Source organism: Carcharhinus amblyrhynchos, unplaced genomic scaffold, assembly GCF_965287045.1.
Source record: "Carcharhinus amblyrhynchos unplaced genomic scaffold, sCarAmb.v2.hapA chromosome_117, whole genome shotgun sequence".
Lineage (NCBI taxonomy): Eukaryota > Metazoa > Chordata > Chondrichthyes > Carcharhiniformes > Carcharhinidae > Carcharhinus > Carcharhinus amblyrhynchos.
The window spans coordinates 444,634-588,812 of record NW_027649857.1 but is presented as its reverse complement, the minus strand read 5'-3'; positions in this window follow the sequence as shown (position 1 = coordinate 588,812).

Below are 144,179 nucleotides of genomic sequence, written 5' to 3'. Positions count from 1 at the left end.
GGGGGCGGGGAGCGAGGCGAGGGAGGCGGGGGGGGGCGGGGAGCGAGCGAGGGGGGCGGGGAGCGAGCGAGGGAGGCGGGGGGGGGGCGGGGAGCGAGCGAGGGAGGCGGGGGGGGGCGGGGAGCGAGCGAGGGAGGCGGGGGGGGGGGCGGGGAGCGAGCGAGGGAGGCGGGGGGGCGGGGAGCGAGCGAGGGAGGCGGGGGGGGGGGCGGGGAGCGAGCGAGGGAGGCGGGGGGGGGCGGGGAGCGAGCGAGGGAGGCGGGGGGGGGGGGGGGAGCGAGCGAGGGAGGCGGGGGGGGGGGGGGAGCGAGCGAGGGAGGCGGGGGGGGGGGGGGAGCGAGCGAGGGAGGCGGGGGGGGGGGGGGGAGCGAGCGAGGGAGGCGGGGGGGGGGGAGCGAGCGAGGGAGGCGGGGGGGGGGGGGAGCGAGCGAGGGAGGCGGGGGGGGGGGGAGCGAGCGAGGGAGGCGGGGGGGGGGGGGAGCGAGCGAGGGAGGCGGGGGGGGGGGAGCGAGCGAGGGAGGCGGGGGGGGGGGGGAGCGAGGGAGGCGGGGGGGGGGGGGAGCGAGCGAGGGAGGCGGGGGGGGGGGGAGCGAGCGAGGGAGGCGGGGGGGGGGGAGCGAGCGAGGGAGGCGGGGGGGGGGAGCGAGCGAGGGAGGCGGGGGGGGGGGAGCGAGGGAGGCGGGGGGGGGGAGCGAGGGAGGGAGGCGGGGGGGGGAGCGAGGGAGGGAGGCGGGGGGGGAGCGAGGGAGGGAGGCGGGGGGGGGAGCGAGCGAGGCGGGGGGGGGAGCGAGCGAGGGAGGCGGGGGGGGGGAGCGAGCGAGGGAGGCGGGGTGGGGGAGCGAGCGAGGGAGGGGGGAGCGAGCGAGGGAGGGGGGGAGCGAGGGAGGCGGGGGGAGCGAGCGAGGGAGGGGGGAGCGAGGGAGGCGGGGGGAGCGAGCGAGGGAGGGGGGGAGCGAGGGAGGGGGGGAGCGAGGGAGGCGGGGGGGGAGCGAGCGAGGGAGGGGGGGAGCGAGGGAGGGGGGAGCGAGGGAGGGGGGGAGCGAGGGAGGCGGGGGGGGAGCGAGCGAGGGAGGGGGGGAGCGAGGGAGGGGGGAGCGAGGGAGGGAGGGAGCGAGCGAGGGAGGAGGGAGGGAGCGAGCGAGGGAGGCGGGGGGGGGAGCGAGCGAGGGAGGCGGGGGGGGAGCGAGCGAGGGAGGCGGGGGGGGGAGCGAGCGAGGGAGGCGGGGGGGGCGAGCGAGGGAGGCGGGGGGGGGCGAGGGAGGGGGGAGGGGGCGGGGGGAGGGGAGGGGGCGAGCGAGGCGGGGAGGGGAGGGGGCGGGGGAGGGGAGGGGGTGGGCGAGGGGAGGGGGGCGGGCGAGGCGGGGGGGGAGGGGGGCGAGCGAGGCGGGGGGGAGGGGGGGCGTGCGAGGCGGGGGGGAGGGGGGCGTGCGAGGCAGGGGGGTAGGAGTGGAGGGGGCGGGGGTAGGAGGGGGGTGGGGGTTGGCGAGTCCACTACCATTGCAGGCAGGGCATTCCACGCCCTTACTACCCTCTGAGTAAAGAACCTACCTCTGACTTCTGTCCAATATCTATCACCCCTCATTTTGAAGCTGTGTTCCCTCGTGTTCGCCATGTACATCCGTGGAAAAAGGCTCAACTGCCCCCTCTATCTAATCTTCTGATCATCTTGTATGCCTCATTAAGTCATAAGAAATAGGAGCAGGAGTAGGCCATCTAGCCCTTCGAGCCTGCCCCGCATTCAATAAGATCATGGCTGATCTGTCGTGGCTCAGTTCCACATTCCCGCCCTCTCCCCATAACCCTTAATCCCCTTGCTTATCAAAAACTCATCAACCCGCGTCTTAAATATATTAGCGAGGCAGCCTCCACCACATCAACGGGCAGAGAATTCCAGAGATTCACCACTCTTTGAGTGAAGAAGTTCCTCCTCAACTCCGTTCTAAAACGCCCCCCCTTTTATCTTGAGGCTGTGCCCCCTAGTCTTACTGTCTTTTCTGAGCGGGAAGAGCCTCTCCACCTCTATCCTATCCATCCCATTCATCATCTTATATGTCTCAATGAGATCTCCCCTCATTCTTCTAAACTCTAACGAGTACAAGCCTAATTTATTCAGCCTCTCCTCATAGCTCAACCCCCTCAACTCCGGCATCAGCCTAGTAAACCTCCTCTGCACTCCCTCCAAGGCCAAAATATCCTTGCGTAGGTGCGGCGCCCAAAACTGCACACACTACTCCAGCTGCGGCCTCACCAGTGCCCTATACAGCTGCAGCAAGACCTCCCTACTTTTATATTCAATCCCCCTCACTATGAAGGCCAGCATCTCTTTCACCTTCCTGACCACCTGCTGCACCTGCAGGCTGGGTTTTTGTGACTCATGCACAAGGACCCCGAGGTCACTCTGCACCGTCGCATGCTGCAGTTTTTCACCACGTAAGTAATAGTCCTTCCTACCATTATTCCTACCAAAGTGGACAACCTCACATTTGCCAACATTAAATTCCATTTGCCAGTTCCTGGCCCATTCGCCCAGCCTATCTAGATCCTTCTGCAGACTTTCCACACCCTCCACACAACTTGCCGTTCCACTAATCTTGGTGTTATCAGCAAATTTCGACACCATACACTCGGTTCCCTCCTCCAGATCATCTATATAAATGGTGAATAGCTGAGGCCCCAGCACCGACCCCTGGGGCACTCCACTAGTCACCAACCGCCAATCCGAATAGCACCCATTGACCCCCACTCTCTGCCTCCTATTTGACAGCCAATCCTCTATCCACGCTAACACCTTACCCCCAACTCCATGCCCCCTGACCTTCTGTAATAACCTCTTGTGAGGCACCTTGTCAAACGCCTTCTGAAAATCAAGACAGACCACATCCACCAGCTCTCCTCTATCCACCGCCCTAGACACATCCTCATGGAACTCCAATAAATTCGTCAGACACGACTTCCCCTTAACGAAACCGTGCTGCGTCTGCTCTACCAAACAATTCTCCTCAAGATGCCTCGCTATTTTCTCCTTGATCACGGATTCTAACATTTTTCCTACAACAGACGTTAAACTAACCGGCCTATAATTCCCTGCCTTTTGCCTGCCACCCTTCTTAAACAACGGCTTAACATTAGCCGTTTTCCAATCTTCCGGCACTTTCCCGGAATCCAGCGATGTTTGGAAAATAACCACCAAGGCATCCACTATCACCTCCGCCATTTCTTTCAGAACCCTTGGATGCATTCCATCCGGTCCTGGGGACTTGTCCACAGTCAGTCCCTCCAGTCTGTCGAGCACCACCTCTCTAGTAACAATAATGTCATTCAGGCCCTCCACTTCTACCATCTTTCCATCGCTAACACCCGGCAAATTATTCACGTCCTCCTCCGTGAAGACCGAAACAAAAAAGTTATTCAGGGCCTCCGCCATTTCCCCATCCCCTACCACTAAGTCCCCCCTCTCATCCTCTAAGGGTCCAACGTTCTTAACCTTCTCTCTAATGAAAATAATCTCAAGTCCCTCAGCCTTTCCTCATAAGACCTTCCCACCATACCAGGCAACATCCTGGTACACCTCCTGTGCACCCTTTCCAATGCCTCCACATCTTTCTTATAATGCGGCGACCAGTACTGTACGCAATACTCCAAGTGCAGCCGCAGCAGAGTTTTGTACAGTTGTAACATGACCTCACGGCTCCGAAATTCAATCCCTCTACCAATAAAAGCTAACTCACCTTACGCCTTCTTAACAACCTCATCAACCTGGGTGTCAACTTTCAGGGTTCTATGCACATGGACACTGAGATCTCTGCTCAACCACACTACCAAGTAGCTTACCATTAGCCCAGTACTCTACTCCTGTTACTCCTTCCAAAGTGAATCACTTCATACTTTTCCGCATTAAACTCTATTTGCCATCTCTCAGCCCAGCTCTGCGGTTTATCTATGTCCCTCTGTAACCTGCAACATAGAACATAGACAAATTACAGCACAAACAGGTCCTTCGGTCCACAAGTTGTGGCGATCATATCTCTACCTACTAGGCTTATCTATAACCCTCAATCCTATTAAGTCCCATGTACTCATCCAGAAGTCTCTTCAAAGACCCTGTCGAATTTGCCTCCACCACCATCGCCGCCAGCCGATTCTACTCACTCACCACCGTCTGAGTGAAAAACTTACCCCTGACATCTCCTCTGTACCTATTTCCCAGCACCCTAAACCTGTGTCCTCTTGTGGCAGCCATTTAGCCCTGGGAAAAAGCCTCTGAGAATCCATTTGATCAATACCTCTTAACATCTTATACACCTTTATCAGATCTCCTCTCAACCTTCATCTCTCCAAGGAGAAAAGACTGAGCTCTCTCAACCTATCCTCATAAGGCATGCCACCCAATCCAGGCAACATCCTTGTAAATCTCCTCTGCACCCTTTCAATAGCTTCCACATCTTTCCTGTAATGAGGCGACCAGAACTGAGCACAGTACTCCAAGTGGGCCTGACCAGGATCATATACAGCTACAGCATTATCTCCCAACTCCTAAACTCAATTCCTCAATTGTACAATATATTGCAAGTACACCATACACCTTCTTAACCACATTACCTGCAAAGCCGATTTGAGAGTCCTATGAACCCGGACCCCAAGATCCTTCTGATCTTCCACACTGCTAAGAGTCTTACCCTTAATATTATATTTTTTCATCCCTTTTGACCTGCCAAAGTGAACCACCACACACTTACCTGGGTTGAAGTCCATCTGCCACTTCTCCGCCCAGTCTTGCATCCTATCTATGTCACGCTGCAACTTCTGACATCCCTCCAAACTATCCACAACACCTCCAACCTTTGTGTCATCGGCAAACTTACCAACCCAACCCTCCACTTCCTAATCCAGGTCATTTATAAAAATCACAAACAGCAAGGGTCCCAAAACAGATCCCTGGGGCACTCCACTGGTGACCGACCTCCATGCAGAAAAAGACCCATCTACAACCACTCTCTGCCTTCTGTGGGCAAGCCAGTTCTGGATCCACAAAGTAATGTCCCCTTGGATCCCATGACCCCTCACTTTCTCAGGGGGGACCTTATCGAACACCTTGCTGAAGTCCAAATAAACAACATCTACTGCTCTTCTTCGTCAATGTGTTTAGTCACATCTTCAAAAAATTCAACCAGGCTCGTAAGGCATGATCTGCCTTTGACAAAGCCGTGCTGACTACTTTTGATCATACTATACTTCTCTAAATGTTCATAAATCCTGTCTCTCAGGATCTTTTCCATCAGCTTACCAACCACTGAGGTTAGACTCACTGGTCGATAATTTCCTGGGCTATCTCTACTCCCTTTCTTGAATATAGGAATCACATCCCCAATCCTCCGGAACCTCTCCCGTCTCCATCGATGATGCAAAGATCGTCGCCAGAGGCTCAGCAATCTCTTCCCTCGCCTCCCACGGTAACCTGGGGTACATCCCATCCGGTTCCGGTGACTTATCTATCTTGATGTTACTCAAAACCTCCAACACCTGTTTCTTAATGTCCACATACTCGAGCTTTTCAGTCCGCTGCAAGCCTGCACTACAACCACCAAGATCCTGTTCCACCGTGAATACCAAAGTAAAGTATTCATTGAGCACCTCTGCTATTTCTACCGGTTCTATACAAACTGTCCCACCGTCACATTTTAAGGTCCTATTCCTTCACATCTCATCCTTTTGCTCTTCACAAACTTGTAGAATGCCTTAGGGTGTTCCTTAACCTTACCTGTCAAGGCCTTCTCATGACCCTTTCTGGCTCTCCTAATTTCCTTCTTAAGTTCCTTTCTACAAGCCGTATACTCCTCCAGATCCCTAACATTACCTAGCTCCCTGAACCTTTTGTACGCTTTTCTTTTTGACTAGATTTGTTACAACTTTCATGCACCACGGTTCCTGTAACCTCCCATCACAACATCCTTCTGCACTCTCCACAACTTTAGTGTTATCTGCACATTTACTAACCCACCCTTCTATGCCCTCATCCAGGCCATTTCTGAAAATGACAAACAGCAGTGGTCCCAAAACAGATCCTTGTGGTCCATCACTAGTAACTGAACACCAGGATGAACATTTCCCATCAACCACCACCCTCTGTCTTCTTACAGCTAGCCAATTTCTGATCCAAACCACAAAATCACCCTCAATCTCATGCCTCCATATCTTCTGCAATAGCTTACTGTAGGGAACTTTATCAAATGCTTTACTGAAATCCATATACTTCACATCAACTGCTTTACCCTCATCCACCTCTTTGGTCACTTACTCAAAGAACTCAATAAGGTTTGTGAGGCACTACCTACACTTCACAAAACCGTGTTGATTATCCCTAATCAAATTATTCCTTTTTAGATGATTATAAATCTTATCTCTTATAATCCTTTCCAAAACTTTGCCCGCAACAGAAGTAAGGCTCACTGGTCTATAATTACCAGGGTTGTCTACACCCCTTTCTGAACAAGGGGACAACATTTGCTATCCTCCAGCCCTCCTAGGGGGGAGAGGGGACAGATGAGGAGGGAGATAGGTGGGGAGGGGGAAACAGGGAGGGGAAGATGAAAGGGGAGGAGAAAGCAGGGAGGGGGAAGGAGGAGAGGGGGAAGTTGGATGGAGAAAGGGGAGGGGGTGAGGGGGAAAGGAAAGGTGAGTGAGGGAGGCACGGATGATTTTATTGGGTAGACAAAAGGTAGGGGAAAGCTGAAAGGGGGAGGGGAGAGGGAAAGGGGGAGACGGAGGAAGGAAAAGGGGGGAGGAGAAAAGGCGGGGAGGGGAAGGGAGTTTGGGAGTGAGGGGGAAAGGAAAGGTGAGTGAGGGAGGCACTACCTTGTCGGGTAGATGCCAGTGTTGTAGCTGTACTGGAAGAGCTTGGCTCGGGGTGCAGCAAGTTCTGGAGCACAAATCTTCAGGACTATTGCTGGAATGTTATCAGAGCCCATTGCCTTTGCTGTATCCAGTGCCTCCAATATCACGTGGAATGAATCGAATAGATTGGAGACAGGCATCCAAGATGTTGGGGATCTTTGGAGGAGGCTGAGATGGATCATTCACTCGGCATTTCTAGCTGAAGATTGCTGTGAACGCTTCAGCCTTATCTTTTGTACTGATGTGCTGGGCTCCTCCATAATTGAGGATGGGGATTTTTGTGGAACTTCCTCCCCCAGTGAGTTGGTTAATTGCCCACCACTGTTCCCAACTGGATGTGAAAGGACTTCAGAGCTTAGATCTGATCCGTTGGTTGTGGGATCATTTAGCTCTGTCTATCACTTGCTGTTTTTGCTGTTTGATACAAATAGACCTGTTTAGTAGCTTCACCAGTTTGACACCTCATGTTTAGGTCTGCCTGGTGCTGCTCCTGACATGCCCTCCTGCACTCTCCATTGAACCAGGGTTGATCCCCTGGCTTGATAGTAATGGTTGAGTAGGGGATGTGCTGGGCCGTGAGGTTACAGATTGTGCTGGAGTACAGTCCCGCTGCTGTTGATGGCCCACAGCGCCTCATGGATGGCCAGTGTTGAGTTGCTGGATCAGTTTGAAGTCTGTCCCATTTAGCATGGGTGATAGTGCCACACAACACGATGGAGGTTATTCTCAATGTGAAGGTGGGACTTTGTCTCCACAAGGACTGTGCAGTGGTCACTCTTACCGATATTATCAGGGACAGATGCACCTGCAGCCGGCAAATTGGTAAGGATGAGATCAAGTATGTTATTCCCTCTTGTTGGTTCATTTCAGTGAGTACAAAGATGTAAAGTTAAAGTTTATTTATTAGTCATAAATAAGGCTAACATTAACACTGCAATGAAGTTTCTGTGAAATTCCCCTAGTCACCACACTCCAGCGCCTGTTTGGGTCAATGCTCCTAACCAAAATCAAACCAAGAATTATTATACATTCTAGACTCTTGCCAGCCACACACATTGAGTTGTTACAGCACAGGATGATGCCATATTGTCACTTGTTTATGTTCTTTTGAAGTTCTGCACTGTCCTCTTTACAGTTATGGGTGGCACAGTCGTTAACACTGCTTCACAGCACCAGGGACCCGGGTTCAATTCCCGGCCTCCGGTCACTGTCTGTTTGGAGCTTGCATGTTCTCCCCGTGTCTGCATGAGTTTCCTCTGGGTGCTCCGGTTTCCTCCCACACTCCAAAGACGTGCGGGTTAGGTTGATTGTCAGTGCTGAATTGACCCTTAGTGTCTTGGGATGCGTAGGTTGGAGGGATTAGCAGAGTGAATACATGGAGTTATGGGGATAGGGCCTGGGTGGGATTGTGGTCGGTGCAGATTCAATGGGCTGAATAGCCTCCTTCTGCGCTGTTAGCATTTTATGAGGAGGCCATTTGGCCCATCATGTCTAATCTAGCTCTCCAATTGAGCACTGTGATTTAGTGCCATTCCTCCTGACTTTTCCCCGTATCCCCGCACATTGTTTCTATTCAAATGATCATCTTGAATGAAGTTGTGTTCACCACACTTCCAGGTGGAACCTTCCAGACCCGGATCACTCGCTGTGTGACATGACATTGGCTTCTTTCACAAGTCACTTTCAATTTGTGCCTCTCATTCTCAATCACTTCATAAGCGGCAACAGTTTGGCCCTTTCAATGTGATAATGTAACCAGTGGCAAAACAATGTAGTAGTCAGCTGACCCAATATAAATAGAAAGCAGATGGGATTGTGGGGAGTGTGTATAGCCCAGGGTGTGGCCCAAGTGTTGGTGTAATGAAGTTTCTTTATTAAACCTTTACTTTGTGAAGTTGGTTCTTTGATTGTTTGTTACTGGAGTATCCTTACTGCCGGATGAACATAAGCAGCAGAGGAAAACCCATCATAGTTTGGTATTTGTTTTGTAAAACCTGAAGAGGTGCTACAGACTCAGGACACGACCATGACTTGTGTCGTTTGCTTGTCCCCTGCCTTTTCAGACACTGAATCATCCTGGCAATGTAAGGCAGGAGTGGAAATGTGGGCCCTTGTTACTACAGTACGAGAAAAAGCAAGCTATGGCCTTAGCTTTGTCACTTCCAGCTGGAAGTAAGATAAGGAGCAAAGGAACAGCACGGTGGCACCAAGATTAGCACTGCTGCCTCACAGCACCAGAGACCTGGGTTCGATTCCTGGCTAGGGTGGAGGTAGTGAACAAACAAAGAACAACCCAGCACGGGAAACAGGCCCTTCGGCCCAACGAGCCCGCGCCGCCGCATCCTCCTACACCTACCCTGCCCTGTGTGTATGTGAGTGGAACCCCTAATTTAGCCAGATTCAGGGGAGAATAGTGTCAATTTGGTATACCAATCAACCTAAGAGCACATCTTTGGGGTGTGGGAGGAAACTGGAGCACCCGGAGGAAACCCACGCAACCACGGGGAGAATGCGCAAACTCCCACAGACACAGGCCCAAATCCATGTATCTGCACAGCTAGCAGTGATAGTCACTGAGCTGTTGCGGCGCCCGTCTACTGGTCCAGGATCAAGCACACACACCGACACGAAATACTAGGCCACTCCCGGAACCTCCAAGAGCAGCCCACGCACGACCCACTGTGTGCATGCCCCTCGTTTGACAACAAGGTGGACCGACACCTGTGGAATAAAAAGACAAAAACATTAACATGTAATTCTACATTTCCGGTGTCATTCCGAGGCTCTGACCCTATTTAATACCCCCTACTATAACCCTCCATCCTTGTTTCGCTCGTGTCTATCTAAGTAAACTTTAAACAAGTCCAACGTGCCTGCCTCCACCACCCTACTCAGTAGCGCGTTCCATCCCCCCACGACCCTCTGCGTGAAGAACCTTCCTCTCATATCCAAATTATACTTCTCCCCCCTCACCCTTAGATCGTGACCTCTCGTAATTGTCCCAATCTAGGGAACAGCCTACCACTATTGACTCTATCTATTCCCTTCAGTATTTTATATACCTCTATTATGTTCCCTTCAGTATTTTATATACCTCTATCATGTCCCCCCTTAATCTCCTTCTTTCCAAGGAGAAGAGTCCCAGTTTCTCCAACCTTTCCTCGTAACTCAGCCCTTCCATGCCAGGCAACGTCCTGGTAAACCTCCTCTGCACTCTCTCCAGAGTCTCCACGTCCTTCCGGTAGTAAGGTGACCAGAACTGGACACAGTACTCCAAATGCGGTCTAACCAACGTTCTGTACAACTGAAGCATTAGACGGCAGCTCCTATACTCTATACCCCTTCCTATAAAGGCTAGCATTCCATAAGCTCTCCTCACAACCTACTCTACTTGTGTCGCCACCTTCAGAGACTTGTGAACCTGCACTCCCAGGTCCCTCTGTATTTCTATACTCCTAATCGGTCTACCTTTTATCACGTAGCTCCTCTCTGCATTATTCCTTCCAAAATGCATCACCTCACATTTGTCAGGATTAAATTTCATCTGCCATCTATCTGCCCAATATACCAACCTATCTATATCCTGCTGTGTCACCTGACATTCCTCCTCGGTATCTGCCAATCCTGCCGTCTTGGTGTCATCCGCAAACTTGCTGATCACACCACGTACGCTCTCTTCCAAGTCATTTATGTATACTACAAAGAGGAGAGGTCCCAGTACAGAGCCCTGCGGCACACCACTGGTCACTGGCCTCCAGCCCGAAAAGGTCCCCTCGACAACTACTCTCTGTCTCCTATTGCCCAGCCAGTTCTCAATCCACCTAGCTACCTGCCCTTGTATCCCATGCGCCTTAACCTTTTCTACCAGCCTACCATGAGGGACTATGTCAAACGCCTTACTGAAATCCATATAGATGACATCAATGGCTCTCCCATCGTCAACCGTTTTTGTCACCTCCTCAAAGAATTCTACGAGATTCATAAGGCAAGATCTCCCCTGAACAAAGCCATGTTGCGTATCCCTAATCAGATTGCAACGCTCCAAATGCTCATACATCCTACCCCTAAGAATTTTTTCCAATAATTTCCCTACCACCGATGTCAAACTCACTGGTCTATAATTTCCAGGGTTATCCCTACTACCTTTTTTAAACAGCGGTACAACATTAGCTACCCTCCAGTCTTCTGGGACCTCACCTGTGTCCAAAGAAGAGACAAAGATTTGCGTCAGAGGCCCAGCAATTTCATCTTTCACCTCCCTAAGCAGCCTGGGATAAATACCATCAGGCCCCGGAGCTTTATCCGTTTTTGTGCTACCTAAAAACCTTAGCACTTCCTCCCTCATAATGGATATTTCCTTCCACTGATCTACAGCTCCCTCCAAGACACTACACGACACCGAACCCCTCTCCTTCGTGAATACCGACGCAAAGTATTCATTCAGGATCTCCCCCGTTCCCTCAGACTCGATACATAACTCCCCTCCTCTGTCCCTAAGAGGGCCAATTTTCCCTCTAACCACTCTCTTGGTCCTAATATAAGAGTAAAATGCTTTTGGATTTTCCTTAATCCTATCAGCCAAAGCCATTTCATGCCCTCTCTTCGCCCTTCTAACTCCCCTTTTTAGCTCCCTCCTACTCTCTCTATATTCCTCCAGCGTACTCTCCGTACCCAGTTGTTTTGACCTAACATATGCCTCCCTCTTCTTCCTGACCAAGTCTTCGATATCTCCTGTAATCCACGACTCTCTAATCCTACCTTTCCCATCCTTCCGCTTAACCGGCACATGCCTTTCCTGCAACATTTTCAGTTTGCCCTTAAAAGCCTCCCACTTGCCAACCATGGACTTGCCAGCTAACAGTCCCTCCCAATCAGTGTCCTTCAGCTCCCTCCTAATCCGGCTATAGCTCGCCTTCCCCCAGTTCAGCACCCTCCCCTTCGGACGGCACTCATCCCTTTCCATTTTTATCCTAAAGTAGACGGACTTGTGGTCACTGTTAGCCACATGTTCGCCTACCTCAACCTCAATCATCTGCCCTGGCTCATTACCCAACACTAAATCCAGTATAGCCCCCTCCCTAGTCAGGCTAGTTACATACTGCTCTAGGGACCCTTCCAACACACATTTTACAAACTCCTCTCCCTCCGTACCCCCAGGTCTAGGCCCCTTCCAATCCACTCCAGGAAGATTAAAGTCACCCACTACAACCACCCTATTCTTTCTGCACCTATCCAAAATGCCCCTGCAAATACCTTCCTCCACTGACCTCAGGCTGTTGGGTGGCCTATAGTATACCCCTAGCATCGTAATCTCCCCCTTTTTAGTGGGGGCTGGAAACCTTACAACCTTTTAAAAACATCTGGCTGAGTACTTGAAATATAATTTTTGAGGATATGGGACAAGTGCAGAAAAATGAGATTAGCGCAGCCCACATTTAGTGGTAGTTATTGATGGTGCAGACTCAATGGGCCGAAGGGCCCTTTCTGGACTGTTTGTGTTTATCTGCCCATGCCATCAACTTGTCTGTGTCCTTTTGACGTTCTGCACTTCCTCTTCACAGTTTACAATGCTTCCAAGTTTTGAAACTTTAAAATTCACTCTACACACCCCAAGATCTAATTCATAGCCCAGACTTAAGGTAATCAGCAGAAAGAATCGAGGGGACATGAGGAAAACCTTTTCACCCAGAGAATGGTGGGTGTCTGGAATTCACAACCTAACTTAGAACCATAGAACACTACAGCACAGAAATGGGTCTTTTGGCCCTTCTTGTCTGTGCCAAACCATTTTTCTGCCTAGTCCCACTGACCTGCACCTGGACCACACCCTCCACACCCCTCTCACCCATGTACCTGTCCAAGATTTTCTTCGATGATAAAAGTGAGCCCGCATTTACCACTTCATCTGGCAGCTCATTCCACACTCACACCACTCTCTGTGTGAAGAACCCCCCCCCCCCAATATTCCCTTTAAACTTTTCCCCCATCACCTTTAACCCATGCCCTCTGGTTTTTTTCTCCCCTAGCCTCAGTGGAAAAAGTTTGCTTGCATTCACTCTATCTATACCCATCATAATTTTATACACCTCTATCAGAACTCTCCTCATTCTTCTACGCTCCAGGGAATAAAGTCCTAACCTATTCAACCTCTCTCTGTAACTCAGCTTCTCAAGTCCCAGCAGTATCCTTGTAAACCTTCTCTGCACTCTTTCAACCTTATTAATATCTTTCCTGTAATTAGGTGACCAGAACTGCACACAATACTCTAAATTCAACCTCACCAATGTCTTATACAACCTCGTAAAAAGTCTGACAACACCAGGTTTAAGTCCAACCGATTTATTTGATAGTAAACTCACAAGCTTTCGGGGTTTTGTCGGCCACTTTAGGACTTGAACAGCAGGTTAGGTGTAAAGATTCGCATTCTAATCAGTAATCTGTAAACTGTCTGTGCTTTATATGCTCTGTCTAAGGCCAGAACTCTCCATTCACCTGACGAAGGGACAAACCCCGAAAGCTTGTGAGTTTACTATCAAATAAATCGGTTGGACTTAAACCCGGTGTTGTCAGACTTTTTACTGTGTTTACCCCAGTCCAACGCCAGCATATCCACATCATGATTATACAACCTCACCATAACATTCCAACTCTTATACTCAATACTTTGATTTATAAAGGCCAATGTACCAAAATCACTCTTTACGACCCTATCTACCTGTGACACCACTTTTAGGAAATTATGTATCTCTACTCCCAGATCCCTCTGTTCTACTACATTCTTCAGTGTCCTAAAATTTACCTTGTATGTTCTACCTTGGTTTGTCCTTCCAAAGTGTAATACCTCACACTAGACTGCATGAAACTCCATAAGGTGCTGAAGGCTGAAACCCTTAACCCATCTATTGTTGTTGTTTGTCTATCATCATTGATGAGGACCTCGAAACCATTAGTCATTTTGAGGCTGGATGCAGTGTGTTCGAAGTTCAGGCCAATTCGGGCACGAAATGTCTTGGCACATATTGGACAGACTTGTGTAGGCACTGTAGTTGTTGCAGCTTTGGACTTGCGCAGTTTCAGCAATACACCTTGCTTCGTAAGCTTGACAGCCCTTGTGGATGAGGCAACACCAGGTAGGGCAGTTTTGTGCCAGCGTTTCCCAGGTGGTCGTGTCTATGTCAAGCGACCTCAGGGAGGCCTTGAGTGTATCTTATAATGTTTCTTCTGTCCTCCATGCAAGTCTTTTTTATCAGAGAGTTCCCCAAAAAGGAATTGCATCGGCATGCACTCGTCTGGCATACGGATGACATGACCTGCCCACCGCATCTGCGGTCCAGGTGCAGGTCAGTGGGACTAGGCAGAAAAATGGTTTGGCATAGACAAGAAGGGCCAAAAGACCCATTTCTGTGCTGTAGTGTTCTATGGTTCTAAGTTAGGTTGTGAATTCCAGACACCCACCATTCTCTGGGTAAAAAGTTTTCCTCATGTCCCCTCGATTCTTTCTGCTGATTACCTTAAGTCTGGGCTATGAATTAGATCTTGGGGTGTGTAGAGTGAATTTTAAAGTTTCAAAACTTGGAAGCATTGTAAACTGTGAAGAGGAAGTGCAGAACTTCAAAAGGACACAGACAAGTTGATGGCGTGGGCAGATAAACACAAACAGTCCAGAAAGGGCCCTTCGGCCCATTGAGTCTGCACCATCAATAACTACCACTAAATGTGGGCTGCGCTAATCTCATTTTTCTGCACTTGTCCCATATCCTCAAAAATTATATTTCAAGTACTCAGCCAGATGTTTTTAAAAGGTTGTAAGTACCAGCAGTGTGTGGACTGATGGTAGACTTGCTCCAGAGAGAACTTCAGTGTCTGGTACTTTGTCTTGCCATCTGATGCGCAATATTCTGCGAAGTCAAGTCATGTGGAAATGATTGAGCTCTCTTGCATGCCTTCGATACACAGTCCACGTTTCACAGGCATGCAGGAGGATAGTGAGTACCGTAGAACATAGAACGTTACAGCGCAGAACAGGCCCTTCGGCCCACGATGTTGCGCCGACCAATTAAGAAAAAAGCAATGACCCTCTAACCTAAACCATTCCCATTCCATCCATAAACCTATCCACGGACCTCTTAAACACCCCCAAACTTGGCGCATCTACAACTGCAGCAGGCAGGGCATTCCATACCCTCACCACCCTCTGGGTAAAGAACCTACCCCTGACATCCATCCTATAACTACCACCCCTTAATTTAAAGCTTTGCCCCCTCGTGCTAACTTTCTCTATCCGAGGAAAAAGGCTATCACTGTCCACCCTATCTAAACCTCGAATCATCTTGTACATTTCAATAAGGTCTCCTCTTAGCCACCTTCTTTCTAACGAAAACAACCTCAAATCCCTCAGCCTCTCCTCATAGGACCTTCCCTCCATACCAGGCAACATCCTGGTAAACCTCCTCTGTACCCTCTCCAATGCCTCCACATCCTTCCTACAATGTGGGGACCAGAACTGTACACAATACTCCAAGTGCGGCCGCACCAGAGTTTTGTACAGTTGCAACATGACGTTGCGGCTCCTAAATTCAATCCCCCTACCAATAAACGCCAAGACACCGTATGCCTTCCTAACAATCTTATCGACTTGATTTCTAACTTTCAGGGATCTATGCACATATGCACCTAGATCCCTCTGTTCGTCAACACTATTCAGAGTCCTACCGTTAGCCCTATACTCTACACATTTGTTATTCCTGCCAAAGTGAATTACCTCACACTTCCGCATTAAACTCCATTTGCCACCTCTCGGCCCAGCTCTGCAACTTGTCCAAGTCTCTCTGTAAACTATGACACCCCTCTTCACTATCTACCACTCCTCCGACTTTGGTGTCATCAGCAAATTTACTAATCCATCCTTCTATACCCTCATCCAGATCATTTATAAAAATTACAAACAGCTGTGGCCCCAAAACAGATCCCTGAGGCACACCACTTGTAACCGAACTCCATGACGAATACTTTCCATCAACCACCACCCTCTGTCTTCTATCAGCTAGCCAATTCCTGATCCAATTAACTAAATCACCCTCAATCCCATACATCTGCATTTTCTGCAGAAGCCTTCCATGGGGAACCTTATCAAATGCCTTACTAAAGTCCATATATACCACGTTAACTGCCTTACCCCCATCCACCTCTTTGGTCACTTTTTCAAAAAACTCAATAAGGTTAGTAAGGCACGACCTACCCTTCACAAAACCATGCTATCTCCAATCAATTCATTATTCTCTAAATAACTATAAATCCTATCCCTAATAATTTTTTCTAATACTTTGCCCACAACAGAAGTAAGACTCACCGGTCTATAATTCCCGGGGAAGTCTCTGTTCCCCTTCTTAAACAATGGGACAACATTCGCTATCCTCCAGTCTTCTGGCACTATACCTGTGACCAACGACAACCTGAAGATCAGAGCCAGAGGCTCTGCAATCGCCTCTCTTGCCTCCCAGAGAATCCTAGGGTAAATCCCGTCCGGCCCAGGGGACTTATCTATTTTCAAACCCTCAAGAATATCTAGCACATCCTCCTTATCTACTTCAATACTATCCAGTTTACAACCCTGTAACCCAGTGTTCTCCACAACTACATTTACGTCTCCCTGTGTGAATACCGAAGAGAAATATTTGTTCAGTGCCTCTCCAATCTCTTCCGGCCCCACGCATAACTTCCCACTGCTGTCTCTGACTGGCCCTAATCTTGCCCTAACCAATCCTCTATTCTTAACATATCTAAAGAAAGCTTTAGGATTCTCCTTAATCCTATCAGCCAAAGTCTTCTCGTGTCCTCTTTTAGCTCTTAACTCACTCTTTAGCTCCCTCCTGGCTAATCTATAGCTTTCCAGTGCACTACCTGAGCCTTCAAGCCTCATCCTGACATAAGTCTCCTTTTTCCTTTTAACCAGCGAATCAACTTTTTTAGTGCACCACGGTTCCCTTACTCGACCATTTCCTCCTTGCCTGACAGGGACATACTTATCAAGGACTCACAGTAGCTGTTCCTTGAATAAACTCCACATTTCGGATGTTCCCAGCCCCTGTAGTTTCCTAGTCCAACCTATGCTCCCTAATTCTCTCCTAATAGCCTCATAATTACCCTTCCCCCAGCTATAACTACTGCCCCTAGATTCATGCCTATCCCTTTCCATCACTAAGGTGAACGTAACTGAATTGTGGTCACTATCACCAAAATGCTCACTAACTTCCAAGTCTAACACCTGGTCTGGCTCATTTCCCAGCACCAAAGGGTGGTGAATCTCTGGAATTCTCTGCCCGTTGAAGTGGTGGAGGCTACCTTGCTAAATATTTTTAAGACGCGGGTTGATGGGTTTTTGATAAGAGAGGGGATTAAGGGTTATGGGGAGAGGGCGGGAAAGTGGAACTGAGCCACGACAGATCAGCCATGATCTTATTGAATGGCGGGGCAGGCTCGAAGGGCTAGTTGGCCTACTCCTGCTCCTATTTCTTATGTCCTTAAATCCAATATAGCCTCGCCTCTAATTGGCCTATCTACATACTGAGTCAAAAAACCTTCCTGCACGCTTTGTGTAAAAACTGACCCCTCTAATGAGCTACAGCTATAGCTATTCCAATCAATATTAGTAAAATTAAAGTCTCCCATAACAATTACCCTATTACTTTCACTCCTGTCCAGGATCATCTCTGCAATCCTTTCCTCTACCTCTCTAGAACTTTTAGGAGGTCTATAAAAGACTCCCAACAGGGTGACCTCCCCTCTCCTATTTCTAATCTCAGCCCATACTACCTTAACAGACAAGCCCTCATCAAACTTCTTTTCTGTCACTGTGATACAGTCTTTGACTAATAATGCCACTCCTCCCCCCCTTCTACCTCCTTCTCTACTCCGACTGAAGCATTTGAACCCCAGAACCTGCAACAACCATTCCTGTCCCTGCTCTATCCATGTCTCTGAAATGGCCACAACATCAAAGTTCCGGGTACTGATCCACGCTGCAAGTTCATCCACTTTATTGCGAATACTCCTCGCATTAAAGTGTACGCATTTCAAACCATGCTCTACTCCACCCCCACGATGCTGTGCTCTGCAGTCCTCATCTATGACCCCCTTAATCTCATCCCTACTATTCAGGATCCCACCCCCCCCCCCCCCCCCCCCCCGAATCAGTTTAAACCCCCCTGCATAGTCTTTGCAAATTTTCCCCCCAAGTAGGCCTTCAGTTTTGTTGCTGGGCTGATTCCTCGACGTTCCCATACAGTGGAGCGCAGTCTACCAAAAGCAGAACTTGCCTTTGCTACTCTGCAGTTAACTTCTGTATCAATAGTCACTGCTTGGGAGAGGGTGCTGCCAAGATAAGTGAACTGGTCCACTGCCTGTAGTTTCTGCCCTTTGATTGTGATTATGGGTTCTGTGTACGGTGCATGAGGAGCAGGCTGGTGCATGACTTCGGTCTTTTTAAAAGGCAGCTGCATCCGTGTCTGAAGCACTGGAAGCTGCAAGGCAACAGACCAGGTGCTGGAAAATGGGATGAAAATGAACAGCTAGTTTCTTGATCCTTTTTTTTGGCTGGAACAGACACAATGAGCTGAATGGCCTCTCTGTACCATAGAACCATAGAAAATTACAGCTCAGAAACAGGCCTTTTGGCCCTTCTTGTCGGTGCCAAACCATTTTTTGCCTCGTCCCAGTGACCTGCACTTGGACCATATCCCTCCACACCCTTCTCATCCATGAACCGGTCCAAGTTTTTCTTAAATGTTAAAAGTGACCCCGCATTTACCACTTTATCCGGCAGCTCATTCCACACTCCCACCACTCTCTGCGTGAAGAAGCTCCCCCCCCCCCCCCACAATATTCCCTTTAAACTTTTCTCCTTTCACCCTTAATCCATGCCCTCTGGTTTTTTTCTCCCCTAGCCTCAGTGGAAAAAGCCTGCTTGCATTCACTCTATCAATACCCATCATAATTTTATACACCTCTATCAAATCTCCCCTCATTCTTCTACGCTCCGGGGAATAAAGTCCTAACCTATTCAACCTCTCTCTGTTACTCAGCTTCTCAAGTCCCGGCAATATCCTTGTGAACCTTCTCTGCACTCTTTCAACCTTATTTACATCCTTCCTGTGACTAGTGACCAAAACTGTACCCTATACTCTAAATTCAGCCTCACCAATGCCTTATATAACCTTGATGTGGATATGCCGGTATTGGACTGGGGTAAACACAGTAAGAAGTCTGACAACACCAGGTTTAAGTCCAACCAATTTATTTGATATTAAACTCCCGAGCTTTCGGGGTTTCTCCCTTCGTCAGGTGAATAGAGAGTTCTGGCCTCAGACAGAGCATATAACAGCATAGACAGTTTACAGATTACTGATTAGAATGCGAGTCTTTACAACTAACCTGCTATTCAAGTCTTAAAGATGCCGACAATGTGAGCGGAAAGAGCATTATGCATAGGTTAAAGAGATGTGTATTGTCTCCAGACAGTACAGTAAGTGAGGTTTTGCAAACCCAGGCAAGTGACGGGGGTTACAGATAGTGCGACATGAACCCAAGATCCCTGTTGAGACCGCCCTCGTGTGTGCGGAACTTGGCTATCAGTCTCTGCTCAGCAACTCTGCACTGTCGTGTGTCGTGAAGGCCACCTTGGAGAACGCTTACCCAAAGGTCAGAGGCCGAATGCCCGTGAACACTGAAGCATTCGTCAACAGGAAGGGAACAGTCTTGGTCACTTACTGTACTGTCTGGAGACAATACACATCTCTTTAACCTATGCATAATGCTCTTTCCACTCACGTTGTCGGCATCTTTAAGACTTGAATAGCAGGTTAGTTGTAAAGACTTGCATTCTAATCTGTAAACTGTCTGTGCTGTTATATGCTCTGTCTGAGGCCAGAACTCTCTATTCGCCTGACGAAGGGAGAAACCCCGAAAGCTTGTGAGTTTACTTTCAAATAAATCGGTGTTGTCAGACTTCTTATTATATGACCTTACCATAACACTCCAACTTTTATACTCGATACTCCAATTTATAAAGGCCAATGTACCAAAAGCACTCTTTACGACCTTATCTACCTGTGACGTCACTTTCAGGGAATTCTGTACCTGTATTCCCAGAGCCCTCTGTTCAACTGCACTCTTCGAAGTCCTAACATTTACCCTGTGTGTTCTTCTTTGGTTTGTCCTTCCAAAGTGCAAAACCTCACACTTGTCTGCGTTAAATTCCATTTGCCATTTTCCTGCCCATTTTTCTAATTGGTCCAAATCCCTCTGCAAGCTTTGAAAACTTTCCTCACTATCCACTACACCTCCAATCTTCGTATCATCAACAAATTTGCTGATCCAATTTACCACATTATCATGCAGATCACTGAGATATAGATGACAAACAACAATGGACCCATCACCGATCCCTGTGACACACCATTAGTCACAGGCCTCCACTCAGAGAAGCAATCCTCCACAACCACTCCCTGGCTTCTTCCATTGAGCCAGTGTCTAATCCAATTTACTACCTCCCCATGTATACCTAGCAACTGAACCTTCCTAACTAATCTCCCATGGGGGACCTCATCAAAGGCCTTGCTGAAATCCAGGTAGACAACATCCACCGCTTTCCCTTCATCCATTTTCCCGGTAACATCCTCGTAAAACTCTAATAGATTGGTAAACATGACCTACCACGCACAAAGACATGTTGACTCTCCCTAATAAGTCCCTGTCTATCCAAATATCCCTTATCACATCTTACAATAACTTGCCCACCACCGACATCAAACTTACTGGCCTACAATTTCCCAGATTTCTTTTGGAACCTTTTTTAAACAACGGAACAATATGAGCCACCCTCCAATCATCCGGCACCTCCCCTGTGAATACTGACATTTTAAATATGTCTGCCAGGGCCCCTGCAAGTTCAACACGAACCTCCCTCAAGGTCCGTGGGAATACCCTGTCCGGTCCTGGGGATTTATCCAAACGTTAAAGTTGTAGACGTTGTTGTGGTTTAATAAATATGGTTTCATAAGAGGCTTTGTGAGGCCATTTAAGAGCCAATCATATAATAATGTGGGTCTGCAGTCACATGTAGGCCAGACTCAGTATGGATGGCAGATTTGCTTCCCTAAATGACATTAGTGAATGGGGTGGATTTTTAATGACAATCAACAATGGTTTCATGTTACTATTATTGAAACTAGCTTTGTATTCCAGATTTAGAAGAGTTTGTGAGTGGGGTGGGGAAGGGGGTGGGGGGCAGGAGTGAGCGGGAGGGTCAAATGATGGAATGGGAGTGAAGTATAGTGAATGAGGATGCAAAGTTGAGTGGGAGGCCCCAGCAATGTTTGTGCTATGATTCAACTTTAGTGCTCAGTGTTCCTACCTTGTGTATCTCAATGATGTGTTAACTGACCCGCACTTGGATGCTTCAATGTAATATGCAGCTCTCACTAAGCCTCCTTTGGCAGCAGCTCCTAAACTCATGACCACTATCATCTAGAAGGACAAGGGTGGCAGATATCTGGGAACACCACTACCTGGAGATCCCCTTTCAAGTCACTCACCACACTGACTTGGAAATATATCACCATTCCTTCACTGTCACTGGGTGAGAATCCTGAAACTCCCTCCCTACAGCAATGTGGGTGTACCTACACCTCGAGCACTGCAGCAATTCAAGAAGGCAGCTCACCGCCACCTTCTCAAGGGAAACTATGGATGGGCAATAAATGTTGATGTAGCCAGTGATGCCCATATCTGTAAAATGGGTTTAAAAAATGTAGGGATGATCTTGTACCTGCTCTTCAAATTTCAACCTGACAAGATGTGATTGAGAAAAGGGGATTAGAGTCAAAGACTTACAGCATGGAAACAGGACCCCTCTGTCCAACTTTCTCTTTTTTTTAACCACTAAGCTAGTCTGAATTGCCCACAGATGGCAATTGATAGCAGAAAATGTTCTGCTGGAATCTCCCAACCACCCTGAGGGTCATTGATGCTCTTCACGGAAGGAAAGAAGTTGCTGTAGCCCAGCTGGCCTGTTGGTGTCTTCATACAAATGTCTCAGTTGCTCTTTCTCAGTGTTTGATGTGAATTCTGCGTCCTCTTTTTCAATTGGTTTTCAGCAGATCTATTTAAAGCTCTTCTTGGAAATCAGGTCTGAAAGATGTGACACATTTAAAGGAGGACATGGTAAAAGAATGAGAAGGTAAGAGTTACTGCTCAATCAACAACACTGTCAGGTACAGTTCGAAAGAAAACAGCTTAGGTTTCACCTACGCACATCTTTGAAAGTGGCAAAGTAAGTATAGAGAATAGTTTAAGATCCAGGAATTTATTGCAACAATATCTTTAATACTAATAGTTTCAAAATCAAGACCTCCTTAGCCAATACATAACCCTCTCTCCACTCGCATTGTTTGCACCTGGAAAGACTTGATTACCTGTTAAGACTCTCATTCCAACCATTGTCTTGTAATTGAGACTGTCTACATATGACCTGTTTGTGAACCAAATTCTCCATTCACCTGATGATCAAAGAACAAAGAAAATTATAGCATAGGATGTAGCTGTGGGCCCAATTCTGGCATCACTGTTGTCAGCTATGATTTATTTGAATTAGGATTTATGGGGTTCACTTGTATGCACTAAGTACCCAGTTGTAAATCACACTAGGCTCTAGAGTCATGGAGTCTTACAGCATGGAATCAGGCCCTTTGGCCCAACTTGCCCGTGTCGCCATTTTTAAGCCATTATGCTAATTCCAATTGCCCGCATTTGGCCCATGTCCCTCTATACCCACCTTACCCATGTAACTTTCTAAATACTTTTCAAAGACAAAATTGGACCCGCCTCTACTACTACCTCTGGCAGCTTGTTCCAGACCTCACCACCCTCTGTGTGAAAAAATTGCCTCACTCGACCCTTTTGTATTTCTCCCCTCTCACCTTAAACCTATGCCCTCTAGTTTTAGACTCACCTACTTCGGGAAAAGATATTGACTATCTCGCTGATCTGTGCCTCTTATTATTTTATAGACCTCTATAAGATCACCCTTAAGTCTCCAATGATCCCGGGGAAAAGAACAAAAAACAAAACAAAGAACAAAAACAGCCCGGGAAACAGGCCCTTCGGCCCAACGAGCCCGCGCCGCCATTTTGACATTACCAGTCCCCCCTCCACCCATGACCTTTATCTATTGTTTATGGCATTCCACATTGAGGGAAAACTAATTTAGGGACAATTTATTACCTCCAATCAGCCTGATAGCACATCTTTGGGGTGTGGGAGGAAACCGGAGCACCCGGAGAAAACCCACGCAAGCACGGGGAGAATGCGCAAACTCCCACAGACACTGGCCCAAATCCATGTGTCTGCACAGCAATCAGTGATAGTCACTGAGCTGTCGTGTTGCCCAGCATCTGGTCCCAGTTTAGGCACACACTAACGATGTGAAGTACTAGGCTACCCTCGAACATCCAAGAGCAGCCCCAGTACGACCCATCGCGTGTATGCCCTTCATTGGACAACAAGGTGGACCGACTTAAAACCTGTGAATTAAAAGAGAAAAACATTATCATACCACATCCTTATACATTACCAGGGACGTCCCAATGCTAATGAACTTTATTTAAAACAATCTCCTATATCCTCCCATCTCCAACCCACTCATGTGCCTAAGTTACTCTTAAACAACTCCAGCGTGCCTGCCTCCACCACCTTACTTGGCAGAGCATTCCATACCCCCACTACCCTCTGTGTGAAAAACCTCCCCCTAATATCCGTGTTATACCTCTCCCCCCTCACCCTAAGACTGTGGCCCCTCGTACTGTGCGTTTCTAACATAGGAAATAGCTTACCACTGTTTACTCTATCTATACCCTTCAAAATCTTATATACCTCTATTAGATCCCCCCTCAGTCGCCGTCTTTCAAGGGAAAACAGCCCCAATCTGCTCAATCTTTCCTCATAACCCAGTCCTTCCATACCAGGCAACATCCTGGTAAACCTCTGCACTCTCTCCAGGGTCTCCACATCCTTCCAGTAGTAAGGTGACCAGAACTGGACGCAGTACTCCAAATGCGGCCTAACCAACGTTCTATACAACTGCAACATTAGACTCCAGCTCTTATATTCTATACCCCTTCCTATAAAGGCTAACATACCATAAGCTTTCTTCACAACCTTCTCCACTTGTACTGCCACCCAGTCTGAAAGTCCCAGTCTAAATATTGACTGGAAAAGCTATAGTTTGAGTACTTTAGATGGGTCAGTTTTTGTCCAATGTGTGCAGCAGGGTTACCTGACATAGTATGTGGATAGGCCAATGAGAGGCAAGGCCACATTGGATTTGGTACTGGTGTTAGAACATAGAACACTAACACAAACAGGCCCTTCGGCCCACTAGTTGCGCCGATCACTTCTATACCTACTAAGCCATAGACCTATCTATAACCCCCAATCCCATTAGATCCCATATACTCATCCAGAAGTCTTTTAAAAGACCCCAGCGAGTTCGCCTCCACCACCACCGATGGCAGCCGATTCCATTCACTCACCACCCTCTGAGTGAAAAACTTACCCCTAACATCTCTGTACTTGCTTCCCTGCACCTTAAATCTGTGTCCTCTCATAAGAACATAAGAAATAGGAGCAGGAGTAGGTCGCCTAGCCCTTCGAGCCTGCCCCGCCATTCAATAAGATCATGGCTGATCTGTCGTGGCTCAGTTCCACTTTCCCGCCCTCTCCCCATAACCCTTAATCCCCTCTCTTATCAAAAAACCATCAACCCGCGTCTTAAAAATATTGAGCGAGCCAGCCTCCACCACTTCAACGGGCAGAGAATTCCAGAGACTCACCACCCTTTGAGTGAAGAAGTTCCTCCTCAACTCCGTTCTAAACCGCCCCCCCTTTATCTTGAGGCTGTGCCCCCTAGTCCTACTGTCTTTTTTGAGCGGAAAGAGTCTCTCCACCTCTATCCTATCCATCCCATTCATCATCTTATACGTCTCAATGAGATCTCCCCTCATTCTTCTAAACTCTAACGAGGACAAGCCCAGTTTATTCAGCCTCTCCTCATAGCTCAACCCCCTCAACTCCGGCATCAGCCTCGTAAACCTCCTCTGCACTCCCTCCAAGGCCAAAATATCTCGTAGCAACTCTCGTAGCAACCACTTCAGCCCTGGGAAATAGCCTCTGACAATCCACCCTATCTATTCCTCTCAACATCTTATAAACCTCTGTCAGGTCGCCTCTCAACCTTCATCTCTCCAGGGAGAAGAGTCCCAGCTCCCTCAACCTATATTCATAAGGCATGCCTCCCAGTCCAGGCAACATCCTTGTAAATCTCTTCTGCACCCTCTCAATAGCTTCTACGTCTTTCCTACAGTGAGGCGACCAGAACTGCACACAGTACTCCAAGTGGGGTCTGACAAGGGTCTTATAAAGTTGCAGCATTACCTCCCGACTCCTAAACTCAATCCCTCGATTAATGAAGGCCAGTACACCATACGCCTTCTTGACCACATCCTCCACCTGTGAGGCCGATTTAAGAGTCCTATGGACCCGAACCCCAAGATCCTTCTGCTCTTCAACACAGCTAAGACTCCTACCCTTGATATTGTACTCCTGCATCCCATTGGTCCTGCCAAAATGGACCACTACACATTTATCTGCATTGAAGTCCATCTGCCACTTCTCCGCCCAGTCTTGCATCCTATCTATGTCCCGCTGCAACTTCTGACATCCCTCCAGACTATCCACAACACCACCAACCTTTGTATCGTCTGCGAACTTGCTAACCCGTCCCTCCACTTCGTCATCCAGGTCATTTATGAAAATGACAAACAGCAAGGGTCCTAGAACAGATCCCTGGGGCACTCCACTGGTGACCGACCTCCATGCAGAAAAAGACCCATCCACAACCACTCTCTGCCTTCTGCAGGCAAGCCAGTTCTGGATCCACAAGGCCAAAGGCCCTTGGATCCCATGCCCTCTCACCTTCTCAAGAAGTCTTGCATGGGGGACCTTATCAAACGCCTTGCTGAAGTCCATGTAAACTACGTCTGCCACTCTTCCTTTGTCAATGTGCTCAGTCACATTCTCAAAGAACTCAACTAGGCTCATAAGGCGCGATTTGCCCTTGACAAAACCATGTTGACTGTTTCTGATCATTCTAAATTTCTCTAAATGCTCATAAATCTTGTCCCTCAGAATCCTCTCCATCAGCTTACCAACCACTGAGGTCAGACTCACCGGTCGGTAATTTCCCGGGCTATCCCTGTTCCCTTTCTTGAAAATAGGAACCACATCTGCGATCCTCCGGAACCTCTCCCGTCTCCATCGGCGTTGCAAAGATCATCGCCAGGGGCTCTGCAATCACCTCCCTCACCTCCCACAGTAACCTGGGGTACATCCCATCCGGTCCCGGTGACTTGTCTATCTTGATTCTAGTTCTAACACATCCTCTTCCTTAACATCCACATACTCAATCTTTTCAGTCTGCCGCAAACCTGTAGTACAACCTCCCAGATCACTCTCCACCGTGAATACCGAGGCAAAGTACTCATTAAGCACCTCTGCCATTTCTTCCAGTTCCACACAGACTTTTCCCCCTTCACCTTTTATAGGTCCTATCCCTTCTCTTCTCATCCTTTTACTTTTTACATATTTGTAGAAGGCCTTGGGATTCTCCTTAATCTTACCCGCCAAGGCCTTCTCATGACCCCTTCTGGCTCTCCTAATTTCCTTTTTAAGCTCCTTTCTACAAGCCTTATAGTCCTCTAGATCCTTACCATTTCCTAGCTCTCTGAACCTTTTATACACCTTTCCTTTCTTCCTGACTAGGTTCACCACAGCCTTCGTGCACCACGGTTCCCGCGACCTACCAAAACCTCCTTGTCTCATCGGAACGTTATCATGCAGAGCTCCAGTCAAACATTCCTTGAATATCCGCCACCTTCCTTCTGTACTTTTCCCCAAGAACGCCTCCTTCCAGTTTATTTGTCCAATTATCTGCCTGATGTCTTCATATTTCCCCTTATTCCAGACAAACACCTTCTTAGCCTAGATTTGGAGGTAGGTGAGCACTTTGGTGATAGTGACCACAATTCAGTTATGTTTACATTAGTGATGGAAAGGGACAGATTTATACTGCAGGGCAAGAGTTACAGCTGGGGGAAAGGAAATTATGATGCAATTAGGTGAGATTTAGGAATCATAGGATGTGGAAGGAAACTGCAGGGATGGGCACAATTGAAATGTTTGTTCTAGGAACATCTATTGCGTGTCCTTGATAAGGATATATCTGTCAGGCAGGGAGGAAGTGGTCAAGCGAGGGAACCGTGGTTTACTAAAGAAATTGAATCTCTTGTGAAGAGGAAGAAGGAGACTTATGGAAAGATGAGACGTGAAGGCTCAGTTAGGGTGCTTGAGAGTTACAAGTTAGCCAGGGAGGAGCTAAAGAGAGAGCTAAGAAGAGCCAGGAGGGGACATGAGAAGCCTTTGGCAGGTAGGATCAAGGAAAACCCTAAAGCTTTCTATAGAACATAGAAGGCGTATGGTGTACTGGCCTTCATTAATCGAGGGATTGAGTTTAGGAGCCGGGAGGTAATGCTGGAACTTTATAAGACCCTTGTCAGGCCTCATTTGGAGTATTGTGCGCAGTTCTGGTCGCCTCACTATAGGAAAGATGTAGAAGCTATTGAAAGGGTGCAGAGGAGATTTACAAGGATGTTGCCTGGACTGGGAGGCATGCCTTATGAAGTTAGGTTGAGGGAGCTGGGACTCTTTTCCCTGGAGAGACGAAGGTTGAGAGGCGACCTGATAGAAGTTTACAAAATGTTGAGAGGAATAGATAGGGTGGACTCTCAGAGGCTATTTCCCCGGGTTGAAATGGTCGCTACGAGAGGACACAGATTTAAGGTGCGGGGAGGGAGGTTCAGAAGTGATGTTAGGGGTAAGTTTTTCACTCAGAGGGTGGTGAGTGAATGGAATCGGCTGCCGTCAGTGGTGGTGGAGGCGAACTCGCTGGGGTCTTTTAAAAGACTTCTGGATGAGTATATGGGGTTTAATGAGATTGAGGGTTATAGATAGGTCTGTAGGTTGGTAGGTGATGTGATCGGCGCAACTTGTGGGCCGAAGGGCCTGTTTGTGCTGTAGTGTTCTATGTTCTATGTTAACATTACAGCGCAGAACAGGCCCTTCGGCCCACGATGTTGCGCCGACCAATTAAAAAAAAAACAACAACAATGACCCACTAACCTAAACCAATCCCTTTTCGTCCATAAACCTGTCCACAGACCTCTTAAACGCCCCCAAACTAGGCGCATTTACAACTGCAGCAGGCAGGGCATTCCAATCCCTCACCACCCTCTGGGTAAAGAACCTACCCCTGACATCTGTCCTATAACTACCCCCCCTTAGTTTAAAGCCATGCCCCCTCGTGCTAGATTTTTCCATCAGAGGAAAAAGGCTATCACTATCCACCCTATCTAAACCACTAATCATCTTATATGTTTCAATAAGATCCCCCCTTAGCCGCCTTCTTTCCAGCGAAAACAACCCCAAATCCCTCAGCCTCTCCTCATAGGATCTCCCCTCCATACCAGGCAACATCCTGGTAAACCTCCTCTGCACCCTCTCCAAAGCCTCCACATCCTTCCTGTAATGTGGGGACCAGAACTGCACACAATACTCCAAGTGCGGCCGCACCAGAGTTGTGTACAGTTGCAACATAACGCTACGACTCCTAAATTCAATCCCCCTACCAATAAACGCCAAGACACTGTATGCCTTCTTAACAACCTTATCTACTTGATTCCCAACTTTCAGGGATCTATGTACACATACACCTAGATCCCTCTGCTCCTCCACACTATTCAAAGTCTTCCCGTTAGCCCTATACTCAACACATCTGTTATTCCTACCAAAGTGAATTACCTCACATTTCTCTGCATTAAACTCCATCCGCCACCTCTCGGCCCAGCTCTGCAACCTGTCTAAGTCTTCCTGCAAACTATGACACCCTTCCTCACTATCTACCACACCTCCGACTTTGGTGTCATCAGCAAATTTACTGATCCACCCAACTATACCCTCATCCAGATCATTAATAAAAATCACAAACAGCAGTGGCCCCAACACAGATCCCTGAGGCACACCACTTGTAACCGAACTCCATGATGAATATTTACCGTCAACCACTACCCTCTGTCTCCTATCCGCTAGCCAATTCCTAATCCAGTTCCCTACATCACCCCCAATCCCATACATCTGCATTTTGTGCAGAAGCCTACCATGGTGAACCTTATCAAACGCCTTACTAAAATCCATATACACCACGTCCACTGCCTTACCCCCATCCACCTCTTTGGTCACTTTCTCAAAAAACTCAATAAGGTTAGTAAGGCACGACCTACCCGCCACAAAACCATGCTGACTATCTCCAATCAACTCATTACTCTCCAAATAACTATAAATCCTATCCCTAATAATTTTTTCCAAAACCTTGCCCACAACAGAAGTGAGACTCACCGGTCTATAATTCCCGGGGAAGTCTCTGTTCCCCTTCTTAAACAATGGGACAACATTCGCTAACCTCCAATCATCCGGTACTATACCAGAGGCCAACGACGACCTGAAGATCAGAGCCAGAGGCTCTGCAATCACTTCTCTTGCCTCCCAGAGAATCCTGGGGTAAATCCCATCCGGACCAGGGGACTTATCTATTTTCAGACCCTCCAGAATATCCAGCACATCCTCCTTATCAACTGTAACACTGTCAATTCTACTCCCCTGCAACCCAGTGTCCTCCTCAGCTATATCCATGTCCCCCTGCGTGAACACCGAAGAGAAATATTGGTTCAATGCTTCACCAATCTCCTCCGGTTCCACACATAACTTCCCTCTGCCGACTATAACTGGCCCTAACCTTGCCCTAACCAACCTTCTGTTCTTGACATACCTATAGAACGCCTTAGGATTCTCCTTAACCCTATCAGCCAAAGTCTTCTCGTGTCCTCTTTTAGCCCTCCTTAGCTCGCTCTTCAACTCCCTCCTAGCCAATCTAAAGCTCTCTAGTGCACTATCCGAGTGCTCACGTCTCATCCGAACATAAGCCTCCTTTTTCTTTTTAACCAACGAATCAACTTTTTTGGTGCACCACGGTTCCCTAGCCTTACCAATTCCACCTTGCCTGACAGGGACATACCTATCACAGACTCGCAGTAGCTGCTCCTTGAAAAAACTCCACATTTCGGACGTTCCCAATCCCTGTAATCTCCTAGTCCAACCTATGTTTCCTAATTCTCCCCTAATAGCCTCATAATTACCCTTCCCCCAGCTAAAACCACTGGCCCGAGGTTCATGCCTATCCCTTTCCATCACTAAGGTGAACGTAACCGAATTGTGGTCACTATCACCAAAATGCACACCAACTTCCAAATCCAACACCTGATCTGGCTCATTTCCCAGCACCAAATCCAATATAGCCTCACCTCTAGTTGGCCTATCTACATACTGAGTCAAAAAACCTTCCTGCACACTTTGCACAAAAACTGACCCCTCTAACGAGTTAGAGCTATAACAATTCCGATCAATATTAGTAAAGTTAAAATCCCCCATAACAATTACCCTATTACTTTCACTCCTAACCAGGATCGTCTCCGCAATCCTTTCCTCAACCTCTCTAGAACTTTTAGGAGGTCTATAAAAGACTCCCAACAGGGTGACCTCTCCTCTCCTATTTCTAATAGGTATGTCAGGAATAAAAGAATGACTAGGGTAAGATTAGGGCCAGTCAAGGAAGCTATGTGTGGAGTCCAAAGAGACAGGAGAGGCGCTAAATGAATATTTTTGTCAGTATTCACGCAGGAAAATACTGAGGAGAATACTGAGAAACAGGCTATTAGATTAGACGGGATTGAGCTTTATAAGGAAAAGGTGTTAGCAATTCTGTAAAGTGTGAATTCTTATGCCTTAACCATACTTCGTACATTCACATCCAAACCATTTATATAAGTAATGAATAACAAGTCTCAGCACAACCCCTGAGGCACGCCACTAGTCATAGGCCTCCAGTCTGAGCCCTTCAGGAGAACAGTGACCATGATACCACATAATCCTGCCACAGCAACCTCTGCAGGATGTGACAGATCATCGACAAGGATGCCATCATCTCACGTGAGAACACCATCCACCAGGTACATGGTACATATACTTGCAACTCAGCCAACATCTAACTGATATGATGCAGGAAAGGATGTCCTGAGGCATGGTACGTTGGGAAGACCATGTAGACACTATGACAATGGATGAATGAACACTGCTCGACAATCACCAGGCAAGAGTGTTCTTTTCCTTTGGGGAACACTTCAGTGGTCATGGGCATTCGGCCTCTGATCTTCGGGTAAACATTCTCCAAGGCAGCCTTCATTACACACGACAGCGCAGAGTCGCTGAACAGAGACTGATAGCCAAGTTCCACACACACAAGGACGGCCTCAACCGGGATCTTGGGTTCATGTCACACTATCTGTAACCTCCTCGACTTGCCTGGGCTTGCAAAATCTCACCAACTGTCCTGGCTGGAGACAATACACATCTCTAACCTGTGCTTAATCCTCTCTCCACTCACATTGTCTATCTTTAAGACTTGGCTGCCGATAAAGACTCGTATTCCAACCATTATTTTGTAAATTGAGTTTATGTCTTTATATGCCCTGATTGTGAACTGAAATCCCACTCAACTGATGAAGGATCAGCACTCCAAAAGCTAGTAGCTTGTGCTAACAAATAGATGTTGTGAGATTTCTGACTGTGTGTACCCCAGTCCAATGCCGGCATCTCCACATCATGTATACAAGTCAAATAGATCAATTATAGGTTTTCTTATGCATTACTCCAGCCTTTCATTAGCTTTAAATCAATAATCTTCAATATACACAAATGAACAATAATACCTGTTATATACCTTAGCCAATTGCATCTTACCCTCGAAAATAATGGCATTTTATTAGTCTGTAGAATCCAGAAGCTAACTCCGGTCTTGGCTGATCCCACTTCTTGTGTTGCTGAGTAATTTCAAATGCTAGTCCGAAGTTCAAATGAACATTCCCATGAGTTCCTTATAGGTCATTGCCAAACCAGATTAACACACAATTCCACATTTGGGCGTGCATCGATTTTATCCAGACAGCAAATAAACCCTATTCATGAAATATGATTAAATAGAACGTAGAAAACTATAGCACAAACAGGCTCTTTGGCCCACAAGTTGCGCTGATCATATCCCGACCTACTAGGCCTACCTATAACTCTCAATCCCATTAAATCCCACGTACTCATCCAGAAGTCTGTTAAAAGACCCCAACGAGTTCACCTCCACCACCACCACGGCAGCCAATTCCACTCACCCATCATCCTCTGAGTGAAGAACTTACCCCTGACATCTCTGTACCTACTCCCCAGCACCTTAAACCTGTGTCGTCTCGTAGCGACCATTTCAGCCCTGGGAAATAGCCTCTGAGAATCCACCCGATCTATACCTGTCAGCATCTTATAAACCTCTATCAGGTCATCGCTCATCCTTTGTCTCTCCAGGGAGACGAGACCGAGCTCCCTCAACCTATCCTCATAACGCATGCCTCCCAATCCAGGCAACATCCTTGTAAATTTCCTCTGCATCTTTTCAATAGCTTCCACATCTTTCTTGTATTGAGGTGACCAGAATTCTGCACAGTACTCCAAGGGCGGCACAATAGCACAGTGGTTAGCACTGCTGCTTCACAGCTCCAGGGTCCTGGGTTTGATTCTTGGTTCTGATGTCACTGGGTCACTGTCTGTATAGAGTTTGCACATTCTCATTGTGTCTGCGCGTGTTTCCTCTGGGTACTCCGGTTTCCACCCACTGTCCAAAGATGTGCGGGTTAGGTTGATTGGCCATGGTAAGAAATTGCCCCTCAGTGTCGAGGGTAGTGGAGGTTAGAGGGATTAGTGAGTATAATATGTAGGGATATGGGTGTAGGGCCTGGGTGGGATTCTGTTGGGTGCAGACTCGATGGATCAAAGGGCCTCTTTCTACACTGTAGGTTTCTATGTTCTATGGTCCATATCCCTCTATTCCCTGCCTATTCATCGATCTATCCAGATGCGTCTCAAATGTTGTTATAGAATTTGCTTCCACCACTTCCTCTGGCAGCACATTTCAGGCATTCAACATCTTTTGTGTGAAAAAGCTTACATCACTGTTAAACATTCCCCCTCTCGCTTTCAATCTGTGCCCCAGAGTAATTGACCCTTTCACCCTGGGAAAAAGACTCTATCCACTCTATCCAAGCTGAGGGAGTGCCGCACTGTCAGAGGGTCAGTACTAAGAGTGCGCCGCACTGTCAGACGGTCAGTGCTGAGGGAGCGCCGCACTGTCAGAGGGTCAGTACTGAGGGAGTGCCGCACTGTCCGAGGGTCAGTACTGAGGGAGTGCCGCACTGTCAGAGGGTCAGGGCTGAGGGAGCGCCGCACTGTCCGAAGGTCAGTACTGAGGGAGTGCCGCACTGTCCGAGGGTCAGTACTTCCTTGTCAAATTACTCCTTCCAAAATGTATATCCTCACACTTTCCAGGGTTAAATTCCGTCTGCCACTTATCTGCCCATTTGATCATCCTAGTGGCACAGTGGTTAACACTGCTGCCTCACAGCACCAAGTTACTGGGTTCAGTTGCTGGTTTGCATCACTGTGAGGATTACATAGAACATAGAACATAGAACACTACAGCACAAACAGGCCCTTCGGCCCACAAGTTGCGCCGACCACATCACCTACCAACCTACAGACCTATCTATAACCCTCAATCTCATTAAACCCCATATACTCATCCAGAAGTCTTTTAAAAGACCCCAGCGAGTTCGCCTCCACCACCACTGACGGCAGCCGATTCCATTCACTCACCACCCTCTGAGTGAAAAACTTACCCCTAACATCACTTCTGAACCTCCCTCCCCGCACCTTAAATCTGTGTCCTCTCGTAGCGACCATTTCAAACCGGGGAAATAGCCTCTGAGAGTCCACCCTATCTATCCCTCTCAACATTTTGTAAACTTCTATCAGGTCGCCTCTCAACCTTCGTCTCTCCAGGGAAAAGAGTCCCAGCTCCCTCAACCTAACTTCATAAGGCATGCCTCCCAGTCCAGGCAACATCCTTGTAAATCTCCTCTGCACCCTTTCAATAGCTTCTACATCCCTCCTATAGTGAGGCGACCAGAACTGCGCACAATACTCCAAATGAGGCCTGACAAGGGTCTTATAAAGTTCCAGCATTACCTCCCGACTCCTAAACTCAATCCCTCGATTAATGAAGGCCAGTACACCATACGCCTTCTGCATGTTCTCCCCATGTCTGCATGGGTTTCCTCCGGGTGCTCCAGTTTCCTCCCACAGTCTGAAAAATGAGCGGGTTCGGGTGCATTGGCCGTGCTAAATTCCTCCTCAGTGTACCCAAACAGGTGCCAGGGTGTGGCGACTAGGGGATTTTCACAGGAACTTCATTGCAGTGTTAATATAAGCCAGCTTGTGACACTAATAAGTAAAGTTTAAACTCTCTATATCTTCCATAGAGAAGAGAAATATTCCATAGCCATTCAAATGAGATGTAATCTCTTTAAAACATAAAAATTCCTAAGCTGTGGGCCAGGATGGACGATAAGAAAATGGTTGCCAGGACTCGGGGTTTAGAACATGGTGTCAGTGCCTCACAATAGGGGGCAAGTCAATTAGGAATAAGGTGGGGAGCAAAATCTTCCATCAGAGGATGGTGAAGCTTTAAAATTATTGACCATCCACAGCTGTGGAAGCTCAGTCTTTGAATACGTTAATAACAGGAGTTGCTGGAATTCCAGGTTCTGCCGGACATTTGGGATGGTGCAGGAAAGCAGAGATTGGTGACAACACCCGTGATAAGAACATAAGAAATAGGAGCAGGAGTAGGCCATCTAGCCCTTCGAGCCTGCCCCACCATTCAATAAGATCATGGCTGATCTGTCGTGGCTCAGTTCCACTTTCCCGCCCTCTCCCCATAACCCTTAATCCCCTCTCTTATCAAGAACCCATCAACCCGCTGCTTAAAAATATTTAGCGAGGCAGCCTCCACCACTTCAATGGGCAGAGAATTCCAGAGATTCACCAGCCTTTGAGTGAAGAAGTTCCTCCTCAACTCCGTTCTAAACCGCCTCCCCCTTATCTTGAGGCTGTGCCCCCTAGTCCTACTGTCCTTTCTGAGCGGGAAGAGTCTCTCCACCTCTATCCTATCCATCCCATTCATCATCTTATACATCTCAATGAGATCTCCCCTCATTCTTCTAAACTCTAACGAGTATAAGCCTAGTTTATTCAGCCTCTCCTCATAGCTCAATCCCCTCAACTCCGGTATCAGCCTAGTAAACCTCCTCTGCACTCCCTCCAGAGCCAAAATATCCTTGCGCAGGTGCGGCGCCCAAAACTGCACACAGTACTCCAGCTGCGGCTTCACCAATGCCCTATACAGCTGCAGCAAGACCTCCCTACTTGTATATTCAATCCCCCTCGCTATGAAGGCCAGCATCCCATTTGCCTTCCTGACCACCTGCTGCACCTGCAAGCTGGGTTTTTGCGACTCATGCACAATAAGGTCAGAACAGATGGCAGGGATTGAGGGAGACAGAGCTGTAACTCTGTCCACGTTTCACTGACAGAACAAACAGCTCCATTCCACTCTGAGACAACTACATTGGAGATTCTGTCAAGATACAATCAGTATTTGCATTTCGGCCACTGTCTGTGGGACTTTGCGCATTCTCCCCGTGCTTGCGTGGGTTTTCTCCAGGTGCTCCGGTTTCCTCCCACACACCAAAGATGTGCTATTAGGCTGATTGGCAGTAATAAATTGTCCCTAAATTAGTTTCCCTCAATGTGGATGGCCATAAAACAATAGATAGCGGTCATGGGTGGAGAGGTGGACTGGTGGTATTAAAATGGCGGCGCGGGCTCGTTGGCCAAAGGGCCTGTTTCCCGGGCTGTTTTGTTCTTTGTTCTTTGTAATGCAGGGAGCTGGGGGAGAGGGGTGACTGAGTGACAGTGTGAGGGAGCTGGATTAACATCAGTACAGATACAGTCAGTAACACAGGGTGCTGGGGGGGAGAGGGGTTACTGAGTGACAGTGTGAGGGAGCTGGATTACCATCAGTACAGATACAGTCAGTAACACAGGGTGCTGGGGGAAGAGAGGGGTTACTGAGTGACAGTGTGAGGGAGCTGGATTAACATCAGTACAGATACAGTCAGTAACACAGGGAGCTGGGGGGGAGAGGGGTTACTGAGTGACAGTGTGAGGGAGCTGGATTAACATCAGTACAGATACAGTCAGTAATACAGGATGCTGGGGGGAGAGAGGGGTTACTGAGTGACAGTGTGAGGGAGCTGGATTAACATCAGTAAACATACCGGGTACTAGGGAAGAGGAGTTTCCTCTCGCTTTCAACCTGCGCCCCTGAGTAATTGATCCTTTGACCTTTGGAAAAGGACTGTGACTCTCCACTCGATCCAAGCTTGTCCTAATCTGGTAAACCACTATCAGGTTCCCCCTCAGCCTCTGATGCTCCAATGAAAATGTTCTGTTTGTTCAACCTTTCTTCATAGTTCACGTGCTCCAAACTAGGCAACATCTTGGTAAATCTCTTCTGCAACCTCTCGAATGCATCAATATCCTCCCGGTAGTGTGGCAACCAGAATTGTACACAATGCTCCAACTGTGGCCGAAACAAAGTCTTATTCAGCTGCAACATGATTTTCTAATTCCTATACTCAATGTACCCCAATTTATGTGCCAATAGTAAATCAAAGCAAAAACCAGATAGGAAGCAAAGCCTTTTTATGCATAAACCTAAGTACAGGGACTTAGTATGGAGCTTTCACTCCAGGAGAATTATGGGCTGTACAGAAGGGGACACGAAAGATTAAAAGATGAGGAGTGCCAGAGATCATGGGAAGCAAGGAAGTTTCCTGAATCAGTAAACAGAGGGCCCTGCTCGGGAGGGTCCAACACTGGCAAGGGACTGATGTGTCAGTCAGCGAGTACTTTGGGTCCAGTGAACATAACAACATTAGTTTTAAAATAGTTATGCAAAAAGATAGGATGGGTCCACAGGTTAAAGTCCTAAACTGGAGCAGGGCCAATCTTGGGGGATCTCAGATCTAGCAGAGACGGTTTGGGTGAGTCTGTTTGAAGGGAAAGAGATGACTAACAAATGGGAGCAAGAGTCCAGGGCAATAAGTTCCTGTTAGGGGGAAGGGAAAGGCTGGCAAGCTCAGGAATCCCTGGCTGAAGAGGGACATTGAGGCTCTGGTCAGGAAAAAGAAGGAAGCATACATTGGGTTTCGGCAATCGGGGACATGTGAATCCCTTGATGACAATAAAGAGTGTAAGAGTACGCTTCAGAGAGAAATCAGGGCGGCAAACAGAAGGTATGAGATAGATCTGGCAGGTAAGGTTAAAGAAAATCCCAAGAGATCCTATATCTATGTTAAGAGTAAAAGGGTGGCTAGAGAGAATAGGTCTCGTTAAAGATCAGCATGGCCGTCTGTGTCTGTGGAGCTACAGGAGACGGGTGAGATTTTCCATGAATATTTCTCCTTGGTGTTTACTGAGGGGAACATCATGGATGCTAAAGAAATCAGGGAAACAAGTGATGATGTGTTGAGCCACATGTATATTACTAGAGAGGAGGTATTTGCAGTCTGGAAGCGCGTTGAGGTGGATAAATGCCCTGGGGCTGACCAAGTGCGTTTTCAGATCTTGTGGGAGGCTCGGGAAGAAATTACAGAGCACTTGCAGAGATATTTGCTTCATTTCTTCCCACTGGTGAAATTCTGGAAGACTGGAGGGTGGCGAGTGTTGTTCTGTTGTTTCAGAAAGGTTGCAAAGACAAGACGTGGTCTCTGTCCTCCTGAAGACTGGGTAGTTTCCTGCGGACAATGGTCTGTTTGAGGTTGTGCAGTTGTTTGAAGGCAAGAAGTGGGGGTGTGGGGTGGCCTTGGCGAGATGCTCGCCTTCATCAATGACATGTTAAAGGCTCCAGAGAAGATGTTGTAGCTTCTCCGCTCTGGGGAAGTACTGGATGACAAAGGGTACTCTGTCCACCGTGTCCCGTGGTTGTATTCTGAGGAGATCGGTGTGGTTTTTCACTGTGGCGTGCTGGAACTGTCGATCGATGAGTCAAGCGCCGTATCCTGTTCTTATGGGGGCATCTTTCAGCATCTGGAGGTGTCCATTGCGATCCTCCTTATCTGAGGGGCGAAATGGCCTGCTCCATGGGAAAAAGCACAATGATTGTTTAAGGTTTGAAATGTGCTGCCTGAAAGTTGGGTGAAGATAAGGAACTTCTTCTCTCAGAGGGTAGTGAATCTCTGGAATTCTCTGCCCATTGAAGCAGTGGAGGCGACCTCGTTAAATGTGTTTAAGTCACAGGTAGATAGATTTCTGACCAGTAAGGGAATTAAAGGTTTATGGGGAGCAGGCAGGTAAGTGGAACTGAACCACTATCACATCAGCCATGATCTTATTGAATGGCGGGGCAGGCTCGAGGGGCTAGATGGCCTACTCCCGCTCCTATTTATCTTCTTATGTTCTTATAACATGTATGTGTTAAAGGGAGAGTGAATATATTTTGAGAAATGAGGAACAAGGAGAGTGAGACTAACTGGATTACTCTTCAAATGGGCTAGCACAGTCAATGGGCTGAAAGATCATTCTCTGTGCAGTACATTCTACAATTCAATACAAACTAAAAATCACCTTGACCTGAAAGAATGCAAGGCAGAAATGGAATTTTTTACAGTGGTCACTTCTCTTGATGAGAACAAGAGGTGTGAGTTCACGCCATTGTCCTGTGCTCCCACCACAGTGCTGTGGTCACTGACTCCTTTTAAAAGAACTCTTCAGTTTGTGTTCCTTCTCACCAGCAGCAACTCTAATTTCCACATCAAGAGCTTGTGAAGTTTGATATTTGACTGCCGCCTTTGAAGAAGTGTCGTTTGAACACAAACTCCCACCACAACTGATCGTGTATCTGTCTCACAACACTAGGCTAAAGTCCAACAGGTTTACACAGTAAACACCACAAGCTTTCGGGTCTCTGCCCCTCTGTCAGGTGAGTGCAGAGTTCTGATCACAAACAGAGTCCTGAGAGATCAGAACTCTCCACTCACCTAACATGGGCAGAGCCCCGAAAGGTAGTGGTGTTTACTACCAAATAAACCTGTTGGACTTTAACCTGGTGTTGTGAGACTCCTTACTGTGTTTACCCCAGTCCAACCCCGACATCTCCACATCATGCATCTGTCTGCCATGCGATCAAACACCTATATAATCTTCATTGTCCCATTCTTGCATAGAGCTGTGATACTGACTGCCTGCCTCGCTCATCACTATGACGGCAATCCAGATCCTTCTCACCTTACTGGCTGTGACTGACTGCTCTGTGTAAGTATTGTTGGGGTTACTGGGTGACAATGCTAACAGAGAACCTCTATAAAATCACCTCTCTACCACCTGGTATCCAGTGTTGTAATTCAAATCCTCTCTTTCTTACCCATAAACTTGTCTATTCTAACATAATCCTGCTGCTCTCCCAGCTGCTAAGCTTACTGTCTGGAGCTTATCCAGACGGCCAATATTCAGAGTTTAAACCATAAGACATGGGAATAGAACTAGGCCACTCGGCCCATCGAATCTGCTCTGCCATTCAATCATAGCTGATATTTTCTCATCCCCATTCTCCTGCCTTTCCCCCATAACCCCTGATCCCCTTATTAACCAAAAACCTATCTATCTCTGTCTTAAAGATGCTCAATGACCTGGCCTCCATAGCCTTCTGAGGCAAAGAGTTCCACAGATTCACCACTCTCTGGCTGAAGAAATTTCTCCTCATGTTTGTTTTAATCATTTTAGTCTGAGGTTGTGCCCTCTGTTTCTAGTTTTTCCTACTTGTGGAAACATCCTATCCACATCCACTCTATCCAGGCATCACAGCATTTTGTAAGTTTCAATAAGATCCTCCCTCATCCTTCTAAACGCCAACGAGTGCAGATCCAGAGTCCTCAATTGTTCCACATACGACAAGCTCTTCATTCCAGGGATCATTCTTGTGAACCTCCTCTGGACCCTTTCCAAGGCCAGCACATCCTTCCTTAGATATGGAGCCCAAAACTGTTCACAATGCTCCAAATGGGACCTGACCAGAGCCTTATACAGCCTCAGAATTACATCCCTGTTCTTGTATTCTAGCCCTCTCGACATGAATGCTAACATTGCATTTCCCTTCCTAACTGCCGACTGAACCTGAACATTAACCTTAAGAGAATCTTGGATAATGACTCTCAAGTCCCTTTGTGTTTCTGATTTCCTAAGAATTTTCCTATTGCTCCTTCCAAAGTGCAGAACCTCACACTTTTCCCCATTATATTCCATCTGCCAGTTCTTTGCCCACTCTCCTAACCTGTCCAAGTCCTTCTGCAGCCCCCCTACTTCCTCATTGCTACCTGTCCCTCTACATATCTTTGTATCATCTGCAAACTTAGCAACAGCACCTTCAGTTCCTTCCTCCAAATCATTAGTGTATGTTGTGAAAAGTTGTGGCCCCAGCACCGACCCCTGAGGCACACCACTAATCACCGACTGCCATCCTGAGAAAGAACCCTTAATCCCACTCTCTGCTTCTGCCAGTCAGACAATCCTCTATCCATGGATGATATTGGAATAGTGTAGGTTAAATGGGCTTTAGATTGGTTTCACAGGTCAGTGCAACGTCGAGGGCCGAAGAGCTTGTATTGCACTGTAATGTTCTGTGTTCTTTGCCAGGATCCTAGCATTAACACCATGGGATCTTAACTTGTATAACAATCTCCCATGCAGCATCTTGTCAAAGGCCTTCTGGAAATCGAAATAAATCACTTCCACTGGTTCTCCTTTATCTAACTTCCTTGTTAACTCCTCAAAGAACTCTAACAGATTTGTCAGACACGACCTCCCCTTGATAAAGCCGTGCTGACTCAGTCCTACTTTGTCGTGCATTTCCAAGTACTCTGCAATCTCATCTTTAATAATGGACTCTAAAATCTTACCAATGACTGAAGTCAGGCTAACCGGCCTAATATTTCCCGTCTGCTGCCTCCCACCCTTCTTAAACAGCAGTGTTACATTAGCTACTTTCCAGTACTCTGGGCTCTCCCTGAATCCAGTCATTCCATAAAGATCACCACCAACGCTCCCACAATTTCCTAAGCTCTCTTTTCGAACCCTGGGGTGTAGATCATCCGGTCCAGATGGTTTATCCACCTTTAGACCTTTCAGTTTCCCCAGAACCTTCTCCTTAGTGATAGCCACTACACTCACCTGTGGAGTTGTGGCATCCCACTGGTGTCTTCCACCGTGAAGACTGATGCAAAGTAACTATTCAGTTCCTCTGCCTTTGCTTTGTTTCCTATTATTCCTTCTCCAGCCTCAGTTTCCAGGGTCCAATGACGATTGTTACCTCTCTTAACTTCTGTATATTGAAAAAAACTCTTCCCATCTTCTTTTCTATTACTAGACAGCTTACAGTCATAGTTCATCTTCTCCCCTCCTCTTTGCTTTTTCAGTCATCCTCTGCTCACATTTAAAGGCTTCCCAATCCTCTGGATTCCCACTAATCCTCATCTCTTTATATGCTTTCTCTTTTGCTTTAATACTGTCCTTGACTTCCTCGTCAGCTGTTTCCCCCAGTCTCCCACAAACCCTCTGTTTCCAGCCCAACACTACACAACCCCCACCCCACCCAACGTATCTCTATTCTCCTTCAACGTCGCAGCCACCTCAGAGATGCTGGGGGTTCAAAGCTTGCTACAGAACTTACTCACAAAAATCGTAACTGACAATCCAGTGGAGGGAGTGCCGCACTGTCAGAGGGTCAGTGCTGAGGGAGTGCCGCACTGTCAGAGGGTCAGTGCTGAGGGAGTGCCGCACTGTCAGAGGGTCAGTGCTGAGGGAGTGCCGCACTGTCAGAGGGTCAGTGCTGAGGGAGTGCCGCACTGTCAGAGGGTCAGTGCTGAGGGAGCGCCGCACTGTCAGAGGGTCAGTGCTGAGGGAGCGCCGCACTGTCAGAGGGTCAGTGCTGAGGGAGTGCCGCACTGTCAGAGGGTCAGTGCTGAGGGAGTGCCGCACTGTCAGAGGGTCAGTGCTGAGGGAGCGCTGCACTGTCAGAGGGTCAGTGCTGAGGGAGTGCCGCACTGTCAGAGGGTCAGTGCTGAGAGAGCGCCGCACTGTCAGAGGGTCAGTGCTGAGGGAGCGCCACACGTCAGAGGGTCAGTGCTGTGGGAGCGCCGCACTGTCAGAGGGTCAGTACTGAGGGAGTGCCGCACTGTCAGAGGGTCAGTGCTGAGGGAGTGCCGCACTGTCAGAGGGTCAGTGCTGAGGGAGTGCCGCACTGTCAGAGGGTCAGTGCTGAGGGAGTGCCGCACTGTCAGAGGGTCAGTGCTGAGGGAGTGCCGCACTGTCAGAGGGTCAGTGCTGAGGGAGTGCCGCACTGTCAGAGGGTCAGTGCTGAGGGAGTGCCGCACTGTCAGAGGGTCAGTGCTGAGGGAGTGCCGCACTGTCAGAGGGTCAGTGCTGAGGGAGTGCCGCACTGTCAGAGGGTCAGTGCTGAGGGAGTGCCGCACTGTCAGAGGGTCAGTGCTGAGGGAGTGCCGCACTGTCCGAGGGTCAGTACTGAGGGAGTGCCGCACTGTCAGAGGGTGAGTACTTCCTTGTCAAATTACTCCTTCCAAAATGTATATCCTCACACTTTCCAGGGTTAAATTCCGTCTGCCACTTATCTGCCCATTTGATCATCCTAGTGGCACAGTGGTTAACACTGCTGCCTCACAGCACCAAGTTACTGGGTTCAGTTGCTGGTTTGCATCACTGTGAGGATTCTGCATGTTCTCCCCATGTCTGCATGGGTTTCCTCCGGGTGCTCCAGTTTCCTCCCACAGTCTGAAAAATGAGCGGGTTCGGGTGCATTGGCCGTGCTAAATTCCTCCTCAGTGTACCCAAACAGGTGCCAGGGTGTGGCGACTAGGGGATTTTCACAGGAACTTCATTGCGGTGTTAATATAAGCCAGCTTGTGACACTAATAAGTAAAGTTTAAACTCTCTATATCTTCCATAGAGAAGAGAAATATTCCATAGCCATTCAAATGAGATGTAATCTCTTTAAAACATAAAAATTCCTAAGCTGTGGGCCAGGATGGACGATAAGAAAATGGTTGCCAGGACTCGGGGTTTAGAACATGGTGTCAGTGCCTCACAATAGGGGGCAAGTCAATTAGGAATAAGGTGGGGAGCAAAATCTTCCATCAGAGGATGGTGAAGCTTTAAAATTATTGACCATCCACAGCTGTGGAAGCTCAGTCTTTGAATACGTTAATAACAGGAGTTGCTGGAATTCCAGGTTCTGCCGGACATTTGGGATGGTGCAGGAAAGCAGAGATTGGTGACAACACCCGTGATAAGAACATAAGAAATAGGAGCAGGAGTAGGCCCTCTAGCCCTTCGAGCCTGCCCCGCCATTCAATAAGATCATGGCTGATCTGTCGTGGCTCAGTTCCACATTCCCGCCCTCTCCCCATAACCCTTAATTCCCTCTCTTATCAAAAACCCATCAACCCGCTGCTTAAAAATATTTAGCGAGGCAGCCTCCACCACTTCAATGGCCAGAGAATTCCAGAGATTCACCAGCCTTTGAGTGAAGAAGTTCCTCCTCAACTCCGTTCTAAACCGCCTCCCCCTTATCTTGAGGCTGTGCCCCCTAGTCCTACTGTCCTTTCTGAGCGGGAAGAGTCTCTCCACCTCTATCCTATCCATCCCATTCATCATCTTATACGTCTCAATGAGATCTCCCCTCATTCTTCTAAACTCTAACGAGTACAAGCCTAGTTTATTCAGCCTCTCCTCATAGCTCAACCCCCTCAACTCCGGTATCAGCCTAGTAAACCTCCTCTGCACTCCCTCCAGGGCCAAAATATCCTTGCGCAGGTGCGGCGCCCAAAACTGCACACAGTACTCCAGCTGCGGCCTCACCAATGCCCTATACAGCTGCAGCAAGACCTCCCTACTTTTATATTCAATCCCCCTCGCGATGAAGGCCAGCATCCCATTTGCCTTCCTGACCACCTGCTGCACCTGCAAGCTGGGTTTTTGCGACTCATGCACAATAAGGTCAGAACAGATGGCAGGGATTGAGGGAGACAGAGCTGTAACTCTGTCCACGTTTCACTGACAGAACAAACAGCTCCATTCCACTCTGAGACAACTACATTGGAGATTCTGTCAAGATACAATCAGTATTTGCATTTCGGCCACTGTCTGTGGGACTTTGCGCATTCTCCCCGTGCTTGCGTGGGTTTTCTCCAGGTGCTCCGGTTTCCTCCCACACACCAAAGATGTGCTATTAGGCTGATTGGCAGTAATAAATTGTCCCTAAATTAGTTTCCCTCAATGTGGATGGCCATAAAACAATAGATAGCGGTCATGGGTGGAGAGGTGGACTGGTGGTATTAAAATGGCAGCGCGGGCTCGTTGGCCAAAGGGGCTGTTTCCCGGGCTGTTTTGTTCTTTGTTCTTTGTAATGCAGGGAGCTGGGGGAGAGGGGTGACTGAGTGACAGTGTGAGGGAGCTGGATTAACATCAGTACAGATACAGTCAGTAACACAGGGTGCTGGGGGGAGAGGGGTGACTGAGTGACAGTGTGAGGGAGCTGGATTAACATCAGTACAGATACAGTCAGTAACACAGGGTGCTGGGGGGAGAGGGGTTACTGAGTGACAGTGTGAGGGAGCTGGATTAACATCAGTACAGATACAGTCAGTAACACAGGGTGCTGGGGGGAGAGAGGGGTGACTGAGTGACAGTGTGAGGGAGCTGGATTAACATCAGTACAGATACAGTCAGTAACACAGGGTGCTGGGGGGGAGAGGGGTTACTGAGTGACAGTGTGAGGGAGCTGGATTAACATCAGTACAGATACAGTCAGTAATACAGGATGCTGGGGGGAGAGAGGGGTTACTGAGTGACAGTGTGAGGGAGCTGGATTAACATCAGTAAACATACCGGGTACTAGGGAAGAGGAGTTTCCTCTCGCTTTCAACCTGCGCCCCTGAGTAATTGATCCTTTGACCTTTGGAAAAGGACTGTGACTCTCCACTCGATCCAAGCCTGTCCTAATCTGGTAAACCACTATCAGGTTCCCCCTCAGCCTCTGATGCTCCAATGAAAATGTTCTGTTTGTTCAACCTTTCTTCATAGTTCACGTGCTCCAAACTAGGCAACATCTTGGTAAATCTCTTCTGCAACCTCTCGAATGCATCAATATCCTCCCGGTAGTGTGGCAACCAGAATTGTACACAATGCTCCAACTGTGGCCGAAACAAAGTCTTATTCAGCTGCAACATGATTTTCTAATTCCTATACTCAATGTACCCCAATTTATGTGCCAATAGTAAATCAAAGCAAAAACCAGATAGGAAGCAAAGCCTTTTTATGCATAAACCTAAGTACAGGGACTTAGTATGGAGCTTTCACTCCAGGAGAATTATGGGCTGTACAGAAGGGGACACGAAAGATTAAAAGATGAGGAGTGCCAGAGATCATGGGAAGCAAGGAAGTTTCCTGAATCAGTAAACAGAGGGCCCTGCTCGGGAGGGTCCAACACTGGCAAGGGACTGATGTGTCAGTCAGCGAGTACTTTGGGTCCAGTGAACATAACAACATTAGTTTTAAAATAGTTATGCAAAAAGATAGGATGGGTCCACAGGTTAAAGTCCTAAACTGGAGCAGGGCCAATCTTGGGGGATCTCAGATCTAGCAGAGACGGTTTGGGTGAGTCTGTTTGAAGGGAAAGAGATGACTAACAAATGGGAGCAAGAGTCCAGGGCAATAAGTTCCTGTTAGGGGGAAGGGAAAGGCTGGCAAGCTCAGGAATCCCTGGCTGAAGAGGGACATTGAGGCTCTGGTCAGGAAAAAGAAGGAAGCATACATTGGGTTTCGGCAATCGGGGACATGTGAATCCCTTGATGACAATAAAGAGTGTAAGAGTACGCTTCAGAGAGAAATCAGGGCGGCAAACAGAAGGTATGAGATAGATCTGGCAGGTAAGGTTAAAGAAAATCCCAAGAGATCCTATATCTATGTTAAGAGTAAAAGGGTGGCTAGAGAGAATAGGTCTCGTTAAAGATCAGCATGGCCGTCTGTGTCTGTGGAGCTACAGGAGACGGGTGAGATTTTCCATGAATATTTCTCCTTGGTGTTTACTGAGGGGAACATCATGGATGCTAAAGAAATCAGGGAAACAAGTGATGATGTGTTGAGCCACATGTATATTACTAGAGAGGAGGTATTTGCAGTCTGGAAGCGCGTTGAGGTGGATAAATGCCCTGGGGCTGACCAAGTGCGTTTTCAGATCTTGTGGGAGGCTCGGGAAGAAATTACAGAGCACTTGCAGAGATATTTGCTTCATTTCTTCCCACTGGTGAAATTCTGGAAGACTGGAGGGTGGCGAGTGTTGTTCTGTTGTTTCAGAAAGGTTGCAAAGACAAGACGTGGTCTCTGTCCTCCTGAAGACTGGGTAGTTTCCTGCGGACAATGGTCTGTTTGAGGTTGTGCAGTTGTTTGAAGGCAAGAAGTGGGGGTGTGGGGTGGCCTTGGCGAGATGCTCGCCTTCATCAATGACATGTTAAAGGCTCCAGAGAAGATGTTGTAGCTTCTCCGCTCTGGGGAAGTACTGGATGACAAAGGGTACTCTGTCCACCGTGTCCCGTGGTTGTATTCTGAGGAGGTCGGTGTGGTTTTTCACTGTGGCGTGCTGGAACTGTCGATCGATGAGTCAAGCGCCGTATCCTGTTCTTATGGGGGCATCTTTCAGCATCTGGAGGTGTCCATTGCGATCCTCCTTATCTGAGGGGCGAAATGGCCTGCTCCATGGGAAAAAGCACAATGATTGTTTAAGGTTTGAAATGTGCTGCCTGAAAGTTGGGTGAAGATAAGGAACTTCTTCTCTCAGAGGGTAGTGAATCTCTGGAATTCTCTGCCCATTGAAGCAGTGGAGGCGACCTCGTTAAATGTGTTTAAGTCACAGGTAGATAGATTTCTGACCAGTAAGGGAATTAAAGGTTTATGGGGAGCAGGCAGGTAAGTGGAACTGAACCACTATCACATCAGCCATGATCTTATTGAATGGCGGGGCAGGCTCGAGGGGCTAGATGGCCTACTCCCGCTCCTATTTATCTTCTTATGTTCTTATAACATGTATGTGTTAAAGGGAGAGTGAATATATTTTGAGAAATGAGGAACAAGGAGAGTGAGACTAACTGGATTACTCTTCAAATGGGCTAGCACAGTCAATGGGCTGAAAGATCATTCTCTGTGCAGTACATTCTACAATTCAATACAAACTAAAAATCACCTTGACCTGAAAGAATGCAAGGCAGAAATGGAATTTTTTACAGTGGTCACTTCTCTTGATGAGAACAAGAGGTGTGAGTTCACGCCATTGTCCTGTGCTCCCACCACAGTGCTGTGGTCACTGACTCCTTTTAAAAGAACTCTTCAGTTTGTGTTCCTTCTCACCAGCAGCAACTCTAATTTCCACATCAAGAGCTTGTGAAGTTTGATATTTGACTGCCGCCTTTGAAGAAGTGTCGTTTGAACACAAACTCCCACCACAACTGATCGTGTATCTGTCTCACAACACTAGGCTAAAGTCCCACAGGTTTACACAGTAAACACCACAAGCTTTCGGGTCTCTGCCCCTCTGTCAGGTGAGTGCAGAGTTCTGATCACAAACAGAGTCCTGAGAGATCAGAACTCTCCACTCACCTAACATGGGCAGAGCCCCGAAAGGTAGTGGTGTTTACTACCAAATAAACCTGTTGGACTTTAACCTGGTGTTGTGAGACTCCTTACTGTGTTTACCCCAGTCCAACCCCGACATCTCCACATCATGCATCTGTCTGCCATGCGATCAAACACCTATATAATCTTCATTGTCCCATTCTTGCATAGAGCTGTGATACTGACTGCCTGCCTCGCTCATCACTATGACGGCAATCCAGATCCTTCTCACCTTACTGGCTGTGACTGACTGCTCTGTGTAAGTATTGTTGGGGTTACTGGGTGACAATGCTAACAGAGAACCTCTATAAAATCACCTCTCTACCACCTGGTATCCAGTGTTGTAATTCAAATCCTCTCTTTCTTACCCATAAACTTGTCTATTCTAACATAATCCTGCTGCTCTCCCAGCTGCTAAGCTTACTGTCTGGAGCTTATCCAGACGGCCAATATTCAGAGTTTAAACCATAAGACATGGGAATAGAACTAGGCCACTCGGCCCATCGAATCTGCTCTGCCATTCAATCATAGCTGATATTTTCTCATCCCCATTCTCCTGCCTTTCCCCCATAACCCCTGATCCCCTTATTAACCAAAAACCTATCTATCTCTGTCTTAAAGATGCTCAATGACCTGGCCTCCATAGCCTTCTGAGGCAAAGAGTTCCACAGATTCACCACTCTCTGGCTGAAGAAATTTCTCCTCATGTTTGTTTTAATCATTTTAGTCTGAGGTTGTGCCCTCTGTTTCTAGTTTTTCCTACTTGTGGAAACATCCTATCCACATCCACTCTATCCAGGCATCACAGCATTTTGTAAGTTTCAATAAGATCCTCCCTCATCCTTCTAAACGCCAACGAGTGCAGATCCAGAGTCCTCAATTGTTCCACATACGACAAGCTCTTCATTCCAGGGATCATTCTTGTGAACCTCCTCTGGACCCTTTCCAAGGCCAGCACATCCTTCCTTAGATATGGAGCCCAAAACTGTTCACAATGCTCCAAATGGGACCTGACCAGAGCCTTATACAGCCTCAGAATTACATCCCTGTTCTTGTATTCTAGCCCTCTCGACATGAATGCTAACATTGCATTTCCCTTCCTAACTGCCGACTGAACCTGAACATTAACCTTAAGAGAATCTTGGATAATGACTCTCAAGTCCCTTTGTGTTTCTGATTTCCTAAGAATTTTCCTATTGCTCCTTCCAAAGTGCAGAACCTCACACTTTTCCCCATTATATTCCATCTGCCATTTCTTTGCCCACTCTCCTAACCTGTCCAAGTCCTTCTGCAGCCCCCCTACTTCCTCATTGCTACCTGTCCCTCTACATATCTTTGTATCATCTGCAAACTTAGCAACAGCACCTTCAGTTCCTTCCTCCAAATCATTAGTGTATGTTGTGAAAAGTTGTGGCCCCAGCACCGACCCCTGAGGCACACCACTAATCACCGACTGCCATCCTGAGAAAGAACCCTTAATCCCACTCTCTGCTTCTGCCAGTCAGACAATCCTCTATCCATGGATGATATTGGAATAGTGTAGGTTAAATGGGCTTTAGATTGGTTTCACAGGTCAGTGCAACGTCGAGGGCCGAAGAGCTTGTATTGCACTGTAATGTTCTATGTTCTTTGCCAGGATCCTAGCATTAACACCATGGGATCTTAACTTGTATAACAATCTCCCATGCAGCATCTTGTCAAAGGCCTTCTGGAAATCGAAATAAATCACTTCCACTGGTTCTCCTTTATCTAACTTCCTTGTTAACTCCTCAAAGAACTCTAACAGATTTGTCAGACACGACCTCCCCTTGATAAAGCCGTGCTGACTCAGTCCTACTTTGTCGTGCATTTCCAAGTACTCTGCAATCTCATCTTTAATAATGGACTCTAAAATCTTACCAATGACTGAAGTCAGGCTAACCGGCCTAATATTTCCCGTCTGCTGCCTCCCACCCTTCTTAAACAGCAGTGTTACATTAGCTACTTTCCAGTACTCTGGGCTCTCCCTGAATCCAGTCATTCCATAAAGATCACCACCAACGCTCCCACAATTTCCTAAGCTCTCTTTTCGAACCCTGGGGTGTAGATCATCCGGTCCAGATGGTTTATCCACCTTTAGACCTTTCAGTTTCCCCAGAACCTTCTCCTTAGTGATAGCCACTACACTCACCTGTGGAGTTGTGGCATCCCACTGGTGTCTTCCACCGTGAAGACTGATGCAAAGTAACTATTCAGTTCCTCTGCCTTTGCTTTGTTTCCTATTATTCCTTCTCCAGCCTCAGTTTCCAGGGTCCAATGACGATTGTTACCTCTCTTAACTTCTGTATATTGAAAAAAACTCTTCCCATCTTCTTTTCTATTACTAGACAGCTTACAGTCATAGTTCATCTTCTCCCCTCCTCTTTGCTTTTTCAGTCATCCTCTGCTCACATTTAAAGGCTTCCCAATCCTCTGGATTCCCACTAATCCTCATCTCTTTATATGCTTTCTCTTTTGCTTTAATACTGTCCTTGACTTCCTCGTCAGCTGTTTCCCCCAGTCTCCCACAAACCCTCTGTTTCCAGCCCAACACTACACAACCCCCACCCCACCCAACGTATCTCTATTCTCCTTCAACGTCGCAGCCACCTCAGAGATGCTGGGGGTTCAAAGCTTGCTACAGAACTTACTCACAAAAATCGTAACTGACAATCCAGTGGAGGGAGTGCCGCACTGTCAGAGGGTCAGTGCTGAGGGAGTGCCGCACTGTCAGAGGGTCAGTGCTGAGGGAGTGCCGCACTGTCAGAGGGTCAGTGCTGAGGGAGTGCCGCACTGTCAGAGGGTCAGTGCTGAGGGAGCGCCGCACTGTCCGAGGGTCAGTGCTGAGGGAGTGCCGCACTGTCAGAGGGTCAGTGCTGAGGGAGTGCCGCACTGTCAGAGGGTCAGTGCTGAGGGAGTGCCGCACTGTCAGAGGGTCAGTGCTGAGGGAGCGCCGCACTGTCAGAGGGTCAGTGCTGAGGGAGTGCCGCACTGTCAGAGGGTCAGTGCTGAGGGAGTGCCGCACTGTCCGAGGGTCAGTGCTGAGGGAGTGCCGCACTGTCAGAGGGTGAGTACTTCCTTGTCAAATTACTCCTTCCAAAATGTATATCCTCACACTTTCCAGGGTTAAATTCCGTCTGCCACTTATCTGCCCATTTGATCATCCTAGTGGCACAGTGGTTAACACTGCTGCCTCACAGCACCAAGTTACTGGGTTCAGTTGCTGGTTTGCATCACTGTGAGGATTCTGCATGTTCTCCCCATGTCTGCATGGGTTTCCTCCGGGTGCTCCAGTTTCCTCCCACAGTCTGAAAAATGAGCGGGTTCGGGTGCATTGGCCGTGCTAAATTCCTCCTCAGTGTACCCAAACAGGTGCCAGGGTGTGGCGACTAGGGGATTTTCACAGGAACTTCATTGCGGTGTTAATATAAGCCAGCTTGTGACACTAATAAGTAAAGTTTAAACTCTCTATATCTTCCATAGAGAAGAGAAATATTCCATAGCCATTCAAATGAGATGTAATCTCTTTAAAACATAAAAATTCCTAAGCTGTGGGCCAGGATGGACGATAAGAAAATGGTTGCCAGGACTCGGGGTTTAGAACATGGTGTCAGTGCCTCACAATAGGGGGCAAGTCAATTAGGAATAAGGTGGGGAGCAAAATCTTCCATCAGAGGATGGTGAAGCTTTAAAATTATTGACCATCCACAGCTGTGGAAGCTCAGTCTTTGAATACGTTAATAACAGGAGTTGCTGGAATTCCAGGTTCTGCCGGACATTTGGGATGGTGCAGGAAAGCAGAGATTGGTGACAACACCCGTGATAAGAACATAAGAAATAGGAGCAGGAGTAGGCCCTCTAGCCCTTCGAGCCTGCCCCGCCATTCAATAAGATCATGGCTGATCTGTCGTGGCTCAGTTCCACATTCCCGCCCTCTCCCCATAACCCTTAATTCCCTCTCTTATCAAAAACCCATCAACCCGCTGCTTAAAAATATTTAGCGAGGCAGCCTCCACCACTTCAATGGCCAGAGAATTCCAGAGATTCACCAGCCTTTGAGTGAAGAAGTTCCTCCTCAACTCCGTTCTAAACCGCCTCCCCCTTATCTTGAGGCTGTGCCCCCTAGTCCTACTGTCCTTTCTGAGCGGGAAGAGTCTCTCCACCTCTATCCTATCCATCCCATTCATCATCTTATACGTCTCAATGAGATCTCCCCTCATTCTTCTAAACTCTAACGAGTACAAGCCTAGTTTATTCAGCCTCTCCTCATAGCTCAATCCCCTCAACTCCGGTATCAGCCTAGTAAACCTCCTCTGCACTCCCTCCAAGGCCAAAATATCCTTGCGCAGGTGCGGCGCCCAAAACTGCACACAGTACTCCAGCTGCGGCCTCACCAATGCCCTATACAGCTGCAGCAAGACCTCCCTACTTTTATATTCAATCCCCCTCGCGATGAAGGCCAGCATCCCATTTGCCTTCCTGACCACCTGCTGCACCTGCAAGCTGGGTTTTTGCGACTCATGCACAATAAGGTCAGAACAGATGGCAGGGATTGAGGGAGACAGAGCTGTAACTCTGTCCACGTTTCACTGACAGAACAAACAGCTCCATTCCACTCTGAGACAACTACATTGGAGATTCTGTCAAGATACAATCAGTATTTGCATTTCGGCCACTGTCTGTGGGACTTTGCGCATTCTCCCCGTGCTTGCGTGGGTTTTCTCCAGGTGCTCCGGTTTCCTCCCACACACCAAAGATGTGCTATTAGGCTGATTGGCAGTAATAAATTGTCCCTAAATTAGTTTCCCTCAATGTGGATGGCCATAAAACAATAGATAGCGGTCATGGGTGGAGAGGTGGACTGGTGGTATTAAAATGGCAGCGCGGGCTCGTTGGCCAAAGGGGCTGTTTCCCGGGCTGTTTTGTTCTTTGTTCTTTGTAATGCAGGGAGCTGGGGGAGAGGGGTGACTGAGTGACAGTGTGAGGGAGCTGGATTAACATCAGTACAGATACAGTCAGTAACACAGGGTGCTGGGGGGAGAGGGGTGACTGAGTGACAGTGTGAGGGAGCTGGATTAACATCAGTACAGATACAGTCAGTAACACAGGGTGCTGGGGGGAGAGGGGTTACTGAGTGACAGTGTGAGGGAGCTGGATTAACATCAGTACAGATACAGTCAGTAACACAGGGTGCTGGGGGGAGAGAGGGGTGACTGAGTGACAGTGTGAGGGAGCTGGATTAACATCAGTACAGATACAGTCAGTAACACAGGGTGCTGGGGGGGAGAGGGGTTACTGAGTGACAGTGTGAGGGAGCTGGATTAACATCAGTACAGATACAGTCAGTAATACAGGATGCTGGGGGGAGAGAGGGGTTACTGAGTGACAGTGTGAGGGAGCTGGATTAACATCAGTAAACATACCGGGTACTAGGGAAGAGGAGTTTCCTCTCGCTTTCAACCTGCGCCCCTGAGTAATTGATCCTTTGACCTTTGGAAAAGGACTGTGACTCTCCACTCGATCCAAGCCTGTCCTAATCTGGTAAACCACTATCAGGTTCCCCCTCAGCCTCTGATGCTCCAATGAAAATGTTCTGTTTGTTCAACCTTTCTTCATAGTTCACGTGCTCCAAACTAGGCAACATCTTGGTAAATCTCTTCTGCAACCTCTCGAATGCATCAATATCCTCCCGGTAGTGTGGCAACCAGAATTGTACACAATGCTCCAACTGTGGCCGAAACAAAGTCTTATTCAGCTGCAACATGATTTTCTAATTCCTATACTCAATGTACCCCAATTTATGTGCCAATAGTAAATCAAAGCAAAAACCAGATAGGAAGCAAAGCCTTTTTATGCATAAACCTAAGTACAGGGACTTAGTATGGAGCTTTCACTCCAGGAGAATTATGGGCTGTACAGAAGGGGACACGAAAGATTAAAAGATGAGGAGTGCCAGAGATCATGGGAAGCAAGGAAGTTTCCTGAATCAGTAAACAGAGGGCCCTGCTCGGGAGGGTCCAACACTGGCAAGGGACTGATGTGTCAGTCAGCGAGTACTTTGGGTCCAGTGAACATAACAACATTAGTTTTAAAATAGTTATGCAAAAAAGATAGGATGGGTCCACAGGTTAAAGTCCTAAACTGGAGCAGGGCCAATCTTGGGGGATCTCAGATCTAGCAGAGACGGTTTGGGTGAGTCTGTTTGAAGGGAAAGAGATGACTAACAAATGGGAGCAAGAGTCCAGGGCAATAAGTTCCTGTTAGGGGGAAGGGAAAGGCTGGCAAGCTCAGGAATCCCTGGCTGAAGAGGGACATTGAGGCTCTGGTCAGGAAAAAGAAGGAAGCATACATTGGGTTTCGGCAATCGGGGACATGTGAATCCCTTGATGACAATAAAGAGTGTAAGAGTACGCTTCAGAGAGAAATCAGGGCGACAAACAGAAGGTATGAGATAGATCTGGCAGGTAAGGTTAAAGAAAATCCCAAGAGATCCTATATCTATGTTAAGAGTAAAAGGGTGGCTAGAGAGAATAGGTCTCGTTAAAGATCAGCATGGCCGTCTGTGTCTGTGGAGCTACAGGAGACGGGTGAGATTTTCCATGAATATTTCTCCTTGGTGTTTACTGAGGGGAACATCATGGATGCTAAAGAAATCAGGGAAACAAGTGATGATGTGTTGAGCCACATGTATATTACTAGAGAGGAGGTATTTGCAGTCTGGAAGCGCGTTGAGGTGGATAAATGCCCTGGGGCTGACCAAGTGCGTTTTCAGATCTTGTGGGAGGCTCGGGAAGAAATTACAGAGCACTTGCAGAGATATTTGCTTCATTTCTTCCCACTGGTGAAATTCTGGAAGACTGGAGGGTGGCGAGTGTTGTTCTGTTGTTTCAGAAAGGTTGCAAAGACAAGACGTGGTCTCTGTCCTCCTGAAGACTGGGTAGTTTCCTGCGGACAATGGTCTGTTTGAGGTTGTGCAGTTGTTTGAAGGCAAGAAGTGGGGGTGTGGGGTGGCCTTGGCGAGATGCTCGCCTTCATCAATGACATGTTAAAGGCTCCAGAGAAGATGTTGTAGCTTCTCCGCTCTGGGGAAGTACTGGATGACAAAGGGTACTCTGTCCACCGTGTCCCGTGGTTGTATTCTGAGGAGATCGGTGTGGTTTTTCACTGTGGCGTGCTGGAACTGTCGATCGATGAGTCAAGCGCCGTATCCTGTTCTTATGGGGGCATCTTTCAGCATCTGGAGGTGTCCATTGCGATCCTCCTTATCTGAGGGGCGAAATGGCCTGCTCCATGGGAAAAAGCACAATGATTGTTTAAGGTTTGAAATGTGCTGCCTGAAAGTTGGGTGAAGATAAGGAACTTCTTCTCTCAGAGGGTAGTGAATCTCTGGAATTCTCTGCCCATTGAAGCAGTGGAGGCGACCTCGTTAAATGTGTTTAAGTCACAGGTAGATAGATTTCTGACCAGTAAGGGAATTAAAGGTTTATGGGGAGCAGGCAGGTAAGTGGAACTGAACCACTATCACATCAGCCATGATCTTATTGAATGGCGGGGCAGGCTCGAGGGGCTAGATGGCCTACTCCCGCTCCTATTTATCTTCTTATGTTCTTATAACATGTATGTGTTAAAGGGAGGGCGAATATATTTTGAGAAATGAGGAACAAGGAGAGTGAGACTAACTGGATTACTCTTCAAATGAGCTAGCACAGTCAATGGGCTGAAAGATCATTCTCTGTGCAGTACATTCTACAATTCAATACAAACAAAAAATCACCTTGACCTGAAAGAATGCAAAACGGAAATGGAATTTTTTTACAGTGGTCACTTCTCTTGATGAGAACAAGAGGTGTGAGTTCACGCCATTGTCCTGTGCTCCCACCACAGTGCTGTGGTCACTGACTGCTTTCACAAGAACTCTTCAGTTCGTTTTTGCTCTCACCAGCAGCAATTCTAATTTCCACATCAAGAGCTTGTGAACTCTGATATTTGACTGCAATCTTTGAGGATGTGACATTTGACCACAAACTCCCACCACAACTGATCGTGTATCTGTCTGCCATGCGATCAAACACCTATATAATCTTCATTGTCCCATTCTTGCATAGAGCTGTGATACTGACTGCCTGCCTCGCTCATCACTATGACGGCAATCCAGATCCTTCTCACCTTACTGGCTGTGACTGACTGCTCTGTGTAAGTATTGTTGGGGTTACTGGGTGACAATGCTAACAGAGAACCTCTATAAAATCACCTCTCTACCACCTGGTATCCAGTGTTGTAATTCAAATCCTCTCTTTCTTACCCATAAACTTGTCTATTCTAACATAATCCTGCTGCTCTCCCAGCTGCTAAGCTTACTGTCTGGAGCTTATCCAGACGGCCAATATTCAGAGTTTAAACCATAAGACATGGGAATAGAACTAGGCCACTCGGCCCATCGAATCTGCTCTGCCATTCAATCATAGCTGATATTTTCTCATCCCCATTCTCCTGCCTTTCCCCCATAACCCCTGATCCCCTTATTAACCAAAAATCTATCTATCTCTGTCTTAAAGATACTCAATGACCTGGCCTCCATAGCCTTCTGAGGCAAAGAGTTCCACAGATTCACCACTCTCTGGCTGAAGAAATTTCTCCTCATGTTTGTTTTAATCATTTTAGTCTGAGGTTGTGCCCTCTGTTTCTAGTTTTTCCTACTTGTGGAAACATCCTATCCACATCCACTCTGTCCAGGCATCACAGCATTTTGTAAGTTTCAATAAGATCCTCCCTCATCCTTCTAAACGCCAACGAGTGCAGATCCAGAGTCCTCAATTGTTCCACATACGACAAGCTCTTCATTCCAGGGATCATTCTTGTGAACCTCCTCTGGACCCTTTCCAAGGCCAGCACATCCTTCCTTAGATATGGGGCCCAAAACTGTTCACAATGCTCCAAATGGGACCTGACCAGAGCCTTATACAGCCTCAGAATTACATCCCTGTTCTTGTATTCTAGCCCTCTCGACATGAATGCTAACATTGCATTTCCCTTCCTAACTGCCGACTGAACCTGAACATTAACCTTAAGAGAATCTTGGATAATGACTCTCAAGTCCCTTTGTGTTTCTGATTTCCTAAGAATTTTCCTATTGCTCCTTCCAAAGTGCAGAACCTCACACTTTTCCCCATTATATTCCATCTGCCAGTTCTTTGCCCACTCTCCTAACCTGTCCAAGTCCTTCTGCAGCCCCCCTGCTTCCTCATTGCTACCTGTCCCTCTACATATCTTTGTATCATCTGCAAACTTAGCAACAGCACCTTCAGTTCCTTCCTCCAAATCATTAGTGTATGTTGTGAAAAGTTGTGGCCCCAGCACCGACCCCTGAGGCACACCACTAATCACCGACTGCCATCCTGAGAAAGAACCCTTAATCCCACTCTCTGCTTCTGCCAGTCAGACAATCCTCTATCCATGGACGATATTGGAATAGTGTAGGTTAAATGGGCTTTAGATTGGTTTCACAGGTCAGTGCAACGTCGAGGGCCGAAGAGCTTGTATTGCACTGTAATGTTCTGTGTTCTTTGCCAGGATCCTAGCATTAACACCATGGGATCTTAACTTGTATAACAATCTCCCATGCAGCATCTTGTCAAAGGCCTTCTGGAAATCGAAATAAATCACTTCCACTGGTTCTCCTTTATCTAACTTCCTTGTTAACTCCTCAAAGAACTCTAACAGATTTGTCAGACACGACCTCCCCTTGATAAAGCCGTGCTGACTCAGTCCTACTTTGTCGTGCATTTCCAAGTACTCTGCAATCTCATCTTTAATAATGGACTCTAAAATCTTACCAATGACTGAAGTCAGGCTAACCGGCCTAATATTTCCCGTCTGCTGCCTCCCACCCTTCTTAAACAGCAGTGTTACATTAGCTACTTTCCAGTACTCTGGGCTCTCCCTGAATCCAGTCATTCCAAAAAGATCACCACCAACGCTCCCACAATTTCCTAAGCTCTCTTTTCGAACCCTGGGGTATAGTCCATCCAGTCCTGTCAGAGGGTCAGTCCGTCCGATGGTCAGCGCCGCACTGTCAGAGGGTCAGTCCGTCCGAGGGTCAGCGCCGCACTGTCAGAGGGTCAGTCCGTCCGAGGGTCAGCGCCGCACTGTCAGAGGGTCAGTCCGTCCGAGGGTCAGCGCCGCACTGTCAGAGGGTCAGTCCGTCCGAGGGTCAGCGCCGCACTGTCAGAGGGTCAGTCCGTCCGAGGGTCAGCGCCGCACTGTCAGAGGGTCAGTGCTGAGGGAGCGCCGCACTGTCAGAGGGTCAGTGCTGAGGGAGCGCCGCACTGTCAGAGGGTCAGTGCTGAGGGAGCGCCGCACTGTCAGAGGGTCAGTGCTGAGGGAGCGCCGCACTGTCAGAGGGTCAGTGCTGAGGGAGCGCCGCACTGTCAGAGGGTCAGTGCTGAGGGAGCGCCGCACTGTCAGAGGGTCAGTGCTGAGGGAGCGCCGCACTGTCAGAGGGTCAGTGCTGAGGGAGCGCCGCACTGTCAGAGGGTCAGTGCTGAGGGAGCGCCGCACTGTCAGAGGGTCAGTGCTGAGGGAGCGCCGCACTGTCAGAGGGTCAGTGCTGAGGGAGCGCCGCACTGTCAGAGGGTCAGTGCTGAGGGAGCGCCGCACTGTCAGAGGGTCAGTGCTGAGGGAGCGCCGCACTGTCAGAGGGTCAGTGCTGAGGGAGCGCCGCACTGTCAGAGGGTCAGTGCTGAGGGAGCGCCGCACTGTCAGAGGGTCAGTGCTGAGGGAGCGCCGCACTGTCAGAGGGTCAGTGCTGAGGGAGCGCCGCACTGTCAGAGGGTCAGTGCTGAGGGAGCGCCGCACTGTCAGAGGGTCAGTGCTGAGGGAGCGCCGCACTGTCAGAGGGTCAGTGCTGAGGGAGCGCCGCACTGTCAGAGGGTCAGTGCTGAGGGAGCGCCGCACTGTCAGAGGGTCAGTGCTGAGGGAGCGCCGCACTGTCCGAGGGTCAGTGCTGAGGGAGTGCCGCACTGTCAGAGGGTGAGTACTTCCTTGTCAAATTACTCCTTCCAAAATGTATATCCTCACACTTTCCAGGGTTAAATTCCGTCTGCCACTTATCTGCCCATTTGATCATCCTAGTGGCACAGTGGTTAACACTGCTGCCTCACAGCACCAAGTTACTGGGTTCAGTTGCTGGTTTGCATCACTGTGAGGATTCTGCATGTTCTCCCCATGTCTGCATGGGTTTCCTCCGGGTGCTCCAGTTTCCTCCCACAGTCTGAAAAATGAGCGGGTTCGGGTGCATTGGCCGTGCTAAATTCCTCCTCAGTGTACCCAAACAGGTGCCAGGGTGTGGCGACTAGGGGATTTTCACAGGAACTTCATTGCGGTGTTAATATAAGCCAGCTTGTGACACTAATAAGTAAAGTTTAAACTCTCTATATCTTCCATAGAGAAGAGAAATATTCCATAGCCATTCAAATGAGATGTAATCTCTTTAAAACATAAAAATTCCTAAGCTGTGGGCCAGGATGGACGATAAGAAAATGGTTGCCAGGACTCGGGGTTTAGAACATGGTGTCAGTGCCTCACAATAGGGGGCAAGTCAATTAGGAATAAGGTGGGGAGCAAAATCTTCCATCAGAGGATGGTGAAGCTTTAAAATTATTGACCATCCACAGCTGTGGAAGCTCAGTCTTTGAATACGTTAATAACAGGAGTTGCTGGAATTCCAGGTTCTGCCGGACATTTGGGATGGTGCAGGAAAGCAGAGATTGGTGACAACACCCGTGATGTTAATAAGGTCAGAACAGATGGCAGGGATTGAGGGAGACAGAGCTGTAACTCTGTCCACATTTCACTGACAGAACAAACAGCTCCATTCCACTCTGAGACAACTACATTGGAGATTCTGTCAAGATACAATCAGTATTTGCATTTCGGCCACTGTCTGTGGGACTTTGCGCATTCTCCCCGTGCTTGCGTGGGTTTTCTCCAGGTGCTCTGGTTTCCTCCCACACACCAAAGATGTGCTGTTAGGCTGATTGGCAGTAATAAATTGTCCCTAAATTAGTTTCCCTCAATGTGGATGGCCATAAAACAATAGATAGCGGTCATGGGTGGAGAGGTGGACTGGTGGTATTAAAATGGCGGCGCGGGCTCGTTGGCCAAAGGGCCTGTTTCCCGGGCTGTTTTGTTCTTTGTAATGCAGGGAGCTGGGGGAGAGGGGTGACTGAGTGACAGTGTGAGGGAGCTGGATTAACATCAGTACAGATACAGTCAGTAACACAGGGTGCTGGGGGGGGAGAGGGGTGACTGAGTGACAGTGTGAGGGAACTGGATTACCATCAGTACAGATACAGTCAGTAACACAGGGTGCTGGGGGGAGAGGGGTGACTGAGTGACAGTGTGAGGGAGCTGGATTAACATCAGTACAGATACAGTCAGTAACACAGGGTGCTGGGGGGGGAGAGGGGTGACTGAGTGACAGTGTGAGGGAGCTGGATTAACATCAGTACAGATACAGTCAGTAACACAGGGTGCTGGGGGAGAGGGGTTACTGAGTGACAGTGTGAGGGAGCTGGATTAACATCAGTACAGATACAGTCAGTAACACAGGGTGCTGGGGGAGAGGGGTTACTGAGTGACAGTGTGAGGGAGCTGGATTAACATCAGTACCGATACAGTCAGTAACACAGGGTGCTGGGGGGGAGAGGGGTTACTGAGTGACAGTGTGAGGGAGCTGGATTAACATCAGTACAGATACAGTCAGTAACACAGGGTGCTGGGGGGAGAGAGGGGTTACTGAGTGACAGTGTGACAGAGCTGGATTAACATCAGTACAGATACACAGTAACACAGGGTGCTGGGGGAGAGAGGGGTTACTGAGTGACAGTGTGAGGGAGCTGGATTAACATCAGTACAGATACAGTCAGTAACACAGGGTGCTGGGGGAGAGGGGTTACTGAGTGACAGTGTGAGGGAGCTGGATTAACATCAGTACAGATACAGTCAGTAACACAGGGTGCTGGGGGGAGAGAGGGGTTACTGAGTGACAGTGTGAGGGAGCTGGATTAACATCAGTACAGATACAGTCAGTAACACAGGGTGCTGGGGGGAGAGGGGTTACTGAGTGACAGTGTGAGGGAGCAGGATTAACATCAGTACAGATACAGTCAGTAACACAGGGTGCTGGGGGGAGAGGGGTTACTGAGTGACAGTGTGAGGGAGCTGGATTAACATCAGTACAGATACAGTCAGTAACACAGGGTGCTGGCGGGGGAGAGGGGTTACTGAGTGACAGTGTGACGGAGCAGGATTAACATCAGTACAGATACAGTCAGTAACACAGGGTGCTGGGGGGAGAGGGGTTACTGAGTGACAGTGTGAGGGAGCAGGATTAACATCAGTACAGATACAGTCAGTAACACAGGGTGCTGGGGGAGAGGGGTTACTGAGTGACAGTGTGAGGGAGCTGGATTAACATCAGTACAGATACACTCAGTAACACAGGGTGCTGGGGGGAGAGGGGTGACTGAGTGACAGTATGAGGGAGCTGGATTAACGTTAGTACAGATACAGTCAGTAACACGGTGCTGGGGGGAGAGAGGGGTTACTGAGTGACAGTGTGAGGGAACTGGATTAACATCAGTACAGATACAGTCAGTAACACGGTGCTGGGGGGAGAGAGGGGTTACTGAGTGACAGTGTGAGGGAACTGGATTAACATCAGTACAGATACAGTCAGTAACACAGGGTGCTGGGGGGCAAGATTGGTTCTTTAAGGGTTATTGAGTGACAGTGTGTTGTGGTGCAAGAGTGGTCACATTCTGAGAAAATATTGCAATGTCCCCTTTCTAACTAAGTTGCTATTTCACTTTCTTTACAATGCATTATGCAGTGTTCTGATTTGTAATTTTTTTTGACAGTGTGTTTGATCGGACAACGCCAGAAAATCCTGCTGTTCTGGTAATTCAATGGCCACCGACAGTGTGCAAGGTAATGTAGTTACTATGCTGCTGTATTACCAGCCTGCTATACGTTGGTGCGTTTGGATTCAGGGGACCAATGATTCGGGATTTGCTTAAAGACAGAAATCTGGAGTTATTCAGATTGGGAAATGTGGCTATCAGAGTTGGGACCATGTTATTTTTTTAATTAAGATTTAGAAATAAATGATGCAATATTAAAATTTACAATTGACACCAAACAGAGATGTCGCTGTAAGATTGGGGGAAAGGCAAATTGTGCGGAGGGTGTGGAGAGTCTGCAGAAGGATCTAGATAGGCTGGGCGAATGGGCCAGGAAATGGCAAATGGAATTTAATGTTGGCAAGTGTGAGGTGGTCCACTTTGGTAGGAAGAATGGTAGGAAGGACTATTACTTACGGGGCGAAAAACTGCAGCAGGCGACGGTGCAGAGGGACCTCGGGGTCCTTGTGCATGAGTCGCAAAAACCCAGCCTGCAGGTGCAGCAGGTGGTCAGGAAGGCGAATGGGATGCTGGCCTTCATAGCGAGGGGGATTGAATATAAAAGTAGGGAGGTCTTGCTGCAGCTGTATAGGGCATTGGTGAGGCCGCAGCTGGAGTACTGTGTGCAGTTTTGGGCGCCGCACCTGCGCAAGGATATTTTGGCCTTGGAGGGAGTGCAGAGGAGGTTTACTAGGCTGATACCGGAGTTGAGGGGGTTGAGCTATGAGGAGAGGCTGAATAAACTAGGCTTGTACTCGTTAGAGTTTAGAAGAATGAGGGGAGATCTCATTGAGACGTATAAGATGATGAATGGGATGGATAGGATAGAGGTGGAAAGACTCTTCCCGCTCAAAAAAGACAGTAGGACTAGGGGGCACAGCCTCAAGATAAAGGGGGGGCGGTTCAGAACGGAGTTGAGGAGGAACTTCTTCACTCAAAGGGTGGTGAATCTCTGGAATTCTCTGCCCGTTGAAGTGGTGGAGGCTGCCTCGCTAAATATTTTTAAGAAGCGGGTTGATGGGTTTTTGATAAGAGAGGGGATTAAGGGTTATGGGGAGAGGGCGGGAAAGTGGAACTGAGCCACGACAGATCAGCCATGATCTTATTGAATGGCGGGGCAGGCTCGAAGGGCCAGATGGCCTACTCCTGCTCCTATTTCTTATGTTCTTATGTTCTTATGTTATAACAGTAAATTACTGTGGATAAGAACTAGGAGCAGGAGTCGGCCATCTGGTCCCTCGAGCCTGCTCCCCCATTCAATAAGATCATGGCTGATCTTTTCATGGACTCAGCTCCACTTACCCGCCCGCTCACCATAACCCTTAATTCCTTTACTGTTCAAAAATGTATCTATCCTTGCCTTAAAAACATTCAATGAGGCTCAACTGCTTCACTGGGCAGGGAATTCCACAGATTCACAACCCTTTGTGTAAAGAAGTTCCTCCTCAACTCAGTCCTAAATCTGCTTCCCCTTATTTTGAACAGAGAGAATAGAGCCATTTCAAGCGTAGCTGATCCTTTGTCAGAGCTGAAAAGAATTGGAGACAGGATAAGATTGATGCTACTGTGTGGATAGGTGGGGGTGGAGGAGTAAGGAACTGGATAAAGAACCAACAATAAGTGGAGGCTGGGGAGAGATTGACAAAGATGTCTTAGAAAGATAAAGATCTAAATGGTGGTGATCAAGGCTGAGAAGGGTGCTGACAGCGGCCATTAAGAGATCAGAATGGGTAAGTACCAGAACAAATGTAAGCAGAGTGTCAAAGGACAACCCGAGACAGGTTACTGGCGGGGTCGGGGGGAAGGGGAAACAGTGGGGGAGGGGGAGAATAATGTGGGATAAAAATGGGGTGAAAAAATGGACCAATGGAAGTAATACAGATAAATGGATTATAAATTTAAAAATGGGGTGGAGGAGAGAGTTGATGCTCCAAAGTTGTTGTACACAATGTTCAAAACAGAAGGCTGTAAAGTATCCAATCAGAAGATGAGGGTGCTGTTCCTCCAGTTCGTGTCAGAGTTCACTGGAACACTGCAAAAGACCAAAGACAGACATGTGGGCAGGGGAACAGGGTGGGGTGTCAAAGTGGCAAGCGACAGGAAGGTTTGGGTCCGATTTGTGGATGGACTGAAAGTCATCCTGTCTGCCTTTGTTCTCTCCAATATTGAGTCGACCACATTGGGAGCAGCGAATGCAATACAGGTGCATATAAAGCACTGCATGATAGGAAGAATGCTTGAGGCATTGAGTACGGAGGACGCAAAGTGGGAGGTAACATAGGAACATAGGAATTAAGAACAGAAGTAGACAATGAGGGGAAGACATGGCCTCGTGGTGTTATCGATGGACAATAAATCCAGAAACTCAACTAATGCTCTGGGGACCCAGAATCCCACCACAGCAAATAGTGGAATTTGAGTGCAATAAAAAAAAGTTGAATTAAAAACCTACTGATGACCGTGAAACCATTGCCACTTGTCAGAAAAACCCATCAGGTTCACTAATGTCCTTTGGGGAAGGAAATCTGCCGTCCTTACCCGGTCTGGCCTATATGTGACTCCAGAGCCACAGCAATGTGGTTGAGTCTCAGTTGCCTTCTGTACAAGGGCAACTAGGATTGGGCAATAAATGCTGACCAGCCAGTGGCACCATGTCCCATGAATGAATAAAAAAATTCTCCCTCTGGAAATCATTCAATGATTCAGGCTCCACTGTGCTATGGGGCAGCGAGTTCCACAAATTCACCCACCCTCTCTGAGAAGCAGTTCCTCCTCATTTCAGTTTTAAATCTACCACCTCTCAATCCATAGCCATTCCAGATTGTCCCGTAAGAGGACACATTTGGTCTACATTTACTTTATCAATCCCTTTTAAAATTTTATATACCTCGATCAGATCCCCTCTCATCCTTCTATACTCCAGCAAGTCCAAGCCCAAACTAAGTGTTCAATTTGTGGGAAAATGGGATTGATTCATGCTGTGAGAGTTCAGACTCGAATCTCCCACACTCTGTGCAATGCAGAGGTCACCAGCGAGAGTATCATTCATTTTCAGAGGGCTGAGCCTATTCCTGCCCTGCAGGTGAAAGCAGCAGGCCTGCAAATGGGCAGTGGCCCCGAAGTGTCATCCTTGGGTTTGCTGGCTGGCTCAATCGCTGGCCAGCTCGGGACCGCTACAGTACTGTACCTCCCCTCCTCCCCCCATGGCCTAATCACACCCACCACCATAAATTCATAGCCCCAAACCTCCCATCCCATCCTGTTCTGGCCTACCCCAATCTCCAGCACCCCCTCCAGCAGTGACAATCCCCCAACAGGTGCTCCATCTTCAACCACCCCCCCCCCCCCAAAACCGGCCGCCCCCCCCACCCCCAGGGGGCAGTGCCAGGAGGACCAGGCTGGCAGTAGCGGGGTGCCCATTCCAGGGGGTCAAGCCCCCCCCCTCCACCACCTGACCCTCGGGGGGGCCCCAATTGCCAGTGGGCTCAAGCAGCTAGTTCTCATTAGTGGTGAGCTAGCCTGAACTCGGCTGAAATGAAATAGTCCTGGTGGGGTGGGAAATGCCAGCGGGCCTGGAGAATTCAGTCCTGGGCCCCCAGTAGCAGTTAAATTAAATGTTAAATACTATTTAAACGCTAGCCCCATATCCCAGCCAATTTCTGGTGCTGCGCAGATGCTGATGGAAATCCAGGCCCGGGAGACACAAGCATGGCGTGAACGCTCACAGGAATTCCACAAATCGGCCAACGCGTGATTCCCCCAGCCCACTGCACTTAAAAATTAGCGCTGCGGGATGGGAGAATCACACTCACATACTCCAGATGTGGCTTCACCAACACCCTAAACAATTGCAATATTTCTCTACTTTTATACTCCAGTCCCATTGCAATAGCATCCATTTGTCTTTTTCATTATTTGCTGCACCTGCAAATTGACTTTCTGTGTTTCATGAACACAGACACCTAGATCCCTCTGCCCGGACGCACTTATAAGCTGCTTTCTAATATATCTATATTAAACTCTATCTGCCAAATTTTGCCTCATTTTCTGAGCCTCTCTAAATCCATCTGTAGAAATGCAATGGATGAATAAAGATAAGTGTAGTCCTCAAGTGAAGGTGCTAAATTGGGGGAAGGTTAATTACAATAATATTAAGCAGGAACTGAAGAATGTAGATTGAGGGCAGATGTTTGAGGGCAAATCAGCATCTGGCATGTGGAAGGCTTTCAAGTGTAAGTTGATAGGGATTCAGGACTGGCACATTCCTGTAAGGATGAAGGATAAATATGGTAAGTTTTGGGAACCTTGGATAGTGAGAGATATTGTGAGCCTAGTCAAAGAGAAAAAGGAAACATTTGTCAAAGCCAGGAGGCTGGGAACACACGAAGCAGGTGTAGAATACAAGGAAAGTAGAAAGAAACTTAAGCAAGGAGTAAGAGATCATGAAAAATCATTGGCCAGTAGGATTAAGGGAAATCCTAAGGCTTTTTATACCTATATAAAGAACAAGGCAGCAGCAGTGCAGAGGATCAGAAGGACCTTGGGGTCTGGGTTTGTAGGACTCTCAAATCAGCTTCACAGGTAGAGGATGTGGTTAAGAAGGCTTACGGTGTACTGGCCTTCATCAATCGAGAAATTGAGTTTAGGAGTCAGGAGGTAATGCTGCAGCTGTAAAAGACCCTTGTCAGGCCCCACTTGGAGTACTGTGCGCAGTTCTGGTCGCCTCATTACAGGAAAGATGTGGAAGCTATTGAAAGGGTGCAGAGGAGATTTACAAGGATGTTGCCTGGATTAGGTGACATGCCTTATGAGGATAGGTTGAGAGAGCTCGGTCTTTTCTCCTTAAAGAGACGAAGGATGAGGGATGACCTGATAGAGGTGTACAAGATGTTGAGAGGTATAAGAACATAAGAAATAGGAGCAGGAGTAGGCCATCTAGCCCCTCGAACCTGCCCCGCCATTCAATAAGATCATGGCTGATCTGACATGGCTCAGTCCCACATTCCCGCCCTCTCCCCATAACCCTTAATTCTCTCTCTTATCAAAAACCCATCAACCCGCGTCTTAAAAATATTTAGCGAGGCAGCCTCCACCACTTCAACGGGCAGAGAATTCCAGAGATTCACCACCCTTTGAGTGAAGAAGTTCCTCCTCAACTCCATTCTAAACCGCCCCCCCTTTATCTTGAGGCTGTGCCCTCTAGTCCTACTGTCTTGAGCGGGAAGAGCCTCTCCACCTCTATCCTATCCATCCCATTCATCATCTTATACGTCTCAATGAGATCTCCCCTCATTCTTCTAAACTCTAACAAGTACAAGCCTAGTTTATTCAGCCTCTCCTCATAGTTCAACCCCCTCAACTCCGGAGTATTGATCGAGTGGATTCTCAGAGGCTTTTTCCCAGGGATGAAATGATTGCCACAAGAGGACACAGGTTTAAGGTGCTGGGGAATAGGTACAGAGGAGATGTCAGGGGTAAGTTTTTCACTCAGAGGGTGGTGAGTGCGTGGAATCGGCTGCCAGCAACGGTGGTGGAGGTGGATTTGATAGGGTCTTTTAAGAGACTTTTAGATAAGTACATGGGACTTAGTAAGATAGAGGGTTATAGGTAAGCCTAGTAGGTAGGGATATGTTCAGCACAACTTGTGGGCCGAAGGGCCTGTTTGTGCTGTAGTTTTTCTATGTTCTATGAAAATGTAACTGGATTGATTAGTAAGTTTGTGGACGACACAAAAGTTGGTGGATTTGTGGATAGTGATGAGGACCATCAGAGGATACAGCAGGATATAGATCAGTTAGAGACTTGAGCGGAGAGTTGGCAGATGGAACTTAATCCAGTCAAATGTGAGGTAATGCATTTTGGAAGGTCTAATACAGATAGGAAATGTACAGTAAATGGCAGAACCCTTAAGAGTATTGATAGGCAGAGGGATCTGGATGTACAGGTACACAGGTCACTGAAAGTGGCAATGCAGGTGGAGAAGGTAGTTAAGAAGGCATACGGCATGCTTGCCTTCATCGACCGGGGTATTGAGTTTAAAAATTGACAAGTCATGTTGCAGCTTTATAGAACCTTAGTGAGGCCGCACTTGGAATATAGTGTTCAATTCTGGTCACCACACTACCAGAAGGATGTGGAGGCTTTGGAGAGGGTACAGAAAAGATTTACCAGGATGTTGCCTGGTATGGAGGGCATTAGCTATGAGGAGAGGTTGGAGAAACTTGGTTTGTTCTCACTGGAGCGACGGAGGTTGAGGGGAGACCTGATAGAAGTCTACAAAATTATGAGGGGCATGGACAGAGTGGATAGTCAGAAGCTTTTTCCCAGGATGGAAGAGTCAATTACTAGGTTTAAGGTGTGAAGGACAGGGATTAAAGGAGAGGTTTTTTTTACACAGAGAGTAGTGGGTTCCTGGAACTTGCTGCAGGGTAGGTGATGGAAGTAGGTATGATAGTGACTTTTAAGGGACGTCTTGGCAAGTACGTGAATAGGATGGGAATAGAACGATATGGTCCCCGGCAGGGTAGGAGGTTTTAGTTAAATTGGGCAGCATGGTGAGTGCAGGCTTGGACGGCTGAAGGGCCTGTTCCTGTGCTGTAATTTTCTTTGTTCTTCTGTAGAATCTCTACATCCTCTTCACTGACTGCTTTCCCACCTATTTTAGTTACATCTGCAAATTTTGCTATGTTACACTCTGTCCCTGCTTGCAGATCATTTATGTAGATTACAAACAGTTGAGGTCTGAGGACTGACCCCTGCAACACCCCACTGGTTACATTTTGCCGCAAAAAGTCTGACAACACCAGGTTTTAGTCCAACCGATTTATTTGATAATAGACTCAAGCTTTCGAGGGGACTGCCTCTTTGTCAGGTGAATGGAGAGTTCTGGCCTCAGACAGAGCATATAAAGCACAGACAGTTTAGAGATTACTGATTAGAATGCGAATCCTTACACCTAACCTGCTGTTCAAGACCTGAAGTGGCTGATAATGTGAGTGGAAGGAGCACTGATCACAGTTTAAAGAGATGTGTATTGTCTCCAGACAGTACAGTAAGTGAGGTTTTGCAAACCCAGGCAAGTCACGGGGGTTACAGATAGTGCGACATCTCTGTAAACTGTGATCAGTGCTCCTTCCACTCACATTGTCAGCCACTGCAGGTCTTGAACAGCAGGTTAGGTGTAAGGATTCGCATTCTAATCAGTAATCTCTAAACTGTCTGTGCTTTATATGCTCTGTCTGAGGCCAGAACTCTCCATTCACCTGACGAAGAGGGAAACCTCGAAAGCTTGTGAGTAATATCAAATAAATCGGTTGGACTAAAACCTGGTGTTGTCAGACTTTTTACTGTGTTTACGCCAGTCCAACGCTGGCATTCCCACATCATGACTACATTTTGCCGACCAGAGCTGGACCTATTTATCCTGACCCTCTGCTTTCTATCAGTCAGCCAGTCCTCAATCCAACTGAGTATTCTAGCCCCAGTCTCCTGCAACCTCACCTCAGTCTTTTATGTGGCTCCTTATCAAACACCTTCTGGAAGTCTAGATGGACCACATCTACAGGTTCCCCACTATTCACCTTGCTGGTTAGGTCCTCAAAGGACTCAGGCAGGTTTGTCAAGCTTGACATTCCCTTCATAAATCCATGCTGACAATAAACTTTGTCTTTCCAAATGCTCAGTCATCTCTTCCTTAATGTTTGAGCAACTTCCCTATCAACGAATAGTCTCCTGCTTTTTACCTTTCTCCCTGTTTAAATAGGGGCATCACATTATTAAGTTTCCAATCCCTAGGGACCTTACCAGAATCCAAGGATTTCTGAAATGTCATAACCAATGCATCCACTATCTCTGCTGCCACTTCCATTAATACCCCAGGATGCAGGCCATCAGCTCCCAGAGACTTACCTGCCTTTAATCTCACTTGCTTATTACCTTCTCCCTAGTCTAGTGATGGTTATTTGGAAGAGGGAACTGAATGTATTATCTCCAAATTTACAGATGATACAGAGTTGGGTGGGAGGGTGAGCTGTGAGAAGGGTGCAGAGATGCTTCAGTATGATTTGGACAGGCTGAGTGTGAGGGTATCTGCATGGCAGATGCAGTACAATGTGGATAATGTGAGGTTATCCACTTTGGTAACAATAATAGGAAGACAGATTATTACTGGGATGGGTGTAAATTGAGAGAGGTGGATAGTCAGCGAGACCTTGGAGTCCTCGTGCATCAGTTGCTGAAAGTAAGTGCGCAGGTACAGCAGGCAATAAAGTAGGCAAATGGTATGTTGGCCTTTATAGTGAGAGGATTTGAGTATAAGGATGTTTTGCTGCAATTGTACAGGGCCTCGGTGAGGCCACACCTGGAGTATTGTGTGCAGTTTTGGTGTCGTTATCTGAGGAAGGATGTCCTTGCTATAGAGGGAGTACAGTGAAGGTTTACCAGGCTGATTCCTGAGATGTGATATGAGGAAAGACTAAGTCGGTTAGGATTATATTCACTGAAGTTTAGAAGTGTTAGATTTCTGACAGACAAGGGAATTAAGGGTTATGGGGAGAAAGCGGGAAAGTGGAACTGATCCACTTCAGATCAGCCATGATCTTATTGAATGGCGGGGCAGGCTCGAAGGGCTAGATAGAACATAGAACATTACAGCGCAGAACAGGCCCTTCGGCCCACGATGTTGCGCCGACCAGTTAAAAAAAAAACAACAACAATGACCCACTAACCTAAACCAATCCCTTTTCGTCCATAAACCTGTCCACAGACCTCTTAAACGCCCCCAAACTAGGCGCATTTACAACTGCAGCAGGCAGGGCATTCCAATCCCTCACCACCCTCTGGGTAAAGAACCTACCCCTGACATCTGTCCTATAACTACCCCCCCTTAGTTTAAAGCCATGCCCCCTCGTGCTAGATTTTTCCATCAGAGGAAAAAGGCTATCACTATCCACCCTATCTAAACCTCTAATCATCTTATATGTTTCAATAAGATCCCCTCTTAGCCGCCTTCTTTCCAGCGAAAACAACCCCAAATCCCTCAGCCTCTCCTCATAGGATCTCCCCTCCATACCAGGCAACATCCTGGTAAACCTCCTCTGCACCCTCTCCAAAGCCTCCACATCCTTCCTGTAATGTGGGGACCAGAACTGCACACAATACTCCAAGTGCGGCCGCACCAGAGTTGTGTACAGTTGCAACATAACGCTACGACTCCTAAATTCAATCCCCCTACCAATAAACGCCAAGACACTGTATGCCTTCTTAACAACCTTATCTACTTGATTCCCAACTTTCAGGGATCTATGTACACATACACCTAGATCCCTCTGCTCCTCCACACTATTCAAAGTCTTCCCGTTAGCCCTATACTATAGCCCTATAGCCCTGGTATGGTGGGGAGGTCCTATGAGGAGAGACTGAGGGATTTAGGGTTGTTTTCGTTGGAAAGAAGGCGGCTAAGAGGGGATCTTATTGAAACATATAAGATGATTAGAGGTTTAGATAGGGTGGATAGTGATAGCCTTTTTCCTCGGATGGAGAAAGCTAGCACGAGGGGGCATGGCTTTAAATTAAGGGGGGGTAGCTACAGGACGGATGTCAGGGGTAGGTTCTTTACCCAGCGGGTGGTGAGGGATTGGAATGCCCTGCCTGCTGCAGTTGTAAATGCGTCTAGTTTGGGGGCGTTTAAGAGATCTCTGGATAGGTTTATGGACGAAAAGGGATTGGTATAGGCTAGTGGGTCATTGTTTTTGTAACTGGTCGGCGCAACATCGTGGGCCGAAGGGCCTGTTCTGCGCTGTAATGTTCTATGTTCTATGTTCTATACTCAACACATCTGTTATTCCTACCAAAGTGAATTACCTCACATTTCTCCGCATTAAACTCCATCCGTCACCTCTCGGCCCAGCTCTGCAACCTGTCTAAGTCTTCCTGCAAACTATGACACCCTTCCTCACTATCTACCACACCTCCGACTTTGGTGTCATCAGCAAATTTACTGATCCACCCAACTATACCCTCATCCAGATCATTAATAAAAATCACAAACAGCAGTGGCCCCAACACAGATCCCTGAGGCACACCACTTGTAACCGAACTCCATGATGAATATTTACCGTCAACCACTACCCTCTGTCTCCTATCCGCTAGCCAATTCCTAATCCAGTTCCCTAGATCACCCCCAATCCCATACATCTGCATTTTGTGCAGAAGCCTACCATGGTGAACCTTATCAAACGCCTTACTAAAATCCATATACACCACGTCCACTGCCTTACCCCCATCCACCTCTTTGGTCACTTTCTCAAAAAAACTCAATAAGGTTAGTAAGGCACGACCTACCCGCCACAAAACCATGCTGACTATCTCCAATCAACTCATTACTCTCCAAATAACTATAAATCCTATCCCTAATAATTTTTTCCAAAACCTTGCCCACAACAGAAGTGAGACTCACCGGTCTATAATTCCCGGGGAAGTCTCTGTTCCCCTTCTTAAACAATGGGACAACATTCGCTAACCTCCAATCATCTGGTACTATACCAGAGGCCAACGACGACCTGAAGATCAGAGCCAGAGGCTCTGCAATCACTTCTCTTGCCTCCCAGAGAATCCTGGGGTAAATCCCATCCGGACCAGGGGACTTATCTATTTTCAGACCCTCCAGAATATCCAGCACATCCTCCTTATCAACTGTAACACTGTCAATTCTACTCCCCTGCAACCCAGTGTCCTCCTCAGCTATATCCATGTCCCCCTGCGTGAACACCGAAGAGAAATATTGGTTCAATGCTTCACCAATCTCCTCCGGTTCCACACATAACTTCCCTCTGCCGTCTATAACTGGCCCTAACCTTGCCCTAACCAACCTTCTGTTCTTGACATACCTATAGAACGCCTTAGGATTCTCCTTAACCCTATCAGCCAAAGTCTTCTCATGTCCTCTTTTAGCCCTTCTTAGCTCGCTCTTCAACTCCCTCCTAGCCAATCTAAAGCTCTCTAGTGCACTATCCGAGTGCTCACGTCTCATCCGAACATAAGCCTCCTACTCCTACTCCTACTCCTATTTCTTATGTTCTTATGAGTGAGAGAGCATCTCATAGAAACTTATAAAATTCACACAGGGTTAGACAGGGTAGATTCAGAAAGAATGTTCCCAATGGTGGGGGAGTCCCAAAATTTTAAGGAATTATGGTTGCAAAGCCCACTCAAGGACAATGGAGAGAAATTATGTGTGGAACCAGAGGAAGTGGGTGAGATTCTTAATGAGTCCTTTGTATCAGTATTCACCAAGGAGAAGGAATGCCAAGTGAGGTGGTTGAGGCAGAAACATTAGCAACATTTAAGACTTATCTGGATAAGCATGTGAACAGGCAGGGAATAGAGAGATATAGATGGTTGGTCTAAATAGGACAATGTAATCGGCGTAAGCTTGGTGGGCCAAAGGGCCTGTTCCTGTGCTGTGCTGTTCTTTGTTGTTCCATAGAGGGATCTGGGCGTGCAGGTTCACAGTTCCCTTAAAATGGCAACAGAGGTGGTCAAGGTGATTAAGAAGGCAGATGGCCATGCTTGCCTTCGTTGGCTAGGGCATTGAGTACAAGAGTTGGGAAATCATGTTGCAGCTATATAAAACCTTGGTTAGAGTGCATTTGGAGTATTGTGTACAGTTTTGGTCACCATACTACCAGAAGGATGTGGGAACTTTGGAGAGCGTGCAGAGGAGATTCATCAGGATGTTGCCTGGTCTCGAGGGTGTTGACTATGAGGAGAAGTTGAATAAACTAGGATTGTTTTCACTGGAAAGACAGAGGCTGAGGGGAGACTTGATAGAGGACTACAAAATTATGAGAGGCAAAGACAGGGTGAATAGTCAGAGGCTTTTTCCCAGGGTGGAAGGGTCAATTACAAGGGGGTACAGGTTTAGGGTGAAAGGGGCAAGGTTTAAGGGAGATGTGCGGGTGGAGTTTTTCAAGAAGAGAGTGGTGGAAGCAGACATTAGCAACATTTAAGAGGCATCTGGATGGGGACATGAATAGGGAGGTATGGACCGAGTAAGGGCAGAAGTTTTGTTTAGTTTAGTTCGGGCATCATGATTGAAGGGCCAAAGGGCCTGTTCCTGTACTTTTCTTTCTTCTTTATTCTTTGAAATGCAGTTTTAGGGTTTTGTGATGAAGTGGGAGGGTAGGACTAACTGTCTGTTTTACAGAGACATCACAGACTGAATTTGCTGAACACCTTCCTGCTGTCCTCCATCATTTTAGGATAATTCCCAGACTGCATTATCTGTCCCATGTTCCACTTTAGAATTTCTGAAAGTTTACAGTAAGAGGCCACTCTGCCTATCATGTCTGTGCTAGCCATCTAGCCTATCCTACTTCCCAGTGTTGCTCCATAGCCCTGCAGATACCTGCCTCTGTTCCCCTCTCAGGCACTGAGTTCCAGCCCCCTCGCAACTCTCAAAGTGGGAAAATATTAACTCATCTACCCTCTAATATTCACACTTCACACCTAGCCTGTGACCTCTCTGCTAAAGTAAACAAGCCCTTCTCATCCACCCAATCCAGGCCCCTCACAATTTTACACATCTCTAAATAATCTCCCCTCAGCTCCCAGGAGAATGACTCCAGTCTATCCAATCTTTCCTCAAAGTTGGAGGCGAACTCGCTGGGGTCTTTTAAAAGACTTCTGGATGAGTATATGGGGTTTAATGGGATTGGGGGTTATAGATAGGTCTATAGATCGGTAGGTGTTGATGTGATCGGCGCAACTCGTGGGCCGAAGGGCCTGTTTGTGCTGTAGTGTTCTATGTTCTATGTTGCAATTTTCCAGACCTGACAACATCTTTGTAAATCTCCCCTGTGTCCTTTCCAGATCTGAACATAGCATTTGAGTTGCGGCCTAACCAATATTTTGTTTTGTTCCAACTTCCTCTTATATTTTATACTTCAACTGATAATTGAACGGATTCTATCTACCTTCTCAACCACCTTATCAACCCATCCTGCTACCTTCAGTGATCTCTCACTTCCTCTACACTTCGCAGTATCCCAGTTATCATGTAATAATTTGCCTTGTTTGACCTCCACAAATGCATCATGTTATATTTCTTTGGGGTGAATTCCAGTTGCCACTTTTCTGCGTTTAACCATTCCGTTGACATTGATTTGGTTATTTTGAGTTACTGGTGTTTTTCTATCCATTTTTCCCATCAGCGCGAGAACTGGAGCAGCAAAGAATGTCGATGGAAAATCTGGACAATCCATGGCGTATGGTAATCATGTCTTTTATCTTTGTTGTTGTTGACCTCTGTCTGTAATATATATAAATGGTCTGAAGGGAAATGGAAGTGGTCTGATTTGTAAGTTTGCAGCGGACACAAAAATTGGAAAAGTTGCAGTTAGTGCCGAGGATTGTCAAGGGATACGGTATGACAGATTGCAGACTTGTAGGTGATTTTACCTTTGATAGGCGGGGTGAGCGTGTTCGCCTGATAACTTGCCTCTCACGATGGGGCCAGCAGCGAATCTCCGGCACATTCAGCCTTCCGCCCATTTTAAATCTGTTTTAATGTTCATTTCCATGTATTTAGCAAGCAGGGGACACAATTGCCCGAGTCTTTGTGGCTTCATGGGAAGAGGTTCTCTCCAGTGAGGATCACAGTTGGCTCCTTTGAATCATAGAACCCTACGATGCAGAAAGAGGCCATTCAGCCCATCAAGTCTGTACTGAGCACAATCTCACCCAGGCCCCACCCCCATATCCCTACCTATTATACCCACTAATCCCTCTAACCTACGCATCCCTGGACACTAAGGGGCAATTTCTTAGCATGGCCAATCAACCTAACCCGCACATCTTTGGACCTTGAACGGGCACTAGTTGTGATGGCTTCGCTGGTAGAACCGGAGACCATTGAGGACACCCCCCCCCCCACCACCACCACCCCCCCGGAATGTCAAGGGCAAGGGACGGTGTCCCTTGGGCAGTTCCAGCCCATCACCCTGGCAGTGCTTGAAGGGCAGGGCCAAGTGGGACAGGGCCATGGGGTGGGGCCTGGGAGAGGACACACTGATGAAGGGCAGAGCCAGAATTGGCAGGACTAGCCTCTGGCAGTTCCTACAGGGATGGCTCGATCAGGTAAAGGGGTGGCCTGCTGTGACTCTGAAGGCAATCAGTGGGGGAGGAACAGGGTCCTGCACCAATTGATAGTGGGGACTCTGCAAATGATTAGTGATGGTGGGGAAACTGGTGGGATGTGGCAGGAGTGATATTCCTGGGCGGTGATCATCATGATCGATTGCCAAACCCCAGGATAACTGGGGGAGAGGGGTGGTTGCAGTGGATGGGGGGACACGGATGGGGGCTGGGGGGTGTTACCGTTTGGAGGCCGTCTGCAGCAACTGACAGATCTCTCAGACCTGTCAACTCGCTGTTGGTTGTTATTGTACATATACAACCAAAGGATTTGCTTCTTTGACACACAGTCTCCTACACACTTACTAATGGAGTCAGTTTGTGTAGTGGTGTACTCGTTCAGGCTGGTCGCAGAGTTTTTAAATACTGGCCAGTTCATTGACTCCAAGCAGCCCTTAGGGGATTCCTCAGACCAACATTGATGGATTCTCCCGCTTCAGTTTTTGCTTGTAAGCCGGGAGCAGGAGCACAGCCTTGCGGTCTGATTTGTCAAACTGTGGGCGGACGATAGAACGTAGAACATTCCAGCGCAGTACAGGCCCTTCGGCCCTCAATGTTGCGCCGACCAGTGGAACCAATCTAATGACCCTCTAACCTAAACTATTCCAATGTTATCCATATGCCTATCCACTGACCATTTGAACGCCCTTAAAGTTGGCAAGTCCACAACTGCTGCAGGCAGGGCATTCCATGCCCTTACTACCCTCTGAGTAAAGAACCTACCTCTGACATCCGTCCTATAATTACCACCCCTTAATTTAAAGCTATGTCCCCTTGTGTTAGCCATCACCATCCGAGGTAAAAGGCTCTCACTGTCCACCCTAACCAATCCTTTGATCATCTTGTATGCCTCAATTAGGTCACCTCGTAACCTTCTTCTCTCTAATGAAAATAACCTCAAGTCCCTCAGCCTTTCCTCATAAGACCTTCCCACCATACCAGGCAACATCCTGGTAAACCTCCTCTGCACCCTTTCCAATGCCTCCACATCTTTCTTATAATGCGGCGACCAGAACTGTACACAATACTCCAAGTGCGGCTGCACCAGAGTTTTGTACAGTTGCAACATGACCTCACGGCTCCGAAATTCAATCCCTCTACCAATAAAAGCTAACACACCGTATGCCTTCTTAACAACCTTATCAACCTGGGTGCCAACTTTCAGGGAGCTATGCACATGTACCCCGAGATCTCTCTGCTCATCAACACTACTAAGAGTCCTTCCATTAGCCCTATATTCTGTACTCCTGTTACTCTTACCAAAGTGAATCACCTCACACTTTTCCGTATTAAACTCCATTTGCCACCTCTCAGCCCAGCTCTGCAGGTTATCTATGTCCCTCTGCAAACTGTAACATCCATCCTCACTGTCTACAACTCCTCCGACTTTGGTGTCGTCAGCAAATTTACTAACCCATCCTTCTACACTCTCATCTCAGTCATTTATAAAAATGACAAACAGCAGTGGCCCCAAAAAAAGATCCTTGAGGCACACCACTTGTAACTGAACTCCAGGTTGAATATTTCCTATCAACCACCACCCTCTGTCTTCTATCAGCGAGCCAATTCCTGATCTAAACTGCTAAATCACCCTCAATCCCATGCATCTGCATTTTCTGCAATAGCCTACCATGGGGAACCTTATCAAACGCTTTGCTAAAATCCATATACACCACGTCAACTGCCTTACCCTTATCCACCTCTTTGGTCACCTTCTCAAAAAACGCGATAAGGTTTGTGAGGCACGACCTACCCTTCGCAAAACCATGTTGACTATCCCTAATCAATTTATTTCTCTCTAGATGATTATAAATCCTATCCCTTATAATTCTTTCCAAAACTTTGCCCACAACAGAAGTAAGGCTCAGTGGTCTATAATTCCCAGGATGGTCTCTACTCCCCTTCTTGAACAAGGGGACAACATTTGCTATCCTCCAGTCTTCCAGCACTATACCTGTAGCCAATGACAACATGAAGATCAAAGCCAAAGGCTCTGCAATCTCCTCCCTAGCCTCCCAGAGAATCCTAGGGTAAATCCCATCCGGCCCAGGGGACTTATCTATTTTCATACTCTCAAGAATTGCTAACACCTCCTCCTTATGTACCTCAATCCCGTCTAGTCTACTACCTGGTATCGCAGTATTCTCCTCGACTACACTGACTTTTTCCTGTGTGAATACTGACGAAAAATACTCATTCTGTGCCACTCCTATCTCTTCAGGCTCCACACACAACTTCCCACTGCTGTCTCTGACTGGCCCTAACCAATCTTTTATTCTTGACATACCTGTAGAAAGCTTTAGGATTTTCCTTGATCCGATCTGCCAAAGTCTTCTCATGTCCTCTTCTAGCTCTTCTTAACTCTCTCTTTAGTTCCTTCCTGGCTAATTTCTAACTCTCCAGTGCCCTAACTGAGCCTTCACGTCTCATCTTTACATAAGCCTCCTTCTTCCTCTTCACCAGAGATTCAACTTCCTTAGTACACCACGGTTCCCTCGCTCAATCACTTCCTCCCTGCCTGACAGGTACTAGAGTGGGAGCGTGTTTGATATTTGTGTAGCAGTGGGTTGTGAGTCTTTGGAATTCTCTTCCTCAAAAGACAGTGGAAGCAGAGTCTGAATATTTTTAAGATTGAGCTTGTTAGGTTCTTGATTAACATGGGGTGAAAGGCTGTCGGGGGTAGGCGGGAATGTGGGGTTGACGTTATAATCAGATCAATATTAGGTCAACAAGAGCAGGAGCTGTGCTGGGCCCAATTCTGGGGAATGAGGCCGGACAGGTTGTTGATGTGTTGGTGGGGGAGGTGGGCATTTTGGTGATAACGGTCTCAACGTGGTACAATTCAAATTTGTTGTAGACAAAGAAATTGACAAGTTGCAGAAAAAGGTTTTGGATTGGGGAGAGTAGATTTTAACAAAATGAAGCAAGATATGGCCAAGGTAGACTGAAGTTACTTGTGGGGAAATCTACAGAAGTGCAGTGGGGGGTGTTCAAAGATGAAAGGGGGTGGGGACAGGCCTAACATGTTCCCTCCAGGGTAATAGGAAGATGTAACAAATCCAGAGATGACCAGAGACATTCAGGATACAATAAGGAAAAGAGAGGCTTTTAACAAGTATAAAAACAGAGGAGTACAGAAAGTTCAAGGTGGAGCTTTTAAAAAAAAATCAATTAGGAGAGCGAAGAGGGGATATGAGAAAACTTGGGCTGGTAAAAGTAGAGAAAATCCGAAGATATTCTGTCAGTATATCAATGGGAAGAGGATAATCAGGGAAAGAGTGGGGCCCATTAGGGAGCAAGGGGGAAATCTGTGGGTGGAGGCAGAGGATATAGGTTGGGTGTTAAACAAATATTTCACATAAGAACATAAGAAATAGGAGCAGGAGTAGGCCATCTAGCCCTTCGAGCCTGCCCCGCCATTCAATAAGATCATGGCTGATCTGTCGTAGCTCAGTTCCACTTTCCCGCTCTCTCCCCATAACCCTTAATCCCCTCTCTTATCAAAAACCCATCAACCCGCGTCTTAAAAATATTTAGCGAGGCAGCCTCCACCACTTCAACGGGCAGAGAATTCCAGAGATTCACCACCCTTTGAGTGAAGAAGTTCCTCCTCAACTCCGTTCTAAACCGCCCCCCCTTTATCTTGAGGCTGTGCCCCCTAGTCCTACTATCCTTTCTGAGCAGGAAGAGTCTCTCTACCTCTATCCTATCCATCCCATTCATCATCTTATACGTCTCAATGAGATCTCCCCTCATTCTTCTAAACTCTAACGAGTACAAGCTTAGTTTATTCAGCCTCTCCTCATAGCTCAACCCCCTCAACTCCGGCATCAGCCGAGTAAACCCCCTCTGCACTCCCTCCAAGGCCAAAATATCCTTGCGTAAGTACGGCACCCAAAACTGCACACAGTACTCCAGCTGCGGCCTCACCAATGCCCTATACAGCTGCAGCAAGACCTCCCTACTTTTATATTCAATCCCCCTCACTATGAAGGCCAGCATCCCATTCGCCTTCCTGACCACCTGCTGCACCTGCAGGCTGGGTTTTTGCGACTCATGCACAAGGACCCCGAGGTCCCTCTGCACCGTCGCCTGCTGCAGTTTTTCGCCACGTAAGTAATAGTCCTTCCTACCGTTATTCCTACCAAAGTGGACCACCTCGCACTTGCCAACATTAAATTCCATTTGCCAGTTCCTGGCCCATTCGCCCAGCCTATCTAGATCCTTCTGTAGACTCTCCACACCCTCCGCACAATTTGCCATTCCACCAATCTTGGTGTCATCAGCAAATTTCGACACCATACACTCGGTTCCCTCCTCCAGATCATCTATATAAATGGTAAAAAGCTGAGGCCCCAGCACCGACCCCTGGGGCACTCCACTAGTCACCATCCGCCAATCCGAATAGCACCCATTGACCCCCACTCTCTGCCTCCTATTTGACAACCAATCCTCTATCCACGCCAACACCCTACCCCCAACTCCATGTCCCCTGACCTTCTGCAATAACCTCTTGTGAGGTACCTTGTCAAACGCCTTCTGAAAATCAAGAAAGACCACATCCACCGGCTCTCCTCTATCCACCGCCCTAGACACATCCTCATAGAACTCCAGTAAATTTGTCAGACACGACTTCCCTTTAACGAAACCGTGCTGCGTCTGCTCTATCAAGCAATTCCCTTCAAGATGCCTCGCTATTTCCTCCTTGATGACATCTATCTTCGTCCATGGGAACTCAGGGAGAGAGACGGTGAGGCTTTGGACAAAATTATCGCAGGGAGTGACAAGGTATTGGTGGTACTGGTGGTCTTAAAAGTGAACAAATCTCCAGGTCCGGATGAATCGTGCCCCAGGCTGTTGCGGGAGGTGAGGGAGGAAATTGCAGGGGCTCTGACCCAAATTTTTAATTCCCCTTTGGCCACCAGGGAGATCATGATGTGGAGATGCTGGCATTGGACTGGGATAAACACAATAAGAAATCTCACAACACCAGGTTAAAGTCCAACAGGTTTATCTGGCAGCATGAGCTTTTGGAGCACTGCGTTATGAGACTTCTTACTGGGGAGGTGCCAGAGAACTGGAGAACAGCAAATGTGGCCCCACTATTCAAGAAAATTTATATAGAGACAAGCCAGAGAACTACAGACCTGTGAGTCTCACATCTGTGATTTGGGGAACTACCAGAGAAGATTCTAAAGGAGAGAATCTCTCTCCATTTGGAGAGGCAAGGTTTGATCAGGAATAGTCAGCATGGTTTTGTCAGAGGGAGGTTGTGCTTAACAAATTTGATTGAACTTTGAGCGTATAACCAAGTGTGTGAATGAGGGCAGTGCTGTTGATGTAGTTCACATGGATTTCAGCAAAGCCTTTGACAAAATCCCACATATGCGATAGAGTGATCTGATAAGGTAGATTCATAACTGGCTTAGCAATAGGAGACAGAGTGATGACAGACAGCTGCTTCAGTGGCCAGAGTCATGATGTGACTGGGGTAAACACAGTAAGAAGTCTCACAACACCAGGTTACTATCAAATAAACCTGTTGGACCTTAACCTGGTGGTGTAAGACTTCTTACTTAGTGACTGAAGGCCAGTGGCCAGTAGCATACCACAGGAACCATACTGGGTCCCCTACTGCTTTTCATTTATATAAAAGACACAGATGACTATCTGGGTGTAGAATCAGTAAGTTTGTCGATAACAGATTGGCCGGGTGTTTAACAGTGAGATTGAGTGTCTTGGTCAAATGGGCGGATAAGTGGCAGATGGAATTTAACCCCGAAAAGTGAGGTGATCACTTTGGAAGGAGTAATTTGACAAGGAAGTATACTACGAAAGGTCTGACACTGGGAAGTTCCAACTAACAAAGGGACCTTGGTGAGTTTGTCTGTGGACCTCTAAAGGCTAAAAGTTAGTTAATAGGGTGGTGAAAAAGGCACATCTTTTGGCACACTGGGGAACCGGTGGATGTGGTGTTTTTAGATTTCCAAAAGATGTTTGATAAGGTGCCTCACAAAAGGTTGCTACAGAAGGTTAAGGTGCACGGAGTTGGAGTACTGTGTGCAGTTTTGCTCGCCGCACTTGCAGAAGGATATATTGGCCTTGGAGGGAGTGCAGAGGAGGTTCACTAGGCTGATACCGGAGATAGAACATAGAACATAACAGCGCAGAACAGGCCCTTTGGCCCACGATGTTGCGCCGACCAGTTAAAAAACAATGACCCACTAACCTAAACCAATCCCTTTTCATCCATAAACCTATCCACGGATCTCTTAAACGCCCCCAAACTAGGCGCATTTACAACTGCAGCAGGCAGGGCATTCCAATCCCTCACCACCCTCTGGGTAAAGAACCTACCCCTGACATCCGTCCTATAACTACCACCCCTTAATTTAAAGCCGTGCCCCCTCGTGCTAGCTTTCTCCATCCGAGGAAAAAGGCTATCACTGTCCACCCGATCTAAACCTCTAATCATCTTGTATGTTTCAATAAGGTCTCCTCTTAGCCGCCTTCTTTCTAACGAAAACAACCTCAAATCCCTCAGTCTCTCCTCATAGGACCTCCCCTCCATACCAGGCAACATCCTGGTAAACCTCCTCTGCACCCTCTCCAAAGCCTCCACATCCTTCCTATAATGTGGGGACCAGAACTGCACACAATACTCCAAGTGCGGCCGCACCAGAGTTTTGTACAGTTGCAACATGACGCTGCGACTCCTAAATTCAATCCCCCTACCAATAAACGCCAAGACACCGTATGCCTTCCTAACAACCTTATCCACTTGATTCCCAACTTTCAGGGATCTATGTACACATACACCTAGATCCCTCTGTTCATCCACACTATTCAGAGTCCTACCGTTAGCCCTATACTCTACACATCTGTTATTCCTGCCAAAGTGAATTACCTCACACTTCTCCGCATTAAACTCCATCCTCCACCTCTCGGCCCAGCTCTGCAACTTGTCCAAGTCTCCCTGTAGACTAAGACACCCTTCCTCACTATCTACCACACCTCCGACTTTGGTGTCATCAGCAAATTTACTAATCCACCCAACTATACCCTCATCCAGATCATTTATAAAAATTACAAACAGCAGTGGCCCCAAAACAGATCCCTGAGGCACACCACTCGTAACTGAACTCCATGACGAATACTTACCATCAACCACCACCCTCTGTCTCCTATCTGCTAGCCAATTCCTGATCCAATTACCTAGATTACCCCCAATCCCATACATCTGCATTTTCTGCAGAAGCCTTCCATGGTGAACCTTATCAAATGCCTTACTAAAGTCCATATATACCACGTCAACTGCCTTACCCCCATCCACCTCTTTGGTCACTTTCTCAAAAAACTCAATAAGGTTAGTAAGGCACGACCTACCCTTCACAAAACCATGCTGACTATCTCCAATCAATTCATTACTCTCCAAATAACTATAAATCCTATCCCTAATAATTTTTTCTAAAACCTTGCCCACAACAGAAGTAAGACTCACCGGTCTATAATTCCCAGGGAAGTCTCTGTTCCCCTTCTTAAACAATAGGACAACATTCGCTATCCTCCAGTCTTCCGGCACTATACCTGTGACCAACGACGACCTGAAGATCAGAGCCAGAGGCTCTGCAATCGCCTCTCTTGCCTCCCAGAGAATCCGAGGGTAAATCCTGTCCGGCCCAGGGGACTTATCTATTTTCAAACCCTCAAGAATATCTAGCACATCCTCCTTATCAACTGCAATACTGTCCAGTTTACAACCCTGTAACCCAGTGTTCTCCTCAGCTACATTCATGTCTCCCTGCGAGAATACCGAAGAGAAATATTGGTTCAATGCCTCTCCAATCTCTTCCGGTTCCACACATAACTTCCCACTGCTATCTCTAACTGGCCCTAATCTTGCCCTAACCAATCTTCTGTTCTTAACATATCTATAGAACGCCTTAGGATTTTCCTTAATCCTATCAGCCAAAGTCTTCTCATGTCCTCTTTTAGCCCTTCTTAACTCTCTCTTTAACTCCCTCCTAGCCAATCTAAAGCTTTCCAGTGCACTACCTGAGCCCTCAAGCCTCATCCTGACATAAGCCTCCTTTTTCCTTTTAACCAGCAAATCAACTTTTTTTAGTGCACCACGGTTCCCTAGCTCGACCATTTCCTCCTTGCCTGACAGGGATATACTTATCAAGGACTCGCAGTAGCTGCTCCTTGAAAAAACTCCACATTTCGGACGTTCCCAGTCCCTGTAGTCTCCTAGTCCAACCTATGCTTCCTAATTCTCTCCTAATAGCCTTATAATTACCCTTCCCCCAGCTAAAACTACTGACCCGAGGTTCATGCCTATCCCTTTCCATCACTAAGGTGAACGTAACCGAATTGTGGTCACTGTCACCAAAATGCACACCAACTTCCAAGTCTAGCACCTGGTCTGGCTCATTTCCCAGCACCAAATCCAATATAGCCTCACCTCTAGTTGGCCTATCAACATACTGAGTCAAAAAACCTTCCTGCACACTTTGTACAAACACTGACCCCTCTAACGAGCTAGAGCTATAGCTATTCCAATCAATATTAGTAAAGTTAAAGTCCCCCATAACAATTACCCTATTACTTTCACTCCTATCCCGGATCGTCTCTGCAATCCTTTCCTCAACCTCTCTAGAACTTTTAGGAGGTCTATAAATGACTCCCAACAGGGTGACCTCTCCTCTCCTATTTCTAATCTCCGCCCATACTACCTCAACAGACAAGTCCTCATCAAACTTCCTCTCTGACACTGTGATACAATCCTTGACTAATAATGCTACCCCACCCCCCCTTCTACCTCCTTCTCTACTCCGACTAAAGCATTTGAACCCCGGAACCTGCAACAACCATTCCTGTCCCTGCTCTATCCATGTCTCTGAAATGGCCACAACATCAAAGTTCCAGGTACTGATCCACGCTGCAAGTTCATCCACCTTGTTGCAAATACTCCTCGCATTAAAGTATACGCATTTCAAACCCTGCTCTGCTCCACCCCACGATGCCGTGCATTGCAGTCCCCATCTATGCCCCCCTCACTTTCACCCCCGCTACTCAGGATCCCACCCCCCCTCTGAATCAGTTTAAACCCCTCTGCATAGCCTTTGCAAATTTTACCCCCAAGATATTGGTTCCCCTCTGATTCAGGTGTAGACCATCACTCCTGTAGAGGTCCCACCTTCCCCAGAATGAGCCCCAATTGCTCAAGAACCTGAACCCCTCCCTCCTGCACCATCCCCTCAGCCATGAGTTCAAACTTACCCTCTCCCTGTTCCGCTCTAAACTATCCCGTGGCACAGGCAAGAGTCCCGAGATAACCACCCTGTCCGACTTGGCCTTAAGTTTCCACCCCAACTCCGTAAATTTCTGTTTAATATCCCCTTCCCTTATCCTCCCTATGTCGTGCGTCCCCACATGAACTATAACTTGGGGCTGACTTCCCTCTCCCTTAAGAGTCTTGAACACCCGCTCTGAAACATCCCGGACCCCAGCCCCTGGGAGGCAACACACCAGCCCTGACTCCCATTACTGTTGACTCTCCTATCTGTCCCCCTAACTATGGAGTCCCCAAACACCAGGCCCAATCTTTTACTTCCCCTACCCACCTGAGCCTTCACAGCAGGCTCACCTCCAGAGACCTGCTCCCTTTGGCTATCTCCAGTTGATTCTTCCTCAACTGTAGCCTCCAGGACAGAAAACTTATTTTGGAGGGGAACAGCCCTGGGGGATTGTCTCCCCGATTGCTTCTTTCCCCTCTTCCTGGCATTTACCCAAGACTCATTTTTAGGAGTGACTATCTCTTTGTAACTCCTGTCAATGTCCGCCTCAACCTCCCAAATTATCCGAAGTTCCTCCAATTCCAGCTCCAGCTCCTTAACACGATCCTCTAGGAGCTGCAAGTGTGCACACTTCCTGCAGGTAAAATCAGCAGGAACACTACTGGTGTCCCTCACCTCGTACATACCGCAGGAGGTGCAGCGTACTGCCCGAACTGCCATCTCTGGTACAATTTCCAGGAGGGAAAAAAAAACTTCCCACACACTTGTTATTAGGTTAGAGGAGGGGGGAGGGTGGGATACTCTACTTGTGTAGAGGATCGGGTATCCTCTCTGTACCAATTTATAGGGTCAGAGAGAGACAAAAAAAAACTACAACTACCAGTAAGCCTCCTAGTGACGACTTCCGGTTTCTAACTAATTTAAAAAAAGAAAAACAAAACCACCGCTACTCGCAACTTTAACTGGAAATAAAAAGTTAAAAATTTAAACAAGAAAATTTAAACAAGAAAATTTACCTCACTCGCGACCTCCACACACGCCCAAAAATCGCTGCCTCTTGGTGCTGCTCCACAGGAACAATGAGCAAATGAGATGAGGGGGTTGGACTATGAAGAGAGACTAAATAGATTGGGTCTATACTCGTTGGAGTTTAGAAGGATGATGGGGGATCTTATAGAGACGTATAAGATAATGAAGAGGATGGATAGGATAGAGGTAGAGAGATTCTTCCTGCTCAGAAAGGACAGCAGGACTAGAGGGCACAGCCTCAAGATACAGGGGGGGTGGTTTAGAACGGAGTTGAGGAGGAACTTCTTCACTCAAAGGGTGGTGAATCTCTGGAATTCTCTGCCCATTGAAATGGTGGAGGCTACCTCGCTGAATATATTTAAGTCACGGGTAGATAGGTTTCTGATAGACAGGGGAATTAAGGGTTATGGGGAGAAAACGGGAAAGTGGAACTGATCCCCTTCAGATCAGCCATGATCTTATTGAATGGCGGGGCAGGCTCGAGGGGCTAGATGGCCTACTCCTGCTCCTATTTCTTATGTTCTTACATGGCACACTCACGTTTATCAATCAGGGTATAGATTACAAAAGCAGAGAGGTCATGATGGAGTTGTATAGAACTTTGATGAGACCACAGCTGGAGTACTGTGGGCAGTTCTGATCACCACATTATAGGAAGGATGTGAACGCAGAGTGCAAAGGAGGTTCACCAGGATGTTACCTGGGATGGAACATTTATGTTATTGGAGAGGTTGGATAGGCTTGAGTTGTTTTCTCTGAATCAGAGGGACATGGACGGAGTGGATAGAGAGCAGCAGTTCCCCTTAGTTGAAGGGTCAATTATGAGAGGACACAAGTTAAAAATGAGGGGTGGGAGGTTTAGGGGGGGATTTGAGAAAAAGCTTTTTAACCCAGAGGGTGGTGAGGGTCTGGAATGTACTACTGAGAGGGTGGTGGAGGCCTCACATCCTTTAAAAAGTACCTGGATGAGCACTTGGCACATCGTAACATTCAGGGCTATGGACTAGGTGATGATAGATGGGATTAGGTGGGCAGGTCAGGACAATTCATGTGGTGCAGATGCAATGGCTGAAGGACCTCTTCTGCACTGTAGTATTCTGTGATTCAGATCAACAATTATCTTACTGACTAGCAGAACAGGATTGATGGGATGAGAGGTCTACTCCTGCTCTAATCTGTATGTTCAGACAGGAGTAAAATGTTTGGCTGCATTTGTAAAGAACCCTGGTGAAGCTACACCTGGAGTATTGCAGTTTTAGTCTCCTTTTCTAGGGAAGGATATACTTCCCTATATAGGAAAGTACAGGGAGTACAATAGTGGGAGGGAGAGGGAGTACAATAGTGCAACAACATTCAAAACGGAAATGGGGAGGGTGCAAGCCCAACACGTTCCTTCTGGGAGCGGGGGGGGGGATAGGAAGGAATAACAAGTCCAGAGAACCACGGATGACCAGAGATGTTCAGGATCCAATGAGAAGGAAAAGAAAGACTTTTAAAAAGTACAAGGTGAGCAAATCAATGGAGGCATTAGTGAAATGTGGAATGTGCAGGGTGGAACTTCAGAAAGCAATTAGGAATGCAAAGAGGGGATATGAGAAAGCTCAGGCTGGTAAGAGTAGGGAAAATCCCAGATATATCTCAGTATATCAATGGGAAGAGGATAACCAGGGAAAGAGTGGGGCCCATTAGGGAGCAAGGGGACAATGTGTGGGTGGAGCCAGAGGGCATTAATAGAGTGTTAAATGAATACTTCACATCCACCTTCACCCAAGGGAATGAGGACGATGGTGTGGAATTCAGGGAAGTTCTTGAGCAAATTGACGTGGGGAAGGACAAGGTATTGGAGGTGTGTATCGTAGATCATAGAATCATACAGTGTAGAAGGAGGTCATTCAGCCCATCTGTTGGCAGCCTTGAAAGTGGATAGATCTCCAGATCCAGATGAATTGTGTCCCACACTGCTGTGGGAGGGAAGGGAGGAGATTGCAGGAGCCCTGACCCAAATTTTCAATTCCTCTTGGGTCACGGGGAAGGTTCCAGATGACTGGAGAACAGCAAATGTGGTTCCGCTATTTAAGAAAGGTTGTAGGGAAACTAATAGAGAAACTTTTGAAGAAGAGCATCTATCTCCACTTGGAGAGACAAAGCTTGATCAGGGAGAGTCAGCATTGGCTTCGTCAGAGGGAGGTCACTCCTAACAAATTTGATTGAACTTTGAGGAGGTGACCAGGTGTGTAGACGAGGGTAGTGCAGTTCATGTAATTTATATGGATTCAGCAAAGCCTTTGACAAGGTCCCACATGGGAGACTTGTAAAGAAGGTAATTTCACACAGGATACAGGGTAATTTGATAAAGTGGATTCAAAATTGGCTCAGTTGTAGGAGACAGAGGGTGATAACAGAAGCTGCTTTAGTGACTGGAAGCCAGTGTCCAGCAGCAAACCACAAGGATCTGTGTTGGACTCTATTATTTGTTATTTATATAAATGACATTGATGACTATGTAGGGGGGAGGATCAGTAAGTTTGCTGATGACACAAAGATTAGCCGGCTGGTTAACAGTGAGACGGAATGTCTTGGGCTACAAGATGATATAGACGGAATGGTCAAATGGGCGGATAAGCAGCAAATGGAGTTTAACCCTGAAAAGTGTGAGGTGATACACTTCGGAAGGAGTTATTTGACAAGGAAGTGCGCAATGAATGGAAGGACACTAGGAAGTTCTGTGGAACAAAGGGCCTCGGTTGTTTCTCCACAGATGTGTGAAGGCAGTAGGGCATGTTGGTAGGGTGGTGAAAGAGACACATGGGACACTTGCCTTTATCAATCAAGGTATAGATTACAAAAGCAGGGAAGTTATGTTGGAGCTGTATAGAACTTTGGTGAGGCCACGATTGAAGCACTGTGTACAGTTCTGGTCACCACATTATCAGCAGGATGCGATCGCACTGAAGGGGGGTGCAGAGGAGATTCACCAGGATGCTGCCTGGGATGGAACATTCAGTTATAAAGAGAGGTTGGATAGGCTTCGATCGTTTCTGGAGAAGACTGAGGGGTGATCTGATCGAGGTGTTCAATATTATGAGGGACATGGACAGAGTGGAAAAGGAGCAGCTGTTTCCCTGAGTTGAAGGGTCAGTCACGAGGGGACAAAGGTTCAAGGTGAGGGACTGGAGGTTCCGGGGGGTTTGAGGAAACGATTTTTACCCAGAGGGTGGTGAGGGTCTGGAATGCACTGTCTAGGAGGGTGGTGGAGGTGGGATGCCTCACATCCTTTACAAATTACCTGGGTGAGCACTTCACACATCACAACATTCAGGGCTATGGGCCCAGTGCTGGGAAATGGGATTAAGACAAAGAACAAAGAGAATTACAGCACAGGAACGGGCCCTTTTGCCCTCCAAGCCTGCACCGACCATGCTGCTCGACTGAACTAAACCCCTTTGCCCTTCCGGGGACCATATCGTTCTATTCCTATCCTATAGATGTATTTGTCCAGACGGCCCTTAAAGCTCAGTCGTATCCGCTTCCACTATCTCCCCAGGCACCCTCCATCAACTGTGCAAAAAAAACTTACCTCGTCTATCTCCTTTAAACCTTGCCCCTCACACCTTAAACCTGTGCCCCAGTAATTGACTCTTCCACCCTGGGAAAAAGCTTCTGACTATCCACTCTGTCCATGCCCCTCATAATCTTGTAGCCTTCTATCAGGCCTCCCATCAACCTCCGTCACTCCAGTGAGAACAAACCAAGTTTCTCCAACCTCTCCTCATAGCTAATGCCCTCCATACCAGGCAACATCCTGGTAAACATCTTTAGTCGGAGTAGAGAAGGAGGTAGAAGGGGGGGTGGGGTAGCATTATTGGTCAAGGACTGTATCACAGTGTCAGAGAGGAACTTTAATGAGGACTTGTCTGTTGAGGTAGTATGGGCAGAGATTAGAAATAGGAGAGGAGAGGTCACCCTGTTGGGAGTCTTTTATAGACCTCCAAAAAGTTCTAGAGAGGTTGAGGAAAGGATTGCGGAGACGATCCTTGTTAGGAGTGAAAGTAATAGGGTAATTGTTATGGGGGACTTTAACTTTACTCATGTTGATTGGAATTGCTATAGTTCTAGCTCGTTAGAGGGGTCAGTTTTTGTACAAAGCGTGCAGGAAGGTTTTTTGACTCAGTATGTAGATAGGCCGACTAGAGGTGAGGCTATATTGGATTTGGTGCTGGGTAATGAGCCAGACCAGGTGCTAGACTTGGAAGTTGGTGTGCATTTTGGGGATAGTGACCACAATTCGATTACGTTCACCTTAGTGATGGAAAGGGATAGGCATGAACCTCGGGTCAGTAGTTTCAGCTGGGGGAAGGGTAATTATGAGGCTATTAGGAGAGAATTAGGAAGCATTGGTTGGACTAGGAGATTACAGGGTCTCGGAACGTCCGAGATGTGGAGATTTTTCAAGGAGCAGCTACTGCGGGTCTGTGATAGGTATATCCCTGTCAGGCAAGGAGGATTTGGTAGGCCCAGGGAACGTGGTGCACTAAAAAAGTTGATTCGTTGGTTAGGAAGAAAAAGGAGGCTTATGTTCGGATGAGGCTTGAGGGCTCAGGTAGTGCATTAGAAAGGTTTAGATTGGCTAGGAGGGAATTGAAGAGGGAGTTAAGAAGGGCTAAAAGAGGACATGAGATGACTTTGGCTGATAGGATTAAGGAGAACCCTAAGGCGTTTTACAGGTATGTCAAGAACAGAAGGTTGGTTAGGGCAAGATTAGGGCCAGTTACAGACAGTAGAGGGAAGTTGTGTGTGGAACCGGAGGAGATTGGAGAGGCGTTGAACCAATACTTCTCTTCGGTGTTCACGCAAGGGGACATGAATGTAGCTGAGGAGGACACTGGGGTGCAGGGGTGTAAAATAGATAGTATTGCAGTTGATATGGGGGATGTGCTGGATATTTTAGAGGGTTTGAAAATAGATAAGTCCCCTGGTCCGGATGGGATTTACCCTAGGATTCTCTGGGAGGCAAGAGAGGTGATTGCGGAGCCTCTGGCTCTGATCTTCAGGTCGTCGTTGGTCTCTGGTATAGTACCGGAAGATTGGAGGACAGCAAATGTTGTCCCATTGTTTAAGAAGGGGAGAAGAGACTTCCCTGGGAATTATAGACCGGTGAGTCTTACTTCTGTGGTGGGTAAGGTTTTGGAAAGGATTATTAGAGACAGGATTTATAGTTATTTGGAGAGTAATGAGTTGATTAGAGACAGTCAGCATGGTTTTGTAGCGGGTAGGTCGTGCCTTACTAACCTTATCGAGTTCTTTGAGAGAGTGACCAAAGAGGTGGATAGGGGTAAGGCAGTTGACGTGGTGTATATGGATTTTAGTAAGGCGTTTGATAAGGTTCACCATGGTAGGCTTCTGCAGAAAATGCAGATGTATGGGATTGGGGGTGATCTAGGTAATTGGATCAGGAATTGGCTAGCAGATAGGAGACAGAGGGTGGTGGTTGATGGTAAATATTCGTCATGGAGTTCGGTTACGAGTGGTGTGCCTCAGGGATCTGTTTTGGGGCCACTGCTGTTTGTAATTTTTATTAATGATCTGGATGAGGGTATAGTTGGGTGGATTAGTAAGTTTGCTGATGACACCAAAGTCGGAGGTGTGGTAGATTGTGAGGAAGGGTGTCATAGTTTGCAGGGTGACTTAGAAAGGTTGCAGAGCTGGGCCGCGAGGTGGCGGATGGAGTTTAATGTGGAGAAGTGTGAGGTAATTCATTTCAGTAGGAATAACAGATGTGTTGAGTATAGGGCTAACGGGAGGACTTTGAATAGAGTGGAGGAGCAGAGGGATCTAGGTGTATGTGTACATAGATCCCTGAAAGTTGGGAATCAAGTAGATAAGGTTGTTAAGAAGGCATATGGTGTCTTGGCGTTTATTGGTAGGGGGATTGAATTTAGGAGTCGCAGCGTCATGATGCAACTGTACACAACTCTGGTGCGGCCGCACTTGGAGTATTGTGTGCAGTTCTGGTCCCCACATTACAGGAAGGATGTAGAGGCTTTGGAGAGGGTGCAGAGGAGGTTTACCAGGATGTTGCCTGGTATGGAGGGGAGATCCTATGAGGAGAGACTGAGAGATTTGGGGTTGTTTTCGCTGTAAAGAAGGCGGCTAGGAGGGGACCTTATTGAAACATATAAGATGATTAGAGGTTTAGACAGGGTGGATAGTGATAGCCTTTCTCCTAGGATGGAGAAAGCTAGCACGAGGGGGCACGGCTTTAAATTAAGGGGGGGGAAGTTATAGGACAGATGTCAGGGGTAGGTTCTTTACCCAGAGGGTGGTGAGGGACTGGAATGCCCTGCCAGCTGCAGTTGTAAATGCGCCTAGTTTGGGGGCGTTTAAGAGATCTGTGGATAGGTTTATGGACGAAAAGGGATTGGTTTAGATTAGTGGGTTACTGTTGTTTTTTTTTTCAAAAAGCTGGTCGGTGCAACATCGTGGGCCGAAGGGCCTGTTCTGCGCTGTAATGTTCTATGTTCTATGTTAAATCTTTTCTGTACCCTCTCCAAAGCCTCCACATCCTTCTGGTAGTGTGGTGACCAGAATTGAACACTATATTCCAAGTGCGGCCTCACTAAGGTTCTATAAAGCTGCAACATGACTTGCCAATTTTTAAACTCAATACCCCGGCCGATGAAGGCAAGCATGCCGTATGCCTTCTTAACTACCTTCTCCACCTGCATTGCCACTTTCAGTGACCTGTGCACCTGTACACCCAGATCCCTCTGCCTATCAATACTCTTAAGGGTTCTGCCATTTACTGTATATTTCCTATCTGTATTAGACCTTCCAAAATACATTACCTCACATTTGTCCGGATTAAACTCCATCTGCCATCTCTCCGCCCAAGTCTCCAGCTGATCTATATCCTGCTATATCCTCTGACGGTCCTCATCGCTATCCACAAATCCACCAACCTTTGTGTCGTCCGCAAACTTCCTAACCAATCCAGTTACATTTTCCTCCAGATCATTTATATATATTACAAACAGCAAAGGTCCCAGCACTGATCCCTGAGGAACGCCACTTGTCACAGCCCTCCATTCAGAAACACACCCTTCCACTGCTATCCTCTGTCTCCTATGACTGGGCCAGTTTTGTATCCACCTTGCCAGCTCACCTCTGATCCCATGTGACTTCACCTTCTGCACCAATCTGCCATGAGGGACCTTGTCAAAGGCCTTACTGAAGTCCACGTAGACAACATCCACTGCCCTACCCTCATCAATCATCTTCATCACTTCCTCGAGAAACTCGATCAAGTTCGTGAGGCACGACCTCCCCTTGACAAAACCATGTTGCCTCTTACTAATATGTCCTCGTATTTCCAAGTGGGAATAAATCTTGTCTCAAAGAATCCTCTCCAATAATTTCCTTAGTGTTTATTAACAGGGGGTTTGAGTTTAAGAGCCGTGGGGTTATGCTGCAACTATACAGGATCTTGGTGAGACCACATTTGGAATATTGTGTTCAGTTCTGGTCACCTCACTATAAGAAGGATGTGGAAGCATTGGAGAGAGTGCAGAGGAGATGTACCAGGATGCTGCCTGGTTTGGAGGGTAGGTCTTATGAGGAAAGAACAAAGAACAAAATGAGCCCAGGAAACAGGCCCTTCGGCCCAACGAGCCCGCGCCGCCATCTCAACACCACCAGTCCCCCTCTCCACCCACGACCCCTGTCTAATGTTTTATGGCCATCCAGATTGAGGGAAACTGATTTAGGGACAAGTTATTCCTGCCAATCAGCCTAACAGCACATCTTTGGGGTGTGGGAGGAAACCGGAGCACCCGGAGAAAACCCATGCAAGCATGGGGAGAATGTGCAAACTCCCACAGACACTGGCCCAAATCCATGTGTCTGCACAGCAATCAGTGATAGTCACTGAGCTGTTGTCTTGCCCAGTATCTGGTCCAGTTTAGGCACACACTAACAACATGAAGCACTAGGCCAATCTCGAACAACCAAGAGCAGCCCCAGTGCGACCCATCGCGTGTATGCCCCTCGTTGGACACGAGGTGGACCAACTTAAAACCTGTGAATGAAAACAGAAAAAACATTATTATCATACTATACCCATTTACATTACCAGGGACGCCCCAATGCTAATCTCCTATATCCACCCATCTCCAACCCACTCATGTGCCTGTTAAGTTACTCTTAAATGACTCTAGCGTGTTTGCCTCCACCACCTTACCTGGCAGAGCATTCCATACCCCCACTACCCTCTGTGTGAAAAATCTCCCTCTAATATCTGTGTTGTACCTCTCTCCCCTCACCTTAAGTCCATGGCCCCTTGTCCTACGTGTCTCTACCATAGGAAATAGCTTACCTCTGTTTATCTATACCCTTCATAATCTTATATACCTCTATTAGATCCCCCCTCAGTCGGCGTCTTTCAAGGGAAAAGAGCCCCAATTTCTTCAATCTTTCCTCATACCCCAGTCCTTCCATACCAGGCAATATTCTGGTAAACCTCCTCTGCACTCTCTCCAGAGTCTCCACGTCCTTCCGGTAGTAAGGTGACCAGAACTGGACGCAGTACTCCAAATGCAGCCTAACCAACGTTCTGTACAACTGCAACATTAGACTCCAGCTCTTATATTCTATACCCCTTCCTATAAAGGCTAACATACCATAGGCTTTCTTCACCACACTCTCCACTTGCACTTCCACCTTCAGAGACTTGTGCACTTGCACCCCCAGGTCTCGCTGCGATTCTATACTCCTTACGGGCTTACCCTTTATCATATAACTTCCCCTCACATTATTCCGGCCAAAATGCATCACCTCACATGTATTCGGATTAAACTCCATTTGCCATGTATCTGCCCAATCAACCAGCCTATCAATATCCTGCTGTATTGCCAGACACTGCTCCTCACTGCCCGCCAATCCAGCCATCTTGGTGTCATCAGCAAATTTGCCGATCACACCACCTACTCCCTCTTCCAAATCATCTATATACACTACAAAGAGAAGAGATCCCAGTACTGAGCCCTGCGGCACACCACTAGTGACAGACCTCCAGCTAGAAAAGGACCCTTCCACTACTACTCTCTGTCTCCTCTTTGCAAGCCAGTTCTCTACCCATCTAGATACCTGACCACATATCCCATGAGCTTTAATCTTCTGTACCAACCTACCATGAGGGACTTTGTCAAACGCCTTACTGAAATCCATATAGACAACATCAACGGCTCGTCCTTCGTCTACCGTTTTTGTCACCTCCTCAAAGAATTCTACCAGATTTGTAAGGCAAGGCTTCCCCTTTACAAAGCCATGCTGCATATTCTTAATCAGATCGCAAAGCTTCAAGTGCGCATACATCCTATCCCTAAGAATCCTCTCCATCAACTTACCTACCACTGACGTTAAGCTCACCGGCCTATAGTTACCCGGGCTATCCCTCCTACCCTTTTTAAACAACGGTACCACGTTCGCTATCTTCCAGTCCTCTGGGACCTCACCTGTGTCCAAAGAAGAGACAAAGATTTGCGTCAGAGGCCCAGCAATCTCATCCCTCGCCTCTCTAAGCAGTCTAGGATAAATGCAATCAGGCCCCGGAGATTTATCGGTTTTAATGCCATCTAAAAGCCCTAACACTTCTTCCCTCGTAATCGATAGATCTTTCAATTGGTCTACTGCTCCCTCAATGACCGTACCAGACATCAAGCCCCTCTCCTTCGTGAATACCGACGCAAAGTATTCATTCGGAATCTCCCCCATTCCCTCAGACTCCAAGCACAATTCCCCTCGTCTGTCCCTGAGAGGACTGATTTTACCCCTAGCCACCCTTTTGTTCCTAACACAGGAGTAAAACGCCTTTGGATTCTCCTTAACCCTACCTGCCAAAGCCATCTCATGCCCCCTCTTTGCTCTCCTAACTGCCCGTTTGAGATCCCTCCTACTCTCTGTATTCCTCCAACGCTCTCTCCGTTCCCAGCTGCTTAGACTTGACATACACCTCTCGTTTCTTCCTAACCAGGTCTTCTATATCTCTAGTAATCCACGGCTCTCTAATCCTACCTTTCCCATCCTTCCTCCTAACCGGCACATGCCTTTCCTGCACCCTTTGCAGTTTTCCTTTGAAAGACTCCCACATGCCTAACGTGGTCTTGCCTTCCAACAGCCTATCCCAGTCTGTATCCCTAAGCTCCTGCCTAATCCGGCTGTATCTAGCCTTCCCCCAATTTAGCACCCTCCCCTTAGGACAGCTCTCATCTTTTTCCATGCGTATCCTAAAGTAGATGGAGTTGTGGTCACTGTTAGCCACATGTTCACCTACCGCAACCTCAACCACCTGACCCGGCTCATTGCCCAGAACTAAATCCAGTATCGCCCCCTCTCTAGTCCGGCTATCTACATACTGTTCCAAGGATCCTTCCAATACACATCTTACGAATTCCTCCCCATCAGACCCCCCAGCTCTAGGCACCTTCCAATCCACCCCAGGGAGATTAAAATCTCCCACGACAACAACCCTGTTCTTCCTACACTTATCCAAAATGTCCCTACATGTACCCTCTTCCACTGCCCGCGGGCTATCGGGCGGCCTATAGTACACTCCTAGCATAGTAATGGCCCCCTTCCTATTCCTCAACTCCACCCACAGAGACTCAATTCCCAACCCCCCCATGTTATCCTCTCTCTGCACCGCTGTGATCTGCTCCCTAACTAAGAGTGCCACTCCCCCTCCTCTTTTCAACCCTCCCCTATCACACCTAAAACACTTATACCCTGGAATATTTAGCTGCCAGTCCTGCCCCTCCTTTAACCACGTCTCTGTCACTGCCACCACATCTAAATTCCTCGCGAACATCAAGGCCCTAAGTTCATCTGACTTTCCCGTCACACTCCTCGCATTAAATCAGATGCACTGAAGACCCTCAGGCCCTCTCGGATCCTCCTTCTCCTGGTGGATTTTCCTATCAACTAGACTTCCCCTGACCTCCAACTCACTCCCAGTGCCTGAGCTGTCTCTCTCCTCCCCACCACCCCCCTCCATACTAGTTTAAACCCTGCCGAAACACTCCAGCCAACCTCCCAGCTAAAATATGTGTCCCCTTCCCATTTAAGTGTTCCCTATCCCTCTTATACAAGTGCCCTTCCTTTGCAAAGACTTCCCAATGGTCAACAAAACTAAACCCCTCTGTCCTGCACCAATCCCTCAGCCACACATTCAGCTGCAGGATCTCATTATTCTTATCCCTGCTGTTGCTGGGCACTGGCAGCAGCCCAGAGGTCGCCACCCTGGAGGCCCTACACTTCAGCCTGGCTCCCAACTCCCTGAACTGCCTACGTATTTCCCCCCTACTCTTCCTTCCTATGTCCCTCTCTCCTACATGTATAATTACATGTGCCTGGGTCCCTTGGCCCTTCAAGATTCCCTCTACCCTCTCCGACACATCCTGTACCCCTGCTCCAGGGAGGCAGACCACCATCCTGGAGTCCCGCTTTTGCCCACAGAACCGCCTATCAATTCCTCTAACCCTCCCGTCCCCCACCACTATCTCACATCCAGCCCCCTTCCTTCCCTCGGAGGCATATTCCTCTTCCCCTCGTGCCCTTTCCACCTCAGTTGGTGCCTTACCCCTGCTATCTTGAGAGACTACCCCTGGGGTAGTCTTTGGAACATTACTCCTCTTCTTTTTCCCCTTCCTAACTGTAACCCACCCATCCCCCCTCCTTGGCTCTGGGATCCCCTCTTGAATCTGGTTCCTATTCATTAGTGCCTCATTCTCCCCTCACTAAAAATAAATCCTCCAGCCTCAACTCCAGTTGCCTAACCCGGGCCCTCAAACGCTGCAACTCCAGACATTTGGTGCAGATGTGGACTCTCCGGAGATGCTGTGTCTCCAGGAACTCCCACATATTACACCTTACACAGCTGACACGTCTCCCCATGGTCCCTGCCATTTATTTGACTAACCTTAGACCTATGGACACACTTTGAAAAATTTGACCAGTAACTCACCTTGCCTAACCCTGCCTCGCCTAAGCCCTGTGAGCCAAAGCCCTTGCAGTACTCACTCAGCACCCACCTCACTCCACTGCCCACTCTCAACACTGCCCACTGTCTACTGTGGCCTTGTTTTTATACTCCCTCACTCCCTTCCCAACAGCCCTTGCGCCTAGGACCCTCTACAGAAAGCACAAAAGGAAAAAAAAACCCACAACCCAGCAATGCAATTTTTAAAAAAACACAGTCCACTCGCAGTTTCCACTCACCAGCCACCAGTACACTGCTCCAGAGAACAATGATTGAGGGAGCTGGGGCTTTTCTCTTTAGAGCGGAGGAGGATGAGAGGTGACTTAATAGAGGTTTATAAGGTGAGGGGGATTGATAGAGTGGACGTGCAGAGACTATTTCCTTGGGTGGATGTAGCTGTTACTCGGGGGCATAACTATAAGGTTCGTGGTGGGAGATATAGGAGGGATATCCGAGGTAGATTCTTCACTCAGAGAGTGGTTGGGGTGTTGAATATACTGCCTGCTGTGATAGTGGAATCGGACACTTCAGGAACTTTCAAACGGTTATTGGATAGGCACATGGAGCACACCAGAATGATAGGGAGTGGGATAGCTTGATCTTGGATTCGGATGTAGCTCAGCACAACATTGAGGGCCAAATGGCCTCTACTGTGCTGTAATGTTCTGTGTTTCCATGTTCTATGTTCCTTACCACGGATGTAAGGTTCACCGGCCTGTAATTACCTGGATTATTCTTGCTACCCTTCTTAAACAAAGGAACAACATTGGTTAATCTCCAATCCTCTGGGACCTCCCCTGTAAAAAGTCTGACAACACCAGGTTTTAGTCCAACCGATTTATTTGATAATAGACTCACAAGCTTTCGGGGTTAGTCCTTCGTCAGGTGAATGGAGAGTTCTGGCCTCAGACAGAGCATATAAAGCACAGACAGTTTAGAGATTACTGATTAGAATACGAATCCTTACACCTAACCTGCTGTTCAAGACCTGCAGTGGCTGATAATGTGAGTGGAAGGAGCACTGATCACAGTTTAAAGAGATGTGTATTGTCTCCAGACAGTACAGTAAGTGAGGTTTTGCAAACCCAGGCAAGTCACGGGGGTTACAGATAGTGCGACATGAACCCAAGATCCCTGTTGAGACCGTCCTCATGTGTGCGGAACTTGGCTATCAGTCTCTGCTCAGTGACTCTGCGCTGTCGTGTGTCGTGAAGGCCGCCTTGGAGAACGCTTACCCAAAGGTCAGAGGCTGAATGCCCGTGACCACTGAAGTGTTCGCCAACAGGAAGGGAACAGTCTTGCCTGGTGATTGTCGAGCGATGTTCATTCATCCGTTGTCGTAGCGTCTGCACGGTCTCCCCAATGTACCATGCTTCGGGACATCCTTTCTTGCAACGTATCAGGTAGACAATGTTGGCCGAGTTGCAAGAGTATTTACCATGTACCTGGTGGATGGAATTCTCACGTGTGATGATGGTATCCATGTCGATGATCCGGCATGTCTTGCAGAGGTTGCTGTGGCAGGGTTGTGTGGTGTTGTGGTCACTGTTCTCCTGAAGGCTGGGTAGTTTGCTGCGAACAATGGTCTGTTTGAGGTTGTGTGGTTGTCTGAAGGCGAGAAGTGGGGGTGTGGGGATGGCCCTGGCGTGATGTTCGTCTTCATCAATGATATGTTGAAGACTCCGGAGAAGATGTCGTAGCTTCTCCGCTCCGGGGACGTACTGGATGACGAAGGGTACTCTGTCCACTGTGTCCCGTGTTTGCTTTCTGAGGAGATCGGTGCGGTTTTTCGCTGTGGCGCATCAGAACTGCCGATCTATGAGTCGAGCACCATATCCTGTTCTTATGAGGGCATCTTTCAGGGTCTGGAGGTGTCTGTTGCGATCCTCCTCAGCTGAGCAAATCCTGTGTAAACGGAGGGCTTGTCCATAGGGAATGGCTTCTTTAACATGTTTAGGGTGGAAACTGGAGAAGTGGAGCATTGTGAGATTGTCTGTGGGCTTGCGGTACAGTGAGGTGCTGAGGTGACCGTCCTTAATAGAGATGCGCGTGTCCAAGAATGCAACTGATTCTGAAGATACATCGATCGATGTATCTTCAACCGATGCTATACACTAGATACATCGAGACATTTTCTTCCTTTGGCCTCATGGTGAACAATCACTGAAACAACTATATGATGATATCAACAAATTCCACCCCACCATCAGACTCACCATGGACTATTCCCCAGAATCAGTTGCATTCTTGGACACACGCATCTCCCTCAAGGACGGTCACCTCAGCACCTCACTGTACCGCAAGCCTACAGACAATCTCACAATGCTCCACTTCTCCAGTTTCCACGCTAAACCCATTAAAGAAGCCATCCCCTATGGACAAGCCCTCCGTATACACAGGATTTGCTCAGATGAGGAGGATCGTGACAGACACCTCCAGACCCTGAAAGATGCCCTCATAAGAACAGGATATGGTGCTCGACTCATAGATCGGCAGTTCTGATGCGCCACAGCGAAAAACCGCACCGATCTCCTCAGGAGGCAAACACGGGACACAGTGGACAGAGTACCCTTCGTCATCCAGTACGTCCCCGGAGCGGAGAAGCTACGACATCTTCTCCGGAGTCTTCAACATATCATTGATGAAGACGAACATCACGCCAGGGCCATCCCCACACCCCCACTTCTCGCCTTCAGACAACCACACAACCTCAAACAGACCATTGTTCGCAGCAAACTACCCAGCCTTCAGGAGAACAGTGACCACAACACCACACAACCCTGCCACAGCAACCTCTGCAAGACATGCCGGATCATCGACATGGATACCATCATCACACGTGAGAATTCCATCCACCAGGTACATGGTAAATACTCTTGCAACTCGGCCAACATTGTCTACCTGATACGTTGCAAGAAAGGATGTCCCGAAGCATGGTACATTGGGGAGACCGTGCAGACGCTACGACAACGGATGAATGAACATCGCTCGACAATCACCAGGCAAGACTGTTCCCTTCCTGTTGGCGAACACTTCAGTGGTCACGGGCATTCAGCCTCTGACCTTTGGGTAAGCGTTCTCCAAGGCGGCCTTCACGACACACGACAGCGCAGAGTCACTGAGCAGAGACTGATAGCCAAGTTCCGCACACATGAGGACGGTCTCAACAGGGATCTTGGGTTCATGTCGCACTATCTGTAACCCCCGTGACTTGCCTGGGTTTGCAAAACCTCACTTACTGTACTGTCTGGAGACAATACACATCTCTTTAAACTGTGATCAGTGCTCCTTCCACTCACATTATCAGCCACTGCAGGTCTTGAACAGCAGGTTAGGTGTAAGGATTCGTATTCTAATCAGTAATCTCTAAACTGTCTGTGCTTTATATGCTCTGTCTGAGGCCAGAACTCTCCATTCACCTGACGAAGGACTAACCCCGAAAGCTTGTGAGTCTATTATCAAATAAATCGGTTGGACTAAAACCTGGTGTTGTCAGACTTTTTACAGGGGAGGTCCCAGAGGATTGGAGATTAACCAATGTTGTTCCTTTGTTTAAGAAGGGTAGCAAGAATAATCCAGGTAATTACAGGCCGGTGAACCTTACATCCGTGGTAAGGAACATAGAACATGGAAACACAGAACATTACAGCACAGTAGAGGCCATTTGGCCCTCAATGTTGTGCTGAGCTACATCCGAATCCAAGATCAAGCTATCCCACTCCCTATCATTCTGGTGTGCTCCATGTGCCTATCCAATAACCGTTTGAAAGTTCCTGAAGTGTCCGACTCCACTATCACAGCAGGCAGTATATTCAACACCCCAACCACTCTCTGAGTGAAGAATCTACCTCGGATATCCCTCCTATATCTCCCACCACGAACCTTATAGTTATGCCCCCGAGTAACAGCTACATCCACCCGAGGAAATAGTCTCTGCACGTCCACTCTATCAATCCCCCTCACCTTATAAACCTCTATTAAGTCACCTCTCATCCTCCTCCGCTCTAAAGAGAAAAGCCCCAGCTCCCTCAATCATTGTTCTCTGGAGCAGTGTACTGGTGGCTGGTGAGTGGAAACTGCGAGTGGACTGTGTTTTTTTAAAAATTGCATTGCTGGGTTTTTTTTTCCTTTTGTGCTTTCTGTAGAGGGTCCTAGGCGCAAGGGCTGTTGGGAAGGGAGTGAGGGAGTATAAAAACAAGGCCACAGTAGACAGTGGGCAGTGTTGAGAGTGGGCAGTGGAGTGAGGTGGGTGCTGAGTGAGTACTGCAAGGGCTTTGGCTCACAGGGCTTAGGCGAGGCAGGGTTAGGCAAGGTGAGTTACTGGTCAAATTTTTCAAAGTGTGTCCATAGGTCTAAGGTTAGTCAAATAAATGGCAGGGACCATGGGGAGACGTGTCAGCTGTGTAAGGTGTAATATGTGGGAGTTCCTGGAGACACAGCATCTCCGGAGAGTCCACATCTGCACCAAATGTCTGGAGTTGCAGCGTTTGAGGGCCCGGGTTAGGCAACTGGAGTTGAGGCTGGAGGATTTATTTTTAGTGAGGGGAGAATGAGGCGATAATGAATAGGAACCAGATTCAAGAGGGGATCCCAGAGCCAAGGAGGGGGGATGGGTGGGTTACAGTTAGGAAGGGGAAAAAGAAGAGGAGTAATGTTCCAAAGACTACCCCAGGGGTAGTCTCTCAAGATAGCAGGGGTAAGGCACCAACTGAGGTGGAAAGGGCACGAGGGGAAGAGGAATATGCCTCCGAGGGAAGGAAGGGGGCTGGATGTGAGATAGTGGTGGGGGACGGGAGGGTTAGAGGAATTGATAGGCGGTTCTGTGGGCAAAAGCGGGACTCCAGGATGGTGGTCTGCCTCCCTGGAGCAGGGGTACAGGATGTGTCGGAGAGGGTAGAGGGAATCTTGAAGGGCCAAGGGACCCAGGCACATGTAATTATACATGTAGGAGAGAGGGACATAGGAAGGAAGAGTAGGGGGGAAATACGTAGGCAGTTCAGGGAGTTGGGAGCCAGGCTGAAGTGTAGGGCCTCCAGGGTGGCGATCTCTGGGCTGCTGCCAGTGCCCAGCAACAGCAGGGATAAGAATAATGAGATCCTGCAGCTGAATGTGTGGCTGAGGGATTGGTGCAGGACAGAGGGGTTTAGTTTTGTTGACCATTGGGAAGTCTTTGCAAAGGAAGGGCACTTGTATAAGAGGGATAGGGAACACTTAAATGGGAAGGGGACACATATTTTAGCTGGGAGGTTGGCTGGAGTGTTTCGGCAGGGTTTAAACTAGTATGGAGGGGGGTGGTGGGGAGGAGAGAGACAGCTCAGGCACTGGGAGTGAGTTGGAGGTCAGGGGAAGTCTAGTTGATAGGAAAATCCACCAGGAGAAGGAGGATCCGAGAGGGCCTGAGGGTCTTCAGTGCATCTGATTTAATGCGAGGAGTGTGACGGGAAAGTCAGATGAACTTAGGGCCTTGATGTTCGCGAGGAATTTAGATGTGGTGGCAGTGACAGAGACGTGGTTAAAGGAGGGGCAGGACTGGCAGCTAAATATTCCAGGGTATAAGTGTTTTAGGTGTGATAGGGGAGGGTTGAAAAGAGGAGGGGGAGTGGCACTCTTAGTTAGGGAGCAGATCACAGCAGTGCAGAGGGAGGATAACATGGGGGGGTTGGGAATTGAGTCTCTGTGGGTGGAGTTGAGGAATAGGAAGGGGGCCATTACTATGCTAGGAGTGTACTATAGGCCGCCCGATAGCCCGCGGGCAGTGGAAGAGGGTATATGTAGGGACATTTTGGATAAGTGTAGGAAGAACAGGGTTGTTGTCGTGGGAGATTTTAATCTCCCTGGGGTGGATTGGAAGGTGCCGAGAGCTGGGGGGTCTGATGGGGAGGAATTCGTAAGATGTGTATTGGAAGGATCCTTGGAACAGTATGTAGATAGCCGGACCAGAGAGGGGGCGATACTGGATTTAGTTCTGGGCAATGAGCCGGGTCAGGTGGTTGAGGTTGCGGTAGGTGAACATGTGGCTAACAGTGACCACAACTCCATCTACTTTAGGATACGCATGGAAAAAGATGAGAGCTGTCCTAAGGGGAGGGTGCTAAATTGGGGGAAGGCTAGATACAGCCGGATTAGGCAGGAGCTTAGGGATACAGACTGGGATAGGCTGTTGGAAGGCAAGACCACGTTAGGCATGTGGGAGTCTTTCAAAGGAAAACTGCAAAGGGTGCAGGAAAGGCATGTGCCGGTTAGGAGGAAGGATGGGAAAAGGAGGATCAGAGAGCCGTGGATTACTAGAGATATAGAAGACCTGGTTAGGAAGAAACGAGAGGCGTATGTCAAGTCTAAGCAGCTGGGAACGGAGAGAGCGTTGGAGGAATACAGAGAATAGGAGGGATCTCAAACGGGCAGTTAGGAGAGCAAAGAGGGGGCATGAGATGGCTTTGGCAGGTAGGGTTAAGGAGAATCCAAAGGCGTTTTACTCCTGTGTTAGGAACAAAAGGGTGGCTAGGGGTAAAATCAGTCCTCTCAGGGACAGACGAGGGGAATTGTGCTTAGAGGCAGAGGGAATGGGGGAGATTCCGAATGAATACTTTGCGTCGGTATTCACGAAGGAGAGGGGCTTGATGTCTGGTACGGTCATTGAGGGAGCGGTAGACCAATTGAAAGATCTATCGATTACGAGGGAAGAAGTGTTAGGGCTTTTAGATGGCATTAAAACCGATAAATCTCCGGGGCCTGATTGCATTTATCCTAGACTGCTTAGAGAGGCGCGGGATGAGATTGCTGGGCCTCTGACGCAAATCTTTGTCTCTTCTTTGGACACAGGTGAGGTCCCAGAGGACTGGAAGATAGCGAACGTGGTACCGTTGTTTAAAAAGGGTAGGAGGGATAGCCCGGGTAACTATAGGCCGGTGAGCTTAACGTCAGTGGTAGGTAAGTTGATGGAGAGGATTCTTAGGGATAGGATGTATGCGCACTTGAAGCTTTGCGATCTGATTAAGAATATGCAGCATGGCTTTGTAAAGGGGAAGCCTTGCCTTACAAATCTGGTAGAATTCTTTGAGGAGGTGACAAAAACGGTAGACGAAGGACGAGCCGTTGATGTCGTCTATATGGATTTCAGTAAGGCGTTTGACAAAGTCCCTCATGGTAGGTTGGTACAGAAGATTAAAGCTCATGGGATATGTGGTCAGGTATCTAGATGGGTAGAGAACTGGCTTGCAAAGAGAAGACAGAGAGTAGTAGTGGAAGGGTCCTTTTCTAGCTGGAGGTCTGTCACTAGTGGTGTGCCGCAGGGCTCAGTACTGGGATCTCTTCTCTTTGTAGTGTATATAGATGATTTGGAAGAGGGAGTAGGTGGTGTGATTGGCAAATTTGCTGATGACACCAAGATGGCTGGATTGGCGGGCAGTGAGGAGCAGTGTCTGGCAATACAGCAGGATATTGATAGGCTGGTTGATTGGGCAGATACATGGCAAATGGAGTTTAATCCGAATACATGTGAGGTGATGCATTTTGGCCGGAATAATGTGGGGGGAAGTTATATGATAAAGGGTAAGCCTGTAAGGAGTATAGAATCGCAGCGAGACCTGGGGGTGCAAGTGCACAAGTCTCTGAAGGTGGAAGTGCAAGTGGAGAGTGTGGTGAAGAAAGCCTATGGTATGTTAGCCTTTATAGGAAGGGGTATAGAATATAAGAGCTGGAGTCTAATGTTGCAGTTGTACAGAACGTTGGTTAGGCTGCATTTGGAGTACTGCGTCCAGTTCTGGTCACCTTACTACCGGAAGGACGTGGAGACTCTGGAGAGAGTGCAGAGGAGGTTTACCAGAATATTGCCTGGTATGGAAGGACTGGGGTATGAGGAAAGATTGAAGAAATTGGGGCTCTTTTCCCTTGAAAGACGCCGACTGAGGGGGCATCTAATAGAGGTATATAAGATTATGAAGGGTATAGATAAACAGAGGTAAGCTATTTCCTATGGTAGAGACACGTAGGACAAGGGGCCATGGACTTAAGGTGAGGGGAGAGAGGTACAACACAGATATTAGAGGGAGATTTTTCACACAGAGGGTAGTGGGGGTATGGAATGCTCTGCCAAGTAAGGTGGTGGAGGCAAACACGCTAGAGTCATTTAAGAGTAACTTAACAGGCACATGAGTGGGTTGGAGATGGGTGGATATAGGAGATTAGCATTGGGGCGTCCCTGGTAATGTAAATGGGTATAGTATGATAATAATGTTTTTTCTGTTTTCATTCACAGGTTTTAAGTTGGTCCACCTCGTGTCCAACGAGGGGCATACACGCGATGGGTCGTACTGGGGCTGCTCTTGGTTGTTCGAGATTGGCCTAGTGCTTCATGTCGTTAGTGTGTGCCTAAACTGGACCAGATACTGGGCAAGACAACAGCTCAGTGACTATCACTGATTGCTGTGCAGACACATGGATTTGGGCCAGTGTCTGTGGGAGTTTGCGCATTCTCCCCATGCTTGCATGGGTTTTCTCCGGGTGCTCCGGTTTCCTCCCACACCCCAAAGATGTGCTGTTAGGCTGATTGGCAGGAATAACTTGTCCCTAAATCAGTTTCCCTCAATCTGGATGGCCATAAAACATTAGACAGGGGTCGTGGGTGGAGAGGGGGACTGGTGGTGTTGAGATGGCGGCGCGGGCTCGTTGGGCCGAAGGGCCTGTTTCCTGGGCTCATTTTGTTCTTTGTTCTTTCCTCATAAGACCTACCCTCCAAACCAGGCAGCATCCTGGTACATCTCCTCTGCACTCTCTCCAATGCTTCCACATCCTTCTTATAGTGAGGTGACCAGAACTGAACACAATATTCCAAATGTGGTCTCACCAAGATCCTGTATAGTTGCAGCATAACCCCACGGCTCTTAAACTCAAACCCCCTGTTAATAAACACTAAGGAAATTATTGGAGAGGATTCTTTGAGACAAGATTTATTCCCACTTGGAAATACGAGGACATATTAGTAAGAGGCAACATGGTTTTGTCAAGGGGAGGTCGTGCCTCACGAACTTGATCGAGTTTCTCGAGGAAGTGATGAAGATGATTGATGAGGGTAGGGCAGTGGATGTTGTCTACGTGGACTTCAGTAAGGCCTTTGACAAGGTCCCTCATGGCAGATTGGTGCAGAAGGTGAAGTCACATGGGATCAGAGGTGAGCTGGCAAGGTGGATACAAAACTGGCCCAGTCATAGGAGACAGAGGATAGCAGTGGAAGGGTGTGTTTCTGAATGGAGGGCTGTGACAAGTGGCGTTCCTCAGGGATCAGTGCTGGGACCTTTGCTGTTTGTAATATATATAAATGATCTGGAGGAAAATGTAACTGGATTGGTTAGGAAGTTTGCGGACGACACAAAGGTTGGTGGATTTGTGGATAGCGATGAGGACCGTCAGAGGATATAGCAGGATATAGATCAGCTGGAGACTTGGGCGGAGAGATGGCAGATGGAGTTTAATCCGGACAAATGTGAGGTAATGTATTTTGGAAGGTCTAATATAGATAGGAAATATACAGTAAATGGCAGAACCCTTAAGAGTATTGATAGGCAGAGGGATCTGGGTGTACAGGTACACAGGTCACTGAAAGTGGCAATGCAGGTGGAGAAGGTAGTTAAGAAGGCATACGGCATGCTTGCCTTCATCGGCCGGGGTATTGAGTTTAAAAATTGGCAAGTCATGTTGCAGCTTTATAGAACCTTAGTGAGGCTGCACTTGGAATATAGTGTTCAATTCTGGTCACCACACTACCAGAAGGATGTGGAGGCTTTGGAGAGGGTACAGAAAAGATTTAACATAGAACATAGAACATTACAGCGCAGAACAGGCCCTTCGGCCCACGATGTTGCGCCGACCAGCTTTTTTAAAAAAAACAACACTAACCCACTAATCTAAACCAATCCCATTTCGTCCATAAACCTATCCACAGATCTCTTAAACGCCCCCAAACTAGGCGCATTTACAACTGCAGCTGGCAGGGCATTCCAGTCCCTCACCACCCTCTGGGTAAAGAACCTACCCCTGACATCAGTCCTATAAACTACCCCCCCTTAATTTAAAGCCGTGCCCCCTCGTGCTAGCTTTCTCCATCCTAGGAGAAAGGCTATCACTATCCACCCTGTCTAAACCTCTAATCATCTTATATGTTTCAATAAGATCCCTTCTTAGCCGCCTTCTTTCCAGTGAAAACAACCCCAAATCCCTCAGTCTCACCTCATAGGACCTCCCCTGCATACCAGGCAACATCCTGGTAAACCTCCTCTGCACCCTCTCCAAAGCCTCCACGTCCTTCCTGTAATGTGGGGACCAGAACTGCACACAGTACTCCAAGTGCGGCCGCACCAGAGTTGTGTACAGTTGCATCATGACGCTGCGACTCCTAAATTCAATCCCCCTACCAATAAATGCCAAGACACCGTATGCCTTCTTAACAACCTTATCTACTTGATTCCCAACTTTCAGGGATCTGTGTACACATACACCTAGATCCCTCTGCTCCTCCACACTATTCAAAGTCCTCCCGTTAGCCCTATACTCAACACATCTGTTATTCCTACTGAAATGAATTACCTCACATTTCTCCACATTAAACTCCATCCGCCACCTCGCGGCCCAGCTCTGCAACCTTTCTAAGTCACCCTGCAAACTATGACACCCTTCCTCACAATCTACCACACCTCCGACTTTGGTGTCATCAGCAAACTTACTAATCCACCCAACTATACCCTCATCCAGATCATTAATAAAAATTACAAACAGCAGTGGCCCCAAAACAGATCCCTGAGGCACACCACTCGTAACCGAACTCCATGACGAATATTTACCATCAACCACCACCCTCTGTCTCCTATCTGCTAGCCAATTCCTGATCCAATTACCTAGATCACCCCCAATCCCATACATCTGCATTTTCTGCAGAAGCCTACCATGGTGAACCTTATCAAACGCCTTACTAAAATCCATATACACCACGTCAACTGCCTTACCCCTATCCACCTCTTTGGTCACTTTCTCAAAGAACTCGATAAGGTTAGTAAGGCACGACCTACCCGCTACAAAACCATGCTGACTGTCTCTAATCAATTCATTACTCTCCAAATAACTATAAATCCTGTCTCTAATAATCCTTTCCAAAACCTTACCCACCACAGAAGTAAGACTCACCGGTCTATAATTCCCAGGGAAGTCTCTTCTCCCCTTCTTAAACAATGGGACAACATTTGCTGTCCTCCAATCTTCCGGTACTATACCAGAGACCAACGACGACCTGAAGATCAGAGCCAGAGGCTCCGCAATCACCTCTCTTGCCTCCCAGAGAATCCTAGGGTAAATCCCATCCGGACCAGGGGACTTATCTATTTTCAAACCCTCTAAAATATCCAGCACATCCCCCATATCAACTGCAATACTATCTATTTTACACCCCTGCACCCCAGTGTCCTCCTCAGCTACATTCATGTCCCCTTGCGTGAACACCGAAGAGAAGTATTGGTTCAACGCCTCTCCAATCTCCTCCGGTTCCACACACAACTTCCCTCTACTGTCTGTAACTGGCCCTAATCTTGCCCTAACCAACCTTCTGTTCTTGACATACCTGTAAAACGCCTTAGGGTTCTCCTTAATCCTATCAGCCAAAGTCATCTCATGTCCTCTTTTAGCCCTTCTTAACTCCCTCTTCAATTCCCTCCTAGCCAATCTAAACCTTTCTAATGCACTACCTGAGCCCTCAAGCCTCATCCGAACATAAGCCTCCTTTTTCTTCCTAACCAACGAATCAACTTTTTTAGTGCACCACGTTCCCTGGGCCCACCAAATCCTCCTTGCCTGACAGGGATATACCTATCACAGACCCGCAGTAGCTGCTCCTTGAAAAATCTCCACATCTCGGACGTTCCGAGACCCTGTAATCTCCTAGTCCAACCAATGCTTCCTAATTCTCTCCTAATAGCCTCATAATTACCCTTCCCCCAGCTGAAACTACTGACCCGAGGTTCATGCCTATCCCTTTCCATCACTAAGGTGAACGTAATCGAATTGTGGTCACTATCCCCAAAATGCACACCAACTTCCAAGTCTAGCACCTGGTCTGGCTCATTACCCAGCACCAAATCCAATATAGCCTCACCTCTAGTCGGCCTATCTACATACTGAGTCAAAAAACCTTCCTGCACGTTTTGTGTAAAAACTGACCCCTCTAACGAGCTAGAGCTATAGCAATTCCAATCAACATGAGTAAAGTTAAAGTCCCCCATAACAATTACCCTATTACTTTCACTCCTAACAAGGATCGTCTCCGCAATCCTTTCCTCAACCTCTCTAGAACTTTTTGGAGGTCTATAAAAGACTCCCAACAGTGTGACCTCTCCTCTCCTATTTCTAATCTCCGCCCATACTACCTCAACAGACAAGTCCTCATCAAACTTCCTCTCTGACACCGTGATACAGTCCTTGACTAATAATGCTACCCCACCCCCCCTTCTACCTCCTTCTCTACTCCGACTAAAGATGTTTACCAGGATGTTGCCTGGTATGGAGGGCATTAGCTATGAGGAGAGGTTGGAGAAACTTGGTTTGTTCTCACTGGAGTGACGGAGGTTGAGGGGAGGCCTGATAGAAGGCTACAAGATTATGAGAGGCATGGACAGAGTGGATAGTCAGAAGCTTTTTCCCAGGGTGGAAGAGTCAATTACTGGGGCACAGGTTTAAGGTGTGAGGGGCAAGGTTTAAAGGAGATAGACGAGGTAAGTTTTTTTTGCACAGTTGATGGAGGGTGCCTGGGGAGATAGTGGAAGCGGATACGACTGAGCTTTAAGGGCCGTCTGGACAAATACATCTATAGGATAGGAATAGAACGATATGGTCCCCGGAAGGGCAAAGGGGTTTAGTTCAGTCGAGCAGCATGGTCGGTGCAGGCTTGCAGGACAAAAGGGCCCGTTCCTGTGCTGTAATTCTCTTTGTTCTTTGTCTTAATCCCATTTCCCAGCACTGGGCCCATAGCCCTGAATGTTGTGATGTGTGAAGTGCTCACCCAGGTAATTTGTAAAGGATGTGAGGCATCCCACCTCCACCACCCTCCTAGACAGTGCATTCCAGACCCTCACCACCCTCTGGGTAAAAATCGTTTCCTCAAACCCCCTGGATCCTCCAGTCCCTCACCTTGAACCTTTGTCCCCTCGTGACTGACCCTTCAACTCAGGGAAACAGCTGCTCCTTTTCCACTCTGTCCATGTCCCTCATAATATTGAACACCTCGATCAGATCACCCCTCAGTCTTCTCCAGAAACGATCGAAGCCTATCCAACCTCTCTTTATAACTGAATGTTCCATCCCAGGCAGCATCCTGGTGAATCTCCTCTGCACCCCCCTTCAGTGCGATCGCATCCAGCTGATAATGTGGTGACCAGAACTGTACACAGTGCTTCAATCGTGGCCTCACCAAAGTTCTATACAGCTCCAACATAACTTCCCTGCTTTTGTAATCTATGCCTCCTTTAATAAAGGCAAGTGTCCCATGTGTCTCTTTCACCACCCTACCAACATGTCCTTCCACCTTCACACATCTGTGGACAAACAACTGAGTCCCTTTGTTCCACAGAACTTCCTAGTGTCCTTCCATTCATTGCGCACTTCCTTGTCAAATAACTCCTTCCGAAGTGTATCACCTCACACTTTTCAGGGTTAAACTCCATTTGCTGCTTATCCGCCCATTTGACCATTCCGTCTATATCATCTTGTAGCCCAAGACATTCCGTCTCACTGTTAACCAGCCGGCTAATCTTTGTGTCATCAGCAAACTTACTGATCCTCCCCCCTACATAGTCATCAATGTCATTTATATAAATAACAAATAATAGAGTCCAACACAGATCCTTGTGGTTTGCTGCTGGACACTGGCTTCCAGTCACTAAAGCAGCTTCTGTTATCACCCTCTGTCTCCTACAACTGAGCCAATTTTGAATCCACTTTATCAAATTACCCTGTATCCTGTGTGAAATTACCTTCTTTACAAGTCTCCCATGTGGGACCTTGTCAAAGGCTTTGCTGAATCCATATAAATTACATGAACTGCACTACCCTCGTCTACACACCTGGTCACCTCCTCAAAGTTCAATCAAATTTGTTAGGAGTGACCTCCCTCTGACGAAGCCAATGCTGACTCTCCCTGATCAAGCTTTGTCTCTCCAAGTGGAGATAGATGCTCTTCTTCAAAAGTTTCTCTAATAGTTTCCCTACAACCTTTCTTAAATAGCGGAACCACATTTGCTGTTCTCCAGTCATCTGGAACCTTCCCCGTGACCCAAGAGGAATTGAAAATTTGGGTCAGGGCTCCTGCAATCTCCTCCCTTCCCTCCCACAGCAGTGTGGGACACAATTCATCTGGATCTGGAGATCTATCCACTTTCAAGGCTGCCAACAGATGGGCTGAATGACCTCCTTCTGCACTGTATGATTCTATGATCTACGATACACACCTCCAATACCTTGTCCTTCCCCACGTCAATTTGCTCAAGAACCTCCCTGAATTCCACACCATCGTCCTCATTCCCTTGGGTGAAGGTGGATGTGAAGTATTCATTTAACACTCTATTAATATCCTCTGGCTCCACCCACACATTGTCCCCTTGCTCCCTAATGGGCCCCACTCTTTCCCTGGTTATCCTCTTCCCATTGATATACTGAGATATATCTGGGATTTTCCCTACTCTTACCAGCCTGAGCTTTCTCATATCCCCTCTTTGCATTCCTAATTGCTTTCTGAAGTTCCACCCTGCACATTCCACATTTCACTAATGCCTCCATTGATTTGCTCACCTTGTACTTTTTAAAAGTCTTTCTTTTCCTTCTCATTGGATCCTGAACATCTCTGGTCATCCGTGGTTCTCTGGACTTGTTATTCCTTCCTATCCCCCCCCCCGCTCCCAGAAGGAACGTGTTGGGCTTGCACCCTCCCCATTTCCGTTTTGAATGTTGTTGCACTATTGTACTCCCTCTCCCTCCCACTATTGTACTCCCTGTACTTTCCTATATAGGGAAGTATATCCTTCCCTAGAAAAGGAGACTAAAACTGCAATACTCCAGGTGTAGCTTCACCAGGGTTCTTTACAAATGCAGCCAAACATTTTACTCCTGTCTGAACATACAGATTAGAGCAGGAGTAGACCTCTCATCCCATCAATCCTGTTCTGCTAGTCAGTAAGATAATTGTTGATCTGAATCACAGAATACTACAGTGCAGAAGAGGTCCTTCAGCCATTGCATCTGCACCACATGAATTGTCCTGACCTGCCCACCTAATCCCATCTATCATCACCTAGTCCATAGCCCTGAATGTTACGATGTGCCAAGTGCTCATCCAGGTACTTTTTAAAGGATGTGAGGCCTCCACCACCCTCTCAGTAGTACATTCCAGACCCTCACCACCCTCTGGGTTAAAAAGCTTTTTCTCAAATCCCCCCCTAAACCTCCCACCCCTCATTTTTAACTTGTGTCCTCTCATAATTGACCCTTCAACTAAGGGGAACTGCTGCTCTCTATCCACTCCGTCCATGTCCCTCTGATTCAGAGAAAACAACTCAAGCCTATCCAACCTCTCCAATAACATAAATGTTCCATCCCAGGTAACATCCTGGTGAACCTCCTTTGCACTCTGCGTTCACATCCTTCCTATAATGTGGTGATCAGAACTGCCCACAGTACTCCAGCTGTGGTCTCATCAAAGTTCTATACAACTCCATCATGACCTCTCTGCTTTTGTAATCTATACCCTGATTGATAAACGTGAGTGTGCCATGTAAGAACATAAGAAATAGGAGCAGGAGTAGGCCATCTAGCCCCTCGAGCCTGCCCCGCCATTCAATAAGATCATGGCTGATCTGAAGGGGATCAGTTCCACTTTCCCGTTTTCTCCCCATAACCCTTAATTCCCCTGTCTATCAGAAACCTATCTACCCGTGACTTAAATATATTCAGCGAGGTAGCCTCCACCATTTCAATGGGCAGAGATTCACCACCCTTTGAGTGAAGAAGTTCCTCCTCAACTCCGTTCTAAACCGCCCCCCCTTTATCTTGAGGCTGTGCCCTCTAGTCCTGCTGTCCTTTCTAAGCGGGAAGAATCTCTCTACCTCTACCCTATCCATCCCCTTCATTATCTTATACGTCTCTATAAGATCCCCCATCATCCTTCTAAACTCCAACGAGTATAAACCCAGTCTATTTAGTCTCTCTTCATAGTCAGAAGATACAGTGGTTAGCACCGCTGTCTCACAGCGCCAGGGACCCGGGCACAGTGACACAGTGGTTAGCACTGCTGCCTCACAGTGCCAGGGACCCGGGTACAGTGACACAGTGGTTAGCACTGCTGTCTCACAGCGCCAGGGACCCAGGCACAGTGACACAGTGGTTAGCACTGCTGTCTCACAGTGCCAGGGAACCGGGCACAGTGACACAGTGGTTAGCACTGCTGTCTCACAGTGCCAGGGACCCGGGCACAGTGACACAGTGGTGAGCACTGCTGTCTCACAGCGCCAGGGACCCGGGCACGGTGACACAGTGGTTAGCACTGCTGTCTCACAGTGCCAGGGACCCGGGCACGGTGACACAGTGGTTAGCGCTGCTGCCTCACAGTGCCAGGGACCCGGGCACAGTGACACAGTGGTTAGCACTGCTGTCTCACAGCACCAGGGACCCGGGCACGGTGACACAGTGGTTAGCACTGCTGTCTCACAGTGCCAGGGACCCGGGCATGGTGACAGTGGTTAGCACTGCTGCCTCACAGTGCCAGGGTCCCGGGTACAGTGACACAGTGGTTAGCACTGCTGTCTCACAGTGCCAGGGACCCGGGCACGGTGACACAGTGGTTAGCACTGCTGTCTCACAGTGCCAGGGACCCGGGTACAGTGACACAGTGGTTAGCACTGCTGTCTCACAGTGCCAGGGACCCGGGCATGGTGACACAGTGGTTAGCACTGCTGCCTCACAGTGCCAGGGTCCCGGGTACAGTGACACAGTGGTTAGCACTGCTGTCTCACAGTGCCAGGGACCAGGGTACAGTGACACAGTGGTTAGCACTGCTGTCTCAGTGCCAGGGACCAGGTTACAGTGACACAGTGGTTAGCACTGCTGTCTCACAGTGCCAGGGTCCCGGGCACGGTGACACAGTGGTTAGCACTGCTGTCTCACAGTGCCAGGGACCAGGGTACAGTGACACAGTGGTTAGCACTGCTGCCTCACAGCGCCAGGGGCCCGGGCACGGTGACACAGTGGTTAGCACTGCTGACTCACAGTGCCAGGGACCCGGGTACAGTGACACAGTGGTTAGCACTGCTGTCTCACAGTGCCAGGGACCCAGGTACAGTGACACAGTGGTTAGCACTGCTGTCTCACAGTGCCAGGGACCCGGGTACAGTGACACAGTGGTTAGCACTGCTGTCTCACAGTGCCAGGGACCAGGGTACAGTGACACAGTGGTTAGCACTGCTGTCTCACAGTGCCAGGAACCAGGGTACAGTGACACAGTGGTTAGCACTGCTGCCTCACAGCGCCAGGGGCCCGGACACACTGACACAGTGGTTAGCACTGCTGTCTCACAGTGCCAGGGACCCGGGCACGGTGACGCAGTGGTTAGCACTGCTGTCTCACAGTGCCAGGGACCCGGGCACAGTGACACAGTGGTTAGCACTGCTGTCTCACAGTGCCAGGGACCCGGGCACGGTGACACAGTGGTTAGCACTGCTGTCTCACAGTGCCAGGGTCCCGGGCACGGTGACACAGTGGTTAGCACTGCTGCCTCACAGTGCCAGGGACCCAGGGCAGCACAGTGATGCAGTGGTGAGCACTGCTGCCTCACAGCGCCAGGGACCCGGGCACGGTGACACAGTGGTTAGCACTGCTGTCTCACAGTGCCAGGGACCCGGGCACAGTGACACAGTGGTTAGCACTGCTGCCTCACAGCGCCAGGGACCCGGGTACGGTGACACAGTGGTTAGCACTGCTGTCTCACAGCGCCAGGGACCCGGGTACGGTGACACAGTGGTTAGCACTGCTGTCTCACAGTGCCAGGGACCCGGGTACGGTGACACAGTGGTTAGCACTGCTGTCTCACAGCGCCAGGGACCCGGGTACGGTGACACAGTGGTTAGCACTGCTGTCTCACAGTGCCAGGGACCAGGGTACAGTGACACAGTGGTTAGCACTGCTGTCTCACAGTGCCAGGGACCCAGGCACAGTGACACAGTGGTTAGCACTGGTGTCTCACAGTGCCAGGGACCCGGGCACAGTGACACAGTGGTTTGCACTGCTGTCTCACAGTGCCAGGGACCCGGGCCCAGTGACACAGTGGTTAGCACTGCTGCCTCACAGCGCCAGGGACCCGGGTACAGTGACACAGTGGTTAGCACTGCTGTCTCACAGTGCCAGGGACCAGGGTACAGTGACACAGTGGTTAGCACTGCTGTCTCACAGCGCCAGGGACCCGGGCACAGTTACACAGTGGTTAGCACTGCTGTCTCACAGTGCCAGGGACCCGGGTACAGTGACACAGTGGTTAGCACTGCTGTCTCACAGTGCCAGGGGCCCGGCACAGTGACACAGCGGTTAGCACTGCTGTCTCACAGTGCCAGGGTCCCGGGTATGGTAAAACAGGGGTTAGCACTGCTGCCTCACAGCGCCAGGGACCCGGGCACAGTGGTTAGCACTGCTGTCTCACAGTGCCAGGGACCCGGGTACAGTGACACAGTGGTTAGCACTCATGTCTCACAGCGCCAGGGACCCGGGTACGGTGACACAGTGGTTAGCACTGCTGTCTCACAGTGCCAGGGACCCGGGCACGGTGACACAGTGGTTAGCACTGCTGTCTCACAGTGCCAGGGACCCGGGTACAGTGACACAGTGGTTAGCACTGCTGTCTCACAGTGCCAGGGACCCGGGTACAGTGACACAGTGGTTAGCACTGCTGTCTCACAGTGCCAGGGACCCGGGTACGGTGACACAGTGGTTAGCACTGCTGTCTCACAGTGCCAGGGACCCGGGCACAGTGACACAGTGGTTAGCACTACTGCCTCACAGCGCCAGGGACCCGGGCACGGTGACACAGTGGTTAGCACTGCTGTCTCACAGTGCCAGGGACCAGGGTACAGTGACACAGTGGTTAGCACTGCTGTCTCACAGTGCCAGGGACCAGGGTACAGTGACACAGTGGTTAGCACTGCTGCCTCACAGCGCCAGGGGCCCGGGCACGGTGACACAGTGGTTAGCACTGCTGACTCACAGTGCCAGGGACCCGGGTACAGTGACACAGTGGTTAGCACTGCTGTCTCACAGTGCCAGGGACCCGGGTACAGTGACACAGTGGTTAGCACTGCTGTCTCACAGTGCCAGGGACCCGGGTACAGTGACACAGTGGTTAGCACTGCTGTCTCACAGTGCCAGGGACCAGGGTACAGTGACACAGTGGTTAGCACTGCTGTCTCACAGTGCCAGGAACCAGGGTACAGTGACACAGTGGTTAGCACTGCTGCCTCACAGCGCCAGGGGCCCGGACACACTGACACAGTGGTTAGCACTGCTGTCTCACAGTGCCAGGGACCCGGGCACGGTGACGCAGTGGTTAGCACTGCTGTCTCACAGTGCCAGGGACCCGGGCACAGTGACACAGTGGTTAGCACTGCTGTCTCACAGTGCCAGGGACCCGGGCACGGTGACACAGTGGTTAGCACTGCTGTCTCACAGTGCCAGGGTCCCGGGCACGGTGACACAGTGGTTAGCACTGCTGTCTCACAGTGCCAGGGTCCCGGGTATGGTGACACAGTTGTTAGCACTGCTGTCTCACAGTGCCAGGGACCCGGGCACAGTGACACAGTGGTTAGCACTGCTGTCTCACAGCGCCAGGGACCCGGGTACAGTGACACAGTGGTTAGCACTGCTGTCTCACAGTGCCAGGGACCCGGGTACAGTGACACAGTGGTTAGCACTGCTGTCTCACAGTGCCAGGGACCAGGGGCGGCACGGTGACACAGTGGTTAGCACTGCTGTCTCACAGCGCCAGGGACCCAGGTACAGTGACACAGTGGTTAGCACTGCTGTCTCACAGTGCCAGGGACCCGGGTACAGTGACACAGTGGTTAGCACTGCTGTCTCACAGTGCCAGGGTCCCGGGTACGGTGACACAGTGGTTAGCACTGCTGTCTCACAGCGCCAGGGACCCGGGCACAGTGACACAGTGGTTAGCACTGCTGTCTCACAGCGCCAGGGACCCGGGTACAGTGACACAGTGGTTAGCACTTCTGTCTCACAGTGCCAGGGACCCGGGTACAATGACACAGTGGTTAGCACTGCTGTCTCACAGTGCCAGGGACCTGGGTACGGTGACACAGTGGTTAGCACTGCTGTCTCACAGTGCCAGGGACCCAGGGCGGCACAGTGACACAGTGGTTACCAATGCTGTCTCACAGTGCCAGGGACCAGGGTACGGTGACACAGTGGTTAGCACTGCTGTCTCACAGTGCCAGGGACCCGGGCACGGTGACACAGTGGTTAGCACTGCTGTCTCACAGTGCCAGGGACCCGGGCACGGTGACACAGTGGTTAGCACTGCTGTCTCACAGCGCCAGGGACCCGGGTACGGTGACACAGTGGTTAGCACTGCTGTCTCACAGTGCCAGGGACCCGGGCACAGTGACACAGTGGTTAGCACTGCTGCCTCACAGCGCCAGGGACCCGGGCACGGTGACACAGTGGTTAGCACTGCTGTCTCACAGTGCCAGGGACCCGGGCACGGTGACACAGTGGTTAGCACTGCTGTCTCACAGCGCCAGGGACCCGGGCACGGTGACACAGTGGTTAGCACTGCTGTCTCACAGCGCCAGGGACCCGGGTATGGTGACACAGTGGTTAGCACTGCTGTCTCACAGTGGCAGGGACCCAGGCACAGTGACACAGTGGTTAGCACTGCTGCCTCACAGTGCCAGGGACCCGGGCACGGTGACACAGTGGTTAGCACTGCTGTCTCACTGTGGCAGGGACCCGGGCACGGTGACACAGTGGTTAGCACTGCTGTCTCACAGCGCCAGGGACCAGGGTATGGTGACACAGTGGTTAGCACTGCTGCCTCACAGTGCCAGGGACCCGGGCACGGTGACACAGTGGTTAGCACTGCTGCCTCACAGTGCCAGAGACCCGGGCACGGTGACACAGCGGTTAGCACTGCTGTCTCACAGTGCCAGGGACCCGGGCACGGTGACACAGTGGTTAGCACTGCTGCCTCACAGTGCCAGAGACCCGGGCACGGTGACACAGTGGTTAGCACTGCTGCCTCACAGTGCCAGAGACCCGGGCACGGTGACACAGTGGTTAGCACTGCTGCCTCACAGTGCCAGGCACCCGGGTTCAATTTTGGCCTTGGATGACTGTCTGTGGAGTGTGCCCCCCTCCCATGTCTGCGTGGCTGTAGATAATGTGGATTGACTATACTGAATTTGCCCCTTAGTGTCCCAAGATGTGTAGGGATTAACAGGGTAAATATATGAAGTGGAGTGGAGTATATGGGTGAAATGTTTTGTTGGAGATTGGGTACGGTTCTATGGACCAAATGACCTTCTGCACTGCAGGGATTCTGTGATTTGTTGATAGGCTGGGTGTGGGCGGGAGGTTCGCCCTGGCTGGAGAGTCTAAACAGTAAAAAGTCTGACAACACCAGGTTTTAGTCCAACCAATTTATTTAATAGTAAACTCACAAGCTTTCGAGGGACACCCTCTTCGTCAGGTGAATGGAGAGTTCTGGCCTCAGACAGAGCATATAAAGCACAGACAGTTTAGAGATTACTGATTAGAATGCGAATCCTTACACCTAACCTGCTGTTCAAGACCTGAAGTGGCTGACAGTGTGAGTGGAAGGAGCACTGATCACAGTTTAAAGAGATGTGTATTGTTACCCCCGTGACTTGCCTGGGTTTGCAAAACCTCACTTACTGTACTGTCTGGAGACAATACACATCTCTTTAACCTGTGATCAGTGCTCCTTCCACACACATTGTCGGCCACTTCAGGTCTTGAACAGCAGGTTAGGTGTAAGGATTTGCATTCTAATCAGTAATCTGTAAACTGTCTGTGCTTTATATGCTCTGTCTGAGGCCAGAACTCTCCATTCACCTGACGAAGAGGCAGTCCCCCCGAAAGCTTGTGAGTATATTATCAAATAAATCGGTTGGACTGAAACCTGGTGTTGTCAGACTTTTTACCCCAGTCCAACGCCGGCACATCCACATCATGGAGAGTCTAAAACCAGGGAAGACAATCTCAGGTAAGAGCAGGTTATTTAGCACTGAGATGAGGAAGAATTTCTTCACTCAGAGGGTAGTGAATCTCTGGAATTCTCTGCCACAGAGGCTGTGGAAGTTTCACCATGCAGCATCTTCACAACAGAAATTGGTGGCAATCAGTTTCCAGACTCACAGCAACGTTGATTGATTCTGAGTTGCCAACTGATCATCCAGTTCCAGCAAGCCACTCAGTTCAGGGAGTCTGAATATGTTAGTTCAGGGAGGGTATGTCAAAGAACAAAGAACAACCCAGCACGGGAAACAGGCCCTTCGGCCCAACGAGCCCGCGCCGCCGCATCACCCTACACCTATTCTAACCTGCATGTCTACGAATAGAACCCCTGACTTAGCCAGATTCAGGGGAGAATAGTGTCAATTTGGTAAAACCAATCAGCCTAAGAGCACATCTTTGGGGTGTGGGAGGAAACCGGAGCACCCGGAGGAAACACACGCAACCACAGGGAGAATGCGCAAACTCCCACAGACACAGGCCCAAATCCATGTATCTGCACAGCTAGCAGTGCTAGTCACTGAGCTGTTGCGGCACCCGTCTACTGGTCCAGGATCAAGCACACACACCGACATGAAGTACTAGGCCACTCCCGGAACCTCCAGGAGCAGCCCACGCACGACCCACCGTGTGCATGCCCCTCGTTTGACAATGAGGTGGACCTCCACCTGCGGAATAAAAGACAAAAACGTTAATCACAAGCCTGCCTTTCCGGTGTCTCCCGAGGTTCTAACCCTTATTTAATAACCCCTACCATAACCCTCCATCCTCGTTTCACTCATGTGCCTATCTAACTGAACCTTAAACGAGTCCAACGTTCCCGCCTCCACCACCCCACTCGGTAGCGCGTTCCATACCCCCACTACTCTCTGCGTAAAGAACCTTCCTCTCATATCCAAATTATACCTTTCCCCCCTCACCCTTAAATCATGTCCTCTTGTATTCGTAACCAATCTAGGGAGCAGTCTCTCACTATTGACCCTGTCTATTCCCTTCAGTATCTTATATACCTCTATCATGTCACCCCTCAATCTCCGTCTTTCCAAGGAGAACAGTCCCAGTTTCTCCAACCTTTCCTCGTAACCCAACCCCTCCATGCCAGGCAACATCCTGGTAAACCTCCTCTGCACCCTTTCCAGAGATTCCACGTCCTTCCGGTAGTAAGGTGACCAGAACTGGACGCAGTACTCCAGATGCGGTCTAACCAACGTTCTATACAACTGAAGCATTAGACGGCAGCTTTTAAACTCTATACCCCTTCCTATAAAGGCTAGCATTCCATAAGCTTTCCTGACAACATTCTCCACTTGTGTCACAACCTTCATGGATTTGTGAACCTGCACTCCCAGGTCCCTCTGTGTTTCTATACTCCTAATTTGCCTACCTTTAATCACATAGCTCCTCTCTACATTATTCCTTCCAAAATGCATCACCTCGCATTTGTCAGGATTAAATTCCATCTGCCACCTATCTGCCCAATGCACCAACCTATCTATATCCTGTTGTATCACCTCACAATCCACTTCGGTACCCGCCAACCCTGCCATCTTGGTGTCATCCGCAAACTTGCTGATCACACCACCTACGCCCTCTTCCAAGTCATTTATGTAGACTACAAAGAGGAGAGGTCCCAGTACTGAGCCCTGCGGCACACCACTGGTCACTGGCCTCCAGCCCGAAAAGGTCCCCTCCACAACTACCCTCTGTCTCCTATTACCCAGCCAGTTCTCAATCCACCTAGCTACCTGCCCTCGTATCCCATGCGCCTTAACCTTTTCTACCAGCCTACCATGAGGGACTTTGTCAAACGCCTTACTGAAATCCATATAGATGACATCAACGGCTCTCCCATCATCAACCGTTTTTGTCACTTACTCAAAGAATTCCACAAGATTCGTAAGGCAAGACCTCCCTCTAACGAAGCCATGTTGCGTATCCCTAATCAGATCGCAATGCTCCAAATGCTCATACATCCTACCCCTAAGTACTTTTTCCATTAATTTCCCTACCACCGATGTCAAACTCACCGGTCTATAATTTCCAGGGTTATCCCTACTACCTTTTTTGAACAGCGGTACCACATTTGCTACCCTCCAGTCTTCTGGGACCTCACCTGTGTCCAAAGAAGAGACAAAGATTTGCGCCAGAGGCCCAGCAATTTCATCTTTCACCTCCCTAAGCAGCCTGGGATAAATACCATCAGGCCCCGGAGCTTTATCCGCCCTTACGCTACCTAAAAGCCCTAGCACTTCCTCCCTCGTAATAGATATTTCCTGCAGCTGATCCTCAGCTCCCTCTAACAGACCGCACGATTCCGAACCCCTCTCCTTCGTGAATACCGACGCAAAATATTCATTCAGGAGCTCCCCCATTCCCTCCGACTCAATACATATCTCCCCACTTTTGTCCCTAAGAGGACCAATTTTCCCTCTAGCTACTCTCTTGCTCCTAATATAGGAATAAAATTAGACCGGAGGGGATTCCCGATACTCTACACGGGTAGAGTATCCCAGCCCTCCCCCCTCCCCTAACCTAAAAAAAAGAGAGAGAGAGAGGGGCTCTGTCTGAGAGCTGGTAAGACTGCTTTTGTATTTGTGTGTGCTGTAAGGGCTTTGGCTCACAGGGCCAAAGAGATAAGGTAAGTTGTAAGTTTTTTTTTTCCCTTTTTCCTTTGGGTTGCTATAAGGGGTAAATATGAGTGTGAGGCCAGTATGTTGTTGCCAGTGCAACATGTGGGAGGTCTTGGAGGCTCCTGGCCTGCCAGACATCCACACCTGTGCTCGGTGTGTGGAGTTGCAGGCCCTACGAAACCAGGTTAAGGAGCTGCAAATGCAGCTCGAGGACCTTCGGCTAGTTAGGGAGAGTGAGGAGGTTATAGATAGGAGCTACCAGCAGGTAGTCACACCAGGGCAACGGGATCAGGGCACTTGGGTTACCATTAGGAAGGGGAAAACACGGGTGATGGGGAGCACTCCGGTGGATGTCCCCCTTCAAAATAAGTACTCCGGCCTGAGTACTACTGGGGGGGACAGCTCATCTGAGGGAGGAAGCGATGGCCAGGTCTCTGGAGCTGAGCCAGTGAGCCAAAAAATCAAAAAGGGAAGCAGAAAGGTAGTATTAATAGGGGACTCCACAGTGAGGGGGGCGGACAGGCGTTTTTGTGGACGTAGACGGGAGTCGCGGATGTTGGTTTGTCTCCCTGGGGCTGGGATCCGGGATGTCTCTGGGCGTGTCCCAGACATCCTGAAAGGGGAGGGTGAGGAACCGGAGGTAGTAGTACATATAGGTACTACTGATGTAGGCAAGAAGAGGGAGGCACTCGTGAAAAAGGACTATAGGGAACTGGGTAGGCAGCTGAGGAAGAGAAAAGCGAAGGTAGTAATCTCAGGATTGCTGCCTGTGCCAAGGGAGAATGAGGGAAGAAATGAAATGAGGTGGAGGGTGAATGCGTGGCTGAGGGACTGGTGTAGAGGGCAGGGATTTCGGTTCCTAGATCACTGGGACCTCTTTAGGGGTAGGTGGGACCTCTATAGTAGGGACGGGTGGCACTTAAATACCAGGGGGACTAGTATCTTGGCGGGAAGACTGGCTAAGGCTACCGGGGGGACTTTAAACTAGAAAGGATGGGGGGAGGGAACTGTGTTGGGGAAACTGGGACGGAGGAGGTTCGCTCCCAGGTAGGGGAGGACTGCAGGCAGTATGGGAGGGAGGTTAGACAGGTGGTGGAGATGGGAAATGCCCAGACTGAGGGGCTGAAGTGTATCTATTTTAATGCAAGGAGTATAGTGAATAAGGTAGATGAGCTTAGGGCGTGGATAGCTGTTTGGGAATGTGATGTGGTGGCCATTACGGAGACTTGGATGTCTCAGGGACAGGACTGGGTACTTCAGGTGCCAGGATTCAGATGCTTCAGGAAGGACAGGGAGGGTGGCAGAAGGGGTGGTGGCGTGGCACTGTTGATCAGGGATAGTGTCATGGCTACAGAGAAAGAGGATGTCGTGGAGGGATTGTCTACAGAATCTCTGTGGGTGGAAGTTACAAACAGCAAAGGGTCAAAAACTTTGCTGGGTGTAATCTATAGGCCGCCCAATAGTGACAGGGAAGTTGAAGTGCAAATAGGGAAACAGATTCTGGAGAGATGTTTTAATAACAGAGTTGTCGTGATGGGAGACTTCAATTTCCCAAACATCGACTGGAATATCCCTAGGGTAAGGGGTATAGATGGGGAGGAGTTTGTTAGGTGTGTTCAGGAGGGTTTCCTGACGCAGTATGTGGACAAGCCTACGAGGGGAGAGGCTGTACTTGACCTGGTACTGGCGAATGAACCAGGGCAGGTGATGGATCTTTCGGTAGGAGAGCATCTTGGATATGGTGACCATAATTCTATCTCCTTCACAATTGCGTTGGAACGAGATAGGATCAGGCAGGCTAGGAAGGTGTTTGTCTGGGGTAAGGGGAGATACGAAGAAGTCAGGAAGTTACTTGGACAAATAAACTGGAAGGAGGCGTTCTTAGGGAAAAGTACCGAAGGAAGGTGGCAGATATTCAAGGAATGTGTGTCTGGAGCTCTGAATGACAACGTTCCGATGAGACGAGGGGGTTTTGGTGGGTCGAGGGAACCGTGGTGCACAAAGGATGTGTTGAACCTAGTCAGGAAGAAAAGGAAGGTGTACAAGAGGTTCAGGGAATTAGGAGATGTTAAAGATTTTGAGGAGTATAAGGACTGTAGGAGGGAACTTAAAAGGGAAATTAGGAGAGCCAGAAGGGGTCATGAGAAGACCTTGGCGGGTAAGATTAAGGAGAATCCCAAGGCCTTCTATAAATATGTGAAAGGTAAAAGGATAAGAAGAGAAGGGATAGGACCTATAAAAGGTGAGGGGGGAAAGGTTTGTGTGGAACCAGAAGAAATGGCGGAGGTGCTTAACGAGTACTTCGCCTCAGTATTCACGGTGGAAGCCGATCTGGGAGATTTTGTTATGGATTTGCAGCAGATGGAAAGGATTGAGTACGTGAATATTAAGGAGGAGGATGTGTTGGAACTTTTGAATTCTATCAAGGTAGATAAGTCGCCGGGACCAGATGGGATGTACCCCAGGATACTGTGGGAGGCGAGGGAAGAGATTGCAGAGCCCCTGGCGATGATCTTTGCGTCGTCAATGGAGACGGGAGAGGTTCCAGAGGATTGCGGATGTAGTTCCTATTTTTAAGAAAGGGAACAGAGATAGCCCGGGAAATTACCGACCGGTGAGTCTGACCTCAGTGGTTGGTAAGCTGATGGAGAGGCTTCTGAGGGACAAGATTTACGAACATTTGGAGAGGTTTGACATGATCAGGAATAGTCAGCATGGATTTGTCAAGGGCAGGTCATGCCTTACAAGCCTAGTTGAGTTCTTCGATAATGTGACTGAACACATTGACGAAGGAAGTGCCGTGGACGTAGTGTACATGGACTTCAGCAAGGCGTTTGATAAGGTCCCCCATGCAAGACTTCTTGAGAAGGTGAGAGGGCATGGGATCCAAGGGCCTTTGGCCTTGTGGATCCAGAACTGGCTTGCCTGCAGAAGGCAGAGAGTGGTTGTGGATGGGGCTTTTTCTGAATGGAGGTCAGTCACCAGCGGAGTGCCTCAAGGATCTGTTCTGGGACCCTTGTTGTTTGTCATTTTCATAAATGACCTGGATGAGGAAGTGGAGGGATGGGTAAGTAAGTTCGCTGATGACACGAAGATCGGTGGTGTTGTGGATGATCTGGAAGGATGGCAAAAGTTGCAGCAGGACATAGATAGGATGCAGGACTGGGCGGAGAAGTGGCAGATGGACTTCAACGCGGATAAATGTGTAGTCGTCCATTTTGGCAGAACCAACGGGATGAACGAGTACACTATCAAGGGCAGAAGTCTGAGTAGTGTTGAAGAGCAGAAGGATCTTGGGGTCCGGGTCCACAGGACTCTTAAATTGGCCTCGCAGGTGGAGGATGTGGTCAAGAAGGCGTATGGTGTACTGGCCTTCATTAATCGAGGGATTGAGTTTAGGAGTCGGGAGGTAATGCTGGAACTTTATAAGACCCTTGTCAGGCCTCATTTGGAGTATTGTGCGCAGTTCTGGTCGCCTCACTATAGGAAAGATGTAGAAGCTATTGAGGGTGCAGAGGAGATTTACAAGGATGTTGCCTGGACTGGGAGGCATGCCTTATGAAGTTAGGTTGAGGGAGCTGGGACTCTTTTCCCTGGAGAGACGAAGGTTGAGAGGCGACCTGATAGAAGTTTACAAAATGTTGAGAGGAATAGATAGGGTGGACTCTCAGAGGCTATTTCCCCGGGTTGAAATGGTCGCTACGAGAGGACACAGATTTAAGGTGCGGGGAGGGAGGTTCAGAAGTGATGTTAGGGGTAAGTTTTTCACTCAGAGGGTGGTGAGTGAATGGAATCGGCTGCCGTCAGTGGTGGTGGAGGCGAACTCGCTGGGGTCTTTTAAAAGACTTCTGGATGAGTATATGGGGTTTAATGAGATTGAGGGTTATAGATAGGTCTGTAGGTTGGTAGGTGATGTGATCGGCGCAACTTGTGGGCCGAAGGGCCTGTTTGTGCTGTAGTGTTCTATGTTCTATGTTCTAAAATGCCCTTGGATTTTCCTTTAATCCTACCAGCCAAAGCCATTTCATGCCCTCTCTTCGCCCTTCTAACTCCCCTTTTTAGCTCCCTCCTACTCTCTCTATATTCCTCCAGTGCACTCTCCGTACCCAGTCGTTTTGACCTAACATACGCCTCCCTCTTCTTCCTGACCAAGTCTTCGATATCTCCTGTAATCCACGGCTCTCTAATCCTTCCTTTCCCATCCTTCCGCTTAACCGGAACATACCTCCCCTGCAACCATTTCATTTTGCCCTTAAAAGCCTCCCACTTGCCAACCGTGGACTTGCCAGCTAACAGTCCCTCCCAATCAGTGTCCTTCAGCTCCCTCCTAATCCTGCCATAGCTCGCCTTTCCCCAGTTCAGCACACTCCCGTTCGGACGGCACTCGTCCCTTTCCATTTTTATCCTAAAGTAGACAGACTTGTGGTCACTGTTAGCCACATGTTCGCCTACCTCTACCTCTCCCACCTGCCCCGGCTCAGTACCCAACACTAAATCCAGTATAGCCCCTCCCCTAGTCGGACTAGTTACATACTGTTCTAGCGACCCTTCCATAACACATTTCACAAACTCCTCTCCCTCCGTACCCCCAGCTCTAGGCCCCCTCCAATTCACTCCAGGAAGATTAAAGTCACCCACTACAACCACCCTATTCTTCCTGCACCTGTCCAAAATGCCTCTGCAAATACCTTCCTCCACTGACCTCAGGCTATTGGGTGGCCTATAATACACCCCTAGCAATGTAATCTCTCCCTTTTCATTCCTCAACTCCACCCACAGTGACTCAATCCCTATCTCTTCCATATCGTCCTCCCTCTGCACTACTGTGATGTTTTCCTTGACTAACAGTGCCACCCCTCCACCTCTCTTCAACCCTCCTCTGTCACACCTAAAACACTTGTACCCAGGAACATTCAGCTGCCAGTCCTGCCCTTCCCGTAACCACGTCTCCGTTACAGCCACCACATCTAACTGCCTCACAAACATCAAGGCCCTAAGCTCATCCGTTTTCCCTGCCACACTCCTAGCATTGAAACAGACACAGTTCAACCCACAAGTGTCCCTCGGAACCACCTTCTCCCTTATAATTTTCCTTTCACCCAACTCTCTCCCAGCCACCTCCCCACCCCCCCTCCCTAATAGTTTAAATCATTCCTGAACACCCCAGCTAACCTCCCCGCTAAGACACTAGTCCCCCTCCCGTTCAAATCCTCCCCACCCCTCCTGTACAATTGCCTTTCTCTCCTAAACACCTCCCAGTGATCCACAAAAGTAAACCCCCTACCCTACACCAGTCCCTCAACCATGCATTCAACTGCATGATCTCGTCATTCTTAGCCCTGCTCGTACTGGGCAGCAACCCAGACAGTGCCACTCTGGAGGTCCTGCTCTTTAGTTTGGCCCCCAACTCCCTAAATTGCCTACGGACCTCTCCCCTACTCCTCCTTCCTATGTCCCCCTCCCCTACGTGTACTATGACCTCTGCCTGGGTCCCCTCCCCTTTCAAAATTCCCTCTACCCTTTCCATTATATCCTTTACCCCTGCTCCAGGGAGGCAGACCACCATCTTGGAGTCACGCCCCTGCCCACAGAACCTCCTATCAATCCCTCGGACCCTCCCATCCCCTACCACTATCACCTTACCAGCCCCCTTCCGTCCCTCTAAGTCAGTCTCCCCTTCCTTCCTATTTTTCTGTGCCCCTGCCGACGAACCTTGGGGGGCCTCCGGGGAGGCCGGGGGACCCTGACTACTCTTCTTCTTCCTCTTTCCCCTCCTAACAGTCGTCCATCCTCCCTTATCTTCAGCCCTTGAGACCTCCTCCTGCTCATGGTTCCCAGCCATTATCTCCTCGTTCTCCCTGACTAGAAACGCATCTTCCAGCCGCCCCTCGAGTAGCCTGACCCGGGCCCTCAAGCGCTGCAGTTCTAAACATTTACTGCAGATGTGGACCTTGGGGACACGTGACACCACCAGGAACTCCCACATGTGGCACCGGACGCAACTTACATTCCTCCCTATATTCCCTACCATGTCCCAACCTCCTGTAAGCTCCAAAATGTAGAAAACTTCAACGCCTCTTCTCTAAGCCTGCTCTCTCCTAAGCCCAGCGAGCCAAAGCCCTTCTCACTCTGTTCCCACTCACTCCGCTGCCCGCTCCCGACACTGCCCGCTGTACGCTGCTACCCCTTTTTTATACCCCCCGCTCCCCCTTACAGACAATCCCCTGGCCTAACTTCCGGTACGGAAGTAAACTACACTCTAACAAGCCCCGAGAACCGGAAGTACAGAAAAAAGCAGTTTTCAATTTAAATCAGGCACTCACCACAGCCACAGCCACCAGGTTCAATGCTCCGGAGAACAATGTCGGTCGGGAAGAGTACGTTGGCCTTGCCAGTGTCATTCGCATCTCCACATCAAATAACAAACAAAGTTTGAATAGCCTGGCAGATATCCTGGAATTATTGAACTCAGAGAAACCTTCAGTCAGGACAAGCTCGTCTCTATGAAGGGTTTGTTATATGAGGAGGTTAAGGAGTCTGGGTCTATTACTAGGGGGCAGAGATTTAAGGTATGAGGGGCAAGGTTTAAAGGAGATGTACAAGGCATCTTTTTGACACAGAGGGTGGTGGGTGCCTGGAACTCGCTGCCAGGGGAGATAGTGGAAGCAGATACAGTCATGACTTTTAAGGGGTATCTTGACAAGAACATGAACCAGATGGGAAGAGAGAGATATGGTCCCCGGAAGGGTAGGAGGCTATATTTCAGTTGGGCAGCACGGTCAGTGCACGCTTGGAGGGCCGAAGGGCCTGTAATGTTCTTTGTTCTTTATACTCGATGGAGTTTAGAAGGATAATGTGGAATCTAATTGAAACTTTGAGAATACAGAGAGGCATAGATAGAGTGGACATGGAAAGGATGTTTCCACTGGTGGGAGAGATTAGAGTAAGAAGTCTCACAACACCAGGTTAAAGTCCAACCAGATTATTTGATAGTAAACCCACAAGCTTTCGGAAACGGTGTTCCTTCATCAGGTGTGTGGCAAGTTCTGATCAGAGAAGGGCATGTAAGGGCACACACAGTTTACAGAATACTGATTAGAGTGCAAGTCTTTACAGCTAACCTGCTATTCAATAGAATTCAATATTTGAATTCAATATTTGAATTCTATTGAATAGCAGGTTAGCTTTAAAGGTTTGATGAGCTGGGAAGGTTTTTTTAGTATAAAAGAGCAACTCACCTGCAAATCATCCTCATTGTTCATCAGAGCAAGCTGAGAAAAATTGAATTGTGGCTGGAGTGTGAAGGGAAGGATGGATGTCAGGGGTAGGTTCTTTACCCAGAGGGTGGTGAGGGATTGGAATGCCCTGCCTGCTGCAGTTGTAAATGCGCCTAGTTTGGGGGCGTTTAAGAGATCCGTGGATAGGTTTATGGATGGAAGGGGATTGGTTTAGGTTAGAGGGTCATTGTTTTTTAATTGGTCGGCGCAACATCGTGGGCCGAAGGGCCTGTTCTGCGCTGTAATGTTCTATGTTCTATGTAAGCGATTGACTATCTTTTTAGTTTTTCGTGGCTTTTTTTCTTTTTACAAATTACTTTAACTGAAAAGTGGAAGTGGGCCACAATGTGAGCTGGGAAGGGTCTTTTTTAGTGCACAAGGTTTAAAAGGGAGGCTGCACTATACAGTGGGCAGCGTCAGTAGCGGGCAACAGAGTGAGCAGGGAGCAGAGTGAGAGCTGAAGGGCTTTGGCTCAACAGACTTAGGCAGAAATGGGTGAGGCAGGGTAGGTTTAATTCTTAATTACTTTTTCTGTGTTCCTTGAAGAAAAGGGGAATTATGAGTGTGAGGCCAGTTTGTTGTTCTCAGTGTCAGACGTGGGAGGTCCTGGAGGCTCCGAGCCTCCCGGGCGTTGTGGACAAGTCGCCAGGACCGGATGGAATGCATCCGAGGGTTCTGAAAGAAATGGCGGAGGTGATAGTGGATGCCTTGGTGGTTATTTTCCAGACGTCGCTGGATTCCGGGGAAGTGCCGGAAGATTGGAAAACGGCTAATGTTACGCCGTTGTTTAAGAAGGGTGGCAGGCAAAAGGCGGGGAATTATAGGCCTGTTAGTTTAACGTCTGTTGTAGGTAAAATGTTAGAATCTGTCATTAAGGAGGAAATTGCGAGGCATCTTGAAGGGAATTGCTTGATAGAGCAGACGCAACACGGTTTCGTTAAAGGGAAGTCGTGTAGTTCCTGCATGCTTTTCTGGAGTCGGGACATGTCCCCCCGTCTCTCCCTGGCCTTCTGAACCCCTTTGCGAATGAAGAACCTTTTGATGTCGTCTTTGATGGTTTCCCACCAGAGCGATGGAGACTCGAAGAAGGGTTTGACGGTCCTCCAACCGTGGTAAACCCTCCTGAGTTCCTCGAGGTTCTCTGGGGTCAACAGTTCTACATTCAGCTTCCAGGACCCCCTGCCCACTCTCTGGTTTGCCTCCAGCTGACAGTCGGCCAGCAGGAGGCAGTGGTCAGAAAAGAACACCGGCCTGACGTCGGTGGGCCTGTCCGTGAGCGCGCGGGACACAAACATAAAGTCGACCCTGGAGCGGACTGACCCGTCGGGCCGCGACCACGTGTACCTGCGCTGCCCTCCGTCTGCTGGGTTGCTGAAGACGTCGAGCAGCTTGGCATCTTTGACCGTCTCCAGCAGGGCTCTGGACGTCGCGTCCAGTTTGTTTTCAGCCCAGCTGGATCGGTCGGCCTTGTCTAGGATACAATTGAAATCCCCACCCAGAATGACCGGCCTGGAGGTGGTGAGCAGCAGTGGCAGCTGCTCAAAAACCGCCAGCCGCTCGGTTTTGACGGCAGGGGCATACACATTGATCAACCTGAGAGGGTAGTTTTTGTACGTGATGTCTGCTACGAGGAGGCGTCCCCCCACCACCTCCCTAACTTCGGAGATGGTAAAGCCACCTCCCCGCAGCAGGATGCCGAGGCCCGAGGAACGGCAGTCGTTCCCACCTGACCAGATGGACGGTCCGTGGGCGCCGCACCTGCGCAAGGATATTTTGGCCTTGGAGGGAGTGCAGAGGAGGTTTACTAGGCTGATTCCGGAGTTGAGGGGGTTGAGCTATGAGGAGAGGCTGAATAAACTAGGCTTGTACTCGTTAGAGTTTAGAAGAATGAGGGGAGATCTCATTGAGACGTATAAGATGATGAATGGGATGGATAGGATAGAGGTGGAGAGACTCTTCCCGCTCAGAAAGGACAGTAGGACTAGGGGGCACAGCCTCAAGATAAAGGGGGGGACGGTTTAGAACGGAGTTGAGGAGGAACTTCTTCACTCAAAGGGTGGTGAATCTCTGGAATTCTCTGCCCGTTGAAGTGGTGGAGGCTGCCTCGCTAAATATTTTTAAGACGCGGGTTGATGGGTTCTTGATAAGAGAGGGGATTAAGGGTTATGGGGAGAGGGCGGGAAAGTGGAACTGAGCCACGACAGATCAGCCATGATCTTATTGAATGGCGGGGCAGGCTCGAAGGGCTAGATGGCCTACTCCTGCTCCTATTTCTTATGTTCTTATGTTCCTATCTGTGCTGGGTGCATTGAACTGTGGTTCCTAAGGGACCATGTTAGGGAACTGGAGCTGCAGCTTGATGACCTTCGTCTGGTCAGGATGAACGAGGAGGTGACAGATAAGAGTTAGAGGCAGGTGGTCACACCGGGGCCACGGGAGGCAGGGATGTGGGTCACAGTTAGGACGGAGAAAGGGAAAGGTCAGGTGCTAGAGAGCACCCCGGTGGATGTGCCCCTTCACAATAAGCACTCCTGTCTGAGTCTGTTGGGGGGGGACAGCCCACCTGGTGGAAGCAGCAGTGGCCGTGTCTCTGGCGCAGGGGCTGGGCCTGTACCTCAGAAGGGTAAGGAAAGGAGGAGAAAGGCAGGATTAATCGGGGACTCTACAGTGAGTGGGTTGGACAGGCGATTTTGTGGAGGCAGACAAGAATCTCGGATGGTGGTTTGCCTATCTGGTGCCAGGATCCACGATGTCTCTGGTCGCATCCCAGAAATCCTGAAGTGGGAGGGAGAGGAGCCAGAGGTAGTGGTGCATATTGATACCGCTGACATAGGTAGGAAAAGGGAAGGGGTCACGAAAAGAGAATATGGGGAGTTAGGTAGACAGTTGAGAAGGAGGAATGCAAAAGTAGTAATCTCGGGATTGCTGCCTGTGCCATGACAAAGTGAGAGCAAGAATGGAATGAGGTGGAGGATGAATGCGTGGCTGAGGGATTGGAGCAGGGGGCAGGGATTCAGGTTCCTGGATCATTGGGACCTCTTTAGGGGCAGGTGTGACCTGTACAAAAAGGACGGGTACATAGAACATAGAACATTACAGCGCAGAACAGGCCCTTCGGCCCACGATGTTGCGCCGACCAGTTACAAAAACAATGACCCACTAGCCTATACCAATCCCATTTCGTCCATAGCACTTGAATCCCAGGGGGACCAATATCTTGGCGGGAAGGTTGGCTAGGGACACTGGGGGTGACTTTAAACTAGAATGGTTGGGGGGTGGGAATCAAAATGAAGTGACTGGGAGCGAGGAGGTTAGCTCACAAACAGAGAGGGATTGTCGACAGTGTGAGAGGGAGGTTAGACAGGTGATGGAGAAGGGGAATGCTCAGACTGAAGGTTTGAGATATGTCTATTTTAACGCTAGGAGTGTTGTAAACAAAGTGGATGAGCTTAGAGTGTGGATCGCTGCTTGGGAATGTGATGTGGTGGCCATTACAGAGACTTGGATGTCTCAGGGACAGGACTGGATACTTCAAGGACCGGGTTTCAGATGTTTCAGGAGGGAAGCAAAAGAGGTGGTGGAGTGGCACTGTTGATCAGGGACAGTGTCATGGCTGTAGAGAAGGTGGATGCCGTGGAGGGATTGTCTACGGAGTCTCTGTGGGTGGAAGTTAGGAACAGCAAAGGGTCGATAACTTTGCTGGGTGTTTTCTATAGGCTGCCCAATAGTGACAGGGAAGTTGAGGAGCAGATAGGGAAACAGATCCTGGAGAGATGTAGTAATAACAGAGTTGTCGTGATGGGAGACTTTAATTTCCCAAACATCGACTGGAATATCCCTAGGGTAAGGGGTTTGGATGGGGAGGAGTTTGTTAGGTGTGTTCAGGAGGGTTTCCTGACACAGTACGTGGATAAGCCTACGAGAGGAGAGGCTGTACTTGACCTGGTGCTGGCTAATGAACCAGGACAGGTGTGGGATCTCTCACTGGGAGAGCATTTTGGGGATAGTGATCATAATTCTATCTCCTTTACGTCAGCATTGGAAAGAGATAGGATTAGACAAGCTAGGAAAGTGTTTATCTGCAGTAAGGGGAAATATGAAGCCATCAGGCAGGAAATTAAATGAGTAAACTGGAAAGAGGTGTTCTTGGGGGAAAAGTACTGAAGGAAGGTGGCAGATTTTCAAGGAATGTTTGTCTGGAGTTCTGCACGACAACGTTCCAATGAGACAGGGAGGTTTTGGTAGGAAACTACAGGAACAGGAACCATGGTGCATGAAAGTTGTAACGAATCTCGTCAAAAAGAAAAGAAAAGCGTACAAAAGGTTCAGGGAGCGAGGTAATGTTAAGGATCTAGAGGAGTATACGGCTTGTATGAAAGACCTTAGGAAGGAAATTAGGAGAGCCAGAAAGGGTCATGAGAAGGCCTTGACAGGTAAGGTTAAGGAAAACCCTAAGGCGTTCTAGAACAAAGAACAATACAGCACAGGAAACAGGCCCTTCAGCCTTCCAAGCCTGCACTGCTCATTGGTCCAACTAGACCATCTGTTTGTATCCCTCCATTCCCAGTCTGTTCATGTGACTATCCAGATAAGTCTTAAACGATCCCAGCGTGCCCGCCTCCACCACCCTGCTTGGCAGTGCATTCCAGGCCCACACCACCTCTGTGTAAAATACGTCCCTCTGATATCGGAGTTATACCTCGCCCCCCTCACCTTGAACCTGCGACCCTTCGTGTTCGTCACCTCTGACCTGGGAAAAAGCTTCCCACTGTTCACCCTATCTATACCCTTCATAATTTTAGACACCTCTATTTGGTCTCCCCTCATTCTCCATCTTTCCAGGGAGAACAACCCCAGTTTACCCAATCTCTCCTCATAGCTAAGACCCTCCATACCAGGCAACATCCTGGTAAACCTTTTCTGTACTCTCTCTAAAGCCTCCACGTCCTTCTGGTAATGCGGTGACCAAAACTGGACGCAGTACTCCAAATGTGGCCTAACCAGCGTTCTATATTGCTGTAACATCAGATTCCAGTTTTTATACTCCATGCCCCGTCCTATAAAGGCAAGCATGCCATATACCTTCTTCACCACCTTCTCCACCTGTGCTGCCACCTTCAGGGATTTGTGTACTTGCACACCAGGTCCCTCTGTGTGTCTATACTCCTGATGGCCCTGCCATTTATTGTATAGCTCCCCCTTACACTAGTTCTTCCAAAACCTCGCATTTATCTGGATTAAATTCCATCTGCCATTTCTCCGCCCAATTTTCCAGTCTATCTATATCCTGTTGTATTCTCCAACAATGTTCATCGCTATCAGTAAGTCCAGCCATCGTTGTGTCGTCCACAAACTTACTGCTCACACCAGTTACACCTTCCTTCAAATCATTTATATATATCACAAACAGCAGAGGTCCCAGTACAGAGCCCTGTGGAACACCACTGGTCACAGACCTCCAGCCGGAAAAAGACCCCTCCACTGCTACCCTCTGTCTCCTGTGGCCAAGCCAGTTCTCTACCCATCTAGTCACCTCCTTGTTTCCCATGAGCCTTAATCTTCTAAACCAACCTGCCATGAGGGACTTTGTCAAACGCCTTACTGAAATCCATATAGACGACATCCACGGCCCTTCCCTCGTCAATCGTTTTTGTCACCTCCTCAAAAAACTCCACCAAATTTGTCAGGCATGACCTCCCTTGTACAAAACCATGCTGTCTGTCACTAATGAGATTATTCTGTTCTAAATGCACATACATCCTATCGCTAAGAATCCTCTCCAACAATTTCTCTACCACTGACGTCAAGCTCACTGGCCTATAATTACCCGGGTTATCTTTACTACCCTTCTTAAATAACAGGACCACATTGGCTATCCTCCAATCCTCAGGGACCTCACCTGTGTCCAGTGAAGAGACACAAGTTTGTGAAGAGCAAAAGGATGAGATGTGAAGGAATAGGACCTTAAAATGTGACGGTGGGACAGTTTGTATAGAACCGGTAGAAATAGCAGAGGTGCTCAATGAATACTTTACTTTGGTATTCACGGTGGAACAGGATCTTGGTGGTTGTAGTGCAGGCTTGCAGCGGACTGAAAAGCTCGAGTATGTGGACATTAAGAAACAGGTGTTGGAGGTTTTGAATAACATCAAGATAGATAAGTCACCGGAACCGGATGGGATGTACCCCAGGTTACTGTGGGAGGCGAGGGAAGAGATTGCTGAGCCTCTGGCGATGATCTTTGCATCATCGATGGAGACGGGAGAGGTTCCGGAGGATTGGGGATGTGATTCCTATATTCAAGAAAGGGAGTAGAGATAGCCCAGGAAATTATCGACCAGTGAGTCTAACCTCAGTGGTTGGTAAGCTGATGGAAAAGATCCTGAGAGAAGGAGGATTTAATACTGGGAAACGAGGAAATGGCCGAGGCCTTAAACAAGTTTTTTGTGTCAGTCTTCACAGTAGAGGGTACAAATAGCTTACCGAACATCGTGGGACATGGGACTGCAGGGGGTGAGGTCCTGAAAATGATTACTATTACTAAAGAGGTAGTGCTGGGTCGGCTAATGGGATTGAAGGTAGACAAGTCCCCGGGCCCGGATGGAATGCATGCCAGGATACTGAAAGAAATGGCAGAAGTAATAGTAGATGCCTTAGTAATTATTTATCAAAATTCACTGGGCTCCAGGGAAGTGCCGGCAGATTGGAAAATGGCTAATGTTACGCTGCTGTTTAAAAAAGGTAGCAGGCAAAAGGCGGGTAACTACAGGCTGGTTAGCTTAATGTCTGTAGTTGGGAAAATGCTGGAATCCATCATTAAAGAAGAAATAGCAGGACAACTGGAAAAGAATGGCTCGATCAAGCAGATACAGCATGAATTCATGAAGGGAAAGTTGTGTTTGATGATTTTATTGGATTTTTATGAAGATGTAATGAGTGTGGTTGACAGAGGGGAACCGGTGGATGTGTTTTTAGATTTCCAGAAGGCGTTTGATAAGGTGCTTCACAAGAGGTTGCTGCATAAGATAAAGGTACACAAAGTTGGGGGTAAAGTGTTAGTGTGGATTGAGGATTGGTTATCTAACAGGAAGCAGAGAGTTGGAATAAACGGATGCTTTTCTGGTTGGCAGTTGGTGACTAGTGGAGTGCCGCAGGGATCAGTGCTGGGGCCTCAGCTATTTACCATTTACATAGATGATCTGGAGGAGGGGGCTGAGTGTAGGGTAACAAAGTTTGCTGATGACACGAAGATGAGTGGGAAAGCAAATTGTGCAGAGGGTGTGGAAAGTCTGCAGAGAGATCTGGATAGGCTGAGCGAGTGGGCGAGGACCTGGCAGATGGAGTACAATGTTAGCAAATGTGAGGTTATCCACTTTGGCAGAAATAATAGTAGGAGGGATTAGTATTTAAAAGGCGAAAAGCTGCAGCATGCTACGGTGCAGAGGGACCTGGGGGTACTTGTGCACAAATCGCAAAAACCCAGTCTGCAGGTGCAGCAGGTGATCAAGAAGGTGAATGGAATGTTGGCCTTTATAGCGAGGGGGATAGAATATAAAAGCAGGGAGGTCTTGCTGCAGTTGTCCAAGGTACTGGTGAGGCTGCAACTAGAGTACTGTGTGCAATTTTGGCCCCCTTATTTACGAAAGGATACAAAGAACAACACAGCATGGGAAACAGGCCCTTCGGCCCAACGAGCCCGCGCCACCATTTTAACATTATGAGTGCCCTCTTCTACCCATGACCTTTGTCTACACCTATTGGGGAAGATTGAGGGAAGACTAATTTAGGGTCAATTTGTTACACCAATCAGCCTAAGAGCACATCTTTGGGGTGTGGGAGGAAACCGGAGCACCCGGAGAAAACCCACGCAATCACGGGGAGAATGTGCAAACTCCCACAGACACCGGCCCAAACCCATGTATCTGCACAGCAAACAGTGATAGTCACTGAGCTGTCGTGTTGCCCGTCAGTTGGTCTAGTTTAAGCGCACACTAACGATGTGAAGCACTAGGCAACTCTCGAAACAACATCCAAGAGCAGCCCTCGCACGACCCACCGCGTGTATGCCCCTTGTTGGTCAACAAGGCGGACTGAATCACCTGTGAAGTAAAAGAAAAGACATCAATAAACATGCAAAACTTATACAGACATTTACTGAATCCCCAGAAGTGCAGAAATAAAGCAAGTGAGCCATGAAATATGTTGGAAGGTCCATAGGAATCAATTGGTTCCCAGGGACGTCCCAAAGCTCTTGATCTTTATTTAGAACAGTCTCCTGTATCCCTCCATCTCTGGTCCACTCATGTGCCTATCTAAGTAAGCCTTAAACAACCCCAGTGTGCCTGCCTCCACCACCCTACTTGGCAGTGCATTCCAGGCTCCCATAACCCTCTGTGTGAAAAACCTCCCTCTAACATCCGAGTTTTACCTCGCCCCCCCTCACCCTAACCCCGTGGCCTCTTGTAATTATTGTATCCAACCTAGGAAAAAGCTTACCACTGTTCACTTTATCTATACCCTTCATAATCTTATATACCTCTATTAGATCTCCCCTCATTCTCCACCTTTCTAAGGAGAACAGCCCCAATTTGCCCAATCTTTCCTCGTAGCTCCGTCCTTCCATACCAGGCAACATTCTGGTAAACCTCTTCTGCACTCTCTCCAGAGTCTCCATGTCCTTCCGGTAGTAAGGCGACCAGAACTGGACGCAGTACTCCAAATGCAGCCTAACCAACGTTCTGTACAACTGCAACATTAGACTCCAGCTTTTATATTCTATACCCCTCCCTATAAAGGCAAGCATCCCATAGGCCTTCTTCATCACCTTCTCCACCTGTACTGCCACCTTCAAGGATTTGTGTACTTGCACCCCCAGGTCCCTCTGCATTTCTATACTCTTAATAGGCCTACCATTTATCATATAACTCCCCCCTACATTATTTCTTCCAAAATGCATCACCTCGCATTTATCTGGATTAAATTCCATCTGCCATTTCTCTGCCCAATATACCAGCCTATCTATATCCCGCTGTATTGCCTGACGCTGCTCCTCACTATTAGCAAGTCCAGCCATCTTCGTATCATCTGCAAACTTGCTGATCACACCACTTACTCCCTCTTCCAAGTCATTTATGTATATTACAAATAGCAAAGGTCCCAGTACTGAGCCCTGCGGCACACCACTAGTTACAGGCCTCCAGCTAGAAAAGGACCCTACCACTACCACTCTCTGTCTCCTATTACCAAGCCAGTACTCAATCCATCTAGACACCTGGCCTTGTATCCCATGAGCCTTAACCTTTTTCACCAACCTACCATGAGGGACTTTGTCAAACGCCTTACTGAAATCCATCTAGGCAACATCCACAGCTCGTCCTTCGTCGACCATTTTTGTCACCTCCTCAAAGAATTCTACCAGATTCATAAGGCACGACCTCCCCTGTACAAATCCATGCTGCGTATCACTAATCAAATTGCCACACTCTAAATGCTTATGCATCCTATCCCTAAGAATCCTTTCCAACAACTTACCTACCATGGACATCAAGCTCACCGGCCTATAATTACCCGGGTTATCCCTACTACCCTTTTTAAACAACGGTACCACATTCGCTGTCCTCCAGTCCTCTGGGACCTCACTTGTGTCCAAAGAAGAGACAAAGATTTGCGTCAGAGGCCCAGCAATTTCATCTCTCGTCTCCCTAAGGAGCCTAGGTTAAATGCCATCAGGCCCCAGAGATTTATCAGTTTAAATACTACCTAAAAACCCTAACACTTTCTCCCTCGTAATAGATATTTCCTCTAAAGGGTCTACAACTCCCTCCAAGACAGTACCTGACAACAGGTCCCTCTCCTTCGTGAATACTGAAGCAAAGTATTCATTCAGGATCTCCCCCATTCCCTCGGACTCTCGGCATAGTTCCTAAGAGGACCAAGTTTTCCTCCAACCACCCTTTTATTCCTAACATAGGAGTAAAACGCCTTTGGATTTTCCTTAATCCTGTCTGCCAAGATCATTTCATGCCCCCTTTTCACCCTTCTAACTCCCTGTTTGAGTTCTCTCCTACTCTCTCTGTATTCCTCCAATGCTCTCTCCATTCCCAGTTGCTTAGACCTAACATACGCCTCTCTTTTCCTCCTGACCAAATCCTCAATGTCCCTAGTTATCCACGGCTCCCTGATCCTACCTTTCACATCCTTCCTCTTAACCGGCACATGTCTTTCTCGCAACCTTTTCAGCTGTCCCTTAACAGACTCCCACATGCCGAACGTGGACTTACCCTCAAACAACCTCTCCCAATCAGTATCTATAAGTTCCTGCCTAATCAGGCTGTATCTAGCCTTCCCCCAGTTTAGCATCCTACCCTTCGGACAGCACTCATCTTTTTCCATTAGTATCCTGAAGTAGACTGAATTGTGGTCACTGTTTGCTACATGTTCCCCTACCGCAACCTTGACCACCTGACCCGGCTCATTTCCCAGAACTAAATCCCAGGTCCTATGAGGAGAGGCTGAGGGATTTGAGGTTGTTTTCGCTGGAAAGAAGGTGGCTAAGAGGGGATCTTATTGAAACATACAAGATGATTAGAGGTTTAGATAGGGTGGACAGTGATAGCCTTTTTCCTCTGATGGAGAAAGCTAGCACGAGGGGGCATGGCTTTAAATTAAGGGGTGGTAGTTATAGGACAGATGTCAGGGGTAGGTTCTTTACCCAGAGGGTGGTGAGGGATTGGAATGCCCTGCCTGCTGCGGTTGTAAATGCGCCTAGTTTGGGGGCGTTTAAGAGATCCGTGGATAGGTTTATGGATGGTAAGGGTTTGGTTTAGGTTAGAGGGTCATTGTTTTTTAATTGGTCGGCGCAACATCGTGGGCCGAAGGGCCTGTTCTGTGCTGTAATGTTCTATGTTCTATGTTCTAAATCCAGTATAGCCCCCTCTCTAATCGGGCTAGCTACGTACTGCTCCAAAGAGCCTTCCAGTGCATATTTTTCAAATTCCTCCCCATCCGGACCCCCAGCCCTAGGCACCTTCCAATCCGCCCCAGGGAGATTAAAGTCTCCCACTACAACAGCCCTATTTTTTCTACACCTATCCAGAATTTCCTTATATATCCTTTCTCCCGCCTCCCGCGGGCTATTGGGTGGCCTATAGTATACCCCTAGCAAAGTGATTGCTCCGTTCCTATTCCTGAACTCCACCCACAGCGACTCAATTCCTGACTCCTCTAAATTATCCTCCCTCTGCACCGCTGTGATGTGCTCCCTAATTAACAACGCCACTCCCCCTCCTCTTTTTGACCCTCCTCTGTCATGCCTGAAACACTTATAGCCGGGAATATTTAGCTGCCAGTCCTGCCCTTCTTTTAACCACGCCTCTGTCACTGCAACCACATCTAAATTCCATGCAAACATTAAGGCCCTAAGTTTATCCGTTTTACCCATTATGCTCCTTGCGTTAAAACAGACACAATCCAGACCTCCAGGCTCACTCGGATCCTCCCTCTCCCGGATGATTTTCCTCTCGTCTAATCTTACCCTGTCACTCAACTCGCTCCCAATCCCAGTGCCTGAGCTATTGGTTTCATCCCCACCACCCCCCCCCCCCTCCACATTAGTTTAAATCCTGCTGAAACACTCCAGCTAACCTCCCAGCTAAGATATTCGTGCCCTTCCCATTTAAGTCTTCCCCATCCCTCATATACAGGTGCTCTTCTCTCATGAACACTTCCCAATGACGAACAAATGTAAAACCCTCCGTCATACACCAATCCTTCAGCCACACATTTAGCTGATATATTGGCCTTGGAGGGAGTGTAGAGAAGGTTCACTAGGCTGATACCGGAGATGAGGGGGTTGGACTATGAGGAGAGATTAAATAGACTGGGTCTGTACTCGTTAGAGTTTAGAAAGCTGAGGGGGGATCTTATAGACACATATAAGATAATGAAGGGGCTAGATAGGGTAGAGGCAGAGAGATTCTTTCCACTTAAAAAGGAAACAAGAACTAGAGGGCACAGCCTCAAAATAAGGGGGAGTCAATTTAGAACAGAGTTGAGAACTTCTTCTCTCAGAGGGTATCTCTGGAATTCTCTGCCCATTGAAGTGGTGGAGGCTACCTCGCTGAATATATTTAAGTCACGGGTAGATAGATTTCTGATAGACAGGGGAATTAAGGGTTATGGGGAGAGGGTGGGAAAGTGGAACTGATCCACTTCAGATCAGCCATGATCTTATTGAATGGCAGGGCAGGCTCGAAGGGCTAGATGGCCTACTCCTGCTCCTATTTCTTATGTTGTTATGAGACAGGATTTATGAACATTTAGAGAAGTTTAGTATGATTAAAAGTAGTCAGCACGGCTTTGTCAAAGGCAGGTCGTGCCTTACGAACCTGGTTGAGTTTTTTGAAGATGTGACTAAACACATTGATGAAGGAAGAGCTGTAGATGTGGTCTACATGGACTTCAGCAAGGTGTTTGATAAGGTCCCCCATGCAAGACTTCTTGAGAAGGTGAGAGGGCATGGTATCCAAGGGGCTTTGGCCTTGTGGGTCCAGAACTGGCTTGCCTGCAAAAGGCAGAGAGTGGTTGTGGATGGGTCTTTTTCTGTATGGAGGTCGGTCACCAGTGGAGTGCCCCAGGGATCTGTTCTAGGACCCTTGCTGTTTGTCATTTTCATAAATGACCTGGATGAGGAAGTGGAGGGATGGGTTAGTAAGTTCGCCGATGATACGAAGGTTGGAGGTGTTGTGGATAGTTTGCAGGGATGTCAGAAGTTGCAGCGTGACATAGATAGGATGCAAGACTGGGCGGAGAAGTGGCAGATGGACTTCAACCCAGACAAGTGTGTGGTGGTCCGTTTTGGCAGGACCAATGGGATGAAGGAATTTAATATTAAGGGTAAGACTCAGCAGTGTGGAAGATCAGAAGGATCTTGAGGTCCGGGTTCATAGGGCTCTCAAATCAGCTTCGCAGGTAGAGGATGTGGTCAAGGCGTATGGTGTACTTGCAATATATTGTACAATCAAGGGATTGAGTTTAGGAATCGGGAGGTAATGCTGCAACTTTATAAGACCCTTGTCAGACCCCACTTGGAGTACTGTGCGCAGTTCTGGTCGCCTCACTACAGGAAGGATGTGGAAGCTATTGAGAGGGTGCAGAGGAGATTTACAAGGATGTTGCCTGGATTGGGAGGCATGCCTTATGGGGATAGGTTGAGGGAGCTCGGTCTCTTCTCCCTGGAGAGACGAAGGTTGAGAGGTGATCTGATGGAGGTTTATAAGATGTTGGGAGGTATAGATTGGATGGATTCTCAGAGGCTTTTTCTCAGGACCAAAATGGCTACCACAAGAGGACACAGGTTTAAGGTGCAGGGGAGCAAGTACAGAGGAGGTGTCAGGGGTAAGTTTTTCACTCAGAGGGTGGTGAGTGAGTGGAATCGGCTGCCGTCGGTGGTGGTGGAGGCAGATTCGATAGGGTCTTTTAAGAGACTTCTGGATGAGTACGTGGGACTTAGTAAGATAGAGGGTTATAGATAAGCCTAGTAGATAGGGATATGATGGGCGCAACTT